Here is a 111,041-nt window from a genome sequence, read left to right on the forward strand (position 1 = left end):
GATACATTTATATGTGTTTACATTGTAAAAAGATCCGTGAAGCAGCATTTCAAAATATTTATTTATACTGAATATGATATTTATACATTGTTAATTATTAATTATTATCTTTCATAACATTCTCAATTCTCATCATTGTTCCTAAACGAAATAACCAATGATAACCAACATAATGGTTCAAATATTGAACTTGTTTAACCTCTCCAATACCCTTAGGAGGACTATTCGGGGTGATAACTTTTAATGGACATAGTGGTTACATAAATGCGCAAATGTAATCACGGGTATTTTATTTGTTTACAATGCCGTGAATTATATTGGCATACAGTTTGATCAAAATTGAATATGAAGGTTAAGTAACACTCAGAAAAGAATAAAAATATGTAGAGCTACAAAATTACTCTGAATGAAAAATGATATGGCCGTAAATGCCACAATTCATCTACTCGCTTCTCGATTTAGTCTTTAAAAATAGTGTGGGATATCTACCCGACTGATCCGCAGTCAGTAGTGGGAAGCAGTTACATCTGAACATTTTATAAGAGCCAGTTCAACAAGTTTGAGAAATATTGTTGTACAAACTAAGTCTCATTTAGTTTTAAGAAGTTCCTGTATTCGTAACAACAGAGAACTGCTCTTTGAAATAACAGCATCTGTGACGTCAAGCTTCTTTATCAGTATTTTAACTCTAATTCATTACATTGACGCCACACTAACTTTCTTGTTAGGAGAGTATAGCATTCTTGTTACCTCTAGTACTTCAACTTCTATAATTTCGACCAATGTCTTTGTGACATTACGCAACGGAACACTCCCCATTATATCCAAACGCGCATTCATTTTCTTCACAGTCGCGGATGCATTTTCTAGGTTCCCATTTTTGAGTGATACCTTAGCCTTTATATAAAGCACAAGTATGATAGGGTTCACGAGAAAAAACCACTGTTGAGATTTAGCAAATGTTTTGAACTGTCCATCCACGGCCCAGGCATTTAACATAAGAAATGATCTTGAAAAAAAGCCAATACTAATCATTCTATTCATCAAATAGTGATTGTTTTTATTTTCAACGAGTATTGGTTCAAAATCCATAAGTTCCTTTTGCAATGCTTCCGAATTGTCCATTAAGTAATGGTGTATTATTATATGAGCTTTCCCACCTGCACCTTGGTCAGACGATTTATCAGGAAAGATCATTTCAGCTCCTAATTTGTAGTAATGGAGAGGTTTATTTTCGTACAGAGCCACATCATTTTGAGAACTTTTGCTCCAAAAATAAATCAAAAAATAAGTATAGAGATCTCCCAAAGCTCTATATAAAAGCTGTTTCACCATTGCGCCGTAGCCTTCTGGCACTATTCCTTCAATACTTTTAATAATTGGTATGACGATTTCCTCTGCTAGCCTAAAAATGTCAGAAGAATGACGGCCTTCTCCTATAAAATGTTCAAGCATTGAAGCAGTTCCCTCTAATAGTTTAAATCCTGCCATCATCGATGTTCTTACATCCTCTGAATTGTTGTAAAAGAAACTTCCTGTGCATATCTGAGAATTCGCCTTTTCAAGTTCAATTGTGGTCCTTGGGTGGCTGAGTAGCATGTTTTCAAGAGTTGAGTAGTCATCAGATGCAGTTACTCCACTGATTTCTAGGGCGTTGCACATATCGTTTAGAACCCTAAGTAAGACTGGATGACCCCTGACGTGACTTGACATTACCATCTTCCACAGATATCTTTTAAATACTGTCAGTTTTATCGTCGTTTCCTCACAAAGTTCGCTTGAAAGATGTCCGATTAAATTCTGTCTGGGTATAAAGTAAAGAGGCAGATTCCCTTGTTTATAGCAATCAATGAGCCAGTCCAGGATTTTTCTGATTAAATCCATGAGACTGTAATCTTTATTTGGGAATGTTTCGCACATCCACAAGCAGGCTGTTTTTATGAAATAGGAACAGAATGACGTTGGTTTGTCAGGATCACTTGGTACAAAATGCTTGTTTTTAAGCGCCTTGAGTGCTATCATGCAGTTGAAGTATGGGTCACACATTTCATTAATAAGTTTCTTTTCCGCTACGGAAAAAGACAATCTCCATTCAGTGTCTTTTGAATCGGTACCAGGGTGACCAGTTGGCACTACAAAACAATCTAAATCAGAGACCTTGTTCAAAAGCTCTTGTGACGGCCACTTGTTTAGCCTCTCTCTAGTAAAGAAATCATCAGTGATAGGCGGCCATGATTGGCATTTGCAGCATAAAACTACGTCCCTCGTGTTTCCGTGTAAATCGTCTATTGGCGATGCAGAAACAGTCGACGGACCTTGAGTCTTATCTATACGAAGCCCATCTTTCTTTAAATCATGGTGTAACGCGCCTAAGAAGTCGGTTGACTTCATATACCCGTTATCAACAGTAATTCTAACATCTTCATGCAGAATGTCTTGGTCAACCACCTTAAGTTTCAGGTAGGCTGGATGACTTGGATTATGCTCAGCCATTACATACCCACATTCATGATGGGTGACTACGGCTTGAGAGGGCCACCGAACAACTGGAAAGATTGGCACATTCATCATGTGGTCGATGTCACCGCATACAATGTCAGGCATTCCTTCGAACATACTCCCAGACATAATATTATGGTATGGCAAGCATAGCTTTGATAGAAAGTTGAAATTTTGCTGTCCAACATTGGCTTCGATGATCCTAAGTGATCTACCAAGTGCCATAAATTCAATCGTGCTGCCAGCAAGTCTTTCCATTGCTTGACTTGTTTTCTTGTCAATGCTGTCACTCATGATGGATGTATAATGCTATTCTACTGATGTAGAATAACAAAAATCTTCCTAGCCTGCAATATTTCACGTGACCAACTAGCTCGAAACTAAAATGGAAATAATTTACCGCTGATGAATGAACGAAACTAACTCAGAAGTTCCAAAGTACATTTAATCGATCTATAACCTAGATAAGATAATTATACTAATAGAAAGAAGTACGTTGGATAGCGATTATTCTGGAACCAATTTACGACTAATAGCTTGACAGTCCAAAGTCAATTGAGCGTTCAGCCTTTAGTTGATATTGAGTTTTTATACTTGAATTTACGGCATTTAGATTTCTCAAGTACCAGGGATATTTGGTAATACAACATCACATGTGTTTAACATGTATCTCCAAATCTTACACATAACTATTAAAAAAAAAAATTGATTGACAAGCAATTGTTATTAAATAGAACATGTTACATTTTAATGTAACATGTTCTATATACTAATAGCGGTAGTAATAAATCAAATATAGTTGTTTAATTACCTGGTATTTCTATGAAAAATAAAATGCGGGTTTTTTTATTTTCTGAAAAAAAGTGTTCCATCTTTGTAATACTAAACATATTAAATAGTAAAATATTATTAGGGATCAATGCCCAACGACTAGGATTCTTAGATCATAGACTAAAGCTCTACATACTGTATGTGATATAATAATGTTATGTGCCATTCTCAATGTACTTTGTATAAAGTGCAAATTACGTCAGAGTAAGGCAAACATCTGACCACATACAAATGAAGCTAATCAATGTAGCTATAGTTGACCACTTTAGCCAAAGAATAATATATTATCGCTTTAGCTTAGAACCATAGTACAGCCGACTGTATAGTATAGTTACATAGAAAATACGATAGCAACAATACGCAGGTGTTTATTTTGCATTATGGGATATACGCGTGCGGCGGTTCCATTTCAAATATTTTAAAGTCTGAAACGCTCGTGTTCACACAATGAAGACATGTGAGAACACCTTTTCTTTTGAATAAATATAAATCATTTTATGGACTACAGTATGTTTAAACTTGTACATTTTTAGTAAGATTCGCGCAATACAACTACAGGAACTTTGCAGCGGTTGGTATACGATGAACACGAGAGTAGGCTTTTCTCATATGAATTTAAAACAAAATTCTCTTACGGGGTTGATTCAAACGCGGAGGTGGGGGGGGGGGGGAGGAGAGATTAGGTACAAATGCGCGCGTACTGAGTGCGTATTCCATCGCTACGCTGCGCTTGGCAACACGTCTGTTGTAGCGACGGCAATGGAGATGAACTCATTCACTACACGAACTTAGAAAGGTAAGCATCGCTAACAAAATCCTCCATAATATTACGCCTTTTTATCGCCTTTTTTGGCAATAATCTTGTAAAATATGTGTGATTAACAGAACGATTAAAAGTACAGTATTAAGCAAATATTTTACACAAATTTAAAGAAATTAATAGTTTATATGAAATGCAAAATTAGCCTTGTTTGTAGGCCTAGACCTAGATAGTTAACAATACTTCCATCACTGTGCCCCTCTGTGGGACTGGGGAGCTAACAGGAGTAGTTCGCCATCCTTTAGCACAATATGCTTATAAAAAAAATACCATACCCAATTTCACGACAACTCCTCCAGGACAACCTGTACTACCTTCAGTTTAGCCTCTCAATCCTAAAGCTCTGTCTACACTGTCAAACAAGTTTGACAAAAAAGGTGCGATGTGCCCAAATATGGTAGTGATATGCCAACATCAGATAGTGATATGACATCATCAAATACATCTTTTTTGTCACATAAACTTTGATAGTGTAGACAGAGCTTAAGGCTCGCCCGGATACGAATTATTATAAATCTGCATGTACAGTATTGTTAATTGTGTATTGTTTTGAATTCATATCTTGAATTTCTTACAGAAATGTATTCAATTCAAGTTCACATGTAATTTTTGGTGAGAAATTAATTATATCTTTATACCTATTATTACAAAATATTTGGTAATTTGTAACTTTCAAATAATCAATTATTACGGCAATGTTGGGCATGTAGGCACATCTCAATAACATATACATTTTTATTTTAGATTATGCCAGGACGAATTAAAAGTATATTCAAAAGGAGTGGTAAAAAACGGTAAATATATCGAAATACAAATTATTATTATTGCACAGATTGCAAAGAACGATAATAGTGAAACCAGTTATTAAGTGATTATACACAATTTAACTAATTTTGAAACATATTTTTTCCACAGAGGTTCTCGTTTTTCTACTTTTTTCAACAAGTATTTCCGATGCTGTTTTTGTTTCCAAAAACCTGATACTGATTATGAAGATGTGGCTGCTACAGGCTACCACATGTGGGTCAAGATACCATCACACATTCGTGTTATATTGCTAAAGATAATATACGGCATTGATGTAAATTTACTTCAACACGACTTAGTTGGTTACTGTCCAGACACAACGCTTGACATCGCAATCAGACAATACGCAAGAGCCTTGGTCATCTTGGACAACAGCTGTATTGAAGACAACGTCTTTCAACGAACTGGTATCAACATCACCATTTCAGAGCCAGATCATATTCTTGCACCAAACATCATTCGGAAGGGTTTCTCGCTGGACAAAATCAACTTTGTTCCAGCACTGATGCAACCCATTGTGGTTGAGGGACAGTTTGCCGATTATGTGCAGAAGTACGTTAATAGTTCATTCCACGCAAGAGCTGCCTTAAAAACCCGATCAAGTCATGTTGTTAACATAAACCAGATGTTCAGCCTGTCTCACATCAGCATCGCAGAATGGTATCGTGTAAATCCTGAACCTTTATTAACTACCGAGTCGTTTCACTTATGGAACGGTTGCTTTAGTTTGGAGACCACGTCATGCAAGGTGCGTATTTGACATTGTACAATTGATCACATTATAGAATGTATTTTTTAATACAGTGCAGACTTGAATTATTAACAGTATTTTGATTTATTTATTACAGCATTTACATGTAAACCAGACGCCATTGAGGAATGTGCACAATTCAGTAAACGCCAGATTATCATCATCGATACTAAGTACAAATTACAAACATGTAAGGGTAATTTTCAACATGACCATGTTTACTATTTATTATCTTATGTAAAATCCAATTTATTCTGTCTATAGTATAATCATTCCTAATATTTTAATTTCTTATCCACAGACCCTTTATTTACTACGTCATCCTTCACTGGACACATGCCATGAAGTATGTCATCGACTAGTGCTGCCATCCAAACCCGACATCGTTCGTTTACCATACAGATTGGAAATCTGCTACGATAAAAAGCTCTTTGTAACCTTCTCGTATAATTACACGCGGCGGTTTTCAGTGGATATCATCGTTGAAAATGACCAAGCTAGGTTGATCTTTGTGATGATCGCAAGAACATGGATACTACTTGCCGGTAGCTATGATGCTGAAAACAGAATTGTGAAAGAAACGAGAAAGGTGACACATGACACGTGCCCCCTATTATACCATCTTTACAAAGCAATTTGTGGCTTGATGTATTTTGTCATTTTCAACATGGATCACCAATCCCCAACAATGCATCTACTCTCATGTGAAGAGCGCGAAACCACATTAGCTTTAAGCGAATCATATGCAAGTTCTGTCAAGAATAACATCACCAGTCTTCAGAATGACGTATCTATACCGATTGCATGTCAAGCTGATGAAACCATCATCCTACAAGAAAACAAACCAGCAGAATTGGTCTTTATTGACACGGATGATTTTGATGACGACATGAATTCTGTAGGAGCTCCAATGAGCGGTAAATGGCAGAATATCTTGTGCCTTTCTACCTCGTACCACGAACTTGGCCAGCACAGTGGAGTATTAACTCCTATCGGACCATTAGGCGATTTTAACCAACCTCATCATCTTATAATGTTGAACGCAATTTTACCAACGAATTCTCAAATGATATCAATGGCAGATTTGTACCCGATGTTTCTTTTAAATAAACAGGTAAGTTTCTTAAATTTGCTTATCAATTTTATACTTGTAATCAATTTAATTTTAAACACAGGGATCTCTTTACATTTACTTCTCAGGTGACACTTGGGAAAGGTTCCTACGGTGAAGTAATGCTAAATCGACTGGGTCGTTCAGATGGCCCTCTTATTGCTGTCAAATCCTGCATCATTTCAAGTGACAAATCGAAGCAATTCCTGGATGAGTTGTCAGTTACACTCGAAGCCCGTGTACTAATGTTGTTATCAAGAGAAAGCAAATTATTTCCATTTGTCTATGGGATTTGCGAGAAAGCTTCATTCGAACCTATAAAGAGAATCGTCATCGAATACGTTGGTCACCCTGACCGTTTCAAATCTGTGACTCTATTTAAAGCCATCACCTTCAAAGATCCACCACTTACTCTCTCAGAAGGTCTATATATAGCACTGGACATTGTAGAGGGAGTTCAGATAATGCAGGAACATGGACTAATTCATAACGATATCGCGACAAGGAACATTCTTCTCTATCATAATAGTAAGAGGTGGTCAGCCAAAATCACTGACTTTGGTTCGGTATGTCACGTTAAAGCCCCATTCGACTTCTTTCAGCTTTTCCAAACTCACTACCGACATTTAAATCGGATATTCACAGCGTTGGTGTAATGTTGCTGGACATGGGTTGTCGTCTGCGAATGAGACCTCTATATGAAATCGGCAAGAAGTGCACTCACGTTGATCCAGACCGGCGACCTGTTATTAATGATATCGTCAACATGTTGGCAAACAAGATCAATATTTTATAATTCCCTTTCTTTCAGAAATTTACAATATTATTTTAATAACATATTTTATAATTTAATGATAATGTTTATGCAATATCACAATGTATATGTAATACTTTAGTTTTCTACAAATTAATCATAAAAAATGTATCATTATCAGGAAAAGTCTAAGCTGCAAATAAATATATTATTTTTATAACATTAGCATTCTTGTTGTTTTGATTATTATTGTATGTAGACTTTTCACAATCAATGCAAAACGTATCATTACCTAATTTTATATATTTCTTATATAACATTTTGATATTCTCCGAGATTGTTGATTGATTGATTGATTTTTTATTTTTCACACAACATTCATAAAAATATAAATAAAAAATTAAGTACAATAAAGTGTGAAAAAAAGGGTAACCACAAGCAAGCAAAGCTTTTAATCTGTGGCACCCTAACTTAAAATATAAATTTACAAATATATTACAAAAATGTTTTCATGTAGTAAATAAATGAACGAAAATACAACGTACTATAATATAATATATATATATATATACTTCACAGTCTCAGAATATATAATTATATTTTTAAAACAAGGCCAACAGCCATAAGTCGCGTGCTAAAACGCATAGTGATACCGGACCGACAGACAGACCGACAGACCGACCGACCGACCGACATAGTGAACTATAGAGTCGCGTCCACGCGACTAAAAACAAACAATAACAATGAGTATGTATTTACATAATAAGAATGATTAATACTTGAGTAAAACGATTGATAAATTCCAGTCAATCTTTTTTCCATTTAGTTGTGTTGTATAAAAGAGGGATGTATTTCCCTTTTACACAGGAGATGACCTCGAATAATCCAATAATAGTTTTAGTAAATCGGTCACAAAATTCATAATCATAATGAATCCATTTTCACAAAAAAATATAAAAAACTTGTAATGATCGATTTATAATATCAGTGAGTCAATTAATAAAACCGTACTACATTTTTTGAAAAATATTCATAATCAGGTTTAAAAAAATGGATTCATAACTAACGATAAAAATAGAAGAATAGTGCTGGTATTAAAAACTAATAACATTTATATAACAAAAACGAATGAGGGCCATCAAACTTTTATATAATTTTCTACATTACGTAAGTTGGACACTGATCATTTCTTACATTTTAATAATGAAACACGTGCAATTGAAAGTTACATAAAATGTAATGCAAATTTGTTTAAGAAGATACCTATTATGCAAACAACCACATTTGTGCAAAAACAAAAACAAAAAAACATGTGCAAATTCATAGCCTAATCCACTAATGTGCAAACATAACGCCGTTATATGTAAAAGAAATTCTACAAATTTGCAAATCATTTACTATAACGAAAATCAGTTTAACATTAGGAAAATAATACAGATACATGTTATTATAAATTTTTACTTGCATTTTTTAAATAAATGTATGCATAACAGATTTATAACTTTGTTTTCTTCAAATACTGAAAATACATTGCGCTGTTTGAAATTGTCTACACAATCGAGTACAGTATTTTGATTCAATTGGCACAAGGAAATCCCTTATGTAATTATACGATTTTTACTCACACCAGGCTTAAAATTTGAAGAATGTAATATGCTGGTATGTCATATAAAAATTATAGTTTATCATTTTTTTATATCCAATGGATTATTAATCACGTGGGCTATGTTGCAAATTTCATACGAGGTTGTTGATCCGCTTTTGATCGACTTGGAGTTCAAAGTTGGAGCACTGCATGCTTTTTTGAATGGTTTTTTGGTTTACCATTCGGCAATAATTTACGATTAAAGCTTATTTTTATATAGTTGTTTTTCCATATAATTATACTGTTTTGTATTTGATGAATGGAGAGAATGTCTCCTGTGTGTACTTCCTTTTAGTAAAAAACTGCAAACCTAACTTTATAATATCATCGTTATGATACACAATTAATAAAATAATAATTAAACTTAAATTATACCTGTTATAAATTAATAACGATAAACTAATATTAATTTAATTAGATGTAAATAAAAAAACAAATCTAATCCGAAACATGGTTTGTTCTATATAAACTGTGGTAGTTTATTATCATGTTATATTAAATTAATTATGATGAAATTGACCTATACAACAAAACAAAACACAAACATTTTTAGTCACGTGGAAGCGACTCTATAGTTCACTATGTCGGTCGGTCGGTCTGTCTGTCTGTCTGTCTGTCTGTCTGTCGGTCTGTCTGTCGGTCTGTCTGTCGGTCTGTCTGTCTGTCTGTCGGTCCGGTATCACTATGCGTTTTATCACTTTATGACCTTATCTTTATATCAGTTTAATCTAGCTAAGTCAATTTTTCACAGAATATTCCTTGTGACCAGGAATCGATGTGGTTATGTTTTCACGGTGCGCAATAAAAAATTACGCGGTCTACGCACGATTTAACGAAATCACGTTTGTAATCATATCTTAACAAACATGAATCACAATTAAATAAAATTTGGTACTCATAAATTTCAGGGCATAAATCATCATATTATGGCAATACAATTACGTGCGTAGCGCGTGTAACGCATGCGTAAGCGCGCTTAAAATTTTCAAAATTTATTTTCGATGAAATAAGAGTACGTTTCAGGCAATTTTAAGCGTTTACAAAATTGCCATGAGTGCGCAGATTTTTGCGCGCGCACTGCGCGTTAAATGTTATTGCGCACTCTTCTTGCCCGTTTCTGTTTTCTTGACTTACTTTTCAACTCGAAATTACGTTATACGAGCACGTCAAAAGTGACAGGCTACGCACGTGTAAATTAAAAAAATATAAATGTTTTTAAACATTTCAACATTTTTAAACATGTTCAGTAATTTCGGTCAGTATAGTTCACTATGTCGGTCGGTCCGTCTGTCTGTCGGTCTGTCTGTCTGTCGGTCTGTTTGTCTGTCGGTCCGGTATCACTATGCATTGTAGCACGCGACTTAATGGCTGTTGGCCTTGTTTAATAATTGTTTAAGGGAGTATTTAGTATTTTTGTATGCTTATTAGATCTATATACTATTATTTCGATGTATAGTAATCATTGTACTATATAACTAGAACCAAGACAATCAATTGACTTACATTAATGATTCTACTTATTATATAACTTATATAACTAGTAACTTGTATAACAATTTGTTTAAACTGCGGGTATGTCTTATGGAATGAATGGGCTTGTTACCGTGTCACCTGGCATGAAACCATTGTCCTCACGTTTACTATAAGACGTATCTGTGTCAGTTCTATAAAGTGAAGATCAAACAATAGTAAATATATTAAACTGGAAACTCACTTATCAAGTAAATACAGATAAAATAAACATTTTATGACAACATAAAAAAAAGTAAAAGCTAAGCAATCAAATGGGAAATTGACAATAAATTCAGTTGTAAGCAGGTTGATTTATAGAATGGATTTATAGAAAATATACAGAAGGTATCTGGATTCGCTGCCAACATAGCGTAACATAGCTCCCGGCTGGTTATCGACAGAGTAAGTTTACAAGATTTTGTAAATATAAGAGTCACATCAGGCTTCTTATTTAACTGTATTGGTGCGCTCGAATTTTGTTAGGAGGTCAGTGCCACAATATTATTATCGATAATTAATGTATAGGCTCATTAATCTTTTTAATAAGAGGTCAAGGCCGATGTTACCGTCACAATTTTGGGACAATCATGGGAGACTATAAAAGAAACCTATCATTTACTATTTAGGATACGTTATCTTTTTTCCTCCGATTTATTTGTGAATTAACAAGTTCATATACAAAGCTGCAGTCGCGTGGTCAAGTTAGTGTTTACCGCCCGACCAACCGACCGAACGGCCTACCAAACGACCAACATAGTGAGCTGTTGCACGCGACTAAAAAGGTACTGTAAGCTTTCCATTCTGCCTTAGTTTACCATGTAAAATATTTGGATTAATATTACAATTTGTATTATATAATTCATTTCAATTAATTTAATATTCTTATGTATTTTTACATATATTTGTTTTCGAAACCATTTTAAATAATAATGATAGTAACATTATTTTTCACAATCACATAATAATAACTAAATTATTTGAAATTGATACCTTTAATATTATCCTTTCCAAAAATAATAGTTTTATTGTTCAATATACGGTGCAACATAAATACTATTAGGCCTACTAATAATAATGCCATTTTATGACAATTATATAACATAATTGACAAATAATATCATCACTTAAATTCGTTTCTTTTGATTTATTCAAATCAATTTTTAGACAATAAGCCTACAATTAATCTCCAACAATAACTTATTAATTAAAACATTCTTAAATGTGTTACCTTTTCCTGAATGATATACTTTTTTTTTATTTTAACCATGTTTTATAAATGACAAACATTGCTAAAGTTATTACTTTAACAATAATATTAATATACAACCCATGTTCATTTACAAGACTTTAAGCTATCTATGCTATGTTTTACTGCTAAACTATCTATATATAAATTTACGTAAGGGCAAAATTCGGTAAATCGCGCGTTATTTCTAGAATGTTTACTCGATGGTATATAAAGTTGTTTCGTACTTTCGGTACTGATTTTAACCACCTGATGTAAACCCTGTTTACTAATTAAATTGAGTTCGATAATTAGTTATGGACAATTAAAACGAATTTAGGTTCAACGAATTGCCCCAAATAGGGGTGTTTTTCGATCGTGGTATACACTGTCTAATGGATTTCCATCTTGAAAAATACCCGCAGACAATAATACGAGGATGCTTCGCATTTTCCTATCTCCTCCTACGATAATTGTTTTCAATGGCTGGAAACCGGTTGAACAGCTTGAGTACAGCATCATAATGCTGAAGACAGGCCGATTTTCTTGAAAAAATACTTTTTTTATAGATTTAATATACGTTTATACAAATGTATTGATTTGCGATGAATGGAACATTCCAATCTCTGTTCCACAAGTGTCTATTCCATCAGGCGTCGTAAAGGCAAGTACTGTATACTAGTAACAGAAATTCGATCCATTTTTTTTTCAATCTGTACGGCAGAGGTTGGATATAAATTTTTTTAAACGGATAATGAGCTAGCGTTTTCACTCGCTGTATATTATGTTCACATCTTTATTATTGCAGTTAAACCACCCACATCATCACCCTTCCCTCACTGAGTAGCGTTGTAAAACCAGTAGAGGATAGGCCTACGGTACATCACATGCCCTAAACGCAGAACAACTTTGGTGGGTAGGGTAGGAACCAACTTAAGTATGAATTGGCTCTAAGTAACAATTGAAAACCATTAGGCCTACTAATTAAGTTGAGTTAGATAATTTAATATTTATTGACGATTAAATCGAATTTATGATTTTTCCCGAATAGAGGTGATTTTCACAAATTGTTTTACATTATATAAACATATACACGTCGTAGTGATGTATCGTTACATGTACTGTACTCTTTCAATCGACTATGACGGTGATAGTTTCAACTAAGTATTAAATCGCAATGTTTTACTGTGTTTAGTGGTATATTATTTGTAAAACATGAAAACAATTAATATTTCGTTACTAAATGGATAAAGAATATATTTAAAAATTGTTCCTCTTTGCACCCATCCTCTTCCCCATCCCTCAACCCTAATGTTACATACAAAACACAAATTAAGTTTGTTTAAATTTGACTTAAACAATTGGTCTCATTTTGTGACAAGTTTCTCTTTCGGAAGTAATTCCCAGGGTACTAATTTTACAGTACATAAATCAAAGTGTCTATTTAATTGTATTATTGTCCTGCGGTAGGTACATTTGAAATCGCCAGTTTTTTTAACGCTGAAATTATTATGTATTCGAGAACCATCTGTGGGCACGACTTGTCGTACGGTGGTTAAAATAAGCGCTTAATTTCACCCATGCCTCGGGTTATAAATTGAGCGTTGTTCGTACTTGAAATATTTAACCGCTTAAATGCTTAATCGACGAATCACAAACCGGAAATTACGTTTTAAGGTCAGTTGTCTTTACAACCTACGACCCCATTTTCGCACGCTAGTTTCGTGTAAAGGCTGGTTTCCTGTCGACGTAAGAACATCACTTTTGTTGCGACTACGTCGATTTGTCGTAAGAAATGCGGATTTTACAGGAAACCGATTACGATCAAAAATTTACAAAATCGACGCAACGTAAGAAAAATGGTAACGACAAACGATTTTACAGGAAACCGATGACCTAACAATTGTTGCGTTACGACGTTTTCTTCCAATTTTACAGGAAACCGGGATTTTTGATCTTACGCTTGAATGAACGCCCTTGCGTCACGTTTCTTACGTCTCTTACGAAAGTTGACTTGAAGTCAACTTTCGCAAGAGACGTAAGCGCAATCGTAACAAGCAACCAATGAGCGACAAGAGTTATGACGTAATGTGTATGTCCTTATAGTGAAATAAAGCCGGACAATAACATTTGTATGTATTTACTACTATAATTTTAGCCCACTTTACGATGTTGTAGGCCTACATACTTTACAAATGCACAGTAGTTTCAATATAGGCATAATAATGTTCTAATCAGGGAGTTTATCGTTTAATTTTCATGTAAATGAGGTAGCAAACAGTATTTCTAGAATAATTGGTGTCTTAAACAAAGTGAAGTCTATGTTATCAAGTAACATCTTGTTAACGGTATACAATGCACTTATATTACCTAGAATAACGTATGCTATCACAGTATGGGGTGCTACTTCTGCTACAAAACAAATTTAAACCGTATACATATTCTCCAGAAAAAAGCACTTAGAAATATTTGTCATGTTCTTTTTATGCATCCTTCTCATCCACTTTTTATTTCGACCCAAACATTAAATATTTTTGACCTTTATACGAAACACACTGCTATATTTATGTATCAATATAAACATAATCTATTACCTGAATCATTTAATAACTTATTTAGTACATCTGCCTCATTCCATAATTACTCAACTAGAAACAGGTCAAACTACTGTCCACAACTAAAACGCACCAAAGTCGGACAGCAATGTATTTCCTACCAAGGAACACATATTTAGAACAATTTAACAGACTATATAAAACAATCCCCCACTTTAAGTTTGTTTAAACAGAGATTAAAGCAATATTATAACAATAGAAATATTTAAGTTAAGTAAATCACATTATGTTATTTTGGTTTGTTTTTTTTGTTTGTACTAATTGTTTGATCTTTTTGTTAGGGTTACATGCTTAAAGCACTTGTGCTTATTTTGTATCCCATTCCATTATCTTATTATTTGTATTGTATTTGTATATGTTTTTATATTGATTATGGAATAAAAATGTCGATGAATTGAATTGAATTGGTTTACAACTCATATCAAAATATAATACTCTTATTTATGGACGTGCAATAAACAATCAGCATCGGTAGAAACGTCGCGAAAATCAACATTTGCAACAAGATAAGATATAGAAAGCCCCTTTGTAAGCAATATAATATTATTATGTAACTTTAAAAAAAAATTGTTTGCTTGATTTTGTATAATTTATATTGTTTTGTTAAATTTATTCTTATTATAGGCCTGTAAATAATGGGTATCTTACTGTGGTTAGTACTATGCTTATAGGGAGGCCCATAGGCCAATGCTTAGCCTAGGTCCTAGGTAGGTCTAATAATAATAGGCTAGGACCTAGGCTAGTTTGATTATTTGGTCAAATCCAATTCCTATTAGTACAGTATTAATTAAGTATTTTACTAATACTAGGGCCTAGCCTACTGAAAATAATATGTTGGTGTGCTGCACTGACACTGCTGCTGAGTAGCTACAGGTACAATAACATTCAACATTTTCGCGCGAATAATGATAAAACCCGCTCTAAAAAGAAACACCAATCAGAGATGTTGTTTCAAATACGTCATAAATCCGACCGACGTAAGAAAAAAATTTCAACTTTCGTAACAACACTAAAATCGACGTAAGCATACGACGTGTGTTTCACAGCCAAAATTTCAACTTTCGGGAGCAGCATAACTACAGATGTTTCTATGCGGCCCGACACGATCTTGACTAAGGTCAACGACGTCAAGTTTTTCTCAACTTTCGTAAGAGACGTAAGAAACGTATGAAACGCAAGAATCGTTGCAAAATTCGACTTCTTACGTCGACAGGAAACCAGCCTTAATAGAGAGCTTTCGCTATCTCGGATCGGGAACGAGAACCAGCATTAATTACCGGTTCTCGATCTCGTACTCGTTCAAAAAACCCTTACTTTCTCGGCGGCTCGTTCCCGATCGAGATAGCGAAAGCTCTCTATTATATTTTTTACACGCGATCTTTCTTTACAATAACAATTACTTGTTACCTTTTACACTGCTTATCCTTGCGACAAACCTTATGCCTCTTAACGCCGATAATCCTGCCGAAATATGCCTTCTCCTGACGACCATTATTTTACTCATTGACGAAGAATTTGAGCCCAATGTTACACGACGGAAACACCACCGACCAGCTAGGCCTACTAAGCGGTCTACACCAACAAGGACAGCACCAGCTGACGATCGCTCTCGAAGCGTGTATGGAAGAGCTTCGTAGGAGAAATGACGGGCCTAGGCAGCGAACGTTTGTCAAAATTTGACACATTGCCTCTATCGGAGATTTATTAATCCTCGAAGGCCGAGTATAATTGGATTATCGCTGAAATAACCTGCAAATTTGGTGAACATTTTGCCTCGAATTTTTTGTAGCCTGAGCTGAGCTGAGGCAAAAGTTAATTGGATCACGCGAACGGAAATCGGGAATAAGCTGGTATTTTCAACCCCTACGAACAGGCCCATATGGTACGCGAGCGAAGCGAGCGTACCATCTAGTTTAAAATGCACAATATTAATGATTTTTTTCATTGTCTTTTCAACAATTCTCTCATTTCGCTTATTCATAGACCGACACGCATCACCGAACATTCCGCTACCCTAATTGACAACATTTTCACTAATGATCTTGAATCGACATCAGTTCAAATAAACCGAGTAAGCGAGTAATCAATACCAATCTTAAATTTAGAAATACTAGTAAACACAATATCCTTTATTTTCGTAATGATTTATCAAATTTTCCATGGAATGATGTCGTGAGTACGCAAGACACAAATCTGGCATATGACACATTTATTAATAATTTTACCACCTTATATAGTAAACACTTTCCTTTAATTGAACCATCCAAAGCTAAAGTTAAAAACTTAAACCATGGATAACCGATGGACTTTTGACCTAGATTTTGTACAAACAGAAACTTTATTCTAAAAGTCTACGCCATCCAACACTTTCTAATATATCCAAATATAAGCGTTATCGAAATAAATTAAACAACCTTTTCAAAACTGCTAAATTGGATTACTTTTGTGAAACTTTTACTAAGCTTAAGTTCAATATCAAGGCCACCTGGCGTGTCATCAATTCTCTTCTTAAGTCAAATAAAAATGCACCTGCCGATATTGAACTTTTAGCTGATGGAAAATTAATAAAAGAACCTTTAATCTATTCAATGACCACTTTACAAATATTGGACCCAACCTTGCTGGAAAAATAAACAATGACTCTGATAAAACTTTTCATCACTTCTTACATCCCCCTATTCCTAACTCAATTTTTCTTTCACCTGTAACCGAACAAGAAGTGCACAAAATCACAAATAGATTTCAATGTACTTCTGTTAACAATCATACCTCTGATCTTAAGCCCATTACCTGTGGTGTTCCCCAAGGGTCCTTGCTTGGCCCTCTTTTATTTCTAATTTACATCAATGATTTACCAAACGCCTCATATCCTTACCTTTTATCTTTATGCAGATGACACGACTTTATTTTATAAAAGTGTTAACTTTCAATCAATTTTTCATACTTTTAACCAAGAATTAATTAATATTAATGATTATTTTAATGTGAATAAACTTTCAATAAACCTAAGTAAATGCAACTTTATGTTGTTTGGAATACGTCATCAAAAACTGACCGACGAGTCTCATAAAATTCTGATTGGTGATCAAGTAATTCCCCATGTTAAGCAAACCAAATTTTTAGGTGTTTTAATTGACCAAGAGCTAAATTTTAAAAATCATATAAAAGAAATTGAATTAAAAATTTCTAAAAACATTGGCATACTTTATCGTCTTTCTTCCTTTTTACCGTCTCAAATTTTACGCAATATTTACTGTTCCTTTATTCTTCCTTTTATTAGTTACTGTAACATTGTATGGGCCAATAATTACCCCTCAAATCTTAATAAAATACACGTCCTTCAAAAGAAAGCTGTTCGTCTTATCTCGGGTAACTCACGTCTTGCTCATACTAATATCCTTTTTTATAACCTTAAACTCTTAACTGTGCACGATATTAATAAACTCCAACAATGCATTTTCGTTTATGAACATATTAATTCCAAACTGCCTTCTAACTTTTCCTGTAATTTTTTAACTAACTCTGAAATCCATTCGTATAACACAAGAGCATCACGGGACCTTCAGCTTCCTCAACCTAAACTAACTAAAATGAAACAATGCTCTTGTCTTATCTCATATTGACTATTGTTGTTCTCTCTGGGGCTCACGGGCACCACTCGTTGCTAAAGTCCAGAAACTTCAAAATAGAGCTAAAAGAGTTATCTTGAAAGTTCACCCTCATACCCCATCCCACCTTATTGATAACACCATTTCTATCTCATCCGTTTCTCAACTTTATCAGTTTCAACTTGGTTGTCTCGCCTATCGGGCTTCCATCAATACCGTTCCGGATTACATCAGTCGCATGTTACCCAGGACTCATCCCGGAGGTCGACCTACTACCAGATCCATCTCTTATTGTAATTATATTATTCCTCGACCTTCTTTAGAGATTTTTAAACAATGTTTCAGTTATAAAGCGCCTATGTATTTTATATGATTCCTAAAATCATTCGACAATCTGAAAATGTTATTTCCTTTAAACGTGAACTTAAACAATTTATTTCCAGTTAATATTGTTCGTATGTATATATATATATATTTTTATCTGTCAACGATTTTAACTTTTATATGAATTTTATATTATCATTGTAAATTTTTAAGCCTTTAATATATTTTATGTCATTTGAATATTTAATATTTTATGTGTTGTACTGTATGTTTGTTTTATCGAGGGCCCTGAATGATCAGTTCTATTAGGAACTGGATAGGCTACCCTCAGTAAATATGGTAATAAATAAATAAATAAACATAACATTCGCTATAGTGGTTCTAAACTATTCAATAATCTACCTCCCGAAATTTCATCATCGTCTTCTAGCAAAATGTTCTCTTTTAAACTTAAAAAATATCTTATTTCAAATTATAACTAATTGTTTTCTCTATTTTGTAATATTTTTTTAACTTTAGAAACTTTTTCGAAATTGCTTCCTTTACGGTTGGTGTGTGTGTATGTGTAGTTATATGTTTACAGTTATATATATAAGTATATAATCTTCTTACATGGCTTCCCAACATACAAGTTTCAATTGGATTTTTGTTTCCAATTGATCGATACTTTCTTTTTTGCCTCTTTCATTTTGTATATAACTGAATCATCTTTTTTTTTTATACATTATGATTTACTGTATTATATCTCTAAAAAAAATTTTTTATATATAAAATATCAGAAATTATAATGTTTTTTACTCAAATATGAATGAAAGAAATAAATGTTTATTTGAATTGAATTGAATTGAATTGATACCGGACCGACAGACCGACCGACCGACCGACCGACATAGTGAACTATAGAGTCGCTTCCACGCGACTAAAAAACATGTGCCAATTCATAGCCTAATCCACTAATGTGCAAACATAACGCCGTTATATGTAAAAGAAATTCTACAAATTTGCAAATCATTTACTTTAACGAAAAGCAGTTTAGCATTAGGAAAATAATATAGATACATGTTATTACAAATTTTTACTAGCATTTTTTAAATAAATGTATGCATAACAGATTTAATGAACTTTGTTTTCATTAAATACTGAAAATTGAGTACAGTATTGGCACAAGGAAATCCCTTATGTAATTATACGATTTTTACTCACACCAGGCTTAAAATTTGAAGAATGTAATATGCTGGTATGTCATTTAAAAATTATAGTTTATCATTTTTGTTATATCCAGTGGATTATTAATCACGTGGGCTATGCTGCAAATTTTATCATCGACATAATTTTAATCATTGCTAAAATATGCGTAAACGGCGTTTCATACGAGGTTGTTAATCCGCTTTTGACTTGAGTCCAAAGTTGGAGCACTGCTTTTTTGAATGGTTTTTTGGTTTTACCATTCGGCAATAATTTACGATTAAAGCTTATTTTTATATAGTTGTTTTTCCATATAATTATACTGTTTTGTATTTGTTGAATGGAGAGAATGTCTCCTGTGTGTACTTCCTTTTAGTAAAAAACTGCAAACATAATTGTTATGATACACAATTAATAAATAATTAAACTTAAATTATACATGTTATAAATTAATTAATATTAATTTAATTAGATGTAAATAAAAAACAAATCTAATCAGAAACACGGTTTGTTCTATATAAACTGTGGTAGTTTCTTATCATGTTATATTAAATTAATTATGATGAAATTGACCTATACAACAAAACAAAACCCAATAATGTTTTAATAATTGTTTAAGGGAGTATTTATTATTTTTGTATGCTTATTAGATCTATATACTATTATTTCGATGTATAGTAATCATTGTACTATATAACTAGAACCAAGACAATCAATTGACTTACAATAATGATTCTACATATTATATAACTTATATAACTAGTAACTTGTATAACAGTTTGTTTAAACTGCGGGTATGTCTTATAGAATGAATGGGCTTGTTACCGTGTCACCTGGCATGAAACCATTGTCCTCACGTTTACTATAAGACGTATCTGTGTCAGTAATTCTATAAAGTGAAGATCAAACAATAGTAAATATATTAAACTGGAAACTCACTTATCAAGGAAATACAGATAAAATAAACATTTTATGACAACATGCTCAAGTTAGTGTTTACCGCCCGACCCACCGACTGAACGGCCGACCAACCGACCAACATAGTGAGCTAAAAAGGTACTGTAAGTTTCCATTCTGTCTAGTGACCATGTAACATATTGGATTAATATTACAATGTGTATTATAGAATAAGAAATCAAATTGCGATTGTGCTACAATATTAACAGATTTAAAGCTAAGTACGTTAGGCATTTATGGTAATTTTAACATTATAACAATTTTAATATGTTTTATAACGTGTATATCATTTTAATATCATTATTTGCGATCGTTTTAACTCTCATAATAATTTTATACTGTTTGTACTGCACCTATGTACGCCTATGTGCAACTCTAAACAATTTTTTATTAGATATCTGGCGCATTGTACGGTACATGCTTTTATTTTGTATCTGTTTGTTGTTTGACCAAGGATCATTTTATTCAATATTCATTTCAATTTATTTAATATTCTTATGTATGTTTACATATTTTGTTTTCGAAACCATTTTAAATATTAATGATAGTAAAATTATTTTTCACAATCACATAATAATAACTAAATTCTTAGAAATTGATACCTTTAATATTATTATCCTTTCCAAAAATAATAGTTTTATTGTTCAATATACAGTGCAACATAAATACTATTACTAATAATAATGCCATTTTATGACAATTAAATAACATAATTGACAAATAATATCATCACTTAAATTCGTTTCTTTTGATTTATTCAAATCCATTTTTAGACAATAAGCCTACAATTAATCTCCAACAATAACATAACAATTAATTAAAACATTCTTAAATGTGCTACCTTTTCCTGAATGATATACTTTTTTTTATTTTAACCATCTTTTATAAATGACAAACATTGCTAAAGTTATTACTTTAACAATAATATTACAATACAACCCATGTTCATTTACAAGACTTTAAGCTATCTATGCTATGTTTTACTGCTAAACTATCTATATATAAATTTACGTAAGGGCAAAATTCGGTAAATCGCGCGTTATTTCTAGAATGTTTACTCGATGGTGTATAAAGTTGGTTCGTACTTTCGGTACTGATTTTAACCACCTGATGTAACCCTGTTAACTAATTAAATTGAGTTCAATAATTAGTTATTGACGATTAAAACAAATTTAGGTTCAACGATTTGCCCCAAATAGGTGTGTTTTCAGATCGTGGTATACACTGTCTAATGGATGTCCGTCTTGAAAAATACCCGCCACAAAAATGCGAGGAGGCTTCGCATTTTCCGATCTCTTCCTACGATAATTGTTTTTAAGAGCTGAAAACCGGTTGAACAGCTAGAGTACAGCATCATATTGTTGAAGACAGGCCGATTTTCTTTAAAAAATACTATTTTGATAGATTTAATATACGATTATACAAATGTATTGATTTGCGATGAATGGAACATCTCAATCTCTAAGTTTGGTTTAACACAAGTAGGTAAATTGATGAGTCCTTGGTTTAACACATACCGGTACGGTATATAAATATATGGGCCCTTTGAGAATAAACTTGCAATACTTTGACAGTACTGTACTGTAAATACCTATTAACTGTTTTTGGTCCTCATTTGAATCGAACATTTCTTACTGTGAATGTTCGTACTGTTAGATGTAATATAAAAATATATACAAATAAACTTTATTACTGAGATTGTGGATAGGCTCTACTGTTAGATATATAAACACATTATTATATACAAATAAACTTTATACTGACAGTTCCTTCTCAACGTTTGTATTAATTAATAATTACCAATAATATAAACGTCGTAGTGGTGTATCGTGACATGTACTTTAATATTTCAATCGATTATGACAGTGACAGTTTTAACAAAGTATTAAATCGCAAATGTTTTACTGTATTTAAAGGTATATTATTTATAGGCCTATAAAACATGAAAAAAATATTTCGTTACTGAGTGGATAAAGAATATATTTAAAAATTGTTCCTCTTTGTACCTATCCGCTTTCCCATCCCTCAACCCTAATGTTACATACAAAACACAAATTAGGTTTCTTTAAATGAGTCCAAATCAAAAATGTTGACTCATTTGTGATAAGTTTCTCCTTCGGAAGTAATTGAATTCTCAGGGTGCTAATTTTAGCTGACTACATAAATCATCGTGTCTATTTATTCGTTTCTGTAAAAGACAATGTATTATTATAGTCCTGCGGTACGTATTGTACATTTGAAATCGCCAGTTTTGTTACGCTGAAATGACTGTGTATTCGAGAACCATCTGTGGGCACGACCTAGATGGTACGCGAGCGAAGCGAGCGTACCATCTAGTTTATGTAATTTATTAACAATCCTTGGACTTGTTCCAAGTAAAAGTGAGTATAACTTGATGACACTGTATGTCAACCATAAACGTCGTTGTTGAAAACATCATCATTAAACATTGTTGCATCCGACTCGAATAGGCTTCCTCGAACATTAAAAATCATGGAGGAGTTTAAATCCATCATATGGTTCATGCCTTACTATGTATATAGGAGCATATTCTAAAGCTTTGTCTACACTATCACATTTTTTGTGACAAAAACATGTGATGCGCCCTTATATGGACATGATGATGTCATATCACTACGGTATCATTATTTAGGCACATTAAACTTGTTTTTGTCAAACTAGTTTGATAGTGTAAACAGAGCTTTAAGCTTGGTTTCCACTAAGCGCAACTCAAGCTTTCTTCTCTCTTTTGTGGGAATTGCCCGTACCACATACATTTTTTATTTTCTACCATATCATCATATTTATGTATTGTGCATTATATCATACAGATATTGGCTGCCTAAAAGTGTTAAATAACATTTGATATTCTTTGAGATAATTATATTTTTTAAAGCAAAAAACAATCAATGAGTATGTATTTACATAAAAAGAATTTTTATTTATTTATTTTATGTCTTTAGGCAATGTGGCCAAGGATTACCAATAGTGAATTAATCACTGTCCTATCAGATAGGTGGTAATCCCCCTGATACAGGGGCTATTGTGTGAACCAGTTCACCGGGGTAACCCCCTACTCTTTGAATGATTAATACTAGTGTAAAACGGTTGATAAATTCCAGTCATTTTTTTTTTCATTTAGTTGTGTTGTATAAAAGAGGGATGTATTTCCCTTTTACACAGGAGATGACCTCGAATAATCCAATAATAGTTTTAGTAAATCGGTCACAAAATTCATAATCATTATGAATCCATTTTCACAAAAAAATATTAAAAACTTGTAATGATCGATTTATAATATCATTGAGTCAATTAATAAAACCGTACTACATTTTTTGTTTAATATTGATAATCAGGTTTTAAAAAAATGGATTCATAACTAACGATAAAAATAGAAGAATAGTGCTGGTATTAAAAACTAATAACATTTATATAACAAAAACGAATGAAGGCCATCAAACTTTTATATAATTTTCTACATTACGTAAGTTGGACACTGATCATTTCTTACATTTTAATAATGAAACACGTGCAAGTGAAAGTTACATAAAATGTAATGCAAATTTGTTTCAGAAGATACCTATTATGCAAGCAAACACATTTGTGCAAAAACAAAAACAAAAAAACATGTGCAAATTCATAGCCTAATCCACTAATGTGCAAACATAACGCCGTTATGTAAAAGAAATTCTACAAATTTGCAAATCATTTACATTAACGAAAATCAGTTTAACATTAGGAAAATAATATAGATACATCTTATTATAAATTTTTACTAGCATTTTTTTAAATAAATGTATGCATAACAGATTTAATGAACTATGAAAAAATAGTAAATATATTAAACTGGAAACTCACTTATCAAGTAAATACAGATAAAATAAACATTTTATGACAACATAAAAAAAGTAAAAGCTGAGCAATCAAATGGGAAATTGACAATAAATTCAGTTGTAAGCAGGTTGATTTATAGAATGGATGGTATCTGGATTCGCTGCCAACATAGCGTAACATAGCTCCCGGCTGGTGATCGACAGAGTAATTTTACAAGATTTTGTAAATATAAGAGTGACCTCACGCTTCTTATGTAACTGTATTGGTGCGCTCAAATTTTGTTAGGAGGTAAGTACCACAATATTTTTATCGATAATTAATGTATAGGCTCATTAATCTTTTCAATAAGAGGTCAAGACCGATGTTGCTGTCACAATTTTGGGACAATCATGGACCATGCATTTACTATATAGGATACGTATAGGATCATTTTTCCTCCAATTTATTTGTGAATTAACAAGTTCACATACATAGCTGCAGTCGCGTGCTCAAGTTAGTGTTTACCGCCCGACCAACCGACCGAACGGCCGACCAACCGACCAACATAGTGAGCTGTTGCACGCGACTAAAAAGGTACTGTAAGCTTTCCATTCTGCCTTAGTTTACCATGTAACATATTTGGATTAATATTACAATTTGTATTATATAATAAGAAATCACATTGCGATTGTGCTACAACATTAACATATTTAAAGCTAAGTACGTTAGTCATTTATGGTAATTTTAACATCACTAGATGGTACGCTCGCTTCGCTCGAGTACCATCTAGGTCGTGTCCACAGATGGTTCTCGAATAGAATACACAGTAATTTCAGCGTAAAATAACTGGCGATTTCAAATGTAGTACGTACTGCAGGACTATAAATACATTGTCGTTTTCAGAAACGAATAAATAGACACGATGATTAAATGTAGTCAACTAAAATTAGCACACTGGGAATTAGGCCTACTTCCGAAGGAGAAACTTGTCTTAAAATGAGTCCAAAAAAACTAAAACTGTGCCTGTATAGTCGATTAAAATAGTAAAGTACATGTAACGATACACCACTACAATGTTTATATTTTTTATAATTACTAATTAATACAATAAACAGTAACCACATTCACATTAAGAAAATTTCGATTCAAATGGCGACCAAAAAGGGTTCATACAGTATTTACAATTGTCAAGGTATTGCAATGCTATATCTCAGTTTTAAGTTTAGTCTCAAAAGGCCCATAAATGTACATACTTGTGTTAAACCATGGAGGGCTCATAAATTTACCTACAAACTGGGAGTCTGAGAGATTGGAATGTTCCATTCATCGCAAATCAATACATTTGTATAAACGTATATTAAATCTATCAAAATAGTATTTTTTAAAGAAAATCGGCCTGTCTTCAACATTATGATACTGTACTCGAGCTGTTTTTCAGCTATTAAAAACAATTATCGTAGGAGGAGATAGGAAAATACGAAGCATCCTCGTATTATTGTGTGCATGTATTTTTTTAAGAGGACATCCATTAGACAGTGTATACTACGGTCGGAAAACACCCTATTTGGGGCAAATCGTTCAACCTAAATTCGTTTTAATTGTCAATAACTAATTATCTAACTCAATTTAATTAGTAAACAGGGTTACATCTGGTGGTTTAAATCAGTACCGAGATTCTAACCAACTGATATACCATCGAGTAAACATTCTAGAAATAACGCGCGATTTACCGAATTTTGCCCTTACGTAAATTTATATATAGATAACAATTTTAATATGTTTTATAACGTGTGTATCATTTTAATATCATATTTGCGATCGTTTTAACTCTCATAATAATATTATACTGTATGTACTGCACCTATGTACGCCTATGTGCAACTCTAAACTATTTTTTATTAGATATTTGGCGCATTGTACATGCTTTTATTTTGTATCTTTCTTGTTTGACCAAGGATCATTTATTCAACATTCATTTCAATTAATTATTGTATTTTTTCTTTTTACTTTTTAAATAACTATTTAATAAATGTTACAAATCATATAATACGATTTAATATCCGGGTTATTTATATTGTTTTAATGTCATGCACTGTATATTATGTTTGAAAGTATTAAATTATATGGGAAGTAATAAACATATATGTTGAAACATTCAATAATTCAGTTATTTTTTTAGACACACGTACGTTATCACAGAGTAATTTCACACCATAGATACCGTATATTCTGTTCACGAACATCGTAGCTTTTAATAAAAGGAAAATAAAATCATGAGTGATGTTGCCACTCCTCAACCTTTTCCTCCTACTATCAGTGGTCGATTTAATAACAAATTCGACATTGTAGATTTACTTGTATAATAAAGCAATTTTAACGAAGAATTGTGTCTTTCCTAAATTCTATGCATATTCTTGAATATTTTATGTTTAATCGAGATTATATTATTTGTGTCGGCTGACTCTTTAAGGACATTACTTTGATCATCCAGGCCAAAGTACGATACCAGTAACTCTTTTAAAAAAAAAGATACTATAAAATACTTTCTTTCCTTGAGCATTGTCTAGGACATTTAATACATATGCCTCTGTGTGTGCGTTAAATAATGCTTTCTTTTTTTATTATATAAGCAAAGTATATGAACTTAGAAAGGTTGAAATACTGTAAATGTTTTACTTGACATAAATAATGAAGAAAGAAATTGTTCAACAGTAGAGAATTTAAAGTAAAAAGTAACTATTTTCTTAAATTATTATATAAAGGAAATTGTAGAAAAAAAACCGTCGTTTTCTACTAAGTTATTGTTACAAAATTTAAAGATTTTTTCTACTTTTTGATTCCTTTTTCAATTTCGAGGTCAAGGATATATAAATTGTATTTATTTTCTTAAATTATTTAGATCACTCAAAGAAGATATGTCTGCAGTGCATAAATGTTTTATGTTGTGGATTGTGTTTTGCCTTAAAATGGATGATGGAAATTTCCAAACAACCGTAAACAGTTCGCTTCGTGAGGAATCGTTTAACGAGTATTTTAACTACCCTGCAGACACGCCGATACACTCAAACCTTACAGACATGTTCCTAAATGATAACGTTTATTTTGAAATCAAGTTGTTATCAAGAACAGGATTTTTTCTTCGAATTGGACCTAATGGACATGTTAGTGGTACGACTGATTGTAAAGACAAGTATGGTTGGTGACATTTCACATTTCCTAATGCAGACCACAATTATCAATCGTTTTAGTTAGTTATGTATACTAATAATATATTGAAACAATAGGTGCAATTTCTTTAATAGGTAACTTTAATGTAACGTAAAATTATTCTTTTTTATCAAAATATTGATTGCAAAATGATTTACATAAAAATTCCTTAATTTGAAGACAAAATAGTCAACCGGAAGTCGTTTTTTAGTATTAAAGATAGAAAATAAAAGTAAATGAAGAGAACAATTATTACTACTTCATTATTACTAAATTACTAAATTCATTAAAACGCCGTATAACAGTTTTTACACTAAGTTTTATTGTTATTATTTCAGTACGTCTGACAACGTTCACATTTGGACCAAATTTATTTATTATTCATGGACTGCATTCAAATCTTTATTTATCTATGGACCGAAAGGGGAGGATATCGGCAAGAAACGTAAGCCAGGTTTAAATTTTCAATTACTGTATTTCTAAATATCTCTCATTTTTCATGTTTCAGTTTATTGCTTGTGATCCTTCTCTGGTTGAAGAAAGTTCTTTGTAAACTTAAGCTCTGTCTACTCTATTAAACATTATGTGACAAAAACATGTAATGTGCCCATATATGAACATGATGATGTCATATCACTACCATATTTTTTGTCTAACTAATTTGATAGTGTAGACAAAGCTTTATACTTGTTTGTCGACACGCGCAACATGGAACTAAATGTAGTGTATCAATTACATTTAAAGATGTATTGTCCCTTGAAACACAAAAAATTTAAGTCAAAATATTCAAATTTAATTTGGCCATATCAAAGTAATATTAAAGTTATTCACTTTAAGTCGAAAATTCGAGCCAAAAACAACTAGTTTACGTAATTAACAGGTAAATTAGTTTGATAGAAATCGTCGCTAGCGAAAGTAAACAAAGGATTTCAAACCACAAGTATGCATGCATGATATGCTAATTAAGATTGTTTACAACTTGTAACGGTTGAGAAGGTGTTTTCACAGATAGCTAGGAAGTTTTATGATTATGCATACAGAGTAGCCACACAGGCGCGTTGCATTACGGGATATGGAATATCTAGAACTTTGACTGGAAGACAAAGTTATTTTTCGAACAAAAACGTCTGTATTTCAGTTAAATGATTTTTTTTGTCGATTAATTTTTGGTGAAAGTTAATAAATATTATGATACTTCATTGACCCACTTTTTTCGAAATCTTTTTTTTTTTTTTTTTTTTAATTAGTCAAAGGGACAATACATCTAAGGGAGGGCGTCGATTCAAAGTTATATTTCCTCTATAGACAGGCAATACATTCATGATAATAACTTGACGGGGTATCATTGCATATTATAGTATATCCTAATTTGTTGGGTTTTTTTTCATTTCAGAATACTGAGCCGACAGTGCTGATTGAAAACAATTTCGACATACTGTGGAGAGAACATCATAACGAACGCTCTTGCTTCGTGTCATTCCAGTCGTATGAACAATTTAGGGTTAGCATAAAACATAGCGACATGCTGAATCCCAATCGTACACAAATAGTGAATCGATCACGTTTTCTGGCCATAAGAAAACATGGCCGGACTACATCATCTGACAACCAGAATATAAACATAGAATTCTTAAAGCTAGTTAGATAGATTTTAAATATAGGCCTATACTGATAAGTCATAGCATTAGCCACTTTGCTGAGTGTGACCTTTTAAGTTTCAAAATCATGGTATCTGTGAATTTAATCCATCTTGAATAATTAGAGAACTTTCGATTTTCGTCGTCCAACAGTAGGATCTAACTATACGTTACTCCTTTCAACTCAATGTGCGCATGTGCAGGTATTGTGACGCGCATCATAAAGAAAGGATTCTACTGTAGGTCCATGTCACGTATGTACGGTGGCTGATTTCCGCCAAAGAAAACAATTATTTTATAATAATACGGCGTTATAACGCAGTATTAGGGCGTTATAACGCCGTATTAGGGCGTTATAACGCCCTAAATTACGGCGTTATAACGCCCTAATTACGGCGTTATAACGCCCTAAATATACAATCTTTTCACACGTACTTGCGCATGCGTAGTACATCAATAAACTTCTCGGCGCATTCACAGATTTTAGAAAGTCACGTGGTACATTACTGGCCATCTTTGTGTCCAACTACGCCTATGTAGTGTATGGAGTCGAGTCATGTGCAATAACATTCACAAGGTTTTAATATTAAAACAATCAATTTGTTTAAAGTTTTTTTGTTAAGATAACGCAATCATAAAGTTACTACAAAGATGATTTTTAACAACAAAATGTAAAAACAATGCATTACTATAGAGAATCGCTGTACAAAATAAAGGCGTAGAGCGTGTATGGAGCGCACAAAATGTTTTAAATCATCAAAATAATGTTATTTTATTTTAACAAAAACCCTTAAACAAATTGATTCAATCCATTCAAAGTCGTAACTCTTTGTGGCTCTGGGTTTGTTGATGTACTACGCATGCACTTGTGAACGGATTGTATAATTAGGGCGTTTTAACGCCGTATTATTATAAAATAATTTTTTTCTTTGGCGGAAATCAGCCACCGTACGTATGACATATTTGGTCGCCTAACAAAATGTATTGTTGTTAATTTTTGTATACGCACCATCGTGAAAAATGTTTGTAAGATAATTGTAGGAATCGCAATCAATATCATCATTATTTATATGACCAGCATTTCTTTCAGTAATTTTGGCTGTATTACTGAATTGAATCCATTAACTTATTACGGACACTGAAACTAAAATCTGATTCTGATAATCTACTCGCCAATAACAATACGGTGGTCTCCGAATGTTGGTGAATGGCTAGTTTTGACAATAACAATGTACTACGATGGTCTCCCCGTATGTTATTATTAATAACAAATAATAACAAAAATTATGGTCTAGTCTTGGACAATGATTCAAGATGGATTTAATTTAATACAAGTTTTTGTAGTTAACAGTAGGTGTGTTATGAAGTAGACAATGAAAATTCTGTATTCGTTGAATGGTGAGAATATTTCATTTGTTAGGAGATCAATGACTGCTCTATCTAACTCAGCCCGCCTCATTAAATAGAGCATTCAATCATTCAATCATTCAACTCATACAATATTTCCACCATCCAAACCAACTCATTAATATAATGTATTAACATTTAATTTATGTTGTTTTTCTTGTTCTCATTCAGAACTCTTTTTTTAAACTGATATTTTTAAATTGTTATAACCTAACTATTCGATAAAAATTATAGTAAAATATCTATCAAATAATTGTATAAAATATATTTACATTTTCTAAGCTACGGTAGAGGTGATTAAGATTATATAGCCAGTGCTACGTAAACATTACCTAATTTGTCTATATGGACAATAATTTTTGCTGTGGGTTCGTTTTATTAGAATATACCGTTTTACCATAATTGTACATGTTTATTTAAATTTTTACTCGGGGTACCCGAGTCTAGGACTTACTCATTTTCTCCTCTTCTTCCATCTGGACGATTTTTAAAGTACTACTCCTCCCTTATTAGTTGTAGTATTGAGCTGGGATTTGGCATGAATATACTACAGGGACAAAATCTATAGAGCCGGATTTTTAAATTTCAGACCGGATGCAGCCATATGACGTCTCGTAGATGGTACCATATAGCCGTATTTGGTACTGGTGTATGTGACGTCACATCTCGTCTTATGACGTCATTGCAGCTTCATTTGCTGTGCCCCGAGTATCGCACATTCGTGCTTTTTTGTTAATTAATTTGTTTAATTAAGAAGCCACAATGTGTGACACACACCACAGCGTTATGTAGTTACATGCGGCTTTTTGGCGTAGTGGTTATCACGTTTGCTTAACACGCAGAAGGTACCTGGTTCGAGCCCGGGCGAAACCTTTTTTTTTAAACTTTATGGTGAAAAGTACTGTATACGCAATATGTTAATTATACACAGTATATCTTATTTTTATTATTTGTTTAAATACTTATTTTGTGTAATCGGTAATTATCACTTTTACACATGTTTATTTTGCTTTGTGCTTATTACCATATTTATTTGTAATTTAAATGGATTAAAAAACTTTCTGTTACCCACATTTTTAGTGTAAGTGGTTTCGTAGTGTAGTGGTTGTCAAATCTGCTTAACACGCAGAAGGTCCCGGTTCGAGCCCTGGTGAAACCTATTTTTCTTTAACTTTATGGTGAAATAACTGTATACGTAATATGATATAGAGTATATCTCGTTTTATTACTCAGGGTACCTGTTACTCGGGGTACCTGAGTCTAGGACGCTCTCATCTTTTCCTCTTCTTCTTCCATCCGGACACTATTGAGCAAAATGTGCGATTTATAAAGTACTACTCCTCCCTTATTCGTTGTAGTATTGAGCTCGGATTTAGCATGGATATACTACAGGGACATGTACTCAAAGCTATGGAGCCAGATTTTTTAATTTCAAACCGGATGCAGCCATATCACGTCTCGAAGATGGTACCGTATAGCCGTATTTGGTAGCGCGGTTATTGATGTGTATGTGACGTTACATCCGGTCTTATGACGTCATTAAAGCTTCTTTCGCTGTACCCCGAGTATTGCACATTCGTGCTTGTTTGTTAATTAATTTGTTTAATTAAGAAGCCACAATGTTTGACACACACCACAGCGTTGTGTAGTTATATGCGGCTTCTTGGCGTAGTGGTTATCACGTCTACTTAACACGCAGAAGGTCCCCGGTTCAAGCCCGGACAAAACTTTTTTTTTAAACTTTATGGTGAAAAGTACTGTATACGCAATATGATATACAATATATCTTATTTTTATTATTTCTTGAAATACTTATTTTGTGTAATCGGTAATTATCACTTTTACACATGTTTATTTTGCTTTGTGCTTATTACCATATTTGTAATTCAGCTTAAATGGATTAAAAAACTTTGTGTAACCCACATTTTTGGTGTGACCGATTTGAGCTGGGATTTTGCATGAATATACTACAGGGGCATGTCCTCAAATCTATAGATTTTTTTTAATTTCAAACCGGATGCAGCCATATCACGTCTCGAAGATGGTATTTGGTAGCGAGGTTATTATATATATATATATAGGTATTTATTCATAAAAAAACACATAAATAGTACAAACAGAAGGCAGCCCAACGGCTTAAAAATTCTGCAAACAATTGATGTGTATGTGCGACGTTACATCCGGTCTTATGACGTCATTACAGCTTCTTTTGCTCATTCGTGCTTATTATAACATGGATTAAAGAATAGAAGGATATGCATCGACGGTGACATCAAACGATTTTACAACGCGCTTGCCTATACTAAAGCACTGTTGCCAATCAAACAAACACGCTCATTGAACTCCGTGTCTCTAACCGCGGCCCTCTCTAAAACGCTGCGAATCAACTGTTACATTTTTTTAGACCAAAACGTAACCATGATCGTATGCGCAGTCTGAATGTTCTATTGACATGTCTACGTCGATGATTAATTGACAACAAAAATATATTGCTGAATAATTCTGTTTTAGTTTCATCACAATCGGACTATGAAAAGTTCACTTTCTTACGACTGGTAATTTTAAGTAGTTGGTAATATTAATAAAATATGCAATTTTTATATTTGAATTATCATTATTTGCCTGCCATCTTCTGTCATTAAAGATTGCGTTAATCTATAGAATATTAAATTATGCACTTGACCATGTATGTTGTTAGCGTGGCCGGTGTTCACCCATACAACAATCGTGTTTTTAATATATGGCTAAGCAGTGGTTTCTTCATAAATCTCCTTAAATCGATGTGATTATATTTAAATTGTAGTGCCTGGTGATTGGCTAGTGATAATGTCATCATCCACATCACATCCAATCACCGGGTCTAATTGAATGAAAACTGCGATCCCTGATCCGGGATTGGCTGGCTATGTATAGTTGCGATTCGTTACCTAGCGGTCGTTTTGAAAAGTACACGCAGGGCAAACTTAATCACGAACAAACGAAGTACCTATTATTATTCACACAAGAAGTAAGACAACGGTGAGTATATAGATCATGATTACACGTTGTATCTACCTAGGCAGTATCAATGTCGGCAAATCATATGGTTTACTAGTAAGCCTAGAAGACCTAGGCCTAGTATCCTTGCTGATTTTGTAATTTTACATGTGATGTAGGCTGAGACAACAAATAAATAGTTATTGTCTCAGATGTAGGGCTACTACAGGTCATAAAATGCTACTTTAATGTCATAAAAACATTAGCGTAGATCAATCGCGGCAGAAACCTATACTAATTACAATTATAGCATCTACAATTCTAAGCCAATAACAATATAGTATTGTTTTTATCTGGTATATTGATGAAGTAGGCCTACACTAGGGTCTTCACAATAACATACAATGTAATTTAACAACTGTTTTCAATAAACATTATACTCAGTGGCGTGAGGCAGAGGCCTGAAGCCACTTGTTTAGGAAACCTAAGTGGCCCTCCAAGTTTCAAAGATCGAGGCCTCGGACGTTTTTAGCATTTTCGACATATTTTATGCCTGTTCCTCTGGGCCCCAAGCTTCGGTTTAGCCAGTGAGCGCACATAGCCGTTACGCCACTGATTATTATACTGTTCAAAAATGTATGAATACATACAGTGCAACAAAGAACGCGCGAAAGAAGCGTAGTCAACAAGGTTAAATGTCGTTGCACATGTGCAGTAACAATATATTAGGCACGCGACCGTTTCGTTGTTACCATGCGGTTAATTAAACTGTAACATTGTGGGGCGGTCCGCGGTCTGTCGGCGAGAGTCAAGGAACCCTTGATCTCACGTTGATGCATATCCTTCTATTCTTTAATCCATGGTTATAATAAGGATTACATTTGATTATATTTACGTTTTCTCTCCCTGCTAACGACACCGAGTATGTTATATATTTTTTCGGGGTGTAGCAGGATGAGACAGAAGAAGATCAACCTAGGTAAATTTAGAAACCTGTCCCAACCTCTCTATATGCTATGTCACGTACCAACATTCAGTAGTGACAGACGGGTTTGTTGGATAAACACATCATAATAAATATGGCACGTTAACAGACTTCGTTTGGTGATTCAAATAATATAATACATGCACTAATAATCAGAAAGAACAATGAACAATTATGTAAGCTTACCAAAGGATACTGCTAAATTCCAAGTGTACATCTTGTTCTTGTATTTGTAAAACACAACAGAAAAGAAACAGCACCTGCTTAACAATATGCTAATGATTTTACTCAAGCGAATTGACAAAAATAGGTGGCAGCAAACTTATTTTATGCAGGTATATAAACAAAATAGCATAAAATAGAATTCACCGCAGACTAGAGAGGGATTTGGAAGATGGAAACATTGATACGCAAGCGTCAAATAAGCTGACGCTTTTGATTCGTGCGCGAACACATTCAAATAGTGGATGGAAAACAGGTCTCTCCTGTTTTCACTGCTGCTGTATGTATAATATTTATTCGTTTTCAATAGGCCTATTGGAATAAAAATACATGTAAAATGATAATCTGTTTTACTGCAATGTATTATTATTATCTATATACTTTGGTTTTTTTTTATTAACATTTTCTTTTACAAATTTATATTAATGAAAACTTAACAAATTGTATATTAAAATAATTCCACGTCAACCATGTAAACATTTCTGTAAACAAGTATAAAAATGTATTAATATTTTGTTATTATTGTTAAAACAGCAAAAAAGACAATGCTCTGCATTGTTCAAATGCTAAAATACAAATTAAAAATATATTACACATAAATTGTTATAGGTAAATTTACATTTATGATAAAAATAATGGTTTAGTTTACTTTACTGGTATTTCAGGTGAACGAAAAGCATTCAATGGGCACGTAGGCCTACTGTAGTTAGTTCAATATCTACAGGCTCTTCATTCATGCTTAGCTATGTCGAAACATAAAATATCGTAGACTTGCCCCAAGTCGGTATTCATTGTCTTTTTTTTTTATTTATTTGTTTTTATTTCGATTTTTGTCATCCAAACTCAAGTAATACACGTATGAAACGCCATATGTGCAAATATATATATTTTTAACAATTTTAAGACAAAACTCCGTCTGGAGCACAGACTAAAAATATCGTCATGTACTGTGATATTTGTTTGCTCCAAGGACTTATTCTTGTTTAGAATAAAACCCTTTAACTAACCCGCAGTACCACCACGTCCCCACCACGTCCCGCACCTTCCTCCTGCACCATGTACATATTCTCCACGGCGCGCGCTGTATGCTAAGGGGACGTGGATCTGATCGTGTCCCAGCCACAGATAAACCCTTTGATCATCTCAGGAGGTCAGCATCATGTTGTTACCTTTGATACAATTGTATTATATCTTTCTTAGGGTATACATTTCAATGAATTTAAGAAGGACTAGCATTCTCTGTTATAGTTAGGCCTACTGCAAAATAATGGATGTTATCATGAGGTGGATGGAGGAAAAATAGTATTTCCATGAGTTGAAATATTGACCTTTGTATTCATTAGGAGATTTAGGTTGTTAAATTGTTTTGTAAAACGCCACAGTCGAATATTGCAGAACAGTTGGTTAGATGATACACTTAAATACATTGATTGACAAAACAGGCAACATTATAATTTATCGACTATGGCCAACCTAAACATACGTACATTGCCGTTAAGCGTCGCAGCTCTTTATATTAGAAGGGAAGAGTGACATTAAACTCTTTCCTGATTACAGAAATGTACTGTAGGCCTAACATATAAGGACAGAAACAAGTTACACGTTACGCTATTTCATCATATATTAGAATAAGTAAACACAATGCTGAAACACGTGTAATAAAACCTTCCTTTGTGGATATAACATTCAAGAGTTTGCTGGTGATTGAACAAAACAGCGATTGAGCCTGTCTACAGCTGATTGTACGGCGGCGGTTTTTCAAACGTCGTTAATGAAGCTTTACTGCAATAGAGAAATGAATGAATTATAATAACGTTCTTGTAGAATGAATTCGTATTACCCGGCGTCGTCACAATTCAGACGATCATACAGTAGTCAGCCTAACACGCACATAAAGCAATCAATAAAGTACACTTCACGGTTTGGTGAATACAGATAATGGACGTCAATATGGTTTTACAAATTCTCTTAGACACGCGGGGCACTCAACGACTACTTTTAAGTATTCAGCCTCTTATTAACTTATGTCGGCAACAGAAGACGGTTGTTCTAGCAACAAATGAGGTTTCAACTTTACTTTATTATCTAGCAATGTGCTTTATATGTTCGTACGTTTGTGTGTATATGTTTGTTCCACTTTTCTTTGTAAAGCTTGTACCAACAGACCACTTAAAAAAAATTTGTAACGTAAAAAAAAAACTTTAAAAAAATCGAGTTATCTGTATCTTTAATGTGGGCTAAAATATTAAACAGCATGCCCTCTGTCGCTAACATATTTCACTACAAATACTTGATGAACAAGTCCACAAGTCCTAACCATACTGTATGTAGATCATACATATAGCCCTCCCTCTATTGGCCAGAATAAAATCACAAGATTACCAACGCGCAGCGCAGAGAAAGTATTATAATGAATATTCATGAGTTGTTCAGCTAATATGACACCTCTCTTAATCTGTACAATGTTCACAACCTCTTGTCTTTCTGCGTGTCCTATAATTGGTCAGTTATTACCGTCGTTCCGTCTGGAGTTTGGTTATATATTGTTGATCTATACGACGAAGGTAATGATTCCATAATACCATTAGTGTCATCGTGTATATGATTGTTATCTTCGTCTCGTTGCTTAAATTTATCACTGGCACGAAGCACCTGCTGTTTAAGTTTCTGAGAAAGATTTCCAAATGTTTTTGCATTTCTAGTTTCCATATCACCAATACCTTTCAAAGTTATCATTAAAATACTAAGACCAAATATCAAGTAAACGACTGCCATGCACTTGTAGGTAGCTCTAATAACTACCGACATTTCAGGGTTGTTACATATTACATAATCACCAAATCCTATAGTGGTCAGTGAGATAAGACAGAAATACTGTGCTTCAAAGAACGTCCAGCCTTCTATCAGCATAAACAGTAATGAAGGAAGAATGATCGTAAGTGTATACATGAGGCATCCTACTGCGAAATAGGCTGTGAATGTACGCGCACGATTGCTTGATACCACCAAAGAAAAGTTAGACACAATCAAATTGGTTAAACGTTTCCATTTCTCCACAAAACACTTGCCAATGACGTTCAGTACCCATCCTGTCAGTGGTATTCCGATGAGGGCGTATAATATACAGAACATTCTGCCCCAAAGTGTTTTAGGAGACAGGTTTCCATAACCTATAGCAACAAAATTAAACAAAATGTCTTTAATGAAAACTTCTCTAAAAACCACACCATTATTTATATACTTTTACTATACAAACTCTGTCTACACTATCAAACTAGTTTGACTAAAAAAAGTGTGATGTGCCCAAATACGGTAGTGATATGACATCATCATGTCCATATATGGGCACCTCGCATGTTTTTGTCACAAAAATTGATAGTGTAGACACGACATTAGAAATGAATAAGGTTAGCCTTTTGAAATGATTAGTTTCTTCGATTTGCCACAATTAAAAAATATGCAGTATTTTCTCGAAAGGCTGAAATGTAATTTTGCACGTTTTTTTTTATTTAGAAAAAAAAATCGTAATTTAACATTAAAATGAATATAAACGGATTGCAGGTAATAACGTAATTATTTGTTCCAAGATCAAATTCAGTGTAAGTTAAGTTTCACACATTTGAGTGACAGTTTTAAACAACATTTTAACATTTACATATTTTTTTCAGAACTCTTACATTATCATTGTGTAATGTTTGTCAATAATTATATAACTAATACAGTTAAAACGATTCGTATCAAAAATTTATATCCCCGATGTAAAACTGAGTTTTTTCATTTGTCCTTATGAATCAATTTTCAATTATTGCTAAGTGACTTGCATCAATGCTAATGTGACACTATATAGAAGCATGGTGTATATTACAATTTACGTTGTCATGTTCTATAATAAATGTAACTGGCATCAATAGTCTTGCAATTTGGCTATTAAATTAATCCAACATTCGCCTTATATTCAAATAACAGTAGAATAATTGAGAGGGAAAAGGATATAAAGTGAATCTTCTCATCTGCCTATTCAAATAAAATGTTTGAGATGTATTGTCTATCAAAAACATGAAAAATGAAGATTAATAAAAAAAGAATTTTAATTTGAATACCACCTACCATTTATTGTAAACATGTATTGGTCAACAAAGTATCTAAATTTTAAACATATTTCACTATTTATCATCTTCTTAAAGTAATATATTTCTGGTTTTTATTGTTCTAATGATGTTAATAATAACTTCTTATTCTTCAATGTTTTGTAAGGGTCTCTGCTTAAAAGCTTTGTTTATGTTGAGTTCACTTTTCCATAACTGTTGATGACATCTTTGTATATCCTTATGTTGAAGTTTTATGGAATAACAATTTATTTTGATTTGATTTAATTTGATGTTATATTAATGATTCATCAACATGATGAGGCCTATTACAGATTGTAGGCTGATAAAACATTCCTAATTATCCAAATTAATTTCTTCTCTATTTACAATTTACATAAGAGAAATGCCAACTTGTTTTTGGAATGTTTCGTCATTATAGACATTCAGCAAATGATACGACTCGGAAGTTGTTTGCCGGCTTATTCATTAATTTAATGAAATTATTTTGATCATTGGTAAGTGCATCCCGTTATTATACAATTATTACTAATAATATATTTTCTACAAATGATTACCGTTCATTCATAATGTCCAATACATCAGATAACCTATTGTACTTGAGTTATGTAAAGCTCTCTGCTCTCGTTTGACTGTAATACGACCGATAAAGAGAGGTTACATAAATTAATCAAAATTTCTAGGCGAACATTAATATTATAAGCGGCGTATGTTTTCATAATTATTGATTAGTTTAGCACTCATAATTCTATTTCATTCATTCTAATGATATAGGTGACATGCGTTGCTTGCGTTTTCTAAATTGTTTTGTCTCAAGACTATAATGTATTAGACCTGCTGTAGACTATAATGTATTAGACGGGTGTGTAGAAAGCGACGACCTCGAATTGGACGACCCCAACGACCCGGGCTACCTCGAATTGGACGACCTAGAATTGGACGACCCATAACACGAAACCGACGACCCCTATAATAGCCTAGCCTAGCCTAGGCCTAAGTATGGTATAACATCCCGAAGCCGAACATAACCAAAGATCTTTAAACCATACCTTATATAATACTCGCAAGCAATCAATGGATTGAAAAAATACAGAAATATCGCCATTTGATACTGAATGTGTCGACACGAACAAACGAACAGATATGGAACGCCAAGAGTGCATCATTAAAACTGCATTCGACTCGATTAGCACACGAAATATCATAAACATGGCAAACCAGGCCCCTTTTTTCAGCGGCAGGTAAGGTTTGACCATGGAGGTACTCCATGGTTTGACCAGCTCCATGGTTTGGTAAAAATATTTTTATACCTCCATGGTTTGACCGTATACAATGCATGTGTGAAATGTAAAGCTTTTTTATGGCCCTCCCCATGCAGGATTAGGCCAAGTTGAGCCGCCGACAAGTTGAGGCGCCGCCAGAAAAACGTTATTTTCTATGAAACGCCAAATGCTTACTTTCGCCGGTGCTCGTTTCTATTTAATAGAAGTTCTATTTATATTAATTATTAGATATAACGATGTATATTCCAAAGTTTATATATCACGGTTTTTAGTATATATTATTAAATATTATAATTAAAGAGAAATAATTATGAATATCTGACTTGTAGATTCCAAAATATAAGGCCTAAAACATGACCGAAAATGATCGTTTTTAGCCAAAAATGACGTAAACATGTTGCCCCCTCAGGCGGCAGTTGAAGTAAAATAATTGCATAAAATCACCGTTTTTTAGTAAAATATTTTGTGTATTAACATTGTAAAATTCAATAAAATATGATATTAAAAGATAGTAAATAAAAAATAATAATTATTTAACCTCATTCGAAGAATATCAATACTCTATTAGTCCTGAGAGACAACGTGATTTTACGTGGTAGGCATACACGCGAGAAAAATATTATGGAGTGCACTGCATTTTTACCTTGAAAGATTAAAAACAAATAAATTATTAAATATGACTACTTTCCTTTGCTGTTTCAAACCAACAAAATTGTAGTATGTAATTATTATTTATTTTCATGACACAATAAACCTAAAGACCATGAACTTATGTAGGGCCTACTAGGACACCACTCTATCACTACGCGAAATGTCGTAAAAGACGCACAGGCCGTTTCATAGAAATTACCGGCGGCTCAACTTGTCGGCGGCCCAACCGGTCATATCCCCATGCGGATGTTACGCTGCTTGGTAGGCCTATAGTGTTCGTTATAAGAAGACGAGATGTAATTATACGTCCATGGTTTAACCATGTATTGTATAATATTTATTTCTTTTTAATTTATTTTTAATATGTCGAATGCAGTTTTAATGATGCACTCTTGGCGTTCCATATCTTTTCGTTTGTTCGTGTCGACACAATCAGTATCAAATGGCGATATTTCTTTATTTTTTCAATCAATTGCTTGCTTGCGAGTATTATATAATAAGGTATAGTTTAAAGATCTTTGGCTATTTTCGGCTTCGGGATGTTATACCACACTTAGGCCTAGGCTAGGCTAGGCTATAGGGGTCGTCGGTTTCGTGTTATGGGTCGTTCAATTCGAGGTCGTTCAATTCGAGGTCGCCTGGGTCGTTGGGGTCGTCCAATTCGAGGTCGTCGCTTTCTACACACCCTGTATTAGACCTGCTGTAGACTATAATGTATTAGACCTGCTGTAGACTATAATGTATTAGACCTGCTGTAGACTATAATGTATTAGACCTGCTGTAGACTATAATGTATTAGACCTGCTGTAGACTATAATGTATTAGACCTGCTGTAGACTAAAATGTATTAGACCTGCTGTAGACTATAATGTATTAGACCTGCTGTAGACTATAATGTATTAGACCTGCTGTAGACTATAATGTATTAGACCTGCTGTAGACTATAATGTATTAGACCTGCTGTAGACTATAATGTATTAGACCTGCTGTAGACTATAATGTATTAGACCTGCTGTAGACTATAATGTATTAGACCTGCTGTAGACTATAATGTATTAGACCTGCTGTAGACTATAATGTATTAGACCTGCTGTAGACTATAATGTATTAGACCTGCTGTAGACTATAATGTATTAGACCTGCTGTAGACTATAATGTATTAGACCTGCTGTAGACTATAATGTATTAGACCTGCTGTAGACTATAATGTATTAGACCTGCTGTAGACTATAATGTATTAGACCTGCTGTAGACTATAATGTATTAGACCTGCTGTAGACTATAATGTATTAGACCTGCTGTAGACTATAATGTATTAGACCTGCTGTAGACTATACTGTATTAGACCTGCTGTAGACTATAATGTATTAGACCTGCTGTAGACTATAATGTATTAGACCTGCTGTAGACTATAATGTATTAGACCTGCTGTAGACTATAATGTATTAGACCTGCTGTAGACTATAATGTATTAGACCTGCTATAGACTATAATGTATTAGACCTGCTATAGACTATAATGTATTAGACCTGCTGTAGACTATAATGTATTAGACCTGCTGTAGACTATAATGTATTAGACCTGCTGTAGACTATAATGTATTAGACCTGCTGTAGACTATAATGTATTAGACCTGCTGTAGACTATAATGTATTAGACCTGCTGTAGACTATAATGTATTAGACCTGCTGTAGACTATAATGTATTAGACCTGCTGTAGACTATAATGTATTAGACCTGCTGTAGACTATAATGTATTAGACCTGCTGTAGACTATAATGTATTAGACCTGCTGTAGACTATAATGTATTAGACCTGCTGTAGACTATAATGTATTAGACCTGCTGTAGACTATAATGTATTAGACCTGCTGTAGACTATAATGTATTAGACCTGCTGTAGACTATAATGTATTAGACCTGCTGTAGACTATAATGTATTAGACCTGCTGTATACTATAATGTATTAGACCTGCTGTATACTATAATGTATTAGACCTGCTGTAGACTATAATGTATTAGACCTGCTGTAGACTATAATGTATTAGACCTGCTGTAGACTATAATGTATTAGACCTGCTGTATACTATAATGTATTAGACCTGCTGTAGACTATAATGTATTAGACCTGCTGTAGACTATAATGTATTAGACCTGCTGTAGACTATAATGTATTAGACCTGCTGTATACTATAATGTATTAGACCTGCTGTAGACTATAATGTATTAGACCTGCTGTAGACTATAATGTATTAGACCTGCTGTAGACTATAATGTATTAGACCTGCTGTAGACTATAATGTATTAGACCTGCTGTAGACTATAATGTATTAGACCTGCTATAGACTATAATGTATTAGACCTGCTGTAGACTATAATGTATTAGACCTGCTGTAGACTATAATGTATTAGACCTGCTGTAGACTATAATGTATTAGACCTGCTGTAGACTATAATGTATTAGACCAGCTGTAGACTATAATGTATTAGACCTGCTGTAGACTATAATGCATTAGACCTGCTGTAGACTATAATGTATTAGACCAGCTGTAGACTATAATGTATTAGACCTGCTGTAGACTATAATGTATTAGACCTGCTGTAGACTATAATGTATTAGACCTGCTGTAGACTATAATGTATTAGACCTGCTGTAGACTATAATGTATTAGACCTGCTGTAGACTATAATGTATTAGACCTGCTGTAGACTATAATGTATTAGACCTGCTGTAGACTATAATGTATTAGACCTGCTGTAGACTATAATGTATTAGACCTGCTGTAGACTATAATGTATTAGACCTGCTGTAGACTATAATGTATTAGACCTGCTGTAGACTATAATGTATTAGACCTGCTGTAGACTATAATGTATTAGACCTGCTGTAGACTATAATGTATTAGACCTGCTGTAGACTATAATGTATTAGACCTGCTGTAGACTATAATGTATTAGACCTGCTGTAGACTATAATGTATTAGACCTGCTGTAGACTATAATGTATTAGACCTGCTGTAGACTATAATGTATTAGACCTGCTGTAGACTATAATGTATTAGACCTGCTGTAGACTATAATGTATTAGACCTGCTGTAGACTATAATGTATTAGACCTGCTGTAGACTATAATGTATTAGACCTGCTGTAGACTATAATGTATTAGACCTGCTGTAGACTATAATGTATTAGACCTGCTGTAGACTATAATGTATTAGACCTGCTGTAGACTATAATGTATTAGACCTGCTGTAGACTATAATGTATTAGACCTGCTGTAGACTATAATGTATTAGACCTGCTGTAGACTATAATGTATTAGACCTGCTGTAGACTATAATGTATTAGACCTCCTGTAGACTATAATGTATTAGACCTGCTGTAGACTATAATGTATTAGACCTGCTGTATACTATAATGTATTAGACCTGCTGTATACTATAATGTATTAGACCTGCTGTAGACTATAATGTATTAGACCTGCTGTAGACTATAATGTATTAGACCTGCTGTAGACTATAATGTATTAGACCTGCTGTAGACTATACTGTATTAGACCTGCTGTAGACTATAATGTATTAGACCTGCTGTAGACTATAATGTATTAGACCTGCTATAGACTATAATGTATTAGACCTGCTGTATACTATAATGTATTAGACCTGCTGTAGACTATAATGTATTAGACCTGCTATAGACTATAATGTATTAGACCTGCTGTAGACTATAATGTATTAGACCTGCTGTAGACTATAATGTATTAGACCTGCTATAGACTATAATGTATTAGACCTGCTGTAGACTATAATGTATTAGACCTGCTGTAGACTATAATGTATTAGACCTGCTGTAGACTATAATGTATTAGACCTGCTGTAGACTATAATGTATTAGACCTGCTGTAGACTATAATGTATTAGACCTGCTGTAGACTATAATGTATTAGACCTGCTGTAGACTATAATGTATTAGACCTGCTGTATACTATAATGTATTAGACCTGCTGTAGACTATAATGTATTAGACCTGCTGTAGACTATAATGTATTAGACCTGCTGTAGACTATAATGTATTAGACCTGCTGTATACTATAATGTATTAGACCTGCTGTAGACTATAATGTATTAGACCTGCTATAGACTATAATGTATTAGACCTGCTGTAGACTATAATGTATTAGACCTGCTGTAGACTATAATGTATTAGACCTGCTGTAGACTATAATGTATTAGACCTGCTATAGACTATAATGTATTAGACCTGCTGTAGACTATAATGTATTAGACCTGCTGTAGACTATAATGTATTAGACCTGCTGTAGACTATAATGTATTAGACCTGCTGTAGACTATAATGTATTAGACCAGCTGTAGACTATAATGTATTAGACCTGCTGTAGACTATAATGCATTAGACCTGCTGTAGACTATAATGTATTAGACCAGCTGTAGACTATAATGTATTAGACCTGCTGTAGACTATAATGTATTAGACCTGCTGTAGACTATAATGTATTAGACCTGCTGTAGACTATAATGTATTAGACCTGCTGTAGACTATAATGTATTAGACCTGCTGTAGACTATAATGTATTAGACCTGCTGTAGACTATAATGTATTAGACCTGCTGTAGACTATAATGTATTAGACCTGCTGTAGACTATAATGTATTAGACCTGCTGTAGACTATAATGTATTAGACCTGCTGTAGACTATAATGTATTAGACCTGCTGTAGACTATAATGTATTAGACCTGCTGTAGACTATAATGTATTAGACCAGCTGTAGACTATAATGTATTAGACCTGCTGTAGACTATAATGTATTAGACCTGCTGTAGACTATAATGTATTAGACCTGCTGTAGACTATAATGTATTAGACCTGCTGTAGACTATAATGTATTAGACCTGCTGTAGACTATAATGTATTAGACCTGCTGTAGACTATAATGTATTAGACCTGCTGTAGACTATAATGTATTAGACCTGCTGTAGACTATAATGTATTAGACCTGCTGTAGACTATAATGTATTAGACCTGCTGTAGACTATAATGTATTAGACCTGCTGTAGACTATAATGTATTAGACCTGCTGTAGACTATAATGTATTAGACCTGCTGTAGACTATAATGTATTAGACCTGCTGTAGACTATAATGTATTAGACCTGCTGTAGACTATAATGTATTAGACCTGCTGTAGACTATAATGTATTAGACCTGCTGTAGACTATAATGTATTAGACCTGCTGTAGACTATAATGTATTAGACCTCCTGTAGACTATAATGTATTAGACCTGCTGTAGACTATAATGTATTAGACCTGCTGTAGACTATAATGTATTAGACCTGCTGTAGACTATAATGTATTAGACCTGCTGTAGACTATAATGTATTAGACCTGCTGTAGACTATAATGTATTAGACCTGCTGTAGACTATAATGTATTAGACCTGCTGTAGACTATACTGTATTAGACCTGCTGTAGACTATAATGTATTAGACCTGCTGTAGACTATAATGTATTAGACCTGCTGTAGACTATAATGTATTAGACCTGCTGTAGACTATAATGTATTAGACCTGCTGTAGACTATAATGTATTAGACCTGCTGTAGACTATAATGTATTAGACCTGCTGTAGACTATAATGTATTAGACCTGCTGTAGACTATAATGTATTAGACCTGCTGTAGACTATAATGTATTAGACCTGCTGTAGACTATAATGTATTAGACCTGCTGTAGACTATAATGTATTAGACCTGCTGTAGACTATAATGTATTAGACCTGCTGTAGACTATAATGTATTAGACCTGCTGTAGACTATAATGTATTAGACCTGCTGTAGACTATAATGTATTAGACCTGCTGTAGACTATAATGTATTAGACCTGCTGTAGACTATAATGTATTAGACCTGCTGTAGACTATAATGTATTAGACCTGCTGTAGACTATAATGTATTAGACCTGCTGTAGACTATAATGTATTAGACCTGCTGTAGACTATAATGTATTAGACCTGCTGTAGACTATAATGTATTAGACCTGCTGTAGACTATAATGTATTAGACCTGCTGTAGACTATAATGTATTAGACCTGCTGTAGACTATAATGTATTAGACCTGCTGTAGACTATAATGTATTAGACCTGCTGTAGACTATAATGTATTAGACCTGCTGTAGACTATAATGTATTAGACCTGCTGTAGACTATAATGTATTAGACCTGCTGTAGACTATAATGTATTAGACCTGCTGTAGACTATAATGTATTAGACCTGCTGTAGACTATAATGTATTAGACCTGCTGTAGACTATAATGTATTAGACCTGCTGTAGACTATAATGTATTAGACCTGCTGTAGACTATAATGTATTAGACCTGCTGTAGACTATAATGTATTAGACCTGCTGTAGACTATAATGTATTAGACCTGCTGTAGACTATAATGTATTAGACCTGCTGTAGACTATAATGTATTAGACCTGCTGTAGACTATAATGTATTAGACCTGCTGTAGACTATAATGTATTAGACCTGCTGTAGACTATAATGTATTAGACCTGCTGTAGACTATAATGTATTAGACCTGCTGTAGACTATAATGTATTAGACCTGCTGTAGACTATAATGTATTAGACCTGCTGTAGACTATAATGTATTAGACCTGCTGTAGACTATAATGTATTAGACCTGCTGTAGACTATAATGTATTAGACCTGCTGTATACTATAATGTATTAGACCTGCTGTATACTATAATGTATTAGACCTGCTGTAGACTATAATGTATTAGACCTGCTGTAGACTATAATGTATTAGACCTGCTGTAGACTATAATGTATTAGACCTGCTGTATACTATAATGTATTAGACCTGCTGTAGACTATAATGTATTAGACCTGCTGTAGACTATAATGTATTAGACCTGCTATAGACTATAATGTATTAGACCTGCTGTATACTATAATGTATTAGACCTGCTGTAGACTATAATGTATTAGACCTGCTATAGACTATAATGTATTAGACCTGCTGTAGACTATAATGTATTAGACCTGCTGTAGACTATAATGTATTAGACCTGCTATAGACTATAATGTATTAGACCTGCTGTAGACTATAATGTATTAGACCTGCTGTAGACTATAATGTATTAGACCTGCTGTAGACTATAATGTATTAGACCTGCTGTAGACTATAATGTATTAGACCAGCTGTAGACTATAATGTATTAGACCTGCTGTAGACTATAATGTATTAGACCTGCTGTAGACTATAATGTATTAGACCAGCTGTAGACTATAATGTATTAGACCTGCTGTAGACTATAATGTATTAGACCTGCTGTAGACTATAATGTATTAGACCTGCTGTAGACTATAATGTATTAGACCTGCTGTAGACTATAATGTATTAGACCTGCTGTAGACTATAATGTATTAGACCTGCTGTAGACTATAATGTATTAGACCTGCTGTAGACTATAATGTATTAGACCTGCTGTAGACTATAATGTATTAGACCTGCTGTAGACTATAATGTATTAGACCTGCTGTAGACTATAATGTATTAGACCTGCTGTAGACTATAATGTATTAGACCAGCTGTAGACTATAATGTATTAGACCTGCTGTAGACTATAATGTATTAGACCTGCTGTAGACTATAATGTATTAGACCAGCTGTAGACTATAATGTATTAGACCTGCTGTAGACTATAATGTATTAGACCTGCTGTAGACTATAATGTATTAGACCTGCTGTAGACTATAATGTATTAGACCTGCTGTATACTATAAAACATTAGAATATTTATTACACGAGCACATTGTAAAGCAATGTTGTATCAACGAGGTTCACCTGGTGAAAATAAAAGATAAAGAAAATATAGAAATATTAAACTAAGGTATAATACCAGGGGCCCTATTTACCTGATAAATAATTAATTTGAAGAAAAATAGTACAGTCAGCCAAAAACTTGTTTATAAGACAAGATGTCTTGTAAAATGTTTTTTTTTTACTTTTTTAAAAGCGAAATCATTATTTTTGGTTATTTTTTTGTCGGTGAAATTGAATGACTTTAAATTGACTCAGCGTCAACGAAAGCCTCGTTTAGTATACTTTGAGGCAAAATTCAGAGCCTCATTTTGGCCTCGTTTGTAATCTACAATTTTCTAGACATCTTCTGTTCAAATTATTTCTTAAATGATACAATTTATCCTGGTTTATAACTTTTGAAATACAATAATTTTCTCAATCAGAAGAAGAAAAATTATTTTCATCTTCAATTTCACAACACAAGTTTGTGCTTTAAAAAAATATTTATTTAGTTTATATTCCTATCCTTAAAATCAATAATTAAAGTAGAAACTCACGGAAGAGGAATAATAATAATCTGCGTCTTTTAATTGATGCAAGGCATTAACAAAAGTCGAGTCATTTAGTTATCTATTATTAATATGTATTTGATGTATTACTGTATATTATTATTTTCTCGTAAATCCTCTTGATCGTTAACTATCATTGACCAAATCTAAACAGCAGCCTGGAGGCGGGTGATAAACATTGTGAATCGCTGAAAGGATCAGTTCTATAAATTGCCGTCCTACATCGTGTCATCTCCGCTTTGATTACGTGTTATCGAGTCGTTATGTGGAGGTTCTAAAACAGGCAGGGTATGAATCCGATAACAGGCAGGGTATGAATCCGATAACAGGCAGGGTATGAATCCGATAACAGGCAGGGTATGAATCCGATAACAGGCAGGGTATGAATCCGATAACAGGCAGGGTATGAATCCGATAACAGGCAGGGTATGAATCCGATAACAGGCAGGGTATGAATCCGATAACAGGCAGGGTATGAATCCGATACGAAGTTGGAAGAGGAGAATTTGCTCAGGGCTCACTTTTTCCTGATCGGCCACTTCTTTATTTCACTCATTATAATAAAGTTTGTGTAGTCAGTATAGTCAAATATTACTAATAATATTTTTTGTAAAATCTCTAAGCGCCTCCTAACCCAACACACTAACATTTCATCAATATTTGGTTCGTATATTTGAATAAATTTCAATGATCTAGTTGACAGATTTACTAGTTTTTAATGGGTACTGGAATATATCTTTGTTGAATGTACGTGTGCATGTTTAATTTTATAGCATGACATTAGGTAACAAATTTCCAGCCTATACTATTATCTCCATAAAAAGCTAGGCGAGGAATGAGGCTGGTTGGATAATTTTACTTACTGAATACTACAGAGCTTTCTAACGACAACCAAAGAAATATTCTACACATCGTTATGTAATCTTATGCTAAATATCATCTAATTTTCAATTTTATTTTATCAGAATTCTCTTCTATTGCTTACCTTTAAACCAAATTGTTTTGTTTTAGGTTTACTACGAGACAAGTTCTTAATTGGCCTAAACTGTTTTATTGTTATTTGTTGCCATCGATGAAATAAATGAGATACTTTATAGCCACTATAGTCATTTGAAATTCTAGATAGATATGCGAACATGAATATATGCAAATAACGAACAACTTACCAATAGTTGTAACGACCGTTGACGCAAAAAAGAACGAGTTAAATATATCCCATTGCATATACTCGGATGGTGCCAGCTTGGAACTGTTTACATCTTTGTCATATTTTAAGTCATGGAAGACACCGTTCTCTGTCGCTGTAATCACTTCCTTTATCAATTCCTTCAACTCCCCACTTTCAATGCATGTGTGTGATTGCTTAAACTCGGTAAAAAAAGTCACCAAGTCATTTCGTACTTGTGTTTCATTGTCTGCTTCCAATAGATGAAACACAAGAGCTCCGAACCATAGATATAAAACAAAGCAAAATGTTAATATCAACAAACGTTTTAACAGCGTCATGTCGAATTTTGATTGATCATATGAATTGCCGGATTACCCACAAGACAAGTAAGCGGAAACATTAAAGTTAACAACATTTTATTGTTTTTATAGATGATTTTCTTCAGTGACATTAGCTGAAAAAATAGAAAAAAACACATCATATTGTTGCTATATTTGAATTATAATGTTATAAGCAGTGTATATAATAATATTGCAATAATAGGCTACTGGTCTGTTGAAGTATAGTCTTTCTAAGTAGGCATGCTTGGAGGCCGAGACAATAACCCACAGCGAGCGAAGAAAAAAACTAAAAAAAGACGTAATATTTAATATCAATGTTTATATTGTTTCTTTAGCAGCAAGCAAGCAGAGTTTAATGCTGTTTACCCGATTATTATATAGTATAGATTTCTCTAGTATCATATAGGAATATTTGGTAATACAAGATCACTAACCTTACATCATGATACGGGCACGTCATTGTATGAGATGTTACTAATATTCCTATGATGTGCAAATATTGTAGTATGTGGAGATACAGCACTGAGACTCGTGTATATTGCTCACTTACATTAACTATCTGTATGTAGCAGCCATTAAAGTAGATCCATAAGACAACACTTTTTTAAGCTCGAATAAGTGATTAACTGCATCTGAGAAGAAGAATAAATATTGACGTAAATTATCAAAATAAAAGCACTTGATTGTTGAATGAAGCCTTCCAGTATAATCACCTTGTTTATATTATAACTTATTAATGTCCGTGAAGATCAGCTTGAGTATTGTTCGTAACGACGTGCTGTATAAAGATGAGTATGTTCTAAACACATGGTTAACAAAGAATCAAGGTCTAATAACTCCACATAACAATAACAACACAGTAGATGTTGGACCTTTGTATAACAGAAGATGTAAACTCGAATATTGCTGTTTAAGCTTACACACTTACTACACTGTGGATTATAAAAATGAATAATACACGTATAGTATTCTACGTAAAGTGCATGATACAATTACTCAGTAAAGCTTGGTTCCCACTAGAACGTAACGCAAGGACGTAAACGCAACGCAAGCGTTTTAACCAATGACAAGCGAAGTTATAGACAGTTAGCAATCACAAGCCAATAAGCCATCGCTTGTGATTGGTCAATTCACTTGTATTGCGTTACGTCCTTGTGTTGCGTCGCTAGTGGGAACCACGCTTAAGTTTAGACCAGCACGTTTGCTGTGTATTAGATAATAAAAAATGAAATTAAGTAAAATGATAGTTATATAGCTTATGTTGTTATTGTAATATACAGAGTCCCTTGTCATTCTGATGTTTACAATGTTTTATTATTATTATTATCATTGTTATACTGGGTAGCCTCTTCAGTCAAAGACTGTGCTTCCAGAGGGCCCATAGTGTATAGTACTATGATGAGTTTGTGACAGTGGCTGTGTGTGAACAAGTAGGCCTACACATGGCTTCGATGGATACGTTTCGTCTTCGATGTGTATCAACAAGAACCTCTCTAATTATACATATTCGGAAACTTTCTTTCTATCTACTTCAGTCAAAATCGGTACGGATCGATATCATCATTTGTGCCCCGGAGGCACGTATTACGTAATTTTAAATATCACTTAGAGAGACAGTATAGATTATTTTCATCAATATTATTGTTTCCAAGACTTGCTTCACGGCTATGCTCCATTACCGCTGTCCGCCGATACAATTATTACATGTGGTGCTGGAAAAATTAAGCAACTAAAGTAAAAGTGAATACATTGAAACTTCTGTAAATAATCTACAAAACATGTTCATTTGCAATATACATAATTAAAGATAGTTTTCATTGGTACTTTGACCAATCACGATGCAATGTATCATAATACATCCCGTCGTGATTGGTCAAATTACGTCGCGATCCACTTACGTACGTCCAATCTAGACTTAGGCTAGCCCTTCCGCAGGGAAAAGTCAAGTTATCAACGGATGTAGGCTTACATTTTCTTCTCAATTTTACCAACAACATTATAATACGATATAATACTCATCTCACTCGTATTAAGTTGCCATACGCAAACAATATACAAACAGCAAACAGTAAAATTAATGATTACGCGCTTACTTTGAACATGATTAGGCCTATACCGTTCTTGTTTTCTCAGCAAAGTTACTAGCGACGCAACGCAAGGACGAAACGCAACGAAAGTGAATTGACCAATCAAAAGCGATGGCTTATTCGCTTGTGATTGCTAACTGTCTATAACTTCGCTTGTCATTGGTTAAAACGCTTGCGTTGCGTTTACGTCCTTGCGTTACGTTCTAGTGGGAACCAAGCTTTAGTATGCTACTTAAATTGCAGGAAACGCAATTATGCTAGCTCACAATTAGCGCCTTTGGGTGTATCGTGTAAGTGTTCTCTGCAATATAACAACATTAAGTATATGTCATCAACTATGAGGCACAAACTACTGTACATCAGTTGTGTCTGGGGAGGCCTACGGAGTCTAAATGCATCTTACATATTAATTTATAAAATTTAAATAATATAATCACTACATTACTTACAAATTGTGTGCGAAAACAAGAAAAAACTACAATTGACAATTGAATACGGTTTATAATCCGAAAAGACTTGTTCCACCACCGAACACCACAGACGATTTTCATTTCGGATTAATATGTAACATTCACGTTTTATAATTGTATCGTGTAACTGTATTGCATTGTATACTAAATGTTGAATAAATACGATCGAGTCTCAAACATAAGATATGAAATTACAAGGTAAGGAGGTCTCATTCCAACAGAGGCCTACAGCAAAACGTTAAATCTAACAATCGGCTTACAGATGTAATGAGAGATAATGTATTCATGTATCTGTATAGTTTACGATTTTATTAGTGACTTTTTGTACGAAATATGAAAATATAAATTATTTATATGAATAAAAAACGAAAGCATCTGATTGACACTATAGGCTACGAAAAGAATATTTAAAGGCCCCAGTAAGGTGACATTTTACCTCACTTTCAACTTCAACAAATGGCAATGAATCAATTGGCAATCGAATGTAAAAAGGTGATAACACTTAATTAAAGTGTTTAACTCATTAATAATTACATTATTAATCACGCACTTATAGCTTTTTATTTATTTATTTTTTAAATTTATTTCTAAACATATTTCTACTGGATGACAATATCAACGTTGTCCCATAAAGGGGACATTGTTGTTTGATTGTGGTTTCGGTAAAACAAGAGAACACCCCCTCTCCACAAAGTCAGCACAATCGTAAATGATTTTTTTGGTAACGATATTCCTAATTGGTGTCCACCCATAATTTAATTCTATCCGCAGACTAAAGGAGAAAGAGGAATTAGTACCCCACAATAACATTCATTATAATCAATCAAGCAGGAACAGCTCATACCAATTCCATAATAATAAGATTTCGTAAACATCTTCTTGTTTACACTAATATTCGCATGTGTTTAAATTATCATTTCTCATCTGTCGCAGCCGACGAATGCTAATTCAAGTCTCATAATATCTATTTAGGCAAACACTTCATAGTGTAACGATAATTATTCAGTCTTTGAAAAGCTATGGTGATTATGAAGCTGCTAATGCATTCTGAATTATTGAAAATAAGATTAAATTATATCTAAAATGCGTAATATAATAATAAAATTTTAATAACCACTGATGCGTGAATAAATTAAACTAAACGAAAACTGATGATGTGTTTGTTTTTCTACCTGTCTTTATGGTATTGTAACATTAATAATTAAATTCAATTATATTGATTAAATTATCATCGGTGTCTAAAACTGATGTTTGCCGCTGGTGCGTCACTAAATCATTTGTAGGCAAGCTGTGTACATTTATAGCGCTTGATATACAAACAATTATAATGTGTAAAATAATAAAAGTACTTCTGAACACATTTTTCGTTACTGAAATAAGTCTAATTTCGACAATTTCGGCTATTTCTCCCTATACTACTCTAGGCAGTTGAAAACGTTGAGAGATGTCAGCAATTTCTTCCATGTGTTGTTATTTCGTAACTGTATCTTTTACTTTAAAGATATATTTCCCCAAAAAACATGAAAATGTACCATTTTGCCGAATAAGGTTCCTCACTTCCGTAGACTGTTCAATTAGTAACAAAAATAATCACCATTGACAATTTTTAATCATTTGAGTCATTTAAAGTTATTTTCAGCTAAATATTCCATCTCCATAAAAGAATCAATATGATGAGACATTAAAATGGCATTATTCAATCAACAATGTAAATATTATTGGTACATGGGGAAAATTATATAGATTGAATGTTTTTGTGAATTTTGAATGTAAACTTAAACAAAAGCTATTTCAGGTAATGTATTGACCATGTGACCATGAATAAATGAATACGGAATGATTGCTTTGATCTTTAAAAGTAGGCCTACTCCATATAAAACAGTATACTACGTGAAAATACTGGTATTCTAAACAGGTTTTATCACTAAAAAATATATAACACAATACACTTAATATGTACATATAGACACTGACGCATAACCATGAATATTGATTTTACTTTCTTACTTTGCGGTTGTACCATAAGTATGGAATATTCACTTAAAGAAAATTAACTTAATGGAAAAAGGCTTTAAGGAAATAACATGTCAAGGTCTGTATGAAAAAAGGCATACTTGGAAAGTCAGTACTGTTGGGTGTCGAAAGAAACTCCTGGATTGAGAGGAAGAAGGAAGCAAATATAAAAAGATATACAGAACTGTCATTGTAAAATTTTAATAATAAGAACTTATTTCTCTATTTTGTTTTCAGCATTCAACTTTTGTTTATGTTTTCTGCTTGCAGAAACATTACCCGCGATAAAAGAGCTTTCTTAAGTCAAGTTAAACACATATATAGTTCGTGGATTAGTTTTTAAGATCTTTGTTATGTTTAGGGGCCTACTGTTTTATGTTGATAGGAAGTCCGAAAGAAAGAGAAATAAAAGTATAACATTGTTTGATGTACACCTCTATTACAAGATCGCGTTGGTTCGAAAGTTACCGATTGAATAAAGTTATCTTATTTACACGCTAAAAACATTACAATTGACTCTTTAGACATTTTCTGGGGGTTTTTTTTGACCATTTTATGACCAATATTTAGCTTATAGCCAATAATTGATTAAGAAATCAATTGTCTCTAACATGAAGAATAGATCTTTAATTGGAATATATGATAACCTTAAGCAACCTGATCAACATTATATACTAGGTCAATAACCTATCAGGCAAGTAGGACTCATAAGTTCAAAAACTTACCACCAGCTGAGGAACATGGTATTGGATATGATACTGTAGTAAGAAAAACAACCTATCAAGTTTGTTATTAATAATTATATAACATCAACGCTGAAGATGGATAACTCTATAACCATTGACTATTAATTAACCAGCATTGGATTACTAAGTATATACTTGCCATATAGTAGGCCTACTTGTTATTATCTTCGTCGACTGCTATATTGTTATCTTTTCTGCGACTGGTGTTGTTTTGACAGATTTCTATGAGGAACCATGTCTTACAAGAAAGAATTCGCTAACGTTTGGATTGGAATTAATTGAGGTCGGTTCGACCCAGTTAAGTTGTTGCGAGGTCGGTTCGACCCAGTTAAGTTGTTGCGTGTTCCGTGTAGACGTAAGTCTAATATTAATCGAATACGTTCATGTATAACATGAATTAAACCTACATAAATAGAATTTACCTATTCCTAAATTACACAAAAAAAGCTACATTAACTTACTCCATTTCATGGAACGGAAGACGGCCGGCGACGTTTTGTTGAAATGGAAATTCATGTACAAAATTACACGGTCCCTTTTCTGTGTAACAAACCAAGCTTTCTTTAGCTTTAGGCTGGAATAAATATCCAAACTGAATTAATTATACCATAGGCATACGTTTTGGATTAGTTTAACTTATTAGTACTAGATGGCACGCTCGCTTCGCTCGCGTACCATCTAGGTCGTGCCCACAGATGGTTCTCGAATACACAGTATTTCCAGCGAGAAAAAAATGGAGATTTCAAACAGTGTACGTACCGCAGGACTATAATACATATTGTCGTTTACAGAAACGAATAAATATACACAATGATTTATGTAGTCAACCAAAATTAGCACCCTGGGAATTACTTCCGAGAGAAAAACAAAATGAGTCAAATTTTTTTATTTGGACTCATTTAAACAAACCCAATTTGTGTTTTGTATGTAACATTAAGGGTTGAGGGATGGGGGAAGAAGATGGGTACAAAGAGGAAACATTTTAAAATATATTCTTATCCACTCAGTAACGAAATATTGTTTTTAATGTTTTATAGGCCTATAAATAATATACCACTAAATACAGTAAAACATTTACGATTTAATACGGTACTTTGTTAAAACTCTCACTGTCATAGTCGATTGAAATAGTAAAGTACACCACTACGACGTTTATATATTTTTAAATTATTAATTAATACAAACGTTGAGAAGCAACTGTCAGTAATAACATTTATTTATTTGTATATTATATGTTTATAATCTAACAGTAGGGCCTACCCACACTCACAGTAATAAAGTTTATTTGTATATATTTTTATATTACATCTAACAGTACCAACACTCACAGTAAGAAATTTGCGATTCAAATTGTGATCAAAAGTGGTTAATACCTTAACAGTATTGTACAGCATTGCAATACTATTTATGTTTATTCTCCAAGGGGGCCCATAAATCTAAATCTATACCTCTATGGTTAAACCAAATAATTTGGAATGTTTATTTCTATATTATATGTTTAGGCCTATAATCTAACAGTAGGGCCTACCCACACTCACAGTAATAAAGTTTATTTGTATATATTTTTATATTACATCTAACAGTACCAACACTCACAGTAAGAAATTTGCGATTCAAATTGCGATCAAAAGTGGTTAATACCTTAACAGTATTGTACAGCATTGCAATACTATTTATGTTTATTCTCCAAGGGGGCCCATAAATCTAAATCTATACCTGTATGGTTAAACCAAATAATTTGGAATGTTCCATTCATCACAAATCAATACATTTGTAAAAACGTATATTAAATGTATCAAAATAGTATTTTTTAAAGAAAATCGGCCTGTCTTCAACATTATGATGCTGTACTCGAACTGTTCAACCGGTTTTCAGCTATTAAAAACAATTATCGTAGGAGGAGATAGGAAAATGCGAAGCCTCCTCGCATTTTTGTGGCGGGTATTTTTCAAGACGGACATCCATTAGACAGTGTATACCACGATCGGAAAACACCCCTATTTGGGGCAAATCGTTGAACCTAAATTCGTTTTAATCGTCAATAACTAATTATCTAACTTAATTTAATTAGTAAACAGGGTTACATCAGGTGGTTAAAATCAGTACCGAAAGTACCAACCAACTTTATATACCACCGTGTAAAAATTCTAGAAGTAAGGCGCGATTTACCGAATTTTGCCCTTACGTAAATTTATATATAGATTAATAATTCGGAGCAATATGTTGACTTTAGTCGTGTAAATTGTTCTATCTAAATTTGTACAGCCCATTCGTTTATTAAACGAATGGGCTGTACAAATTAAGGCCATGTTCAATAATGAAAACCAATGAAATAAAATTTATATGAATACATTTTTACAAAAATCATCTGAGAACTTATTAGTCCTGATCCCTATGTCAAAAAAAAATGTGCCTTCGTGTGCAAATCATGAGGAAAGTGTAAACATTGTGTTTTATAAATGTTTGAAGCATGCTGGTTATAAAAACCCATGTTGTTCTCAATTCACATTTTGACCTCTGACCTCAATTTGAATATGGTTATATCTTTACAAACTCAATTAATAATTAGTATGCAATATTGCTTTTCTTGTATTAAAAGTAGTAGTATTATAGTTCAACGATATTTTATTCATGAAATAAATGATTCACAATGCCTTCAGCTTTTGGAAATTAAATCTATTTGCAATTAATTGACAGTCACTTTATGTTGAAAGTGCTAAGCTGCCATTGTGATAAAGACCCGGATTTATATATAACATACGCGCGCCAGTCCATTATTTTAACAAGTCATTTTAAACATGTTTATTTACATTATACAGTTTATATTTTGTCTTTTCTTTGTTGAGGTTTGGTTATTTTATTTAATTGTTTGTTGTTGATATATGTGTTCACTCATAAGCCAGAATAGGCTGGTCTTGTAATTTAAACGGTAATCTCTTCTTTCTTGATCACATTTGCCGACAGAAGAAGAGATTACCTTCCTAAATGTACTTAACCTAACCCTCTAAATAATCTCTCTCAACTAATAAAAAAAAACACGCTATTGATACCTCGAACCCAGGGTTCCAGTGTCATAGAGTAAACCCTTTACCACTCGACCAAACATTTTGGTTGGGATAGTCACGTCAATTGACTCTGATGGCATGGTTGTTCAGTCTAGTGTGACCGTATATTCAAATGAGGAAAATGTGACCGAGGAAGAATAACTTACTAATTTAAACAAGAGTGTGATTAAATAAATAGAATATACGAAAATAAATATACGAACATATACGTGGTCTTTGATACAGGGAAGCCCCGGATTTAAAGTTGATATTATTTTATTGTAAAATATAAACCTTTGAAACAACATTGATAATAAAATATAATTATTTTCGAAAGCGGTGAGCACGGAGGTGTTACAAGACTTTATCGTAATAAGATAAGAAAACCTGACTCATTTATATGTACATTTTAGGCATTTTTCTCAAGAACAATCAATTTAGCATAGCAAAAAATACCGTTGAATGTTTTATTAAAAATATGGTAGTTACCGGCTGTGTACTTTGTTATCTTACAACTTCAGAAAGCCACCATGTTATTTCAGAGAGCTAATATTAGTTCACGCTGGTCTTTCTGCCAACATGACAAATGCAGCATGCATATAGGCAGACGCAATTCAGTCTCAGTTTATTTAGCATTTATACCTACATAACTCTGTATAATCAGCTTGCATGCGAATTTTATTGTTATCCTATAAATCTTAATAAATCAAAAAATGAATCATTAATATTTACATATTTATAATCCTTGTTTGTTTTACGCAAAAAAGATAAAATAGTTATGATCAATAAAATTGTTTTTGTTTAGTTTTGCGTAAATATGTAAATTTTAAATTGATTTTTGGACACAGCTGGGGACAAACTGTAAATGTTAATTTTGATTTTGTGTCGCTAAAGTCGCTACAGTGTTTTACATTATTTTACTTGATAAAGAAAAAAAATTAACAAATCAGAAAACAAAAATACTAAATGATTGATAATGTTTACTAATGGTATCATACTAACGGTTACAATTATGATATTAATGAGGGGAAAACACAGAAAATAATATAAAGAAAAGGTAAAAAATGTTTAGAAATTATATAATAAAACATTGAATAAATAAAGGTGGTGTTGAACCACAAAAGATAAAATTCAATTCACTTTTATTTCAGAACAAAGTCCATATCCATAACACATAACAATATTCTAAAAAATAAATGTAAGTAATTAAAAAAATCTATACCACATGTCGCACATAATAATGAAAAATGGAAATAAAGTTAAGTGAATAACGGCAGAAAATGAAATACACAACTAATAACAATAAAATAATAAAAATATGAATAGATCTCATAACATATTCAAACAGCTACACATTTTGCTTCAATAAACGTTCGGTAAGATAATAATATAAACAAAGTACACGAAGGTTAAATGCTTTTGTAATTCCACAATTATCTTGAATCTTAAGTACAGAACACAAAACTACTTACAATCTCAATTTAAGTTTAGTTTTTATCTCAATTCTCTGGAGTGATGATTCGTTATGAAGTGTAATATGTGATATTCTGGTGTAAGTTGCACGTACTAGTGGCCATACCAATATCGACATGTAGAGATACATAAATTGATTCGATCCTGAAGGTTTACAAATGAGTGTTATAATAAGATATTTCCTAGAAACAGCAACAACTTCATCTCCAACTATTTCCGGACTAATTACATTTTTTTTGTACCTTCTTATCTTATTGCATTTCAGTATCCTTTTACGTATCACTTTCCATATATTGATCGTAACACATAAAGTACTGGTAAATTGTATATTTCGTAATTCTTCAATCTCCAACGTGTTATAGTTTAACACCTAATGACAACTTGTAATTAGAATAATGGTTGAAGTATAAGATTGAGTACCAAGGGAGATGACATCAAATATTAGATTACTTTCAATTTTGCCTAAAAGGTATATTGAATTCATTTCAATCATTACTAGAGCATTGCTAATTATTACTAACTAAAAAAAACCAAGTATATCAATCTATGTGTAGAAAATGTATAAAAACCTTCAACAACGATCGTGTGACGTCATTCTATTAATTGTTCATTCAGTCTTATAAGATGAAATAAAATAATTGCTCACTTTTGCACATGTATCAGAAAAGATTAATTCCTTCCCGCGTTTATGACATTTTAAAGGATTTTTTGATGAATTTAATTATTTTGGACGAAGTGAGAGACTACTATTAAATTAGAAAACAATTACTACTATTATGTTTAATAAAAATTCGACACAATAATCATGCGTGTCCAGAGATTAATATGGGCAAAGCCTAACACAGGAGATCATCGCCCAAAGCCCTGGATCAATACATGTAAAAATGAACTTGCACTGATGAAGGGCTAGGGTTGCCCGAAAGCTCTGTTAACTTTTTACTTTATCGTTTTGATTTAGCTTTTTACTTTTTTTCTTATATCCCTTGAGATCCAGCCATTGATACCCACAGCATTGTCATTTTTTCAGTTATTTGCCTTTGGAAAATAATGAATATATATATATATATATATATATATATATTGTAAAGTGTAAGTTTGATTAAATCAGAAAAAATTGTTTCGTAATATTATTTCAACTATAACGGTAAACTTATTTTATAAACTAGAATGCATACAGTAAACATGCATACAGTATAATATAACTGTCCCTATACATAAAACTCTCCCGCCCTCTCAAACCGAAATTAAAAATAACAATGGTGAGTTTTGAATAAATGCATGACTGTGACCATTTCCATTGCAAAATGTAACTAAATGTACCCTAGATGAAATATAATGGATCAACTGTGCCAAGTTTGGCGAGATTCGGATAGTGTGGCCTACTGTAAATAGTTGTTGAAGAGTTGTGACCATGTCCTTCAAAATCGAACTCGAAATTTTATGTTCAAGTTTGGTGAGATTCGGATAAAAAAACTAAGTTGTTGACAAAGAAACAACTGGTAATCAAATATTTTTCCTGAGGTTACCCATTTGTATATTTCTATCGGTTGCTAACAGTGTCTCGTTAAACCTGTGACATTTTAGTATAATGCTGAATAATTGGACTAATGTTACCCATGACGCTGACTGATAATTGATAATATCGATGATTTATGCATTTTATTCGAAGTATATCACTGTTACTCACTACACGATTTTTCTAGCAAATCATATCATAACGATTTTTATTCATAATTCTTCGGCCGATACGCAAACTTCTCCGGCAGACAGGAAGCAGTGAGCAGTTCTATGATCTGCACAGCCCGTGTGTGAGCAGCATGTAAATGTGCTTACTTGTTATGTTTAAGTCTTAGGTAACGATCGATGATAAACAGATAAACGTATATCTTTCTTACATAATACAAACAAAATTTAAAATGTTTTCATTCTAGAACTATAGTACAACCATTTATGCTGCCTTTGACAAAAAGAATATTTTCAAACGTCTGATCAATGACGTCATGATTAGTAAGAGCAATAGCATGACGATACACGCGATTTTATTGTTCTTATTTATCATGACGTCATTTGAGTAGGTCTAAATCAAAGGCAGCACATGTGGTTATCTATCATTTAGTTATAGAATGAGAACATTTCTTAATTCCTTTTTTTATGCAAGGAAAATTAATTTATCTTGTTATCGTCGATCGTTATCGTCCTACAGTGTGTCCAGTCCGAATAAAACTACAATAAGTCTATAATTGTTGATGGATATTTAAAAATAATAAACAGAAAACGTAAAAAAACGACGACATATATTATTATAGACTTATTGTAGTTTTATTGAACGTTAAGCGTGTCGTGTTATCAATTATGTTAGCACGGTAATCAAGTACAAAATCGTGATTCAACATGTTCAAAAGCTATTGCATGCTTAAATAATAATAAGTAGGCTTTAATACATCAGTAGTGTTAGAAAAAAAATGAAACATTACAATCAATAATAGTGAGAGCCATAACCATTAATGTCTAATTTTGAAATGGAAATACTGTATAATGCTTTGTCCTGAGCATACCATGGTACTTTCAAATCAGACTTGCCATATAAAAACAAGATGCATTTATTCGCCTTGTTGATTAGTTTGATATATTTGTATATATACATAATATATATTGCCTTTTGGTAATTCTAGTAGTAAACAAGTAGTAGAATACAACACGCAAGATATCCTTCAAAAAAATTAAACAATATTGACAGTATAACTATTTTATCTACACTTTTTCCCTATTATAAATATTGGGGAAAAAAGTGTATGTTGATATTGTAATAATATTTGTTATGCTTATTTCACGGTGCTTCTTCTGATTTACCGCTAACGAAAAATATTTGGGTTTATTATCAATGTTGTTTGCAATGGTTTATGCTTTATAATATACCGCTACCAATAGAAACTATAACTGGAGCTAACCTTTAAAAAAGAATTATACACACTAACCTATTTTGTTCTTTCATTTCCGTTTTATTATCGTAATAATATCTGCGACGCGAAAAATGTATACGTTCAATAAATCAGTTGGTGAATATGATTCGCCGTGTAGAATTAAAACCGGCTTTATATTGCCGGCTTTATACATATTTTTCTGACCAGATATGCTGATGCTTTAGTGTTTTATCTAATTACAATAGTGTAAAAAAAATATGTATTGCTAGAATTAAAAATAAATTACTGTCATACGGGCTAAGAAATTATTTAAAGGTAATATTTCATCGTGAATAAAGAAATTGTTGAAATAGAGAGAAAGAGTACAATATTTATGTTAGCCCTTGTAAATCACTTTAATTCCTTTAGCTATACTTCACTATAACACACATACCTTCTTCTCCTTTTTTCTTTCTTAGTTTCCCATAACACGATCTCCTTTAGGCTACTTTCTTTGATTCACATAGCACTCCTTCTCTTTCTCATATCTTTTCTATAAATGCCTTTCCCTTCATCATCCATCCAACAATTCATTTCTCATGCATGTGTCTCCTCCAATCAGCTTCTTCACTTTACTAACTTTTAAACCTCTCTCTACCAATCAGAAACATACACACAATCGTTCTTTGCTCTTCTCTGCAACACTGACTTCACATGGTAGCTCTAAAAACAAGTTCAATTAGTGAAAAATGAAAATAGAAAAGCACAATATACCGTATACACTCTATAACCTGTGGCGTTCTCATATACAGATATTGATTATGTGTGAATATTTGGTTGGCTTTATGGAACGCCGTTTACGCAACATTTCGATGATATGAATTTTATGACGCGATATGTGAATGAAATGCATCGATATGAATTGAATGGCGTGATATATGAATGAAATGTTTTGAATTGAATGCTTTGAATTGAATGTTTTGAATGAAATGTTTTGAATGAAATGTTTTGAATTGAATGTTTTGAATAAAATGTTTTGAATGAAATGTTTTGAATGAAATGTTTTGAATTAAATGTTTTGAATGAAATGTTTGAATTGAATTGAAAAGTCAAACTATTGGCGGCGTATGTCATTCCCGCTCGCGATTTTTTTTCAACCTCTTAATAGGCCTAAGCATGGGTACCCTCATCTCCTTTCAACGCTGTCATCAATATGAATCCTTTACAGAGACTCCCTAACAGACCTGAAACATTGGAATACATATTTCCGAACCCAGGTCTGTTAGGATTCTCTGTAAAGGCAGCGTGGAAGAAAGGAGATGAGGGTACCCAGGCTTAGGCTTAAGAGGTTGAGAAAATAATCGCGAGCGAGAATGACATACGCCACCAATAGTTTGACTTTTCAATTCAATTCAAACATTTCATTCAAAACATTTCATTCAAAACATTTCATTTAAAACATTTCATTCAAAACATTTCATTCAAAACATTTCATTCAAAACATTTCATTCAAAACATTTCATTCAAAACATTTCATTCAAAACATTTCATTCAAAATATTCAATTCAAAGCATTCAATTCAAAACATTTCATTCATATATCGCACCATTTAATTCATATCGATGCATTTCATTCACATATCGCGTAATAAAATTCATATCATCGAAATGTTGCGTAAACGGCGTTCCATATGGCTTTACATTATTGTAAATTTTTAACATGTTACAATTACCCTTAAAACACCATGTAAAAGAATCTCCACACTGCAAACATATCTCTCAGTTACAGTGTATACAGAAACCAGTTCCCAGTTGTGTACAGTGATCATAAACAATCTTGTAGTAGCTTCCTCTGATGAATAAATGAGTCCGGTTCGGCGACCTCAGAAAACTATCATGGAAAATGGATTCGGAATGGGTTTGGAATCCATACCTGTTTTGGATTTCGAATTTGAAGGGATCGATCAAGAAGTCATTTGTTTTCTGAAATCGTACGATTTTGTTTCTTTGACCAATCGACAGTGAGAATGGAAGAGGTGAAGAGTGAAATTGTAATTTCACTCTTCCCTGTCATTCCATCTTCCTGAGATAACCGAACTTTACGTATAGACATAATTATACATTCATCACTTTCATGTTTGCCGATTTTAAAGTGTATATGCAATGTTACAACTGATGTTGTTTCTATTTTCAACTTTGTATCATTGAACTACTGGCCAATATATACTCCACCAGAATAATCGGGATATACGATTACTAAAGTACAGTAATACTTATTAATATCGCATATAAATTAATGGCAACCATTAACGTGTACATCCTGCATATATTTGTTTATTACAAATTAAAATCAGGTTCAGGCTTGGTTCCCACTAGCGACGCAACGTAACGCACCCCAACGCAACGTAACACACTCCAACGCAACGTAACACACCCCAACGCAATATAAGAAAATGCCCTTTAAAAAATTGTGTTTTACCCCGTATCCTGCGTGAAATCAAACCTGTGACGTTTACAGCACTTTGCGTCAATACGTCGCTGCGTTGCGTTCTAGTGAGAACCACGATCTAATGATAACCTCACTTTCTTTCCGACAGCGTTGAAGCAGAACGAATTGTAAATTTAGTCCGTTATCTGTTAATACCCATGGTACTTATTATTAAGCCCCTTTATTTTAGTATGCTAGTGTTGAAAGATTTTACGCTCGCTGTCAGCAATAAAAATAAATGATACAACACAATGATTGCGATATGTATAATATATAAACAAAATATACTTGATATATACTCCGAAGAAAATCAATATTATCCTCATTTATAAAGTTAAAGGTAAACCAAATTTAAAATCCAATGAAACAAGAAATAAAATAAGGCCATATAGGCCTACATGGCTGCAGTCGCGTGCTCAAATTTGAGTGTTTACCGACCATCCGACCGACCGACCAACCAACCGACCGACCGACATAGTGAGCTGTGGAGTCGCGTTTGCACGCGACTAAAAATAAGATACCATTCTTACCTAAAGAAGTTATTTCAATTGTTTAAAGAAAATGTTTGGCCTTACATCTGGACAATAGGGCCTAACTATCAAGTAAGTAAATAGTGTGCATAACTATGTCATTGACGACATCTTAAGGCCTAGCTCGAAGCATGCAACATTGTTCGTATTATAGGCCCTAGAATATGTTCGGTTATGTTACAATGATTTAGGAAAACCATTAACATGTCCATTGAGAATACGTGGCATTTCTCAACGTACTAAAATATTTAATGCATTTAAAAAAAAATGTATTCCTCACCGAAACAGCGTATGTAAAATATTGGAATTTTACTGTGAAAACGAGTTTTTTTTAAATCAAAAAGGATATGTACCGTAACCAGCAGATACCCATACATTCCTAAATATCATGCCCGGGAAAGTAAATGCTAAGCTAACGACATGAAAAATAAAATTTTTTAAAATAATATGTCGTTTTGGAGATAAAATTAAGTATATCAAAATAATGTACTTACTGATTGATGATTGGTATACTGAGCTTAATTCACAACACCGTTGTTATGCGCATCTCCAATTAACGTTAAACTGACAATGGAACTGAATGAGGCCTAACTGCATTTTAAACCCCATACGTCATCAGCCATCAATCTTTAATATCAAATCGTATAAGCCACTGAGATCATTTTGCTATAATCTGATCGTATTCACACGTTTGAAACGCTATTCCTATTGGATACGATCACCGATATACCTAACGTAACTCCTACAATTTATCCACGGTTGTTGCGTTTTATCTTGTTCGTGTGTTTAATCACAGATTAAATAATAAATTTGACAATGCGTCGTGCGCATGACACTGCATCGTGCGCATCACATGTCAGCCAATAGGATTGATAGATGTTTATATTGTGCATGTATGTTGTTGTATGTGGAGTAATTAATAATTAGTATTTGGAGTACATATTTACCTCAATACAATTAACATACCGTCATGAATAACCTTAGTTATGCAATAATTATTGACTTTGAATGAGCAAAGAAATACCATGATTGATTCTCCATACAACATTTGCCCAGTATCATAGGAATATTGGTAATACAGCATCTTATGTGTATCATGATATTCATTTACTCTATAGATAAATCTAGCCGGGATCGATAATCAGGTGGAAGAAGCCATAGGAAGGTTGTGCCCGAAGTATCAACGAGAGAGACGTTCTAAACTTCCCCTGCTTCCTTTTCAGAAAGCACATGCTGTAGGCCTGCAATGGTACTAATCTTACTTTACTATTTGACTCATATTCACAGAGCTTCTTACCCGTGTTACAAAATCAGAAGCATAATCATGAATTCACAGTTTTTCAGCACGCTACAATATGTGCCGTTTTGTTGTCGACGCGGGCTAATTTGCATATATCTAAACAGGCGGTACGGTTCGCACTACTGGAAAGTTGATTGTTATATGCAATAATGTTACCTATTTGTGCCTCAGATCAAAACAAACCCCACAATTTCGATTTATATTCCATATGCAAATAACAAAATAAACGAATGAATATTTTGCATTTTATCTTCAAGGCACAAAACTTTCTTTAAACCAACAAATCGACAGAAATAATTACACATAGATACAACAAAATTACAATGAATTAATTAAATTATTCTCCAAAAAATTCGTCAAATTGAATGAGACTTTTCTAAATGGCTGTTTGTTTTAAACGTACATCACAATTTCCCTAAAACCAAAATACTATTTTTACATAAATTGATGAACATTCCGAAAGGCAGGAAGTCAGCTTATATATAGAGATCCTGTAAATCCTATAAACACAAGTCCTTAGGAATAAATCACGATATCTTTTATCTTTTCGATAATTTTAAATAAATATTTCTCTGATTGTATTAATATGTCATTTAAAACATAAATGTAACATTCTTGACAAGTTATCTCAAAAAACGTTATCCCAATAACTTTATTAATGACAATAATGAAAAGCATGTTTTTCCCATCGTCAATATTAGCCTAAAAGGGGAATTGACATGACGAAGAGAAAACATTATCGTATTCGAAATGATACCAAACATTAAGGGCCATACTTCATTATTATTCGACAAATGTTTACCATGTGTCGTTCACATGATTTTTAATGTATTGGAGTATACATAGTAATGTTTATTTAGCTCTTATGTATGCATAACAATTAAATTTTAATATACTGTACATTTCAAATGATGGCTATATGATTCATGTATGGATGATATTGTTTGCTAACATCCTGGTGGGCAACCAGTCTGAAGGATCTAGTATATAAACGGAGAATACGGTAATATTGATGAGAAAAAAAAATCAGTGGTAGGCTGAGTTACGGTAACGAACTCAAGTTCTCTTACCACTATCACCACAGTTGCCAACTATATAAGGGAAATACGTTAATATCACAAATTAATAATGTCTTAATATTATTAACACTTTAACGTACTTTTATAAACTTACGATAACGACGAAATTGTTAAATTAGAATAGAAAATCCTTTATTCTGTGGCTCTACAATTATGGAAACATGTTTATATTTTAAAATAATAAAGTTATTAAATCTACGTTTTGCGGAACATCTGAGATAGATCAAATATAGGTATCCAAGATCGTTTATGCTATAAATGTCCGTTTGTAGTGTAGTGCTATCTGTATAACAATGTATTTTAAAAGGTACAAACACTTCTGAATCAGTCTCAATTGGTGTAGGTCGTGCATCAACTACAAAAGCTTTAAAGCGCTGTCTACACTATAAAACTACTACCAAATATGGTAGTGATATAACATCATCATGTCCATATAATGGCACATCACATTTTATTGTCACATAATGTTTGTAAGTGTAGACAGAGCTTTAGATTGCTCTTTCTCTATTGCCTCAGAAAATGAATAATAATATACAAACTAATGACAGAAGAGTTTGTTCATTATACATTTACGACGTAAGAATGTGCTTTTTCTATCAACTCCTAATGAACTCCTGAGGAAACACAATACCAAGGTTATAAATTAAACGCTATACATCATATCTTTTGAATAATAAATCAACTGGACTGCCATAACAAAATGAATAAAAGTAATGTAAACTGTCAATGAAACTGATCAAATAGACGTTAAACAAACCTTACATTTGTACTTTCACGTTAATGAAATTCATTTCGATATTCATTCAGTAAACATTTAAAGAAAATACTTTATGATATGATACAAGAAAAAAACCAATACAAATGGTATAAATACATTTCAAAGGGTATCTCAAGTTTTTATGTGGTTCATTTTCATCTTTTTTTAAAAATGGAAAAAAGTATTAAAATACTTTTTTCGTATTTTTTTGAAGATGAATAAACGATAGGCCTATTTTATTTAAAAGAAAAAAATAATCGTATGACATTCGAAATTGGTAACAATACACGAGTGAGTGAGTAACTGACTGAACTATTTATTATTAAGGATAATGTGTCATGCAACCAATTACATTCTGTAATTGAAAAGTGGATCTATGTTTATCATGCAATATGTTGTCATGTCTCATTACACCTAGTTCCGAGACTCTCACAAATATGGAAACTATGTTAGACGTACTTTAAACATGAGAAACATTCATTAAATTAATTAATTATATAGGCTAAGTAAGCATAGTTACTAAAGAGAGTTAGTCAGAAATACAAGAACTAACGTCGTGAATATTCATATATCAAGTAATAGCATATGAAATAAGTTTAAACTGAATAATTGTGGACTTTTTTTTTGGACTTGCTTATAGTGTTGAGATACTGAGACATGCTCTCAATACATCAACACTAACAACAAATGTACAAGTAATGAATGAAATTTTTTTGTAAAGAAAAAAAGAAAAAATAAGTAGAAGATTGGAACTATAAACCATGGATAAGAATGATATCCATGGATCAACCAAAACAGAATTGCACTTTAAATGAGTCGTGTAACAACCTGTTAGTAAGACAACCTAGTTTTCTTTCATTATTGGCAATTCTCATAATGTATACAAAACCGTTTTATTTTAAGTGTCGATAAAACAGATGAGTCACTATGCATATTATCTTTTTCAAATAAGTTTGTATTTTCGTAAATTATAGTTATTTCTGAGATAGCCGGACACTTTTGTGCGCATTTATTAATACACACTATTGTATTACAATAATAAACGTTCCGGAGTGTATATGCGAATAAATACGGTACTTTTTTTATCTCATTATTGGAGGAAGCATTTCCTCCATGATCTCATCGACACGCCCTATAGAATCAATTTACAGTAAACAACTTTTTGTTTACTGTAAACATTTTAACCTTCAGGTGGTGCAGCTGTTTATTGATCAGTTTTTGTTGTTGTTGAACTTCTCCAATATGCACAACCTGCTCTCCATTGTAGAATGATTTCACTACTAAATCCATCCTTAATCAAGAAAGATTGGTAATGAGTGTGTAGTTATTAATTGCATTTTAATATTTTCTAAAATTGATTCATTTTGTTGACGAGAGATTCACCGTTCATATAGCGGTAATTTGTCAGTATTACTTACAATACACGCTTATGCAAATTACTTACAATACACGCTTATGCAAATTACACTTCAATTGACTACATAATAGAATACAATTTCATGCAAAAATAAGTGATTGAACTACAAACTAAAGCTTGGTTCCCACTAGAATGTAACGCAAGGACGTAAACGCAACGCAGGCGTTTTAACCAATGACAAGCGAAGTTATAGACAGTTAGCAATCACAAGCGAATAAGCCATCGCTTGTGATTGGTCAATTCACTTGCGTTGCGTTGCGTCCTTGCGTTGCGTCGCTAGTGGGAACAACGCTTAAAGCCGAGTCTGTCTACACTATCAAACATTATGAGATAAAAAATGTTATATGCCATATATGACACGATGACGTCATATCACTACCATATTTGGGCACATCAACGTTTTTTTGTCTAACTAGTTTGATAGTGTAGTACAGAGCTTTATAAACTATCTTTTTAAATTGTATTGATACAATACACCCACAGCTTTATATCAATTCCAGTATATTTTGTAAAATGAATTAAAATAGCATAAATACTTTATTTTCATTAATTTAATGGCTTTCAGAAATATTACTTTAATAGAAAAAATGGTTTTTTTTTTTGTTTTGTATTAAAAAAAAATAATTCATTTTGAAGCTAATGTTTGTATATATTGTGTTTATACTTCGAACCGCCTATATGTATTATGTAAATAAATGCCATAGACAAACAGTCTAGGAAAGAAGAAGTATTTCATTAAAAAAAATAACAATCTTGCTTTTCAACTGAAATTGGTTTCGTTTTATTCGTCATAAATATACAATAAAATAAATATGTAAATAAAGCATCTTTTTAACGCATTTCCTACTGTAGTATTTCCTACATTGTACTTAGTGTACCTACCTATATTGTACTTAGTGTACCTACCGACATTGTACTTAGTGTACCTACCTACATTGTACTTAGTGTGCGTGCTAAAAACGTACGTCATTAATTGTTTTAAAATACCAACAAACCATATGGCCTTTTTCAAGAAAATCGATATATTGATGACGTCAAAAAACCTTATTTAAAATCTCAGCGTTTACTATACTTGTTGACTTGTTTCCCGTACACTTTATTACAATTAATGAACACAATTATCTTATTGCTTAATGACTTCAATGTTTGTGTAAACTCGCTGTAACATACGATCCTCTTATTGTATACACACTATAAATGTTATTTCACGTTAGACTTACTTTTTTGATTAAAGAATTTTGCTTTGTAGTATAGAATGCAATCCTGACAAAGACTTAAAAGAAAAACAAACTTTACTTAGGTTGGTTGTAGTTATGTGAAGCAAGGCAATCTAAATTGCCCTGTTTCACGCCATTTGCTTTACGAAGGAGAAAAATGTTATTTTTGAACTCCACTCGATGCATTTTGTTACCATTTTTTCCCTTTTGATTGATATAATTGGGTTGCCTTAAGATTTGAAGTTCTAACATGAAATTGAAATATAGTAGTAAAAAAAAAATATTTCTAATCTAACTTTAATTGAAGATCATTCGTAATTTCTTCTTGCCCATATTCGATGAAGAAAATCATAAATTACAATTCTAATTAAGTTTAACTTAAACCAAATCAAAACGATAATTACTGCAATTCTACGGAAACCATAAAAAAAATACTAATAATTTATTGACTTCACTTTTGTAACAGTGGCCGCAAATAATGAGACAGTTAACTTAAACTAACAAAAATTATCTTTAACTTTTGATAATGTACAACCGTGTATATTGTAAAAATGACACACAAAAATCAAATTATTTTAGCTGTTAGAACACAATTATTGAACCAACCCTCTCGGTGACGTAAACCACGTTACAGACACATTATAGACATCAAGAAGTTTACAAATAACCAGCTCTACTTTGCTCCGATAATTCTCGGAACATTTAGGTGACTGACTGGACAATTTTGACCAGTGAAGCCAACTTAATGAGGAAATAAGTAGCAGTATGGTTGGCAATGTTTTAATGACTATAATATAATTCGGCAAGAATATTAAAGCACATCAGTAAAAGTTAATTTTTTTCCTTTGGTATCCGGTTACTTTGTCGAATCGCAATTCGCCACGTCCACTTTGCCGACAAATGAAAATTAGTCAATAACGTTCAAGTGGCCACGTGTGTGAAACTCAGATTTCAGAATCTCCATTTTCAATGTGACTAATTAGTATGGATATGTCCTGATAACAGAGTAAGATTAGCCAAAGTGGGACGGGGTTCAGAACAGTGGAGGCGCGAAAGAGTGGGTATTATACTAAAACAACTAAAAACACAATACTGCTAAATACAACTAAAGGACGTGTCACAATCTAAAGCTCTGTCTACACTATAAAACTAGTTTGACGAAAAAAGTGTGAGGTGCCCATACATGGGCACATCACATTTGTTTTGTCACATAAAGTTTGATTGTGTAGACAGAGCTTTAAGGCGTATTACAAAGAAATATACACACACGACCCTAACAAAACTTAATTTTTACGATATGATCATTTTGAATAATTGTGTAAACATATGGCAACTACTACAAATCAATGCATACATTCTTTCTTTATTGAATATAAACGCAACACATTATCGTAAATACATTTAATACAACTTTTCCTTTGATCCTCAAATGTTAACAAACCGTAAATATAATAATAATACCGTAAATAACACCATATCTTGTTAAGTACTACCGAATAATTTTTCCAAAATAAAACATTTACATGCTGTTTGGGTCACCATTATATATAAATAGCTGAATAAAAGATACCAGGGTTACCAAGAGAAAGTGGCTTTCATCATGGTCAAACGTGCATGCAATCTATTATTTTATATAGGCACGGTTGCCCGTGAGCATAGCTACTTTATGGTGTAAATCGTGCGTTCAATTCCTGGTTTTCTATTGACACTGGCGATCATCACTTAACAGCGCCGATAAATAATAACTCGAATGTGAACATACAAAAACGATTTAAGGAGAACGGTTGACAGTTTCGATAGAAAACGAAGAATTCAACGTATAGAGGACCGCTTTGCTTTAAAAAAAAACCAGTACAGTCAACCGTACCGATAGAAAATAACAAATTACACTATTATGACAAACAAATTTTTAGGTGAAAATAATCTTCAATAACGAAGTAAGTTTGATTCCAACTACAGTACATACAGCATACTGCGTCTAACTCAATAAATCCACATTTCTAAACAAAATGAAATTATTAAAACTATTACATCACACACACAATTATTACGATGTAATGGTATTTAATGGTAACTAGTATTTTAAAAATTCTCAAAATGTTATAAATTATCAAATAGATCGACCGTTGAATTCTCAAAACGTCTCGTTATTTAGAGTTACACTCGGATTATTTTATCTTCTGGTAAATAATAGGTAGTTTTTCTCGAAAAATAAATCTAATTTCGTTTATATGATATGATATAATTTGGTCCTCAAATAGTTAAAACCATTTAATAAAAACATTAAAAATTAATAAAAGGATATATAATATCGCAATTCCATTTAAAATCTAAAATCGAGATACAGTAATAATATACACTAGTATATATAGGGGCATTCCACAGTAATTGCGATATCAGTTGAACAATTTCAAAAATTGTTTTATAGGCCTATCATCAAGTTGGACATTTTTAGAAAATAGATACATTGAATTATAATGAATCAAAAAAATAATAATTGATACTTCAGAATATATTTCATGTCAAAAGACTGAAAATGCAGATTTTATGTTAGACATTATAATATATTAGAATATTACCTACAGTATGTTAGATGTACTTGATTTGTGATTGGTTTTAGAAAATTTCCTTTGAATTTCATAATCATAAAGTATTATTCCAAGTAATAAACACCTTCCTAATAGCATTTCAATATTTCCACATTAGTCATTTCTTTAGGAATACTTTATAACATAATTAATGTCGATATAATATTGAGTCTATCAATCAGGAATTCTTGACATAATTCACTTCGTTACGGATGATACACAATGTTGTAATCAACCTATCTTTGTCCTGATGATGAAAATTAATGTTGAAATATTAGAACCATAAGGAATATTCCAGACATATGTCTGATGTTGACAACAAGTGGACTTTTCGGTGATATAATTAATGTTGAATTGAATTCATCAGGAAATATTTTTGACATAATTATGTATGTGTTTAGCAGACTAGTGGACCATACAAGACTGAACACAGTAAAAAAAGATGAATTTAAAATCTGCCATGTTCTTTTAAATTATACCAATTCGGTAACGTAACTTATTGTTTATTTTACTGCAGTTACTGCAGTTACTACATTGTGTTTCCTCCATTATCTGTTACTGCAACTATAGCAAGAATTATTGGGCACATCATTATCAGTGATTGCAGTAAAATCATGCTTACATAAATGAACCATAAGATCTTGACATCTCAATAAAATCTAAAGTCCATACCTTGTAATGGCATTACAAGAAGTCAGTATAACATTTCCGTTTCCATCATTGACAGTTTGGATTGAATTTTTGAACTGTGACCTTTAAATAGGTCAGGTTGTCCTCTAAAGTATGTTAGCATTAGCATGTTATTTGGGCCTAGGCCTGTTAAAGTATTATCAGGAGCCTGCAGTGTATGATATATAGACTGTGCACCTGACTACTATCAATAACTGCTGCAGAGTTTAATGGCCATTAAACATGGGTCAACAATAAATACAAAGTTGCTTTGAATGGAAAATCAAAATTCAATATAGGTAAAACATTTTAAGTATTTTACTTAAGTCAATAAATATTAACAATTTCCTCAAAGTGCAATTCACTTTGATAGAATTCTTAAAATGTACTGTAAGGTTTTTAGAAAGTTTTTCCTTTTACTGAAGTGTTATATTGATGAATACGGCCTCTAGACTTAAAAAATAAGCTCCAGTGGCCATATTCCCTTAAATACCAATAATTTCACTTAATTCAGTGGATATTTAAGAATTTCCCTTAAGTAGGTTTTACAAAATGTCTGTATCCACCAAACACACTTTAGTGAGATATTTTCCTTAAGTATTCACTTAAGTCAATAAATAAGAATTTTTCTTAACCTAAGTGTGAATGGTAAATACAACCAAATGCAGAATTTAAACTCTCTTTGCAAAAAACCTTGACAATTTCTTCCATTGATAAACTTGACCAAGACTATTTTTTTTTTATGTGTTTTTGATTATTGGTCACAGATGACAAATGTTTTCATTTATTTTTAACTGTGAAATTTGTGTTACATTTGACCGATTTCGATAGTGTTCGAACCCTTGCATTCAATGCTTCCATTAATTTTTAATATATGCCTCACTTTCTTTAAGCTTGAGAAGTTGTCTAGACTAATAACAGTATATTATTGGTACGTGGATGATATATCATTCGTGACACTTTGATTGCATCCCTTGAAATTAGTTAATACCGCATACAAATGAAACAAGAGATGAATGTAGATCAATTAATTGCTTCAAGCTCCACCTCAAATGTTAGCCTAGAATTAGGCGGGATCCTGGAAACTTCAATTAAGGAAATCAATAATAAAAAAATATATATATAAAAAAAGGTTTCTCCTGCATTAGTATTCTAACAAGTTTTGGTTCAAGGTTCTAGCAAGAATTTGACTTAATATTAGTAAAAAAATAATATTTGGCAAAAATGGCGTTTCATACATAATACTTGAGCTGGAATTGCAATGCTGCCCAACATAAGAGAGACTTAGGCAAGTCAAATCATATAAAACCGTTTGGGGGCATTATTTCCCTATGCTATAATACACAGTGCCTTCTTGTGTTGCAACAAGGCTAATTATTCATGGCGTTTTCAAAATTTCAATAGAAAATAATTTTAAAATAATTAAAATATTAAAAAATAATTTATAAAAATGTTATTATTTTATTAATATTACTGTATTATTCATTGTTACTAAGTTTATTCAAAAAAATATTACAAGGCTAAATTAAAACAATATTTAAAAAAAAATTTACGAAAAAGTAGAGTTTAGTCCCACAGGGCACGGAAAATGATAGTTTGGCCTTGTGCCAACCACCAGTATTACTTGCACTCACTAGGGTAAGTTTCAATTGTAGGTAACACGCCCTTTATTTACCTAAGTTTTCAGGCTATAACAACAAAATTGGCAATTATGGGATTTCACAAGAAAATCAAATATGCATTATACAGTACAGAATAATTTGCAAAAATAATTTAAAAGAAGAACATTTGTTACAAATTAATTGATAGAATCAAAAAGGATACTTTCCTTCAATTCCCTTGGCACCGTACGCCCACTCTGGTTCAATCACAATCTCTGCTCGCTCACGGATTCCCATCGTTAACAACGCTTCATCCCACTATTAAAAAAAAACATTTCAACTAATTAATTGAATCATTCTCAGGAATAATAATAATATTTTGCTCTTCCCAATGATCTAAAATCCATCAATAATCAATATATTTTTAACATTAAACTAAAAAGTATCTCATCTTTGATATTCCTATCTGATTTTATATATTGCGGTTTTATGATATTGTTGCTCTTTACTTTATATTACCTTTTTTACATTTTATATGTCATTTTTTATTATATCTTTCACATTTCCATATGTCCTTCTTATGATCCTTGTTCACTTTCAAATCTCAGATTTCTTTTGCAATGGATTCCATTGGAAATAAATTGACATGTCGATTTTGTCCTTGCATCCATTCACTTTGGTTTCATTCAATTTTAATATTCCAATTGTTGTATTTTTTCTTTGTTATGTATTTTAAATGTATTAATTGTCCCAATTCACAAGAGTGGTCCCAAAAAACTAATCTGTAACTATCGTCCTATTTCGTTATTGCCTACTATGTCTAAGATTTTTGAGCGCATTGTGCATGATGGTTTGTCATCACATGTTGCTAATGCTTTAAGTCCTAGGCAGCATGGTTTTGTCTCTGGGAGATCATGTCAAACCAACCTCGCACTGCTTCTTGCTACATCATACGATGCAATTAACAGCAAGAAGCAGTGCGATGTGATTTACACTGATTTCTCTAAGGCTTTTGATTCCGTTTCCCATGATTTGCTTATTTTTAAACTTTCAAAATTTGGTTTATCCGGTTCACTGTTAAGTTGGTTTAAAAGCTATTTAACTAATAGACAACAGCGTGTTGTCATTGGGGGAGAGACATCTGATTGGCTCCCTGTGTTATCGGGCGTTCCGCAGGGCTCGATCCTGGGCCCGCTTTTGTTTAATTTATTTATCAACGATCTTCCTTTAAAATTTAATCATTCCGAGTCTCTTTTATTTGCTGACGATCTGAAATTGTTTAAAGTGATTACCACTCCACAGGATGCTTTTTCACTTCAGGAGGATCTGGATGGTCTCGTGGAATGGACGGAGAAGTGGGGGATAAAACTTAATGCTAATAAATGCAAATATTTATCTATAACACTTAAAAAAAGGCCTGTGCTCTTCAATTATAATCTGAGTGGACATGATCTTGAGATGGTTTATGTATGGAAAGATTTAGGTATTTTTATTGATAGTAAATTAAATTTTTGTTCACATATTAATCATGTGTTGTCAAAAGCTAATAGAATGATGGGCTTAATATGGAGAAATTGTAGGTTTATGAACGACGGCAGGGCACTTTTATCTTTATACAAATCTATTATACGTCCTCACCTTGAATATTGTTCCGCAATTTTCAATTCAATTTCTCCATGTCAGGCCCGTCGAATCGACACTGTTCAACGGAAGTTTGTTCGATTCCTGTCTTATAACTGTGTTAATTTTGCCTTTTCCATTGATTCTGTCAGCAATCGTCGAACGATATCTGATATGGTTTTTTTATATAATATTTTAAATTCTAAATATGACTGTTCATTAATTTCACTATTTAGTTTAAATGTTCCTGGTCGTACACGAAATAGACATTTATTGCATATTCCTTTTAGCCGTGTCGACTGTACTAAGAGGGGACTTTTTCATAGACTACCTTATACATTTAATAATCTAAATAGCAATCATATCGATATTTTTAATGATAGACTTGGTTATTTTAAGAGGACGATGATGTGTTCACTTCTTGAACAGTCTGCATAACCTGTTTTAATTGAAATTTTTTATGGCATGCCAATCTATGTTTTCTATATATATATATATATATATTTTATCTGTATTTTATTGTTAACCGTTTTTGATGTTGTATTGTTTTATGTTTCAAACCTGTTAGTGGCGGTATTTATCGCTGTTGGTTTTGATTGAATAAAATAAAAAATAAAATAAAAATAAAAAGTATTGTTGAATGGATGCTAAATGAATAAATAAATAAATAAAAAGAATGAATGCAAAAACTCACCCCACGAATGACTTTTCCTGTTCCAACTTTAAACCGTAGTGCTTGTGCATTCTTCTTCTTTCGACCTACATTTAAAAATAAAGTATTATAAATTTTATTATTATATAATATGTTTTAATATTATTCTGATACATTTCAAATATATTTAGGTGAGTCTCTATGTTCATTCTAAACGTAGTTAGCTGTGCTGTTAAGTGTGGTTTTAAGTAGGACTCAAAGCAACGACATAAGAACAATGCACCAATCACAAGCGACAGTTTGGACGATCCATTGCATCTGATTGGTCAAATTACTTGTCTGGCCGTTACCTCCTTGCATCCTAGTGTGAACAAAGTTTTAGGAGCTTATCGTACTAAGCCCTGGCATTTGTGTGGTGGTAGGGTGGCCAGTTCCTTTCCAGACCGCCTTTTCCTCAACAAGGTACTCATTTTTAGATGAATGAACTGGTTGTTCTTATCTAACCAGGTCAAAGTCCACGGCAACTAATGTCTCGGGTGAAAAACACACCGATGAGAGGCCTGATTTTGTTTTGAGATGTTCCAAGTTGTTATGGTGCCTGTATCTATTACACTGGTATTAAACTGACCTATCATAGTAATCAAATAACACGCAAGTATGTTTCTCCCGAAATTTCTCACGGCTCGCATATATGAAAACGGAGATCAAACTTGGTTACAAGTTGTAACAATTTATGAAGATGTGAAAAGGGTATTAGTTACCTGTTACTATATTGGTATCAAAGACCGTTCCATCGTCCAGTTTTCCTGTATACCAGACGTGTACAGTGTCTCCCTTGTGGGGTAAACTCCTGTCATCTCCTTTCTTCAATATACGTTTTTTGTATCTTGGAGGCTCTTTCTAAAAATTGAAATACAGTCAACACACCTGCCAACATTTGGGAATAAGATATAGGAACACAAAAAGTGTTTAAATGCAAACTTAAATAATTACTAAATTGTAATTCAACTGAAAATGAGATAATATAATATATCAATACTTTGGCCTCAGGAACTTTTTCAACAACAACTTTTTCTGTCACTTTCAGCTCTTCTGTTGCCTTGGTAACCTCTGCTACTTCCTCCTCTTCTTCATTACCACTTTTGAAAGCCTAAAAAAAAATATTTTCTTAAACCATCTTAAATCTAAACTCAATACCAGGGTTTCTTTCAATGAAATGTATAAAGCATGTGAACTGCAAATTTACCTTGGTTTCAAAGAGTTCATTGTATATAACTACAAGAGCTTCTTTTTTGAACGCTTTTGCAATATTTTTGGTGGCACCAAGCATCTTTTTCTCACCTAAAAACTATAGAAAGAAATGGAATTATAAATTAAATAAGATTAAGAAACCAATTGTTAAACAGTAGCAACAATGTAAAATTCGATCAAACAAGTATCCACAACGCATCATCAAGGCACAATGTAAAGCTACTGTAGATGATAGAAAAACAGGGCATTTAAATGCAGAATTTGACAGAGTTGATAGGCTATAGAATAAATTACTGTACTATTCTATATAATAATTAATAGTAATATGCAATGATTGATGATTGACTGCTGTGCTGGGATCAAACAAAAATTATCAAACATGTTTCATTAAAAAAAAAACAAGCAAACAATGGCTAGTTTTAAAGTTACACTACAGTAAATTTAAAATCATAGTTGGTGTTGGTTGATAAGCAAAGACCCACAAAATCATAGAAGGACGAAACGACCTAGTTTATCACAGTCACCTAGCCACACCGAGTCGTAAAGTCCCACACATCAACTTTACCTATCAATTTTAGCCTACAATTCTGGGCCTAGGCCTAGCTAGGTTTAAACTAAAATGTCTCATATATAAACTAGATCTAACAAGGACCTTTCTTGCAGCATGTTCCTGAATAAAAATAATTATATCTTTTTTTCCAACATCATCTGAGTTAATTTCATCAGAGGACCACTTTCGTTCAACATCTGCACAAGCCATGCTTCTTTTTTTAGAGAATGTTTAGTCTAGACGTGTTGTAGCTGTTTATTGACAATTACGTGAACTTGATGTATGCGATGCTTGTTTATAAAACGCTTCTACGGCTGTGTGTGATAGGCTATAAAGTTTTGGGGTGAGTAAATAATTACAAACGAACATATATTAAATACCCTGGATACAAACAACTTCCGGTATGACATTTCACTCTTTTTTGTTAGGTTTGTTTACATGTTTTGCTATATGATAAGCAAGTTATGCAAAATATCGTTTCTTTTAATAATGGCAAAGTATAATGATCAGGTTTTTCTACTAGACCTAGGCCTAGGCTAGGCTATTAATTATTATTGTATGCATGATGACGTTTTAGGCCAAGCTAGCCTAGTAGCTAGCCTAGCCTAGCCTAATAGGGCCCTAGCTAGTAGGCCTAGGCTAGTTAGTACAGCCAGCCGGGAAGCCTAGCCCTCCCTAGCTAGGCCTAGCTAGTAGCTAGGCCTACTAGCCTAGGCTAGACCTACTAGGCCTACTACTACTACTAGCCCTACTAGGCTATAGGCCTAGTAGTACTATTAGTAGGCTGGCGCACCCTGCTGGCCTATATTGTAGTGTAGAGTAGTACTACTAGTAGTAGGCTAGTCTAGGCCCTCTCTTCTACATGCTGAAGAAGGGCTAGCTAGGATAGGAAGGAGGCCTAGCCTATGACCTAACTAGGTCTATACTAGGCCTAGAGTAGTACTACTACTAAGTAAGCCTATTTATTAGTAGTATTAATTACTCCGCTAGGCTATAGAGACTAGGCTAGGCCAGGTCAGGAGAGAGCCTTCTTTTCTAGCTAGAGTAGATAGGGCCTAGCTAGGCTAGATAAATTAGATTAGAGTCTACTACTACAGGCCTACTTATATATAGGTCTGGTGTGCCTGGCTAGGCTAGGTCTGTTCTCTTTTCTAGGTACATGCATACTACTATATTATTATTATATTTATCCAGCTTCCCAGACCGTTGACAGATGCTGCAGTCCTAGATAGAAAGCCCATCAGCTTTCATTAGAAAACTTCATATTCATTTTTTTGTCTTTTATGACGTGTAAACTGACTTTGGGGTTGGGTCAACCGGCTCAGCTACAGTGATTAAGTTCACTTAGGTTGACCCTCGTCTACCCAATTTCATTTTTTTAAATATGTATAGGCCTATACTCAAATAGACCGAATAAATAATGAAATGAAATTAAATCCATGCCTTAGAATAATTAGTATAATTTTTTGTTTTTTTCAGCCACTGAATTCAAGATAAAAACACAATGTCTGATATTAGTAAATTAATATCAAATTGGAATGCATCTTTTACAAAAGGAACTGATTTTGATAGTTGGGGACAGGTAGTAGAGGCTGTGGATGAATATGACATGTTGGTATCATTTTATCTGTATATTTTCATTGTTAAAGCTTGGTTCACACAACACAAGCAAGTTGATCAGGACTGTTCTATTACTTGAGATTGGACAAATCACTTTTCGCGTTTTTGATTATTTTGTATGTTTATGATTTTGTGAATGGAAATAAAAAGAAAGAAAGAAAGTTTAATAATGAAGCCTAGGCATAGAGGACACCATATTGTGTTTCTCTTTTGAAATGTTTAACACAATTTCTTTATTATTTAATCATTTTGTTCTTTATTTGTTTAGGCTTTCAAAACAATTACTCAAAGAAGCATCTCCAGATTCTATAATCTTTTCAGAAAAGCAAAAGGTTAGTTAGTGTAACTGTACACCTTGTTAATTGTGTGTATATTACTTTGGTTTAGATCAAAGCACACCCGCTGTTAATAATCAGTAGGTCTAGTATATAACTTCACAAATACTTATCAATGTCAATGTGCTTTGTATATGGAGTTATTGTATATGAATAAATCAGTTGTAGCAAATGTAATCTCAGAATTCACTAAGATTCATAAACTCTTGTTGAAAACTCTCTAATTCTGTATATTCTCTCTTTTTTTTTCGTTCAATAGAAAACTTTACTCAAAATATCTGGAAGTTTGAAATTACGTAAGGAAGCTATTAATGTAAGAATTTGATTTATTTCGATACCATAAAGGATCTTGTCAAAGGTCAAGCGCCTTCAGCCTGCCACGTTTCGATACCATACAGGAAGAACATACTCAAACAAAACCAAACAAAAACCACATTTGCATGGTTTCATGAATAGCCTAAATTCTTACATCACAGGTTCCTAACTAAGGGAGTGGAGCTGTAACATGCTTTCCTTCCAATCCCAAGTTCCATGGTTGAATCCTGACGTACTTCCAATCCTGACCTAGTGCCAGGGTTGTAACTTATGACTCTTTTAACTCCACTCCCGAACCCTCTATTGAGTCTTGGTTTATAAGCATGTTGAATTATACAAATAGTTTATCCATCCTGTAATTGGCGAGTTACTCACTTTTAGATGCATACAAAAGGTTTTTGAAACAATCTAACAATTTTTTTTTTCTGGTATAAGGAATAATTTCTTTTTCTTTTTCAAGAATCCAAACAGTGCTAATGGAATATCACTGGAGGATATGAAAAAAGTCCAAAAAAGTATGTATTGTCTATATTTAAACTGTTTTAAATAATTTTTTCTTATCCACACATACATAGTTTATACTGATGTTTTTTGGTTATAGCTCTTGCAGATATTATGTCAAGCAATCAGAAGGAATTTCCAATCCATGTACCTGCATCTACTACAAGGTAGAGTACTGTAATAATAGGTACTTTCCAATTTGTACCAGTCGACTACGACCCATGTGGACGTGAACTTCGCGCACGTTCACACAAAAGTCCCTATTGTCATTACAACTACTCCTCTCATCATTAAATTACACTCTGTTATTATCAATGATGATAATAATAAGCACACCACTAATATCATACCACGCATAGATAAATCTAGGGTAATAGTTGGAGAGAGTGCACTCGTCCCATGGCTCCATACATTTTAAAGTTAAGTTTAGCACTTAATTTTACCCCCACCCCCACAATTACTGTTACAAAATCTTGATTACACCTCTGCCACCATCATTTATACTGTACATTATTGTTACCATCAATGCTATTGTATGCAAATATTATTCAATATATGTGCAGCTAAAAATACTAAGTAAGTAAGTATAGCATAAAGGCCAATTTACACAGACGAGTGGTAACGGTAATAAAATCTATTTTATTCCTTATGACCATTTACACAAAACATAGAGAGAAGACGGACAGTTGCCGCTCAGGATAGATACAGATTCTACGTGGGACAAGCTACGCTGTTTTCCATTTACCGTTACAGCTCGTCTGTGTAAATTATTGCAAGAATTCTCTTCCAATTTTCATAGATGTTATCTTATCATTGTAGACCACCAAAAGTGAAAAAAGGATTTGATCTCGAGTTGGATGACAGCGAAAATGAAGATGAGGAATTTGAAGATGAGGATGACGACGAGGATGAACATCATCACAAATCTTCAATTTCAAAAACTGGCGGTGAAGGCACGCTTAAAGGTAACAAAGCTCAACATCTAGTTGGTTGCCACGGTGTAATAGTTCACACTGGTCTAGCCATGTATAAAACATACAGGACATAAAGCAACCCGCATATCAAACTTACCTAATTTACATGTGAATGTCGAGTCAGTGACCGAGCGGTTAAGACAGGGTACTGCAATCGACAGCCATAATATCGGCACAGGTTCAAGGCTCTCAATGATCATAGTTCTTGTAGTACAAGATAAGAAAAGTAAAAACTAGAGGTCCAGTGTAAGGATCTGGCTTGTGTACACTTAAAAAACCTAGTGCATCTTTTAGAAAAATCATGGTGGTGGGAGGATGGGTCAGTGGCCTGCCCTGGTCTTCTGGTCTATTTCAGTCGTTATCACTTCTTGGGGGTAACACATCGTGTTGTTGGAATTATTTTGTTGCCTCAAGAGAGACTATGATATTTCCCAATGGATGAAAGGAACTAATGACATGTGAATTGATGATATCTTTTCTCAATTTGATTTCCTTACACAGGATCTTTGCTACGGATGATTCCTCCTGAAGCAGGTGCAACAAGGCTGACGGTGGCAATTGATAAAATTGGTTTTAAAGATGCTTTAGTTTACATAGATCCTTTTATTGTCATTTCAGTTAAAGGTAATTTCTTATACTACTTTTTTTGTTTTTCCTTTGTATTCCCTCACAGCCTTTTATCATTTCTTCGGAATTTTAATCATATATCATTGAATTAAATTTTATTTCAATATATATCTTTCTTTGAAACAGAAATTACTGATTTTGTTCATTCTCTTTTTTGTGTTTTATTTTTCACTTGTTATGTTTAAAGACATAAAAAGAAAATCAATTAAAATCCTTTTTTTATAAAAAAATCTTACAATAATGAATAAATGTTTCGCAAGTACACAAAGTTTTGATACAGTTTTTAATCATTAACTCTTCCATACTGTAGATGTCAGTGGTGTAGCTGTGACTGCCGTCCAATCTACTCCAACATCAATTAAAAAAGAGGATCCTTACGTATTATTTGGAGTTGATGTGGAAATTCAAAAATATATAGAAAAACTACCAAAAGGTATTATTATTATTATTTATTGCCAAAAACCAGTTACAAACAAACAAAACACAGAAACTAAGGGAGTAGGCAGGAACCTAAAAGTGAACCTAATCACTATAACAAGAGTTCAGGTTCCGTACTCCCAAAGTAACAACAATTGTTTGATTGGCAATGGTAATGATTGTTGGCAATCTTGGTGGCAACAACTATGCCTGTTTTATGATAGGAGAAATTATTTGTGCGAATCCAACATTTTGCAAAGATGCTCATGATTGTGTGACAATTCATTTCTGAGCTCTGATTGGTTGCGCAAATTTTCGCTTTGCTTTCTTAAAATTTAACGTTAAGAGTAGGTTCTTTTAAGATTAAACTAATTAATTTTTTCAATCTTGAAAATGTTTGCAGTTAAGTTTTTGTAGAGACAACTAGCATATGTGTTTGGTTCTTCTTTATTTGCCTGTCTGTTTTCTATTGGCAGAAATCTTGAATAAGCTAATAACATTTACATTTTATTTTATTTTGCAGGCTCAGCAATATTCTTTGAATTTAAACATTACAAGCCAAAGAAGCGCATTACAAGTACAAAATGTTTTGCTTTTCTTGAGATGGATGAGATTAAGGAGGGACCAATGGTAGTGGAATTGTAAGTTAAATTCATGTACCCCATTTAAACTAAACGAGTGTTATTGTGTTTTGTTTCTTTTTTTTTATATTTTTTAAATTCTTGTACATAATTTTGTGGCACTGTGGCTTGGTGGTTGACATGCTTGCTTAGCAATCCCATGGTCCAAATCTTGGAACTGTTCACTTCTATCTTAGCCTTGTATGAAACTGGAGAGCATTTTGGAAAGCATGGGTTTCCCATCCTGTAGTTGGCATATGCTATATTTGCTGAATACTCTATATTTCTTTTCAGATACAAAAAACCAACAGATTACAAAAGAAAGAAATTAAACCTTTTGACAAACAAGCCATTATATCTTCATCTATTCCTAACGTTACACACCGATTGATGAACCATTAAGCCTTAAATCTACACTATCAAACTTTTTGTGACAAAATAATGTGATATGGCCATATATGGTATGACGTCATAACAATACGATATTTTGGCATATCACTACCCTATTTGGACACACTTTTTTGTCAAACTAGTTTGTTAGTGTAGATCCTTTGATGCCTTGAATCAACAGTATTCTTGAAACAGACAATGAAACCTGCAGAGGTAACGAAGGCAAACTTTTATTTTGTCATAATACTGTCATTGCTGAAAATGAACTTCAAATCGAAACAAGACAGATGTCTCAATTCCTGTACATGCAGGACTCACAGCTGTCAACTTGATACTAAACTACAATTTCTTGAGATAGACTAATGAATTAGTACTGTATTTATTAAATAATGCATTATCATATGGGCTAATTAATAGTAACAATAACTTGGTATATTAATCCGTCGTATACATGGCTACTTTTTACAATGGGCGTAGATCGTTCACTGGTATTTAACTGTATTCAAAGTTGATTAAATCTTTGTAGTTATTAATGCATTTTGAAACTGTACATTCCATTCTGTATATATATTTGTCTTTTTATTAATTTTTTATGTATTTAGTGTAGAAATGTACTATTCGATCAAAATTTACTTTGTTGTTTAGAAACAATCTATACTGTAGTTTGGCAATCTATCAACAGGACACTGAGCTCGCCTTGCCAAGATAGCTGTTAACAGTCCTTTGATCTTATGTATAACTGCGACAAACACCAACAATACTGTACTATGTACATATCATTCTTCGCGGTGCGCACTGTATGTTAAGGGGCGTGGAACTGATTATGTCGCAGCCAAAGATAAACCCTTTGATCTCCGTAGTTCATCATCCTGTGGTTAGATTTCCTTGGTATGATTGTTATTCTATTTAAAAGGCTAAAATACTTGCAAAATCTAATTTGTCAACACCATTATTACAACAATACGTTTTGTCATCATAATTGTTATGATTCATTAAGTAGATTTGTATTATACACGAAGGGGTTAGAGCTCCTATATAATACTGTAAAACCTCGAAAAGCTCCCTCTCTGGTTTGCAAAAGCAATCTCGGAAAGAAGCACCAATATGTATAACAGTGCCTACAGACCATACCTGTTGATTTTCAAGAAAATTGATATTATATTATTATTATTATATTAGTGACGTTACAAATCTTAATATTTAACTCATTCATTAATTAGCTTGTTTAGCCGCATTTCAATGTAATTTGTTGTAGTAGGTATACATGTAATGTGTTCTGTATTAAAATATTAGTATAATACTGTAGTATAATAATGTACAGTTACATTCATTTTCATAAAAAGTTTTTAAATCAACTTCGGTTCCGTTGGGTTTTTCTATAACTCTAAAGCGTGGTTCCCACTAGCGACGCAACACAATGGGGAAGATGGTATTGTTAGTCATACGCGGTGAACACGCCAAAAATTAAATTTAAAAATTAAGTTTTTATTTTGTTAATCTTTATTAAAAAGTCAAATTATGTAAAGATACAATTTTCCGGTCGGGAATATAGAAGCTCCCTCCTTTAGTTTACAAAAGTATAAATCTCGAAATAAACCACCTGTGGAAAGAGAAGCTTATCCGTTGAAAAGAAGCCACCGTACCCAAGAGTACTAAAAAATGAGGAACACATTAAATAGTTTGTTTGCAAATGAGTGTGCACATTTTTTTAACAAAGAGTAAATTATATGTGCTACACTATTGCACAGTATTTAGATAGAATGATATAATTAAGTGGTGTATTGTGCCTCAAAATAATTATGAAAAATAAAGATGATTAAATGAAACTTTGAATAGACCATTTTGTGGTGGTTTTTCACTTTTACCAAGAACAAAACAATTAATGTTTTCAATTATTAAAATGAGACAAAATAAACAGTTAAAGTTACCAAAACCCATGGGTTTCAGACAATGGTCATTTTTTTTCAAAATTGTCCTTGCTCAGCCCCAATCATGGTGGGGGAAGTGAAGACTCTTATATCATGTTTCAAAATACTTCAGACCTTGCAGAAACCAAAAACCAAAATGATCAGTTAGCTCAGTCGCCTGAGCGTCGTGTTAGCAACACGTATGTCGTGGGTTCGATTCCCACGCTGGTCGGTGGAATAGAGTTAAGGCTATGCGAGCCACTGTCTTTGGGGTTCACAGATCAAACGTCCCACTTTCCACCACACACCATGAGGCGACAACATCAATGCATCTGGTGATGTGGTGGGAACGACCCCAAAAGGCTGTGGCAGGGCCTTAGTGCTGAGGCAGGGAGAGCACATTTACCATCTTTTTTTTTTTTTTTTTGGTTCTCGCTAACTGCTTTGATGTTTTGAATTTAATGCTTAGCGCCCTCAATTTAATTTAATGTATAAAAAAAGGAATTCATTCTCTTCGTTTCGCGTTTAGAAGAGAATTTATATCTCATCGTAGTTTGGTATGCCGTGCGTTTGTTATGCAAAGAGTGTACACATGTACAGTGGGGAAGATGCTATTGTTAGACATTTAGCAGCGTTACTAAAGTGCAATAGCTTTAAATTAAGCTAGAACAAGACAATAGCAATGGTGAAGACGATTATGATTTCAATATCATGTAATGTAAGATTATTAGGTTATATGCATGATATGCATATAACCTCTTGATTCTGTCAGAATCTTTATTTATTTATTTATTTATTTATTAGGTTATATGCATGATATGCATATAACCTCTTGATTCTGTCAGAATCTTTATTTATTTATTTATTTATTAGGTTATATGCATTATCATGCATATAACCTCTTGATTCTGTCAAAATCTTTATTTATTTATTTATTCTTTCCTTAGCACTATTTTGTCCGTGAATTATCTTGATATCAGTTTCATCTATCTAAGTCAATTTTTCAGAGTATATTCCTTATGGCCAGGAATCGATGTGGTTATATTTTCACGATGCGTAATCAAAAATTACGCGGTCTACGCGCGATTTTACGAAATCACGTTTGTAATCACATCTTCACAAGCATGAATCACAATTAAACAAAATTTGGTACTCATAAATTTCAGGTCATATTTCATCATATGGCAATACAATTACGTGCGTAGCGCATATAACGCTTGCGTACGCGCGCTTAAAATGTTCAAAATTGTCAAAATTTATTTTCGATGAAATTAGAGTACGTTTCAGGCAATTTTAAGCGTTTAAAAAATTGCCATGAGTGCGCAGATTTTTGCACGCGCACTGCGCGTTATACGTTAATGCGCACTCTTTTTGTCCGATTTCGGTTGTACAACCTTTCTTTAATAATATCATCATATTTTATTCACTTTTCAACGCGTAATTGCCTTATACGAGCACGTCAAAAGTGACAGGCTACGCACGTGTAAGTTAACAAAATGGTGAAAATATGCTAAATTTTAAAATTAATATAGATCGTCAGAATGCTCGGGAACACATATTTTTTATTTCATTTTCTTGAAGTGTATGTATCTTATGTATGATTTATTATTAAACTAAGGGAACAAAAGTTGATTAAGCCATAATTAATTGCATATTAAATTAAAAAAAATTCATTTCGACAATCAAACAAATTATGACATTTTCTTAGGCCAAAATAACAAACTTAACATTAACTTTCTTCCTTCAAAAATTCATATATTAAAGTTAAAAGTATGTAGTTTGACAGTGCATCATTTGTATACATTTTAAAGATGTCATCATGGTAAAAAATTATAATTCATTTCGGTATGTAATAATCTATTTGCATCAAAGTGGTTACTGCATAGTAAATACAAGGAGGAATTTTTCTACAACTTTTAGTCAGTTGTGTACGGCTCGGTGGTCTGTGCTCGTGTCTATGGCATTCAAGGTACCGAGATCGAGTCTCACCGTGGGAAACGAAATAAGTTTTTTTTTTTATTATCCATATTTTTTGTTCAAATTTATTTCTTAGTGTATAGATTATACACATGATTTATAATGAAATCTAGATAAAAATTAACTGATGTCTTTATTATTATGTAACAACAAATGTGGTTTATGACATTATACGCATATGGATCATTGATCGGATTGTGATACCGGCTATGGTGTTCGCGTTAGCAAGGTCCTATCATATATTATAAATAATTAAAGATTCTGAGAAAATCAATCAATCAATATATCTTTTAAAAATCAATTATCTTTATTTAAATCAATGCATATAACCTATAATTCGTCATAGTGACGAATTAAATCTAGTTTATTTATTCTTTCCTTAGCACTATTTGTCCGTCAATTATCTTGATATCAGTTTCATCTAACTAAGTCAATTTTTCAGAGTATATTCCTTATGGCCAGGAATCGATGTGGTTATGTTTTCACGGTGCGCAATCAAACATTACGCGGTCTACGCGCGATTTAACGAAATCACGTTTGTAATCATATCTTCACAAGCATGAATCACTTTTAAACAAAATTTGGTACTCATAAATTTCAGGTCATATTTCATCATATGGCAATACAATTACGTGCGTAGCGCATATAACGCATGCGTACGCGCGCTTAAAATGTTCAAAATTGTCAGAATTTATTTTCGATGAAATTAGAGTACGTTTCAGGCAATTTTAGGCGTTTAAAAATTGCCATAAGTGCGCAGATTTTTGCACGCGCACTGCGCGTCAAACGTTATTGCGCACTGTTTTTGTCCGATTACTGTTGTATAACCTTTCTTTAACAATATCATCATATTGTATTAACTTTTCAACGCCAAACAGCGTTATACGAGTACGTCAAAAGTGACAGGCTACGCACGTGTAAGTTAACAAAATGGTGAAAATATGCTAAATTTTAAAATTAATATATATCGTTAGAATGCTCGGGAACACCGATTTTTTATTTCATTTTCTTGAAGTGTATGTATCATATGTATGATTTATTATCAAATAAAGAGAACAAAAGTTGATTAAGTCATCATTAATGGCATATTAAATTTACAAAAATTAATTTCGACAATCAAACAAATTATACAATTTTCTTAGGCCGAAATAACAAACTTAACATTAACTTTCTTTCTTAAGAAGTTCATATATTAAAGTTAAAAGTATATAGTTTGACAGTGCATCATTTTTAAAAATCTTTAAAGATGTCATCATAGTAAAACATTATAATTCATTACGGTATGTAATAATCTATCTGCACCAAAGTGGTTACTGCATAGTAAATACACGGAGGAATATTTCCATATTTTTTAGTCAGTTGTGTATGGCTCGGTGGTCTTTGCTCGTGTCTATAGCATTTAAGGTACCGAGTTCGAGTCTCACCTTGGGAAACGAAACAAAATAAGATTTTTTTTTATTATCCGTATTGTTTGTTCAATTGTATTTCTTAGTGTATAGATTACACAAAATGTGGTTTATGACATTATATACGCAGAAGGATCTTTGATCGGATTATGATACCGGCTATTGTATTTGCGTTAGCAAGATCCTATCATATATTATAAATAACTAAAGATTCTGAGAAAATCAATCAATCAAAATATCTTAAATCAATCAATTATCTTTATTTAAATCAATGCATATAACCTATAATTCGTCATAGTGACGAATTAAATCTAGTTTATTGGTTATCCGCCTCAAGCGGATAACCTTTGTTATTGTAGTGTTACTTTTTTTTTTTATTATTCTTCTTTCTTTCTCCGATTTTGTGTACGCGTTTTCTCTTGAACGTGTTAACATAACATTTTGTAACTTGGTCAACATATAGACAATTAACTGAAGATGTACTGCGAAGCTTTTTGACAATGTCAGATCCGCGTAGCGTAAGTTACGCGCGATTTTCTGAAAATCTTAAATCGGTCATAACTTCGAAACCGATAAATATTTTTTAACGAAATTTTCAGCCACGTTTTCTTCACATCAATGGCTAACTTTTTCGCTCTTCAGCAAATTTTTGAACACTAGAAAGTCTGCGCGTAAACTGCGTTTGAAATTTTAAAATGCTCCTAATTTGTGCACGCTGTTTCTCTGTAACGCGTTAACATAACATTTTGTAACTTGTTCAACATATAGACATTTTACTGAAGTTGTCCAGCCAAGCTTTTTGACGATGTCAGAGCCGCGTAGCGTAAGTTACGCGTGATTTTCTGAAAATCTTAAATTGGTTATAACTTCGAAACAAATGAATATTTTTTAACGTCATTTTCAGCCACGTTTGCTTCACATCAATAGTTAACTTTTTTAACGCTATCGCAATTTGTAACATTAGAAAGTGCGCGCGTAAATGGCGTTTGAAATTTTAAAATGCTTCAAATCAATTTCTGATTAAATTAGAGCACGATTCAGGTCATTTTAAGCGTTTAAAAAATTGCCACTGGTGCGCACATTTTTACGCGCGCACGGCGCAGGGAACAGGTATGAGCATTTCTTTTACACGATTTGTGTTTTTAAATCTTCTGTTAACAATTTTACGTTATTTTATTCACTTTTCAACTTGAAATGGCGTTCTACGAGCACGTTAAACATGACAGGTTGCGCACGAAAACGTCAACAAATTGTGAAAATGTTCCAAAATATGTCTACTTTTAAAAATGACACAGTTCATCAGAATGCAAGGTTACCCCCATTTTTTATTTTAATTTCTTGCAGTGTATGAATCATAGGTCTGATTTATTATAGTGTTGAATGCTAAAACGTGTTTGATGGCTACATTATTTGCATATTAAATATAATTTTTGAAATATTTATCATCAAACAAACATAAACTTATTCAAAGAGCAAAACAATAAACATAACATTTATCTTTTTTCTTTACATGTTAATATATAAAACTTGAAAGTATGTACTTTCATAAAATATCAGCGTTTAAAATTTTTGAAGATTTCATCATAGTAAAATTTATGATTTAAGTTTGATATGTAATAATCAACTTGCATCGAGGGGGTTCACGACATACCGAATGAACGAGGACTCTTTCTTCGGATTTTCGTCAGCAGGTGGTCATATGGCTCGATGTGTAATGCAACCGACTTTGGTATCAGAGGTACCGGGTTCGAGTCCCGTCACGGGAAAACAATTAATTAAAAGGGTTTAGTTGGTTATTACACTGAGAGGGCAGTTTTAATTTTGAATAGCCTACTTTTTTTGGAAAAGTCATAACTTGGAAGTACTTGAATACGCAAGATACGCTTTGTTGCTGGCGGATAACCAAACTCGTCCTCAAGTGACGAGTTTAAGTTCTAGTTTATTTATTCTTTCCTTAGCACTATTTTGTCCGTGAATTATCTTGATATCAGTTTCATCTATTTAAGTCAATTTTTCAGAGTATATTCCTTATGGCCAGGAATCGATGTGGTTATATTTTCACGATGCGTAATCAAAAATTACGCGGTCTACGCGCGATTTTACGAAATCACGTTTGTAATCATATCTTCACAAGCATGAATCACAATTAAACAAAATTTGGTACTCATAAATTTCAGGTCATATTTCATCATATGGCAATACAATTACGTGCGTAGCGCATATAACGCTTGCGTACGCGCGCTTAAAATGTTCAAAATTGTCAAAATTTATTTTCGATGAAATTAGAGTACGTTTCAGGCAATTTTAAGCGTTTAAAAAATTGCCATGAGTGCGCAGATTTTTGCACGCGCACTGCGCGTTATACGTTAATGCGCACTCTTTTTGTCCGATTTCGGTTGTACAACCTTTCTTTAATAATATCATCATATTTTATTCACTTTTCAACGCGTAATTGCCTTATACGAGCACGTCAAAAGTGACAGGCTACGCACGTGTAAGTTAACAAAATGGTGAAAATATGCTAAATTTTAAAATTAATATAGATCGTCAGAATGCTCGGGAACACATATTTTTTATTTCATTTTCTTGAAGTGTATGTATCTTATGTATGATTTATTATTAAACTAAGGGAACAAAAGTTGATTAAGCCATAATTAATTGCATATTAAATTTAAAAAAATTCATTTCGACAATCAAACAAATTATGACATTTTCTTAGGCCAAAATAACAAACTTAACATTAACTTTCTTCCTCCAAAAGTTCATATATTAAAGTTAAAAGTATATAGTTTGACAGTGCATCATTTTTGTACATTTTTAGAGATGTCATCATAGTAAAAAATTATAATTCATTGCGGTATGTAATAATCTATCTGCACCAAAGTGGTTACTGCATAGTAAATACACGGAGGAATTTTTCTACAATTTTTAGACAGTTGTGTATGGCTCGGTGGTGTGTGCTCGTGTCTATGGCACTCAAGGTACCGAGATCGAGTCTCACCTTGGGAAACGAAATAAGATTTTTTTTTTATTATCCGTATTGTTTGTTCAAATTTATTTCTTAGTGTATATATTATACACATGATTTATAATGAAATCTAGATAAAAAATAACTTATGTCTTTATTATTATGTAACAGCAAATGTGGTTTATGACATTATACGCAGAGGGATCTTTGATCGGATTGTGATACCGGCTATTGTATTCGCGTTAGCAAGGTCCTATCATATATTATAAATAATTAAAGAATCTGAGAAAATCAATGAATCAAAATATCTTTTAAAAATCAATTATCTTTATTAAAATCAATGCATATAACCTATAATTCGTCATAGTGACGAATTAAATCTAGTTTATTTATTTATTTATTTATTTATTTATTCTTTCCTTAGCACTATTTGTCCGTCAATTATCTTGGCATCGGTTTTATCTATCTAAGTCAATTTTTCAGAGTATATTCCTTATGGCCAGGAATCGATGTGGTTATGTTTTCACGGTGCGCAATCAAAAATTACGCGGTCTACGCGCGATTTAACAAAATCACGTTTGTAATCATATCTTCACAAACATGAATCACTTTTAAACAAAATTTGGTACTCATAAATTTCAGGTCATATTTCATCATATGGCAATACAATTACGTGCGTAGCGCATATAACGCATGCGTACGCGCGCTTAAAATGTTGAAAATTGTCAGAATTTATTTTCGATGAAATTAGAGTACGTTTCAGGCAATTTTTAGCGTTTAAAAAATTGCCATGAGTGCGCAGATTTTTGCACGCGCACTGCGCGTCAAACGTTAATGCGCACTGTTTGTGTCTGATTACTGTTGTATAACCTTACTTTAATAATATCATCATATTTTATTCACTTTTCAACGCGAAACAGCGTTATACGAGCACGTCAAAAGTGACGGGCTACGCACGTGTAAGTTAACAAAATGGTGAAAATATGCTAAATTTTAAAATTAAAATATATCGTTAGAATGCTCGGGAACACCTATTTTTTATTTAATTTTCTTGAAGTGTATGTATCATATGTATGATTTATTATGAAATTAGAAGAACAAAAGTTGATTAAGTCATCATTAATGGCATATTAAATTTAACAAAATTAATTTCGACAATCAAACAAATTATAACATTTTCTTAGGCCAAAATAACAAACTTAACGTTAACTTTCTTCCTTAAGAAGTTCATATATTAAAGTTAAAAGTATATAGTTTGACAGTGCATCATTTTTTTAAATTTTTAAAGATGTCATCATAGTAAAACATTATAATTCATTGCGGTATGTAATAATCTATCTGCACCAAAGTGGTTACTGCATAGTAAATACACGGAGGAATTTTTCTCCAAGTTTTATTCAGTTGTGTATGGCTCGATGGTCTGTGCTCGTGTCAATGGCATTCAAGGTACCGAGTTCGAGTCTCACCTTGGGAAACGAAATAAGATTTTTTTTTTATTATCCGTATTGTTCAAATTTATTTCTTAGTGTATAGATTATACACATGATTTATAATGAAATCTAGATAAAAAGTTACTTTATGTCTTTTTTATTATGTAACAACAAATGCGGTTTATGACATTATACGCAGAGGGATCTTTGATCGGATTGTGATACCGGCTATGGTGTTCGCGTTAGCAAGGTCCTATCATATATTATAAATAATTAAAGATTCTGAGAAAATCAATCAATCAATATATCTTTTAAAAATCAATTATCTTTATTTAAATCAATGCATATAACCTATAATTCGTCATAGTGACGAATTAAATCTAGTTTATTTATTCTTTCCTTAGCACTATTTGTCCGTCAATTATCTTGATATCAGTTTCATCTAACTAAGTCAATTTTTCAGAGTATATTCCTTATGGCCAGGAATCGATGTGGTTATGTTTTCACGGTGCGCAATCAAACATTACGCGGTCTACGCGCGATTTAACGAAATCACGTTTGTAATCATATCTTCACAATCATGAATCACTTTTAAACAAAATTTGGTACTCATAAATTTCAGGTCATATTTCATCATATGGCAATACAATTACGTGCGTAGCGCATATAACGCATGCGTACGCGCGCTTAAAATGTTCAAAATTGTCAGAATTTATTTTCGATGAAATTAGAGTGCGTTTCAGGCAATTTTAAGTGTTTAAAAAATTGCCATAAGTGCGCAGATTTTTGCACGCGCACTGCGCGTCAAACGTTGTTGCGCACTGATTTTGTCCGATTACTGTTGTATAACCTTTCTTTAACAATATCATCATATTGTATTAACTTTTCAACGCCAAACAGCGTTATACGAGTACGTCAAAAGTGACAGGCTACGCACGTGTAAGTTAACAAAATGGTGAAAATATGCTAAATTTTAAAATTAATATATATTGTTAGAATGCTCGGGAACACCGATTTTTTATTTCATTTTCTTGAAGTGTATGTATCATATGTATGATTTATTATGAAATTAAGAGAACAAAAGTTGATTAAGTCATCATTAATGGCATATTAAATTTACAAAAATTAATTTCGACAATAAAACAAATTATAACATTTTCTTAGGCCGAAATAACAAACTTAACATTAACTTTCTTCCTTAAGAAGTTCATATATTAAAGTTAAAAGTATATAGTTTGACAGTGCGTCATTTAAAAAAATCTTTAAAAGATGTCATCATAGTAAAACATTATAATTCATTGCGGTATGTAATAATCTATCTGCACCAAAGTGGTTACTGCATAGTAAATACACGGAGGAATATTTCCATAATTTTTAGGCAGTTGTGTATGGCTCGGTGGTCTTGGCTCGGTGGTCTTTGCTCGTGTCTATAGCATTCAAGGTACCGAGGTCGAGTCTCACCTTGGGAAACGAAACGAAATAATATTTTTTTTTATTATCCGTATCGTTTGTTCAATTGTATTTCTTAGTGTATAGATTAGATGATTTATAATGAAATTTATTTAAAAACACAAAATGTGGTTTATGACATTATATACGCAGAAGGGTCTTTGATCGGATTATGATACCGGCTATTGTATTTGCGTTAGCAAGATCCTATCATATATTATAAATAACTAAAGATTCTGAGAAAATCAATCAATCAAAATATCTTAAATCAATCAATTATCTTTATTTAAATCAATGCATATAACCTATAATTCGTCATAGTGACGAATTAAATCTAGTTATTATTTTATTCCTCTTAAATACCGTAACATTATTAGCAAACGAATATAAGATAGACAAGAAGAAATGTAGTCAAATATGGCTAAATACATATCATGCTAATATTGATTATAAATCACGTGCAACGCGACTCTACAGCTCACTATTTCGGTCGGTCGGTCGGTTGGTCGGTAAACACTAATTTAAATTTAGCACACGACTGCAGCCATGTATAGTCTTGTTTTGAATCACGTGGAGATAAAAATAATTCACAGCCACTTGCAAATGACATTTATCAAGAGAATGTTCTTTATTTTTCTAATTTCCATCAGGAACAAGATGCAAATGATGAAAATACGTACGCATCATATTGCTGCTTTGTGTGTTCATTGTTTTAAATAATAGGCCTACAAATGTGTCTGTCGAAGGTATTAGGCCTGATACTTATAGTTGTTTGAGCGCTACTCAAGTCGCTCACCTAACAAATGATTTACCAATACTGATTTACCTCCGCCAAGGAGGTATATTTAATCAATATATAGCGTGTGTTTGTTGGGACCATTTGGGACCATGGTCCAAATTCTGGACCACTTTTTAGTATAGGCCTACTTTTCATACCTGCTAGTGTTAAAAGATAGGACAGAATTTTTCAAAAGTCCTCTTGGATGGAGAATTAAAAAACATACACTATATCAAATACATTAACAATATAAAACTGATTGAACCATATTGTACTGTATGTGCGTTAGTGTATTACACGGTATAAAACCGCGCGTCATCTTGATTTGGAGGCACAGATCACTAGATTTCCAATTAAATCTCAGTTTTATAATAAGCCCAACAAAATAATATGTTTTATGGAATTTGAATAATAAACATTATGTCACCCAGAAATAATCTGAATATTTTAAATAAAAGGAAGAAGAAAACAGAAAAGTGGCAGAAATACCGATACTGAAAATAGTAAACAAACGTGAAAAGACAAAACAGACTGCAGACAAACAGAACTGAAAGGTTAAATGAATAAGGAACTATAACAACCATACTGTCTCTGGTTTTGTAATTATGCTATGTAAATGGTAAATGTATTGTTACAGTAGTATCCGATCATGTGAGTACACAACTGAGAGTGGACTTTAGGACCATTGAAGCAACTCTCTGTATTTTCATGACACTGGTCCACCGGCGGAATAACAAAAGGTAAGAAATGATAACTTAGTGCAAGTATTAATGTATAGAATTAGGTGTATTGCTAGTGATTTTTAATTAAAATAGTTTAGCTAACGAACAAGTTACTACATAGCCTACTCCGCCGCACAACTACAATGGATTAAGTATTTGCATAGTAGTATTGAACTTGTCATTTCCGTTAGGTTTTTTTTATTATTCCGACGCCTTAAAAACAATGTGTAGACCTAACTGTAGACTAGGCAGTAGTTATCTGTCACCACCTCAGTTAGATATTTGGGGCCATTTATTTACACCATGAGTTAATGGAAACTCTATTTTCAATCCTTGGTGGGCACCAAATAATTACATTATTTTATGTACAGGCCCGTAGCCAGGGGGGGTTTTTATGGTTCGGGCGAACCCCCCCTTTACAGCGAACCCCCCTTAACCGACTGCGAACCCCCATCCCCGACATGCCCAATACCTCACCCTCATCTCCGAAAATCGTCCAAATAGGTGCCCCACAGTACAAAAAGTTGTTCGTAAATTAAAAAATTTGTAAACTCGTTCGGAATAACTCATACAGTACCTTCTTCCCTGTATGAGAGTACTTCGAGTGATATAGTCTGTAAAGAGTTGCAAATGAATTGCCGATTTTAACCTGAAAAACAAATGTTTGGTCCCTGCATGTAACATGATATTGACGCGTCTCACAGCGAGCTGGGGGACGGACGAACGATTCGTACAAAGGACACCGCCAGACAACTGCGTACCAATTGTTTAGATCACTGGCAGTCAGGCAGCATGCATAAAGTATATAGCCTTCCGACATACATCAGTATTTATGTGTGGCTATGAAGTATAATGTATCATAGAGGATTATAGTGAATATTAATATTTTACACTATAATATCTATGGTATCATGTACTGTAGTTCACATTATGACATCCGATTATTTTTTTCTAGACCACCAGCCGATACGTACTCAAATGTATCAATATCACCTATTTACATTGGCATATTTAATTTCCTCAACAAATTGCTGTAAATAAATATTATAGATAGAGCTATAATAAGAATTGCATTTGCCTTCACCCAGTGTGCTTTTTTCGGGGCTTCTCCTAGACGTACGTTCGCATTGAACTTGAACGCAAAACAAAATATCGAGTAAATGATCAAACAATCGGCGGTTCCGCACAGAGCACGCGCATCTAACATACGGCAACAAATGTTATCGTTAGTCCATGAGTCCAAGTACGATCGTTTTGCTCATTGGTAGCATGCTGCATGAGAGTGTCTTTTCCGGCCATCTAGGGGTGTCATTTAACAAAATTTGCTTCGCCTCAGGGGGGGGGGGGGGGTAGGTATGGGGGTGGGGGTGACCCAAATACTTAGTGTGCGAACCCCCCCTTGACAGATCCTGGCTACGGCCCTGATGTAGATGACGTACTATAGCCTACGTCGATAATAAAACTGAGTCTGAGCTTATTTTCTTCTTGTTAGCCTTAAGCATTGTTTACTAGGACACCACGCTTTATTATATTGCGAGGGAAATTCGAGTACGTTTGAAGACTGTCCTGTCCGTTGTATATAGTTTTATGACACGTGACACGTTACTAGGCACTACATTTTGATAAGAAAATATTAACTGACGTATAGGTATATTTTAGATGTATCAACTTAACACAAAATCACTCTATTGTTTGAGCGCGCATAATAGTCACTGTCTGTTGTGCCATGCCAACGCATTGTGTCGGTACAGAATGTTCTGTGCATTTTGTAAACTCGTATCCTTCACTGATTGATTAGATGGAAAACACGGTGAGTAGAATGACTCTTCATTTAATTTAAATTAATAACAATTTACCGATTGTAACACATTTGTTATTTCAGATGGGACATTTCTTACATTTGGTGTTTATTTTCGCAATGTTCACTGCGACTATTAAAGGTATTTATTTAGGCCACACATCTGCAGGCCTCTAAATATTTAAAATTCTCCGTTTGGAAAAAATTTATAATAGGCAGGGACAGGCCAGCTGGTTTGTCGAAGTAGGCCTAGGCTATTCAATAGTGGTATTCAGTAAATAGAAACTCAAAGATTCTCTTCATTACTTATCATTGCAGTTTGTTTAAAAAATACATAAGAACCGCATTGAGCCATAAAATGTGCAGAAAGGTCACATTGTGCAAACATTTTGCCCTTAAACAACCACATTTTGTGCAAACATGAATGGTACCCTTCAAATATGCAAAAACATTCATAAACCACAATGTGCAAAAATATGTTTTGACGTTAAATGTGCAAAAGAAATTCTACCAAAGTGAAAATAATTTTATTTAAAAAAATCAGTGTTTTTATTAACAGCGTGAAAATAATATAGATATGGTAGACACGGTATATTTTCGTCCAAATCTGTATGATTAGGCCTATTCATTTTTTTCCTTCCCAGGTTCATTATTCAATTTCCGTTACAAGAAATATATGAAGACTGTTTACAAGAACAAGTCTAATAACCCCTTTGGACAAATGATTGAACTTGAAGAAAAATATGTCAGTCAACCACTTGATCATTTTGACCCTTTAGTTAAAGGGTCATTGAAACAAAGATACATAGTCATTAATGATTACTGGAAGAAACCTGATGGACCAGTATTTCTTTTCATTGGCGGAGAGGGCTTGCTGTCAGGCTATTATCTTAGATATGGTACATTTTTTAATACATAGATACAAACTGCGTTTGTGACCGAGTTCGCGCGCAGTCATCTCCCTTCATTCTCTGATTCAGTTCGCGCGCAGTCGTCAACTCCCATCATGATTCAGTTCGCGCGCAGTCATCTGTGAGGAATCGGCCTCGCGTCGTGCCGCTGAGGAAAATATCTATCGTGTTTAATATTTTTTGGCACGCGTGCCATTTTCCTCAAGTTTGCGCCGAACTTGAGCAGATAGCTCACTGAAAAATTCCACTGCGCATGACATGTTCTGATTTATTATAATATGTCAGCGCGTGCCGTATAGCGTATTAAGTAACTATCCAATCAGAAAATCGCGTACTGAAGGCGTTTAGTGTGCGTCTGATAGAACGCGATCACAATTTGCGGCAAATTTTTAAGTGAGCCAAGTGTTACTCGTGCCAGTTGGCTCTAGTGTGCGCCGGGCTTTAGCTTCATTCTCTGATTCAGTTCGCGCGCAGTCATCTCCCTTCATTCTCTGATTCAATCACTTTTCAATTCCTCTGTATTTATTCCATTTTATTAATCGTATTCTGATTGTCAGAGATATTTTCATTGTTTTGGAAATATTGATAAACTTATATTGGCGGCATTTTAACAACATTTTTTCTCACTTTTATAGGGCTAATAAATGAAATTGCTAAGACCCATGGTGCACTAATTGTGGGCGCTGAACATCGTTACTACGGAGACAGCCTGAATGGTGACAGTATGGAACTGAGTAATCTCAAGTATCTCTCCAGTCAACAGGCGTATGTGTGTAACACTACTTTTGTATTTAAATGGTAGCCACGGGTAAAGCAGAATGAGCATCGTGAAATAAGCCCGTTTTTTTTATAAAGTGGTGCTACAAGATTTCATTTCATGTTATACTATTTACGCCGTTCACTGAAAATTTAAAAAAAAAATTCCTAAAGGAAATTATAAGGTGGCTGTAGAAAAAGATTTATATGAAATAACAGGAGATATTGAGTGGAGTGAGGATGTAATGAAAAGAAGGCTGATATGGTATCGTCATATGCTCCGATCCGATTAAAGGAAAACACGTGATATCTCTTAATTTGTTACCTTTCCAACAAATCGTTTTTCCTTCTGTTTTTAATTACTTAGTTTAGGGGATCTTGCCAAACTTCATCAAGTTATCTCAGAAGAATATGGTGTTGACTCTAATACCACTTGGATATGTTTTGGTGGGTCATATGCTGGGGATCTATCTGCCTGGTTTAGAATTAAGGTAAATATAATCTGCTCATCTGAGTTATGTAGTTTTAGTGATTGCAGCAACGGTCAATTACACATTTTGTCTGCCCTGTATTTTCTCATAATACATGATACAATTATTAAGCTCTTTTATAAAAGAAAATAAAGTCAATAATTAAAGATGTATTGTCCCTCAAAAAACGCTTATAGACAAAATAAACGGTAAAATTTAACCAAATACCCATTAAACTTTAAAATAAACTGAACATGGATGTGATATAAACTACTAATTGATCATTGTTATTTTTATTATTTAAAAAAATTTATTACGTTACCAGTTATTTTTCTGAAATCAGTTTGAAACATAGTTTATTGAGACAAATCGAGAATTCTAGTAATATTGTTTCTTTCGCAGTACCTACATCTAGTACTTCTAATATTTCTTTCTTTCGTAGTACCCACATCTAGTACATGCTGCTGTAGCGTCGTCTGCTCCAGTACGAGCTATCACCAATTTTGAGGGATACAACAACGTGGTGAGAGCAAGTTTATCAGACACATCTATTGGTGGTTCACAGAAAGTAAGAATTATGTCAACATACTACTAGATATACTTTTACTTCATGAGACGATGAACTTTGACGATGATGATAACTTGACGTGGCGAGTCGTGGGGACTGTTATATACATCACATATACAACCGTTGCACTAGATGATATCAATCTTATTCGATGACTTTGGGGAAGATTGACCAACGTGTGCGTTTATACGCATAACAAGCACAAGCACCGTTTTTCTTCGACAGCTGTAATAATGGTGGTGGTAAATCCGTGACGATGGATATCTCATCAATACGGTTGATCGCAAATAGCTTGATTTCGTGACAAACGTCATTGCACAATGCATAATGGGAAGGGGTTGGGAGCAAGCGCCAACACAAACTTTATAATATACTGGTGTTGGCGCTATTTTTCCCAAACCCTTCCCATCATGCATCGCTCTCGCAATTTGCGATAAATTACACATATTTATTATCTGTATAGTGTACAGGAAATATTTCATCAGGGTTTGAAGAAGTTGGGCAGTTACTTAAAAACAAATCACTGGATCGCCTTCATAAAGATTTTGAGCTTTGCAGCCCACTAAAGTCTGAAAATGATTACGCAACATTTCTGAGCAATTTGGAAGATAATATATCAGGTGCTGTACAGTATAATGACGATGGAACTAATAATTCTGTCGAATACATCTGTAAAACGATTGCTGAGGCCGAGGGAAGCCCTTACGATAAGTTGGTGCACTTAAATCAAGTGAGTTTTACGACAATGTAGACAAAAATAGGGAAACGTTTCATGTTTCTAAGTATATATTTTATTTTACTAATAAAAGTAGATTCCTAAACTAAACCCCTGTAAATCAAACTTTCTTTTCATTTTTATTTAGAAAGTTGATACTGTCAAATATATTGACCAGTGTGCATTTCTAAAAATCAAAGGATAACGTACATTCTCGTACATGCATTAGTATCTTGAATCCCATTCTTTCCACATTTAAAAAGAAATTATTCAATTCAAGTCATTTGTCCATAATACAAAACATTATTGACTATAATAATCATTTCTTCTTTCAAAAGAATCAGATAGACTAGACGTATTTTCTTTAAATTTACATGCATTCGTGGACATGATTATGATGACGACGAAGATGAGTTGACATGCATTCGTGGACATGATTATGACGACGACGAATATGAGTTGACATGCATTCGTGGACATGATTATGACGACGACGAAGATGAGTTGACATGCATTCGTGGACATGATTATGACGACGACGAAGATGAGTTGACATGCATTCGTGGACATGATTATGACGACGACGAAGATGAGGAACAACTGTTTCTTCTTTTAAACGTCATTTCACAACCTATCACAAATATGAGATTTTAGCATTCAACGCGTAATCGTATAAATACAAACGCTACCAAAATTGGAGTTTTGAATTAGACCATTGTAGGAACATTGGGCATTCGGAACAAATTAACTTAGGTGAAACATCTTATAATGTGTTAAAGGGAATGAATACTAGGCGTCCATAATACATTCATTATCCGGAAGTTGTCTTTTTGTATTTTGTCTTGGCACCTAGGATCGATTTCCAGGAATAAATTGATCACCGTATCACAGATAGGTGGTGATTTCTCTAACACACGGGCTATTTGTGAACCAGTTCAGCGGGGTAAATCTCCCCTCGAATTCAGAACTGGATTCAAAGTGTACTTAGGGAAAATATGTACACTGGATCTACGGTTTATAGTCTTATCTGAGAAGACTTGTTCCACCATCAGAACTAGGAGCGAGTCGGCCTCGCACCCATGCCGATATTAGATCTAACCGCTCGGCGTTTGACTCGGGTTTATGATATTGTTCTATTGTAGGTATTTCTTGGATCGTTGGATGAAAAATGCTTAGAAAGCTCATATGAACAGATGTTGCAAGAGTTAAACAAAACGGTGGCGCAGGAGTTAGTTGGTATTCGACCATGGACTTACCAAACATGTACTCAGTTTGGCTTTTGTAAGTATCAATTTATATATTATTACAGTAATTTAAATAATTATGAACACACTACACATATAAGTTAAATTAGTGTTGGTTTAAACATATCTTTTCAGTTCGAAAAGAAAGTATCTCCAAAATAAATAATGGAAAAAGGGAGGGAATTTATATATTTTAAAATGTTATACAACTGATGAAGTTGATTGTAATAATAACAACAGAAATTTTATAATGATGTAAATGATATGAAGATTTTTTGATGACATGACTATGATATTAATATGAATAACAGTTTAAGGCATCCCCTTAATAGAATAGAGGTGTCTTAAATAGGTAATAATAATAACTACTTGAAAGTTAAATCTTCTACCATATGGTCTATTACTTTAACACAGGCACAGAACAAATATTCTAAACCGCCCTGTGATATCTATATATAAATTATGGTTAATTCTGACATAGGCGAGCACAATGCAAACACTTCGGTACAAATCTCCGCCTTGGATACCTACCTTATCTATCTCAGATGTACCGCGAAACGTAGATTTGATAACATTAGTGTTCACATCGACGCTATTGTTCCATAATTATTTCTATCTTAGGAAGATATTATAAAGAGTTTTTTAACAAAATTTATGATTTCAACATTAGATTTTCATCTCAATTTCAATTCTTCCCGGTGAAAGTAATTTCCGGGTTTAAGATAAGTTCACCTTGCAACAACCTGGTTTCAAATATTTTCTCTCTTTTATACACAAGGGAGCAGTTAAAATAATAGATTTTACCCTAAAGGTGACTGGAAACAGGCACTTTCCATCAATCAATACAGTGTCCCTTTGGAAGACGAAAAAAAAATCAGATAGTAGGACTGGAGCTTAAGTTGGCCATTAGTCATAGCCATTTCAGTTTTTTGTTTATTTTAAAACATACCGCGCGTGTGTGAAGGAACAGTAGTTAAATAATAGGAATTATACTGCAAATTAATAAAGATCAAATATACGCCATAAAGAATTGGAATATATTGTGGGGAATAGTATTATAAAATTACATAGGGAGATTTGGTGATAAGACATTTCACGGCAGTTAGTTTCAAAAGATGATTAAATTAGATAATGTATTAATAATTATTAGGATGGTATTCATTTGAATAAACGCCTCTCCAATAAAACATCACTTTGAATAATAACCCCCCCCCCCCCCAACCCAACTATCTAATAAACGTCCATCCACATATTTATAATAACACAATTATACTATTTGTAGTAGAATTCACCGCACTGTTATCTACAATTTACCAAGCATTTGTTATTCTTTTTTAGCACTTTTCATATCTATTAGAGGATTTCATTTGATTATAAATGTTACCATATTATTAAAACTAAACAATTTAACATATATCTCTCGAATAAGCACCTCCCTCAAATGACCTCCACCTCCCCAAAGGGCCCTACCAAACAATAACAACTATACTTTAAAATGTTATTAATCATCTAAAACACTGTGAAACAAAGTAGCTTAGTTTTACGAATGTCAAGCATTTTCAATAATGGTAACCGACAGAAAACGTATAAGGAGAACATTATCATTCCGAGAACCATCGTCTACACTTCCTAGAGGGGGAGGGAGCGAAGCGAGCTCACCCTCTAGTACTGACAATTTATTAATAAATTTTAAATGATAAGATGAGCAAATCTGTGAGAATACACATATACATGCTATATATTATATGTTTTTGTTTTTCAGTCCAGACATGTGATGTAAATACACAATGTCCGTTTTCTACGTATTTGGGTCTTGGTCTATATTTAGACATATGCAATGATGTATTTGGTATTACAGCAGATGAGATCAACGCACGAGTCAACTTCACAAACCAGTATTATGGATCTGATACTCCGAAGGGAACTAGAATACTCTTTGTCAATGGTACTAGTTTGGTTTTAAAAAAAATATTTTTAATTTAATTTATATTCTTGTATGCTTGTAAGTTAAGAGCAGGTTGGTCTAAACACCTTAAAATGCAGGCGAACAGAGTGGTAATGGCTGGTTGCATTTTTGTTATTTCATTGGGTTAATTAGGATTTATTTCATGGCTTAAATCTTTTCTTTCAACGATGCTTTTTAATATACTGTATTTTGAAGTCATTACGAACAAAATCTTTGTTGGTGCCATATTTTTCTATTTTGGAAATAGGCTAGAACATTTATTATTATTATGCAGAGGCAACAGTGTATATAGACCTATTTTTAAAATGTTTTCCTTATAAATTGGTTTTTTTTTTTTAAATATCTACTTTCACATTTACTTGTTGATGTAGTTATATCAAAATTCCACGAAACAAATTATTACTAATGTAACACCTGTCTTTATATTAAAATAAAAATTCATAAGCCTATACATAAAAAAAAAATAGTATGAATATTGAAAATGTAGGCGACATCAACATTGCATAACACTATCGAAGGATGTTGGTATTTATGATGTCGTTTAACAAACTTCCGACAAGTATAAAGTTAACCACAATCAGCTAAATTCATTCATACTTCATTTACAAAACAATTTATTTACAATAGCATATATAACGTATAGGCCTATACTGATAGCATGAACCCGAGCACCAGTGGTGTCCGTATTTATGCAATTTATGCATTACGTCATTCGATTAATCATGAATAACGGATTGTAACTTGTGCCATCACAATTATACCTTTGCTTAGGTTCTATTGATCCATGGCACTCACTAAGTGTTCTGAAGAATATTAGTGACTCCGCCGAGACTGCGTTGTACATTCAGGGTTCTTCTCACTGCGCTGATATGGAGGCAACATCTCCGGACGACACACCTCAGCTTACTCAAGGAAAACTGGTATGTATTTGAATTTAAACTAAAGCCAAATCAAATGTAGTGTGACGATCAAACCTTACTTCCATTTACAGCCAAACGTACGGGCGTGGAGGAACTGAAATTCTTCAATAAACTATTATATAGCTCGTAGGGTGTAGCCAGGGAAAATAGGTGAAAGTGCAAGCGTAAACAGCTAAAGAAAAGATGTTTAGGTCTGAAAATAAATGTCATGAGTTAAGCCTATTTACTAGAACTTTCACTGCTTGTCTCTAGTTTGAAAAGGCCAGTTCAGGAAAGAGTTGGTGGGGGTGGGGTCTTTCGAATCCCTACGAATCTTCCTGGCTCCACTACGATCAACACGTTATGTTTTCCAAACGATAAGTAACATGTATGTCAACATTCATTTTCATAACGACATTTGATTTGCAGGAAATCAAGAAACAAGTATCAAATTGGCTTAGCAGCAGTGGTCAGCAGCGTCTTACTTTCAAATTAATACGTTAAATAATGAATCTGACATAAGTTAAATGTTTTGTAGTTTAAATAGATGTATGTCGACAGTATGATGAACTTCAAAAGTCCAAAATTTGACATTATAAAAAAGATAGCCACCATATTTGAAAATCGGTCAAGAGAGTTGCTTTTGGTGTCGAACTGTATATATATATTGACACAATCATATTCCAAGATGTCTACATAACTACAAATTATAGAGACTTTATATTGGGCTAAACATGTTCAGATTATGCATATTTATGCTATTTTAAAATATTCTTGAAAAATAACTAGAAGCACAATGTTTTTACCTTAGACACATATTGCATGAAATTGTTATTATGATTAATTTATTATACAAGTACTACAAGTACATGCTGAATCGCAAACGGTTTTAATCTAACAGAAATATAGTGTTATATTGAAACTAAATTAAATTAAATCAAATGTAAATGGCTGAATGGACTGGAATTGAACCCAGGTCTCTCTGTGTGACAGTCAAGTATCCTAACCACTCGACTACCAAACTAGTGATATACTAGAAATTAATTAATATATAAAGATGAGAAAATGTGCAATGGCCGCTCAAACCGAGATTTGAAACAGCAGTCCCTTCTTAATATGCACACATTTTACGATTTGACAAAACCTGGGCTTTTATGGTATAAGGCTATCATTAAATCACACAACGTCAATGGTTCTAAACAGCCGAAATTCAATTTCAAGGACACGATCTTGATGCCATCTTGTATTTTCAATTCATGATCACAGCTCAATCAAATTTAAACCATTGAACTGGTAATAATTAGGTTATATGCATTAATGCATATAACCTCTTGATTCTGTCAGAATCTTTATTTATTTCTTTATTAGGCCTATTTATTTATTTATTTATTAGGTTATATGCATGATATGCATATAACCTCTTGATTCTGTCAAAATCTTTATTTATTTATTTATTTATTTATTTATTTATTCTTTCCTTAGCACTATTTGTCCGTGAATTATCTTGGCATCAGTTTCATCTATCTAAGTCAATTTTTCAGAGTATATTCCTTATGGCCAGGAATCGATGTGGTTATGTTTTCACGATGCGCAATCAAAAATTACGCGGTCTACGCGCGATTTAACGAAATCACGTTTGTAATCATATCTTCACAAACATGAATCACTTTTAAACAAAATTTGGTACTCATAAATTTCAGGTCATATTTCATCATATGGCAATACAATTACGTGCGTAGCGCATATAACGCATGCGTACGCGCGCTTAAAATGTTGAAAATTGTCAGAATTTATTTTCGATGAAATTAGAGTACGTTTCAGGCAATTTTAAGCGTTTAAAAAATTGCCATGAGTGCGCAGATTTTTGCACGCGCACTGCGCGTCAAACGTTAATGCGCACTGTTTGTGTCCGATTACTGTTGTATAACCTTTCTTTAATAATATCATCATATTTTATTCACTTTTCAACGCAAAACAGCGTTATACGA

General features: G+C 33.1%; 4 protein-coding genes and 1 long non-coding RNA gene across 11 annotated transcripts; 3 read left to right on the forward strand and 2 right to left on the reverse strand.

The window, feature by feature from the left end:
- Window positions 1-27,366: 27,366 nt before the first annotated feature.
- On the forward strand, window positions 27,367-29,549 carry LOC140061016 (uncharacterized). The gene is made up of 3 exons (XR_011847391.1): window positions 27,367-27,652; window positions 28,003-28,109; window positions 29,058-29,549. It is a non-coding gene; the product is annotated as an uncharacterized lncRNA (long non-coding RNA).
- A 7,525-nt stretch (window positions 29,550-37,074) lies between these two features.
- On the reverse strand, window positions 37,075-67,367 carry LOC140060565 (potassium channel, subfamily K, member 16-like). Of its 5 annotated transcripts, XM_072106835.1 has the most exons (6): window positions 67,084-67,367; window positions 64,027-64,295; window positions 56,617-56,729; window positions 51,274-51,471; window positions 50,497-50,952; window positions 37,075-38,061 (listed from the first exon to the last, which is right to left on the reverse strand). In XM_072106835.1, exons 5-6 carry the CDS (start codon window positions 50,834-50,836, stop codon window positions 37,385-37,387), a joined length of 1,017 nt encoding a protein of 338 aa, XP_071962936.1. In that variant the 5' UTR covers window positions 50,837-50,952; window positions 51,274-51,471; window positions 56,617-56,729; window positions 64,027-64,295; window positions 67,084-67,367; the 3' UTR covers window positions 37,075-37,384. The 5 variants fall into 5 exon arrangements, with proteins under 5 accessions (XP_071962936.1, XP_071962937.1, XP_071962935.1 ...); XM_072106836.1 differs by lacking the exon at window positions 64,027-64,295; XM_072106834.1 differs by lacking the exons at window positions 56,617-56,729; window positions 64,027-64,295.
- Window positions 67,368-73,581: 6,214 nt separating this feature from the next.
- LOC140060657 (peptidyl-prolyl cis-trans isomerase FKBP3-like) lies at window positions 73,582-81,526 on the reverse strand. The gene is made up of 7 exons (XM_072106959.1): window positions 81,393-81,526; window positions 80,736-80,837; window positions 80,529-80,639; window positions 80,251-80,389; window positions 79,532-79,596; window positions 77,441-77,535; window positions 73,582-76,694 (listed from the first exon to the last, which is right to left on the reverse strand). The coding sequence occupies exons 1-7, from the start codon at window positions 81,498-81,500 to the stop codon at window positions 76,640-76,642; spliced, it is 675 nt and encodes a 224-aa protein (XP_071963060.1). The 5' UTR covers window positions 81,501-81,526; the 3' UTR covers window positions 73,582-76,639.
- A 150-nt stretch (window positions 81,527-81,676) lies between these two features.
- On the forward strand, window positions 81,677-89,012 carry LOC140059871 (axin interactor, dorsalization-associated protein-like). Of its 3 annotated transcripts, none has more exons than XM_072105835.1 (11): window positions 81,677-81,691; window positions 82,770-82,901; window positions 83,179-83,242; window positions 83,505-83,558; window positions 84,021-84,075; window positions 84,162-84,228; window positions 84,881-85,026; window positions 85,537-85,659; window positions 85,973-86,095; window positions 86,603-86,720; window positions 86,994-89,012. In XM_072105835.1, the coding sequence occupies exons 2-11, from the start codon at window positions 82,795-82,797 to the stop codon at window positions 87,088-87,090; spliced, it is 954 nt and encodes a 317-aa protein (XP_071961936.1). In that variant the 5' UTR covers window positions 81,677-81,691; window positions 82,770-82,794; the 3' UTR covers window positions 87,091-89,012. The 3 variants fall into 3 exon arrangements, with proteins under 3 accessions (XP_071961936.1, XP_071961934.1, XP_071961933.1); XM_072105833.1 differs by lacking the exon at window positions 81,677-81,691 and adding an exon at window positions 81,696-81,718; XM_072105832.1 differs by lacking the exon at window positions 81,677-81,691 and having other exon boundaries at window positions 82,329-82,901.
- Window positions 89,013-99,664: 10,652 nt separating this feature from the next.
- LOC140060283 (thymus-specific serine protease-like) lies at window positions 99,665-110,424 on the forward strand. Its single transcript, XM_072106430.1, has 11 exons — window positions 99,665-99,744; window positions 101,609-101,666; window positions 102,169-102,423; window positions 103,071-103,200; window positions 103,559-103,682; window positions 104,104-104,229; window positions 104,693-104,959; window positions 106,087-106,225; window positions 107,951-108,133; window positions 108,926-109,074; window positions 109,483-110,424. The coding sequence occupies exons 2-11, from the start codon at window positions 101,609-101,611 to the stop codon at window positions 109,555-109,557; spliced, it is 1,506 nt and encodes a 501-aa protein (XP_071962531.1). The 5' UTR covers window positions 99,665-99,744; the 3' UTR covers window positions 109,558-110,424.
- Window positions 110,425-111,041: the final 617 nt, after the last annotated feature.

The sequence above is a fragment of the Antedon mediterranea genome, chromosome 10 (assembly GCF_964355755.1).
Source record: "Antedon mediterranea chromosome 10, ecAntMedi1.1, whole genome shotgun sequence".
Taxonomy (NCBI): Eukaryota; Metazoa; Echinodermata; class Crinoidea; order Comatulida; family Antedonidae; genus Antedon; species Antedon mediterranea.

Coding starts and splice junctions, on each gene's coding strand:
- LOC140060565 (XM_072106834.1), bottom strand. CDS start 50,836: ATGACGCTGTTAAAACGTTTGTTGATATTAACATTTTGCTTTGTTTTA. Junction 38,062..50,496: donor AACGGTCGTTACAACTATTG/GTAAGTTGTTCG, acceptor TTGTTGCTATAG/GTTATGGAAACCTGTCTCCT.
- LOC140060657 (XM_072106959.1), bottom strand. CDS start 81,500: ATGGCTTGTGCAGATGTTGAACGAAAGTGGTCCTCTGATGAAATTAAC. Junction 79,597..80,250: donor TGATACCAATATAGTAACAG/GTAACTAATACC, acceptor TTTTAAATGTAG/GTCGAAAGAAGAAGAATGCA. Junction 76,695..77,440: donor GCCAAGGGAATTGAAGGAAA/GTATCCTTTTTG, acceptor TGAAGTTTCCAG/GATCCCGCCTAATTCTAGGC.
- LOC140059871 (XM_072105835.1), top strand. CDS start 82,795: ATGTCTGATATTAGTAAATTAATATCAAATTGGAATGCATCTTTTACA. Junction 82,902..83,178: donor GCTGTGGATGAATATGACAT/GTTGGTATCATT, acceptor TTATTTGTTTAG/GCTTTCAAAACAATTACTCA. Junction 86,096..86,602: donor TATAGAAAAACTACCAAAAG/GTATTATTATTA, acceptor TTTATTTTGCAG/GCTCAGCAATATTCTTTGAA.
- LOC140060283 (XM_072106430.1), top strand. CDS start 101,609: ATGGGACATTTCTTACATTTGGTGTTTATTTTCGCAATGTTCACTGCG. Junction 103,683..104,103: donor CTGCCTGGTTTAGAATTAAG/GTAAATATAATC, acceptor TTTCTTTCGTAG/TACCCACATCTAGTACATGC. Junction 108,134..108,925: donor TAGAATACTCTTTGTCAATG/GTACTAGTTTGG, acceptor ACCTTTGCTTAG/GTTCTATTGATCCATGGCAC.